The 121,896-nt window shown below is 41.4% G+C and overlaps 2 protein-coding genes across 2 annotated transcripts; one reads left to right on the top strand and one right to left on the bottom strand.

Moving 5' to 3' along the window:
• Nucleotides 1–432: 432 nt before the first annotated feature.
• On the top strand, nucleotides 433–26,158 carry AASDH (aminoadipate-semialdehyde dehydrogenase). The gene is made up of 15 exons (XM_063135358.1): nucleotides 433–538; nucleotides 2,449–2,700; nucleotides 9,132–9,252; nucleotides 9,944–10,272; nucleotides 12,662–12,854; nucleotides 13,943–14,184; nucleotides 14,578–14,684; nucleotides 15,613–15,785; nucleotides 16,401–16,593; nucleotides 17,437–17,555; nucleotides 18,179–18,932; nucleotides 19,319–19,482; nucleotides 20,190–20,315; nucleotides 21,731–21,862; nucleotides 25,755–26,158. Exons 1-15 carry the CDS (start codon nucleotides 468–470, stop codon nucleotides 26,151–26,153), a joined length of 3,375 nt encoding a protein of 1,124 aa, XP_062991428.1. The 5' UTR covers nucleotides 433–467; the 3' UTR covers nucleotides 26,154–26,158.
• Nucleotides 26,159–32,562: 6,404 nt separating this feature from the next.
• Nucleotides 32,563–76,414, bottom strand: CRACD (capping protein inhibiting regulator of actin dynamics). Its single transcript, XM_063135557.1, has 9 exons — nucleotides 76,250–76,414; nucleotides 69,038–69,173; nucleotides 58,624–58,788; nucleotides 55,389–55,457; nucleotides 51,419–51,604; nucleotides 46,096–49,249; nucleotides 41,720–41,910; nucleotides 37,662–37,830; nucleotides 32,563–33,567 (listed from the first exon to the last, which is right to left on the bottom strand). Exons 2-9 carry the CDS (start codon nucleotides 69,155–69,157, stop codon nucleotides 33,407–33,409), a joined length of 4,215 nt encoding a protein of 1,404 aa, XP_062991627.1. The 5' UTR covers nucleotides 69,158–69,173; nucleotides 76,250–76,414; the 3' UTR covers nucleotides 32,563–33,406.
• Nucleotides 76,415–121,896: the final 45,482 nt, after the last annotated feature.

Genomic DNA, 121,896 nt, shown 5'->3' with positions numbered 1-121,896 from the left:
CTCCCTCAGCATCCTTGGAAGAGGTCGGGTTTTGCGCCTCCTCTCTCAAATCGCTGCTTGAGCCGATTGGCGACACAGGCTCAGCCCGCCAGGATTTGTGCTTTGCGTCCTGTCACGTGCCTTTTCCGCGCTGGTTACGCCTGCCCCTTTCTCCTCCCCTTCAGGGAATCGTCCCTTCTTCCACCTTCCGCCATTAGGTAGACTTTTATTTGATTGACATATGGGGGGGCGGGGAAGCGGGCAGTTTGCTCGCTTACGAGGCGGCTGGGGTTGGTTTGGGCTTTTCCTCCCCTCCCCCTCCTTAAAGTAAAAGCGCCTCAGCCGGCGCGGCCTGTCGGTTACCCTGAGGCGTAACCGAGAGCGGCCGCAGGGTCTCGCTTCCAGCCGGTTCCTTCTTGCAAGTGCGGAGGGCTGCGATTAAAGAGCTCGGCTGGTAGTTATGCCTCTCAATCGAGAGACCGCGTCGGATGCGGCGCTTTTATTTTAAGCGAGAAAAAACCGCCGCCGCCGCCATCACCTTGGGCCATCTCGTAAGCAAGTAAGCCCCGGCAATCCCTACCTCACGCCGAAAACCCACCGCGTAGCTGGGGCCAGAAGCTTCTTGGCTATGGCCAGGCCCCAGTCTGCATAGGGCCCTATAAGCCACCTGGAGCTTTTTGGTTCTATGGGCCAAAACAAACATTGGCCTGGTTCCGACAACACGCTAAACCATGCTGCTTAACCACAAAATGGTTAAGGGAATCATTAACCATTTTGTGGTTAAGCAGCATGGTTTAGCGTGTTGTCTGAACCAGGCCATTATTTTAAGGGCAGGGTCCTTTGCGAAACAAGTCCTACAAACTCCCCAGGACTTGTTTCTGTCTAAACGCACTTAAGATGGTGCCCTAAAATATCTGTCCAGCAGCTGTGTCCTTTTTCATTTTTACTCTAGAAATTATGTAAGGTCCTGATCCAAGTGTGGGAGGGGGAGCTTTTAAGATCCTGTTTGGAGTCCCTTTGCCTACTCCAGAGTAAAAAACGAAAAGCATAGCGGCTTAACATATTGAATGTAATGTCGGTATGGGGCCCATCTTTTTGAGCATTACTTTAGTATTGGCAGCAGTCAGGTGTGGACTGATAATTTTCGTTTTTATACCAGGAAAAGGATACCCACTTAAAAAAAAAAGTTTCATTCTAGTTAAGAAATTATATTAACTTTGTAATAGTTCTGCTTCTGCCTTCTGATTCCAAGTTGCTGATAAGCCCGATTAAGATGAGAAGACTATATGTACAAAAGTCTAAAAGTGGGTGGAAAGTTTAAATATAGATGTAGCTTTTAACAGCAATTCCATTTTATTGTTCCCATCAGCTAAAACAAATTACTGATGGTGCAATCTTACACGTGGTTACTCCAAAGTAAGTCTTTTCTGTTCAGTCGGGCTTACCCTCAGAAATTTAGGGGAATGCTGTCCAACCTGGAAAGTGTTGAGCTATAGATAGTCATTTTCAGAGTCTCTAGTTTAGGGTTGCACCCTCTCGAGAGGCTTCCGGGTATCCAATGCCCTGCCAGGCTAAAGCTAACAGGGCAGGAAGAGCAGAGGAGGCAATCTTCTCTTCTCCATCCTCTGGTTGGTTTTCACTAGATGGGCTTTTTTGCCCATCTAGCAAAGCACTTCAGAGGGGAAGGGCAGGAGGGGGGGCATTAGAGGCTCTGGACTGGCCTCTCCAGTCTTCTTCCCATCAACCGAAACATCCCCATTCCCCCTCTCTGAGATTAATTTTCTGACCTCAGAGGCTAGCCAATTGTGAGGGGTCTCCAGCACCCCCTTCCAAAGCTGGAGTGCTGTCTTTGGCCTCAGAGCTGGGAATCCAAAGTATCGTATGGCCCCTCAGACAATATCTAGGGGCCATAGGATTGCTCCTTAGTTGTTAATTACCATTTGTTTCACTTTTTTTTCTTCTAAAATGCTCAGACCGGGGTAATGTTTCTCATCAAGATAATGGCAAGCCCAGGTTAGTGTGCAGAATGTTTTAAGTGAAAGTAAATCCCATTTAATTTTTTTTCTTTTTGATTCGTGGAAACTCAGTCTTAACAGCAAGAGAAAAAAACTAGCAAAACTTCAGGGTATCCTTAAAAATATGCTGGATGCTAAGAGCATAATTACTTACATAAGTAATTGAAAATGTTAATACTTCTTATGCTTTCCTTTAAAAATTAGGATATACAATACAGCTGGCTTTTTTCCATCTTGGAAGGACTTTATACAAAATGTACATATTTGAAGCATTTTGCAGCATTTATTCGATTCTGCAAAATTTTGGAAATCGTATCAGAACAGTAAATGAATTGTTTTCTGTTGTAGTCTGCCTTCACATTTTTTTTTAAAAAAATCAATATATCTTGAATGCACTATGTATTTTTTAAAATATAGATGAATTAGTTTTGATTACTATTTCCCTTTATTTTAGGTATGCGGTAGAAATATTGGCAATGACTCTTCAAGAGATTGTTCAAACTGCAGCCAGGTTATATGCTGAGAGAAAAGCAGTGTGCTTTGATGAATGCAACAATCAGACTCCAGTTATCTACACATACAAGACAGTTATTAACCTAGCCACAGAACTAACAGTTTTCCTGAGGAAACATTGTAATCTCTTTGAAAACGTTGAAATAGGCCTCTACTGCCACCCAGGGATAAACCTGCCTTCTTGGATTATAGGGTATGGCTATGAGCTCACATTTATATAAAGTTGTTACTATGAGCATAGAGTATGTTGCAGTCATTTCATTAAGCTCTGGTCAACATCATTTTAAGTGTTTGTCTAGTTACATTACTTTGTCTCAAGATAACATCAGAACCTGTCTTTGGGTGCAGTCTTATGGGTTGCTCCCTCAATTATCACAAGGCCCCGAACTCAGAGACTTACGATAATCCTATGTAGGGCAGTAGGAGAGGTGGAGGCAATTTTCACCTCCCCTGCATTTTTCGCTAGATGGGCTTCTTTTCAGAAAGGGAGGGAAGGAGGCCGGGGGAGCCTCAGGATAACTCATATTCTGGTCTCTCCGGTCCCCACCCTATCCACTGTAATGCCCTCTTCCCTGAGGTCAAGTTCCCGATCTCTGAGAGCAGCTTGTAATGTTCTTTCCACACTGGCTGCAAATGAGAGGGGGATTGGAGTTCCAATTCCTCCCTCAGAGGTCATCCTCGGATTGGGCAATACAAAATATCCTATGGCCCCCTCAGAAGCTGTCTAGGAGCCATAGAATTGCTTCCTCAATTTTTTTTAGAATTGGTTCTAAATGAGTGTATTACTTAAAGGTTTCAGGGTAACTTTTTATGCTTAAACAAATCTCTACAAAATCAAGCTTGTTTTGTTTGATTACTTAAGCCACTAGATGGAGTGATGAACACAGTGATGAACCAAATACCAGTTTGTTTTTAATGTACTGGCTTTTTATTTCAGGGACCTCTGAGTTGTACCCAACCCTGACCATCTGCTAGCAGAACAGAAACTGCTGGTGGAATGGTTTCCCCACTCTCTCCTGCAATCCTCCATATGCCCCATAGAGTTGCTCCAGTGATTCAGGGACACACTGTAGCAGATTTGGAAGGTGCACAGAGGCTGTAGGAGGGGGGGGGAGTAAAAGGAGGGCCTGTTACGCAAGTGAATGCCTTCACACATAACTGGATTCAAGTCTATGTTTCCCTAAAACAGCTGTTAATTTTAAAACATGGCTTGGGATATGATTGAAAGAGACAGTTTACATGTGCCTAAGGCCTTGGGCCGAGTAGAAATTTTGAGTAGCCTCCCTTTAGGACAGTAAACCCACATGATTTTTAAATTTCTCTGTTTAAAAATTAATTTGCCAGTGTTATGGTTGTGCTGCTAATGGAACACAAAAATGTTAAGTGTCTGGACCTAGTTGTATAGGCCTTGATGATTTGTATGCCGGCCATGACCACTTATACATGAATGAAACTGAAGCAACAGATCCTTAAGTTAATCACAGAAGTAGTACAATTACATTTTAATTATATTAGGCAATTGCCTTAAGTAATGGAAACATAGCACGGTACATTTTCCCCAGTACATCTAAAGAAGTGTGTGTTTGTGTTTAAGTAGACATCTACATGCACATTGCTGGTCCACATCCCCTGTGCATAAATTGGTACTGCATGTAGAGTTCCAGACTACAAACAGCTTCTGTAGCAACATACACAGTTTCCATTACTGAATTGGAAGTGCAAAATACAGACCAAATAACTTCTTCAGTGATGGGGGAAAGGAGATTGAATCTAGCCCACTTGCCCTTTTGCCACCCAAACAGCCAGTGATTGGCACTGACATTGACAACCATACTAATTGACAGGTAACAATGGTCACCATAGAGTCTTAAGCAAAAATCAGTGACGGCTCCAGGTTTTTGAGGGGCCTTGGGGAAGACCCTCAATCTTCAGTGAGTCTACCAGCTGCTATTGTTTCTCATCCTTTTTCTCAACATTGCTAACACTTGCTTGACAGGTAGAGTGACAGTGAGCCAAGTAGACAGTGGCATGTACTGCTCCTCCTTACTAGCGTGGTTCTCTGGGCCAGAGCAAGAGGCAGGTTAATCAAGCAGGTTGAAATGCTGAAGGGGAGGAGCAACTTCAGGTGATCCTTGTCAGTGGGCCCCTATTGGGGTTTGGGCCCTGTCTACCCTTGCCACCATCCCTGGCTAAAATAGTCAGCTAAAATAATGTTGTACAAAGTAATCCGGTTACTTCACTTGACTGGAAGTGACTCTTGAGCTTTCTGAAAAAAACAAGGGAGAATTCTTGGGGAGAATGTTATTTTTGAGAAACAGGTATGTTAGAATTCGTTATAATAGTGGTAGGTTATATTTATATCCCTAATTGATGTCTTGTTTCTAGGGAAGTGATTCAGTCAGTTCATATGCTAATCTTACAAACTGATGAAAATAAATTGTGATGTCTTTGGTATTTATGAATCTGCATGCACCTTTTTAATGTTTTATTAATATCAAACACAAAGCTTCTGTTCTGCCTTTTTGTCAGTGACAGAAACCTTAGGCAACCTTATGTTTATCATTTATATTCTGAAATCCATCTGCAGTTTACTTGACAGAAAAGACCTATAAAATTTCCATGTAGGTTAGACCGATAGTTTCCCTTGCTACACAATATGGTTCAGGATCTTTCATATGTTACATCCTATACAAATGTGTACATATGCTATCCTATACATACAGGTTGTCTCTGTGTGGGAGGAAACCATAACACATGCAGCACGCAGTTCCTAATGGCCAAACTAGACATTTCAAACAAATGAATATTAGAAACATTGACAGTTACATTCTTTTTTCTGTCTCTGCCCCCACTGTGCTCTCTCTCTCTCTCTCTCTCTCTCTCTCTCTCTCTCTCTCTCACACACACACACACACACACACACACTCTCACACTCTGCTTCAGGAGAAGACGGTGTGAGTGAATAGAAAGAGGAGGAGTGCTTAACTTTTTTTTTCCCTGCCTGCTGCTTCTGTTCTCCAAATCACCTCCTTAGTCACTTCCCCCTGCAGGATTGCAAATGTGTGTGTGCGGAGAAGCGTGCTTGGAATCTGCAGGGGGGAAACAGTTGGAGAAGGGTGATTTTGAGTGAAAAAGCATAAGTTAGCTATCCCTCCTTCTTTTGCCTCACATTACTCACTCGGGTTGTGAGGAGCGTGTTGTGGGTTTGTTACACACATTTTGTTGCATCTCCTTCAACCCTAAGAGAATGCAGGAATTTTCTACCCTGCAGCTACATTATGAGACTGAATCATAAAGAGAGTTATTTCATTACATTAAGAATTTCTGGTTTTAAATACCTTAACACAGAGACTACTTCTGATATAGTATGGTGCTAGGGGAGGAACAGGCCAGATGAGGAGAAGAGGGGATAGATTCCTTACAGCTATTCCCTCTTCTGGTTCCTACCCCAACCGGATAGTTCCTGGTGGCCATATCAGCTTGCTCTCGGGTCTGGTGCTGCTGCTGCTGAACGCCAGGTCAGTCCAGAATAAAATCTCCCTCATCCATGATTTGATTGTGGATGAGGGGGCTGACCTGGTATGCATCACTGAGACCTGGGTGGGTGAACTGGGTGGGGTTGCTCTCACCCAGCTCTGCCCTCCTGGGTACTCGGTGCAGCACCAGCACAGACTCGAGGGCCGGGGAGGGGGGGTTGCCGTGGTCTATAGGAATACAATCTCCCTCTCTAGGCTTCCTGTTCAGTCGAGTGCTGGTCTGGAGTGTTTGTACTGTGTGTTGGGTACTCGAGACAGATTAGGGATTCTGCTGGTGTACCGTCCACCCCGCTGCCCAACAGTCTCCCTGCCTGAGCTGACGGAGGTTGTCTCGGACCTGGTGTTGAGGACCCCCAGGATGGTGGTTCTGGGGGATCTCAACTTCCATGCCGAGGCTGCTCTATCCGGAGCGGCTCAGGACTTCATGGCTGCCATGACAACCATGGGGCTGTCTCAACATGTCATTGGCCCAACACATGCAAAGGGACACACACTTGATCTGGTTTTCTCGACTGGACAGGAGGATGGTGATCTGGAAGTGGGGGAACTAACATCTACCCCCTTGTCATGGTCGGATCACTTCCTACTGAGGTTTAGACTCTCGGCGGCCTTTCCCCTCTGCAAGGGTGGGGGGCCTATTAAAATGGTCCGCCCCCGGAGGCTAATGGACTCCGATGGATTCCAGAGGGCTCTGGGGGATTTTCCTGCTGATATGGCCGGTGCTCCTGTCGAAGCCCAGGTCGCTCTGTGGAATGCAGAGATGACTCGGGCGGTTGACACGATCGCGCCCAAGCGTCCTCTCCCTCTGAGCAGAGCCCGGTCAGCTCCTTGGTATACATCTGAGCTGAGGGCGATGAAGCAAGAGGGGAGACGGCTAGAACGCAGGTGGAGGAAAACTCGTGCTGGGTCTGATCGAACACGGGCTAGAGCTCACTATCGAGCCTACTCTGTGGCGGTGAGGGTGGCAAAGAGGCAGTTCTTTTCCACCAGCATTGCGTCTTCTCAGTGTCGTCCGGCGGAGCTTTTCCGAGTGGTTCGTGGCCTGTTACACTCTGGGCCAGGGCGTGAGATAGTTGAACCCTCGGTAGCACGCTGTGACGAGTTTGCACGGCACTTTGAAGATAAAGTCGCTCAGATTCGTCATGAATTGGACACCACACTTAATGCAGCACCACTAGTAGAGGCGTTCAGAGCGCCGTCCTGCTCAGTTTTATTGGATGAGTTTCAGTTATTGAGGCCCGAGGATGTGGACAAGGTGCTTGGCCAAGTCCGGTCGACCACCTGTGTGCTTGACCCTTGCCCCTCGTGGCTCATTACATCAAATAAGGAGGGGATCGCCGGCTGGGTCCAGGAGGTTGTAAATGCCTCCTTGAGAGAGGGAGTGGTGCCGGCCTCTTTAAAAGAGGCGGTAATTAGACCACTCCTGAAGAAGCCTAATCTGGACCCGGAAGATGTTAACAACTACAGGCCGGTGGCTAATATCCCTTTCCTGGGCAAGGTGCTTGAGCGGGTGGTTGCAGGACAACTCCAGGCACTCTTGAATGAAACGGATTATCTAGATCCATTTCAATCGGGTTTCAGGCCTGGTTTTGGAACGGAAACTGCCTTGGTCGCCCTGTGGGATGACCTCTGTCGGGAGAGAGACAGGGGGAGTGCGACCCTGTTGGTTCTCCTGGACCTCTCAGCGGCCTTCGATACCATCGACCATGGTATCCTTCTGGATAGGTTGTCTGAACTGGGAGTTGGAGGTACTGCGTTGCAGTGGTTCCGCTCCTACTTGGATGGCCGATTCCAGAAGGTGGTGCTGGGGGATTATTGCTCTGTGCCGTGGCTCCTAAGCCATGGGGTTCCGCAGGGCTCTATTTTATCCCCTATGCTGTTTAACATATACATGAAGCCGCTGGGGGAGGTTATCCGGAGATGTGGACTGAGGTGTCATCAATATGCGGATGACACCCAGCTCTACCTTTCCTTTTCATCAAACCCAGGTGAGGCAGTGACTGTTCTGAACCAGTGCCTGGGCACGGTAATGGACTGGATGAGGGCTAACAAACTGAGACTCAATCCAGACAAGACGGAGGTACTGTTAGCGGGTGGTTCATTTGTCCGGCGAGGTGATGTTTGCCCTGTCCTGGACGGGGTTGCACTCTCCCTAAAGGATCGGGTCCGTAGTTTGGGGGTGCTCTTCGATCCAGAACTGTCACTTGAGGCACAGGTGAACTCAGTGGCAAAGAGCACCTTTTATCAGCTTAGGCTGATATACCAACTGCGCCCTTATCTGGACAGTGATAGCCTAGCTACAGTTATCCATGCTCTGATAACCTCTCGTTTGGATTACTGCAATGCGTTATACGTGGGGCTGCCTTTGAAAACGGTCCGGAAGCTTCAGCTGGTACAAAACAGGGCAGCCCGTTTACTAACAGGGACTGGCTGGCGAGATCACATTACGCCAGTCCTTTTACAACTTCATTGGCTGCCAGTCCAGGTCCGGGCCCGATTCAAAGTGCTGGTATTGACATTTAAAGCCCTAAACGGTTTGGGGCCAGGTTATTTGAAGGAACGCCTCCTCCCATATGTACCTACCCGGACCTTAAGATCATCTACAGGGGCCCTTCTCCGTGAGCCCCTGCCAAAGGAAGTGAGGCAGGTGGCTACTAGGAGGAGGGCTTTCTCCGCTGTGGCACCCCGGTTGTGGAATGAGCTCCCCAGAGAGGTCCGCCTGGCGCCTACACTGTACTCCTTTCGTCGCCAGCTGAAGACCTTTTTATTCACTCAGTATTTTAACACTTAATTTTAACTTAAATTTAAATTATACTGTTTTAACTCTGTATTTTAACCTTATATCAATTTTGCTGCGTGGTTTTATCCTGGTTGTGCTTTTTATATTGTATTTTGTATTTGTATTTTTAACTTGTTGGTTGTTTTATGATGATTTTAATTTTTGTGAACCGCCCAGAGAGCTTCGGCTATTGGGCGGTATAAAAATGTAATAAATAAATAAATAAATAAATAAATAGCTTAGACGATGTTGATTTTTCAGTGTTTGACTCTTGAGAATAATTTGCTAAAGCAATACCTGTTTTGTCAGAATTCTCCAAGTGCCAGCTGCGTATTCCCCTATTGATCCAGATGCCCCTCCAAGCCTGTCTGCTTATTTCATGAAGAAATGTAACTTCAAATATATCCTTGTAGAAAAAGACAAAGTTGATGTAAGTGCAAAGCTTCCTACAGTTATTCTAATGTCAGTATTTAAAATGGGAAGTAAGAAGGTATAGAAAAGTCCCAAGTAAGAGGGTATAGAATTGCCATTGTTTTGAGTATTGCTTTGATTAGTTCTTAAATAGTAGTGTCTTTGCTCTATAGTGTAAACTTTTCACATACTGTCATCTCTGTCCCATGTGCAAAATCTCTTGCTTGTTGTTGCAATATATTTTATAGTATTTTGCAGTGTTTGGTTGCTGCTGTTCACAGATTTCACCAAGTATGGGTTCCATCCAGTTGGGAATACGCAGTTTAGAAAATGAAAATTGCTGATTCAGGATAGAAAAGAACAACACTCAAGTTTTCAGCAGTACACCAGCATACCTGGAAGTAAATCCCACTGAACTCAGTGTATTTTAGCCACATTTTGGCAGTTCACAAACCCAATAAAAGGATGCAAACGACCAAGCATTAGTCCTACACTAATTTGTTCACTTGTCGTGGAGTAGTGCTTTGATTGTACCCTTGAGGTAAAACTCCTCTCTTTGAAGTTAGACGTCTTTAAATCATCTTGTCTGATTAGCTGTTCCAGATCTCTCTTTTTTAATATTTTGTTTTGTCTGTTATAGGATTGCACTAAAGAGAAAAGGATACACACACACGACTTATTGGAATAAAACCTTTCATTCTCTCTTTCAGAAATTCACAGTAACACACGGACAGTGGTTCAGCCAAAATTCCCTTGAAATACAGAAAGTTGGTTTGATTCTTTTCCAAAAGAACAACAGTAATGTGGATGTAAATCTGTTGATAGACCGTGTAAATGATCAAAATGAAAGCTCTGTAGTGACAAGTAGTTGGGAGGCATATGCCTTGGACAAACATGAGACAAAACCATCTGAAGAGCTGTTGGATGTCCGACAGAAACACTCCATAGCATATGTTTTGCATACATCTGGAACGACAGGGGTACCTAAAATTGTCAGAGTACCTCATAAATGCATAGTGCCAAATATTCTTCATCTTCAGTAAGTACGTTTTCCCATTAGTCTTTCCTGGATGACTGTTTAGATAAAGGTCAATAGCTAGAGGCCATTATGTCTTAAGCAACTGAAATCAAGGTGGTGTCCTGTGGGGTAGCCGGCAGGCGTGTCTTCATTCAGATGGGGCTGGTGCAATGTTTGCTTCAACGCTTTACTATATCAAACTAAGGGGTATCCTGACAGTGCAGCTGGGTCTGCTCACTAGTCTTTTATATAATTTAGATATTGATAGATTCAAGGGTTCCTCCATCTTTTAGATTCAGTGAATTGAGGTTGATAATTATATTCATCAATTCATGTTATATTATGACTTTGAGAACATAGAGTATTATATTTGTGACACATGTGTCTATGATATTATGTATTTGATAGTTGACCTATAAGATTTATCTGTTAAAATTATAAAATAATCACTGTAGAAAACTACCAAAATATGAGCATAAGCATATCCTAAGCATATGTATACAGTAATCCGAAGTGGGCAGGGCAAGTAGCAAAGCTCTGCCAGCTCACTGTGGCCAGGGTGGGCCGGCGGGGTGGGGGGTTGATATTTTGTCCTGGCAATCCTCCTTTTTCCCAATCTTCCTTCCCATGACTGAAAACAATGGGTGGGAATTTAACTAGGCCAGTTTCAGGCAAACGACAAAGGAGTTTAAAATCTGCTCTCTCTCTGTGTGTGTGTGTGTGTGTGTGTGTGTGTGTGTGTGTGTGTGTGTGTAAATCCTGCTTCTCAGCAGTACTTCTGAAGCATCTTTCAAAGTGGTAGTTGGAAACAGGATCCCAACATTTCAAAAGTTAAGGTTTTCTGGAATCCTAATGACTTTTTTCTATAGTTGCCATCAAATTTTCGTCGTAATGAATATTTAGTATAAATCCATGTAGTTTATAACCTAGAACTATCATGTTCTCTCAACTGAGTTCATTTAATTTTTTTAAAAAATGTGTTTGGTGGTATTCTGTGCTTTTTGTATTCGTCTGTGCTTTTCAGTTTACTTCATTCCATATGATGCTAGTTGTTTTTCTCCCTTATCTGGCTGAACTGCCTTTATTTTTGCACAGTTATAAACATCTTGGACACAATTTTATTTCAGTTCATTTCCCTTATTATATTTCTATACCGCCCTATAGCCGAAGCTCTCTGGGCAGTTCACAAAAATTAAAAACAATCCTGCCGATGTTAAGTACCTGTACGTTTCATTGATTTCCCCCATTCGTTAATGGAACTTGAAAGTATTTAATTTTTGCTGGGTTGTGCCCTACATCAGTAGCTTCTGGACAAACTAGATGTGATGGTGACAGAACCAGATCTGCCACCATAATGGGGTAAGAGGCATGTACTGGAAGGGGTGGGTGGGTTGCTTTAAGTACAGAATTCTTCCCTTCTCCACTGCTTATGTCCCTGCAACAGCTCTTCTCAGGCACTTCTCTGGGAAAGGGTCATGGATTAGTGGTAGAGCACCTGTTTCGCATGCAGAAGGTCCCAAGTTCAATGCCCAGCATCTCTATGGAAGGCTGGAAAGGTTCCTGCCCGAAACCCTGGAGAGCCGCTGCCAGTCAGTGTCAACTATTCTGGGTTAGATAGACCAGTGGTCTGACTCAATATAAGGCAGCTTCATATGTTCCTAATACAAGAAGTGAGCCCAGCTGAGGGCTTGGGGAGAAGAGTTGCAAGGAGGTAAGCCAATGGGTGGAAAATGGGGAGGCAGGGAAGAGGGTCAATGTCCCTCACTCACTTGCCCATTTAACTCCTCCATTTTTGCTTGGACCTCTGACCTTCTGCTTCCTATGTGTTTGCAAGAGATCTGGGTTAAAACACTTTCATGTCTTGTTTGGCCCTTAGATAAAACAGAGTTATAGTGGAATGTATTGTGGAAATGAACCCCATTCTGTACTGGGTTTATGTTCCATTTTATAACATTTTACTGTGTGTTAGGCTTTTCTGATAAATAGGTTAAGATTCATTCAGAACCTTCCAGTTCTTTGTTGAGATTTAAAAATAAGACTCAAGAAAGAGATGATGTAAGCATAGGCTATAGAAAATAATGATTAAAGCTTGATAATTTTTAAACAAAGACAGGTATATTGTTAGAGCTTAAGAACAAGAAGATCTAAAGGAAAAAAGGAGGAAGAAAACTACATGAATTCACAGAATGCTTTAAAGTTTGTAATGGAACCTGTTGAGGGGGCAGGGGACACATTTACATCTTCCAAGATATCATCTATTGTACTAGCGGGGAGAGGGAATCTTTAGCCAGCTTGATGCATGCATTTCACAAGTATGCAGGAAATATAGTGATTCCCTGTGAAAGTGCTAGAGCTTTAGTTTCCAAAATGTATGTAATGGTTGAAGTAGTTTGTGTTTCTTTTTCTTTAGAGATGTGTTTAAAATTGCCCCTGATGATATGGTGTTTATGGCCTCTCCCTTGACATTTGATCCATCCGTTGTTGAGCTGTTCATTGCACTGGGAAGTGGGGCTTCTCTGCTTATAGTACCTAACCTGATTAAAATGATGCCACAGGAATTGTCCAAGGCTCTCTTTCAACACCACAGAGTATCTGTATTACAGGTAAGATATGAGAAGTGATCATCTGAGTGTCCTGCTAATGTTTTTTCTGAATGCTGCTTCTGCACAACACTGGAATATAATGTTGATCAAGCAGGTGCAATCACTTCTCTTTCTAAAGTTGTGTTGCTTAAACCATTAGAGTGTATAACTTTCAGTAGCAATTATGAATGCAGTATGATCGACAATATTTTGACCAAGCATTACTTTTAGTGGTAATAAGTTCAGCATGTTTCTGAGAGAAACAGACATGAATCTACCTACGTTTCCTTTTCCTCTACCATAGCTTGCAGTTATCTATATTTTTCCATGGCATCATTATCATACACACATTTACTTGGAATTAAGTCTTGCTGATTTAAAAGGTGCATGCGTCCAAGTAGAGCTTGGCTCCTAAGCATACTTACCAGAAAGAAAGCTGCGCGGAACACAATGTGACTTGCTTCCAAGCAAATATTTTGGAATTGAGCTGTAAGTATACTTAGGGTGCTTGTAACTTGTACGCCAGTGTTCCCAAATTTTCTAAATTTGGGCATTGATCCCATAGCCAGGAAATGTGTAGCAGGAGGTACTTGTAGAGTTTTTACTCAGTGTTGTTTCTGGGAGACAGAGGCCCCTTAGCCAGAGCTTGTCTTTCAACAGCAGTGGATTACTTCCAAAGTCCCATCACTCACAACTCTCCTGCAGTTATCTTGAGACCCTATTTGGATGCCCCAACTCTAAATTTGAGAACCTAGGTTGTATGTTCTTGGGCAATCAACCAGATTGGTCAGGAGATCAAGAAATAATAAGAGGATGCTTGTGTGGTTGCTGAATAACAACATGGTTGATTCCACTAATTTCTCCTTTCCAGACAACGTTAATAGTTTCCAAGCCCAGCTAGCATGAAGGGGATAGAAGGTTACAGTACTGTCACAAACACCTCTTAATTTAAAGTGGTGGTAGCAAAGGGACCCTGCTTAGGGCTGCAGAATGGATTCTATCCACAGGCTGCTAGTTGCCTGTCTCCGCTGTATGTGGTAGTGCAACTAACATAGAAATAGCTTTTGTATTTGATGGATATCTCGAATCTTATTTCCTGCAACATGCAGGCTACACCAACACTTCTGAGAAGATTTGGAGTTCAGCATATTAAATCAACCGTGTTGTCTGCAAACACTTCACTGCGAATTTTAGCTCTGGGTGGAGAAGCCTTCCCTGGACTAAACGTGTTGAGAAGCTGGAAAGGAACAGACAACAAAACGCACATATTTAATATGTACGGTATTACAGAAGTCTCCTGCTGGGCCACATGCTACAAGGTTCCTGAGGAGGTTTTTAGTACTGATCATCGGTAGGAAATGTCATTCTGCTTTGCTTCCTACATGTGCACTTGAATTGATGAATAAATGATAAAAGACTTAGTAGTACGAATCCTCTGTAGATGGAACAACCTTAGTGTGTTAGCATGGGTGTTTGGGATGAGGAAGTATTTCACAGCCAGGCCCTTAACCTTTGACCTTTGAATAAGAAATGAAAGGGCCTTGAAAGAAGCAGCCATGTTTTGAACGGTGCTTGTGTTGTATTTTTTAATATAAGTAATAATTCATGTGAGAGGAAGCATCTGTAGGAACTTGTGATGATTTGTTTCTTTTCTGGTTGTCTGAATCATGTTTTAAAAAATGCTTTGTGTCTCTATCCCCCACCTCTGCCTCACTTCTCTCTCTTTTTTTCTCCTTGATTTTAGATTTGATTCACTTGTACAACTAGGAACCCCACTTTCTGGAACTGCAGTTGAAGTCAAAGATGTTAATGGTTTTGCCGTTCTAGAAGGAGAAGGTCAAGTGTTTATAGGTGATTTTCTATTTAATATTTCAAAGTATGGAATTCTCTACCTGAAGCTGTGATGGCCATTGTCTTAAATGGCTTGAAAAGAGGATGAGACACTTTCATGATGGATAGGTCTGTCAATGGTTGTTAGTCATCATGACAGCTAAATGGAAACTTCAGGTTTAATGACAGTATGCAGGAGCAGGAGAGTAGGCAAGATGTTGCTATCATGCCCTGCTTCTCACTTCTTGTCTTATTTATTCATTCAATTCCTGTGTCACCCAATAGCCAGTGCTCTCACATGCTGCTCACCCTGCATCAAAACAAGGCAGAAACCATGGGTTATGAAGTAGGCTTGTTGAAATTAACCCTTGTTAGTATTAAACCATGACCTCTGGTCTGGATGATGCACAAAGCTGCAGTTAATTGAAAGCAGAAGCTTACAAACTCTTCCTCTTCGGCCATATGTGGAGGAGGAAGGGACCAGAGGAAGGGGAACATGTGAGCCTAAAAAGAGGCTTGTCACGTTATGCTAAACCATTATCCATGCTGGCTGGGAGTTACGGGAGTTGTATTTGCCTTCTGTCAGCTTAGGTGGCTTATCTGTTGCTTTCTGTTGTCTGCTTGTGCCCGTCTTTCTGACTCTTAATGCCTGCTTGGGCACCTCTTCAGTCTGCATTATGTGGGTTAATGGGGAGGGAGACTGAAATAATGGGCCTGTTCAGACAACATGCTATGCTATGGTTAGGCCACTAACTCTTTTGCAGCAAATGGTTAGTGAGTGTGTTTAAACCATGGTTGTTTAGCAATCATGGTTAGCAATGGCTCACACGACACGCTAAGTCATGGTTCACATGGCACAGTAAGCCATGACATTTAGTTCAAAATGCTTAACCACTGTGGCTTAGCGTGTTGTCTGAACATGGTCATTGCTTCATCTTGTTTTGCATAGGAGGTAAAGAACGTGTCTGTTTCCTCGATGATGAAGTAACGCTGCCTGTGGGCACAATGAGAGCAACTGGGGACTTCGTCAGAGTTAAGGATTGTGAGATTTTTTTCTTGGGACGGAAGGACAATCAAATTAAGCGTCATGGCAAGCGTCTCAGTATTGAATATGTACAACAGGTAATGTAATAAATCTGTCAGAGGTTTCTTAAGTTGCCTGTGAATCACTTTGAGCAATGAAGTATCTGGAAAATGGATGCTGCTTGGTTTCTTGAAGGTACCTCCATTCTGCCTGCCTACACCAGTAGAGGTTTGTTCAGTAAAAGTGCTTGGGTTGCATCCAGGATCTGCCTTTGGTGAACAGAAGGGTTCTGCTCACAGAAAATGCTTCTGCCCAGTTTTTAGGGATCCCCTCTTCTCCCTAAACCAAAACTCACGCTATTCAGTTGGGTTTCCCCAACCCTCTGTGTACCATTTTCATGGGGTTTAAGGGGCTGCTGTGGGAGAAAGTGATGGGGAAGTCAGTTTCCGCCAACCCAGTTTTAGAGCCTAAATCTGGATCCATATTTCTCATGGTCTAGGTCCAACAATTCAATAACACCTGGTAAGACTCTAGGGTTATATATTTTGTTTTTTCTGCAGTACAATATTTTTATGACCACTACATTTTATTTGCATTGTAAAATGAAGGAAGGGTTCAGCAAAATACAAATGTGGGAGGTACCTTCTTTATGTTGCTTGTGGTTTTCTGTAATCGTGGTCTAAATAAGTAAGAGCAATTATTTTATTTTGCAGATTGCAGAAGGCTACTGTCAAGTGGAGACCTGTGCTGTGATATGGTATCAGGAGGAAAAATTAATTCTGTTTGTTGTGCCCAAAGGCATTTTAAAAAGAAGAGACCTTCTAAAGAATCTCCGGGAATGTATTCCTAGCTATGCAATCCCAGATGAGCTTTTGCTGATTGACACTTTACCATTAACACCACATGGTAAAAGAAACTATGTTTGAATAACTGCCTTTATTAATTTATAAACATTTTAACCACTTTTACCATTAAAAAAAGTTGTTCAAATTGGGGTATATTATTTAAAACCATATATAGCATAGATCCAGTACAAACATCCAAGCATACCAAGTTTTAAAAGCCTACAAAAATGAAAAAGGAATTAACATGCTAGCGAAAATTATACAGCTCTGTCACCTGCAAATCACCTTAGCGAGGCTGTTCTATAATTGCAGTGTAACTTTGCAAGCAGTGTATAGATCTGTTATGTTTAACTGATGTTTCGAAGCAAAATGTGCTGATTTATTTAATGAATCTCAACAAAAACAAAGCCATAGTTCAGACAGCTACTTTTTTATTGGGCTTGCAAGCACGCAATGGGAATTTTTCTTGGAACATCAGACTCCTATACCATATTGCAACCTGTTTGAAACACCCTCAGAAGTGGTTTGTCATGCGGAATGTGGGAAGGCTGAGGGAGAAACCATATCTAAAGCATACTTGCTCTGCACATGAGGCTAGTCTGGATTGTAATGCCTGATTTATGTGCTGTTGCTTTGCCCTCTAACCTGGCCCTCAGTGTTCAACCATTACTGTGTACATGATTATTCAGTCTCAAATCATTCTTTTATATCATCATGTTCTCTAATTGCATTTTATGGTGTTTTAATACAGTGGTGCATATAGATTCTCTGGGCCTGGCTTGTTATGATAAAATAGATGCACACGTTTATTTGACCCCATTGAAGCTTTGAACCCTAGCCAATATATAGAAGAGCTTCGCTTTCATATAATGAAAACACGCTTTACTTATTCTTTCCTACAAAGGCAAAATTGATGTGTCACAGCTGAATCAGATTTACCACAGTCATCTGAACTCTAGAAGGAGAGACAGTAAGCTGAGCAAGAAAGAAGAATTATGGGAGAGATTGCAGTGTTTATGGAAGGTAATGTTTTAAGCTGCATCATTCTGTGTCATAGCAATTGAATTCTCATAAGCATCAGCAACTCAGGGAGCAATCGTATAGGCCCTAAGCATTGTCTGAGGGGCAATAGGACAGGGGGGCGCTCTGATCTCAGAAGGGGTAGTTTTCTCGTTTTAAATTTTTTAAAAATGAGATTTTCACCTAACTTCAGTGAGCCAGGACATGGGATGAAACCTAGCATCACATGGGCAGACGTTTGCTTGCATGACAGGGTTTTCTCCCTCTCTTCTGTCTCTGTAGCCCCCTGTGCACCACCTACTCTGCTCTGGAGTTTCCCCCAACCCTATGGATCAGATTTTGGTGGTGGCTACGTTTCTGCTGTCAGTGAAAAAACTCAATTATTATAGTTAGCTACATTGATTGCCATTTTGTTGGTGGAAAGGCCAGATATAAATACAGTAATTCAAATAATAAGTAATTGGATCCCACCCTTAGTTCTAAACTGACTGTCTCTAGACTATTCCCGTTTCTTTGAGAGTTCTGACCTCTTGTTGCCTTGTAAATTACTAACCTACTTCATTGTTGGGTATGCAGTTGTGCGCACATTTTATATACTTCCCGCCTTCTCTTCCTTACTCCCCCAGTCTCTCCTGAATCTTCCAGATGATTCCAGCAACATTTTAAAAGATTCATCATTCCTGCACAGTGGCGGAGATTCCTTAAAATCATTACAGTTACTTGATGAAATTGAACACATGGTAGAGAGAACTATCCCTGGCCTCTTGGAAATTATTCTCAGTAGCTCTATTGGAGAAGTCTACAACCATGTCCTAAAAACAGCTTTCCCAGATGCTGACCTAAAATTAAGCTGTAACAGTGCTGTAAAAAGAAAAGTCTGTGAAAACAGCAGAGAGGAGCCAAGTAAAAAGTGTGTGGAGCAAAGATCCCTGAAAACTCAAGCTGATGCAGTTAGATTTATTGCAATAAACCGAGGAAACCGTTTGTTGTCTATCGGTGAGCTCCTAAAGAAACAGAATAATATAGGAGAGAGTGAAATTTTGAAGATTAAGTGTGATCAAACAATTTTCAGCAATGAAAGTATAATGGAAGTTGATCGTATTAAAAAAACAGCTGTACAAGAAAATCCTGGAGAAACTGCTGAAAAATTGACGTTGCACGTAAGATGGAAATCAGACCTGGGCAAATGTGTAGATGCATCTCCACTAGTTCTAATATCAATTACTGACAAATTAAATGCCTTTGTATATATTGGGGCTCATTCTCACATGATTCAAGCAATTGACCTATGTTCAGGAGATGTCAAGTGGGAGAGAAACCTTCCAGATCGTATTGAGTCTTCTGCTTGTGTATCTAAGTGTGGAATTTTCATCATTGTTGGTATGTGTTTAAATACTGCTTTTCCTTTTTTTCTTTTCTTTTTTGGAATTCTAAGCAAATTGTACTGAAATTTTGTGCTTTTGTAAGATCCCATCCATAGTTAAGTAACTGATTTAGATACTTTCTTTCTTCTTCTTTTGAGGGGGGGCATGTAAAACTATATGGTAGAAAATGAACATGGGAAGTGTCATTGGTATTTTTTAACATGGGAATGCAGTACACATCAATGGAGACAGGTTTATAATTAACACTTCTGATTTTATGAACTGACTCCGGGTGTTGGGAGGCATGAGAAATATTTGGAGACTCGAATGATTAAATAGATTTCGATAACAATGACACAATTGCAGTGCTTATCAAAATATTTGTGCTGTGATTTTATGCAGGATCCTATAATGGATTGGTATATGTATTCAGAAGCAGCAATGGTGAAATACACTGGACATTTACCACTGATGATGCTGTGAAAAGTTCTGCAGCTGTGGATCCTTCTACGGGGTTAATTTTCATTGGATCTCATGATCAGCATGTATATGCTTTAGATATTTATGTAAGTAGCATATAAGAATGAATGAAAATGCCTCCTCAATCTAGTATTTGTTTAGTGTAGGTTAAAGCTCCATTGATTTCAGTGGAACCTGCTTTCAAGTAATGGGGGTTAGAATTGCAGCCTTGATAATAAAATCAAGTTCAAGTTCCATAACCAATTGACAGCCATAAACCACTACCTGTCATGAGTATCTTAAGGTACAAGTTAATTAGACCTGCTTTAAAATGTGGTCAGATTATAAGGTGTTTACAACCCAGAAACTTTAACTATTTAACAGCACAATCCTTTGTGTACCTACTCAAAAGAGCCCCATTGAGTCCAGTGGGATATACTCCCAGGTAAGTGTGGAAAGGATTGTAGTCTAAGGTTCTTACCACACTACGATTGCCACCATTGCTAATAACAAGCAAAAACTGAATGGGCATGTTATAGTTACATCACACTACTGGTTTTTCTCTGAACAGTACATATTTTTGTGTATCTCCTACTGAATGTGTTAGTTTATGAGGTAGAACTGAGCCCCATACCTTTTTACTGAATATAATGTATAATAATTATAGACTTTGGTTGTGCTGAATATCCCATATTGAACACAAACATTTATCCACAGGAGAATACCACATTTTTAAATGTATGTTTTGAACTTTAACCATTTAATTATTTAATCAATGGCATAAACTTTTATTTGTCTGTGATCAAACTGACAGAAGAAAGAGTGTGCCTGGAAGTTGCACAGTGAAGCTGGGGCTGTATTTTCCTCTCCTCACCTCAGCCTTTCACCACATCACCTGTACATTGCAACACTTGGAGGGCTGCTGCTAGCTGCAAATCCCGTATGTAACTTCCGTGCTGTGTGTGGTATAGAAACATGTCCTGATCCCTAGCCCTCTAAAGAAAATAGGAATGTTTTATAAAGGAATAGGGGGGCTGCAGAACTAATTTGGATATAGAATTGTGTGGACAGTGAAGTGAGAGAAACAGTCCTGAGGTATCTACACTCATTTGTTTTGCTGTAAGCATTTCATGCTAAGAAATACCGCAAATAAAATACATTCAGGAATCAAAAACCTAATAAGGGTTTGTTCCAGCAGCTTATAATCTTTTCAACTTCTTAAGATGTGAGTGGGCCTTAACACAGGTGCATTGGGATCAAGATGTAAAGTAGAAAAATAGAGAGAACCCTTATATAGATAACATACATGACCTTCGCCTAGAGTATAACAACATGTTTTGATTTTGCCTGATGGTATTAGTGAAAAATTATACTCCCCTCTCCTACTGGAGTCTTGTGTGGCACAGAGCGGTAAAGCAGCAGTTTCTGCAGTTGAAACTCTCCCCATGGCCTGAGTTCGATCCCAGTGGAAGCTGGTTCTCAGGCAGCCGGCTCGGGTCGACTCAGCCTTCCATCCTCCTGAGGTTGGTAAAATGAGTACCCAGTTATCTGGGGGAAAGGTAATAACGGCCAGGGAAGGCAACGGCAAACCACCCCGCTATAAGGCCTGCCAAGAAAATGTCAGCAAAAGCTGGTGTCCCTCTAAGAGTCAGTAATGACTTCTACTGGTAGCAAGTACAGTAACATTAATTACATACAGAAGGGTCAACAGTACGTTTGATAAGACAGTTGTAAAAGCGGCTTTTTTGAAAGGCGTATGCTTCCACGGTACCATAAAATGTAGCAGAGTTGAGCAAAATTGTGGGAAATGTGTTAGAATCTTCTCCGAGCACTGGAGAGATCCCCCATTTAGAACTCCTGCAAGCACCTGACGAGTGGACCTCACAGCTTCATCTGCCCTGTCTCCTCTCCCCAATAGGAAAAGGTGCAAGGCAAGCAGAACAGCTTTGAATAGAAGCCCCCCACATAGCAAAGTTGGTTCCCAGTGGATGCACAGGAGCATCATCTACCTGGCATACCCAATGGAGACCAAACTATCACACCCACCCCCTTGATGACAGGATCTTTGGTTCATTCAGCCCATAGAAGGCTGCAGCAATCATCCTTACACACACACCAATTTTAGTTTCCTGCATAGGACTTAAATCTATTGGATCTGTCCATATTCCTTGGAAATATGTCTGGAAGCAAAATTATTAAAGTAGCTTCACTGCAGGAACGTTTTACTTTCTAAAGGGAAAAGTTCCATTTCCCCAGTAACAGAGATTCCCAGGGTTTTGCTTGGGTGCTTTGTTTCACCATTAGTTTAGGTCCCGGAACATCCTAAAACTACATGTGTCATCCATGCATTCACAGGTTATGGGAAATACAATCTGGAAACAAAATTGTGGAAAGCCGCTCTTCTCATCACCACATTGCAACAAGGACTATGTGTGTGTTGGATGTGTAGATGGAAATTTATATTGCTTTAGCCACTTCGGAGAAAAGGTAACAACCTGTCTTGCTACTGATATTTGTTTTTCAACACTTAGATTGAATTGAGCATTACTTCAGTACTTTAGTATTCATTCTTATATCAGCCATATGGAGCTTGTGTACATATATCTGCCTGTTTTTCAAAAGGAAAGATAAGGCATAGGAACATAATAAGTGTCCTGCTGGATCAGAGCAATGACCTATATAGTCCGGCTTTCTGTTTCCCACAGTGGCCAACCAGGTGCTTACAGAAAGCCCAAAATTGGCTTTCAGAAGGATGCTGTCTCTGCTCCTGGAAGTAGTATATAGCTGTCATGTCTAGTAACCATTAATAGTCTTATCCTCCACGAATTTCTCTATTTTAAAGCCATCTAAGTTGATACATCTTGGGATAGTACATCCCATATTCTCAATTTGGGGTGAGAAGGCATCTATCAATGGGTTAACTCCCCCTATTATCCCGGAAGGTAGTACTTCTTTTTGTCTGTCTTGAATCACCCACCGTTCAGCTTCATTGGATGATCCTTGAATTTGTGTTGTGAGAGAGGGAAAAAAACCTTCTTTCTCCTTTGTCCACACAATGAATAATTTTATAAAACTACCTTGTTCACCCTTATTTGCCTCTTTTTCTCTTAACTAAAAAGCCTCGAACTTTGTAACGTTCTGAACTTTTTCTAGCTCCACAGTATTCTTTTTGAGAAGCAACAACCAGAATTGATCATAGTAGTCAAAGAGTGGTGTTTTGCAAGAGTGGTGTAAAGCATTGCAATATTGACAGTTTTATTTTTGCTCTCTTTCCTAACAACTTGTAGCGTAGAATTTGCCTTTTGCACACTTGATGTACATTGGGTTGATGCCCTAATTGAGTGATCCACAATGCCCCCAAAGGTCTTTCTCAGTCAGTCACTATCACCTCAGGCCCCATCAGCATATATGGGGTTAGGATTTTACACTTATTAACATTGAGTCACAGCTGGCACTTTGTTGCCCATTCATGCATTTGGATATTTCCTTTTGGAGTTTTTCACAATCCATTTTTATTTTTACCAGCCAGAATAATTTGAGGTTATTCCCAAACTTGGCCACCTCACTACTCTCTCTAAGTCCAGTCCATTTATGAGCAAGCTGAAAAATAACATCCCTGCATTGTGAAAACTATCCATTTCTTCCTACTCTGCTTCTTGTTCTTTAGCCAGTTATGGATCCATAAGAGGACCCATCCTTTTATCCCATGACTGATTAATTTACTCAGGAGTCTTTGAGGGATTTTGCCAAAAGTTCAATTATACAATATTCTCTGAATCACCCTTATCTACATGCTCACTCACTCTTGAAGACGTCTAAAAGGTTGATAAGACAACATGGAGACAGGCTTTCTCTGCATTGGCATGCACTATGTAAAATGATCTCCCATTTAAAATACATCAGGCCTCAATTCTGGCATATTTTAAGCATTTATTGAAAATATACCTGTTTGCTTTGGCTCCCCCCACAGCCATGGGATAAAGCTGGGATAACTAGCTTTATCCCAGCCTCATAATATTATGGGGGTTATATGTTTTGTTGTTTTTATTCTTTTATAAATCACTTCAGGATTGGTTTCAAATGAGGAGCAGTATATAAATAAGTTAGATGAAATAAATAAGACAGGACTTACTTTTGAAGCCATTTTGATTCTTCTTCAGCAAGAGTGTTTGTAATTGATTCAACAACATTTATGTCTTGTATACTCTAGTACTAAATTACTTTTGCGGCCTGATATTGATACCAGCAGTGATTCTGTGGAGGAATCTGCTCATTTTATTATTATTATTATTATTATTTATTTATTTATTTATTTATTTATTTATTTATTTATTTATATAGCACCATCAATGTACATGGTGCTGTACAGAGTAAAACAGTAAATAGCAAGACCCTGCCGCATAGGCTTACATTCTAATAAAATCATAATAAAACAATAAGGAGGGGAAGAGAATGAAAACAGGCACAGGGTAGGGTAAACAGGCACTGGGTAGGGTAAAACTAACAGTATAAAGTCAGAGCAAAATCAAGTTTTAAAAGCTTTAGGAAAAAGAAAGGTTTTTAGCTGAGCTTTAAAAGCTGCAATTGAACTTGTAGTTCTCAAATGTTCTGGAAGAGCGTTCCAGGCGTAAGGGGCAGCGAGCAAGGGAAGTAGAGACCCTTGGGCAGGCGAGAAACATGGCATCAGAGGAGCGAAGAGCACGAGCGGGGCAATAGTGTGAGATGAGAAAGGAGAGATAGGAAGGAGTACATCTTATTCATAGATAGGATACAGTACATCTTATTCATAGATGTACTGTATTATTCCTGTTGATGCCCATTATGTAAATGTCATTTGGTCTGGAGAGCTACTTAATAACTTTTACTGTAGCCATCCTAAGAAAATCATTCACAGCACAATGCTGTAGTTACTATTACTGTGTTCTATAATTGGGTGGCCACCTCTGAGAAAGCCCTCTGCCTCACTGACACCTTCCAAGCCTGCCTAAGAAGAGGCGCTTGGAGGAGGCCTCAGATGATTAGCATAGAATATGGGTTGGGACCACAATACCTGACGGAACGCCTCTCCTGACATGAACCTACCCGTACGCTATGCTCAACATCTAAGGTCCTCCTCATGCCGGGAGAGGCGCTCATGAGGTATTGCAGTCCTGAGCCATGTAAGGCTTTATAGGTCAAAACCAGCACCTTGAATCAGTCGCAGAAACATACAGGCAGCCAATGCAAGTGGGCTAGAATCGGTGTTATCTGTTTGAACCTTCTTGTCCCTGTTATCAATCTGGCTGCCACATTTTGCATGAACCAGCTTCTGAACCACCTTTAAAGGCAGCTTCATGTAGAGCGCATCTAGACTTATGGCTCACCAACGAATGAAACAAGCAAAAATACTGATACTCCCAACTTAACTGGGAAAGGTAAATTTCTTCTTCTAACACATTCCTCTTTTAAGTTAGAATACGTGTTTGCTGTATTCTGGCAGGGTGAACACAGACTCTTACAAAGCAATATTCTATTGTCATACCACTATCACATTTGTAAAAACTTGTTTACACAATAATGGTTTAGAGATATCACCACGAAGTTATCACTCTCAAGATAATGGTCTACAGAAACAAGGAATTCCAGGGCATTTCAGCCATGCAGCTTTGCTGGCTATCTTGGAGCATTCGTATATCACTGTAGGTAGATTTGTGTACCGTACCTTAGGGTTAAGCTAAGGCAAGGTTCACCCTTGGTCAATTAAAGTGTCTAAATGATGCACCATGAGCCTCAACGGCAGCAATAAAGGTTGCAATTCAGTTCTGCCATTTCAACTTTGAAATGAACCAAGTTAAGGTGCAATCCTATGTTTAGATAGAAAAAAGTCCTAGAAATCTCAGTATGTGGCTTAGAGTACTAGGACTTTTTTTTACATCTGAACATGCCCTTAATCGTGTAAGTTGATAGAATATACAGCTCTTACCAAATCCATGATCAGAAGTGCCTCTGCACCTACTGTTACTTGGAATGGCTCTGGGTTTTCTTCTGACTTTAAGCCTTCTGTGTCATTGATTTCAAATCCTAATTCACATATGCATGTATTTTTAAGCCACTTCAGTTGCGGTCTCATCAGTTGATGATTTGCAGTTGAACATGTGAACTGTGTCCATGCAGATGTGTCCAAAGTGGCATGAAAGTGTATAAGTAGTATTTGAGCTGTGTCAGCTAGATCTTGCATGTTTCATACGCAATCATTGAGTGAACTTTCACTGTGTCTGTGGCAAATCTAATGAATGGCATGGATCAAATGAATTAGGCCTTAAGTTGAATATTTTGTAAAATGTAAAATAGCTCTTTCACTATACTAATTCAAATTTAATTTCTAAATATTGTCATGTAGGTTTGGGAGTTTTCCAGCAATGGACCCATTTTTTCATCACCCTGCATTTCAGATTTTGCCAGAGGGATATTCTTTGGTTCCCACGACTACTTTACTTACTGCTGTACTATGGAAGGTAATTTGTTGTGGAAATTTCAAACCACATCAGCTGTATATGCAACTCCATATGTTTTCCATGGGCATGATTTGGGAGATAAAACACTTCTGGTGGTGGTATCTACAGATGGCCGGATATGGATCTTGAACGCTAAGACTGGTTTAGAAGAAGGTGCAGGGAAACTTCCTGGAGAAGTGTTCTCTTCTCCTGTGGTATGGGGAACAATGATCATTGTAGGCTGTAGAAATAACTATGTTTATTGCTTAGATTTATGTGTATCTACAACCAATAAAACAACTTAAAATGGTTTTTTCAGTATTTTTAAATTTTGTTTGTACTTTTAGCATCCAAATATTGGTATGCATCTTTTGATGCAATCTTTAGAAAACAAAACATAACTTTGCACAGAAGCCAGGGTTTTCTTAGAGAGCAATCCTGTGCCCACCAGACAGCATCTGGGGGGCATAGGATAGTTTGGTTTCTTGGCTCCAAGCTCAGAGACAGGAAACTGTGCTCCCATCCCCCTCGTAGCTGGCCGGTAGCGAACCATGCTGGCTACCTGTCCACACTCCCAAAATGGAGTACGGAGATGGGAAAGGGGGTGTTCCTGGGCAGGGAGGAGATGAGGCTGTGGCAGGTGCCTTATGTGGTTGCTCCAGCCTCCTTCCCACTCCCTCCAAGGCGCCGCTGCTCAACGGGCAAAATCGCCTGTCTAGCAGGTAGGACAGCTGGAGCATGGAGCCACCATTCTCTTCCAGCCCTGCATTGGATACATGGCAGCTTAACAAGTTTGGAGGTTGCTGACTACCTGGATAGGATTGTACCCTTAGTTGCCAAAACAGTGCAGAAACAGAAAAAGTGCAGAAACGGGCAACTAAAATGATTAAGGGGCTGAAGCATCTCCCCTATGAGGGAAGGTTACATCAACTGGGGTTGATTAGCTTGGAAAAAAAGGGGCTAAGGGGAGACATGATAGAGGTGTTCAATGTATATGTGAGGCCACTGGCAGAGTTAATTAGAGCCCACGGGCTGAGGTACCATATGTATGCTGATGATACCCAGCTTTACATCTCGGTGGGGTCTGACCTTGGCGAGGCAGTTGCTACTCTGTCTTGATGCCTGGCTGAGATCTGTAACTGGATGTCTAGGAGTAAACTAAAGCTTAACCCGGAGAAGACTGAGCTGATGGTGATTGGCCGAGGTCAGCGGCTGTCAGATTTGAGGCAGGAGCTCGTAGGTCTGCCCATTTCAGGAATCCGACCAAGGATTGTGACTGAGGCACGGGACCTGGGTGTTATTCTTGACCAGTCCCTAACTATGTCATCACAGGTGGGGGGCGTGGTTCGGAGTTGCTTTTATCAACTCCATGTGCTCTGCCAAGTTTGCCCCTTTCTGTCAGAGGCTGATCTTACCACTGCAGTCCAGGCCCTGGTTCTTTCCAGACTGGACTATTGCAACCTGTTGTATACAGGGCTTCCCTTGAAGCAAATGCAACGCCTACAAGCTGTACAAAATGCAGCAGCCAGGTTGGTCAAAGGGCTCCCAAAGGGGTCTTCTATCACTTTGGTGCTTCAAGAGCTCCATTGGCTGCCGGTGGCTGCTAGGGTGCGCTACAAGGTCTTGTTGACCATGTATAAAGCCCTGCATTGCTTGGGTCCTGGATACCTGAGCACTCGCCTTTCTCCTGTGTCTCACTATTGGCAGACTCGCTCTCAGGAGCAGGGTGCCCTGATGGTTGCCTGCTACAAATTGGAATGTGCAGGGCCCAGGGCTTTTTCAGTGGCTGGCCCCCGGTTATGGAATAATGTGCTGCTGGAGATTAGACAGGCTCCCACTCTCAATTGCTTCAAACGCCTTTGTAAGGCGTTTTTATTTTCACAAGAGTTTGGGGAGAGGGTGGTTTAAATTGGGGTTGAGGGCTTTTAATGGTTTGAGGGTAAGGGTTTGAATGGAATTGTCTTAATGTGAGTTGAGGGTTTGAATGGAATTGTTTTATATGTTATTGTAAAGCACCTCGATGCCAGAAATGGTGAGGCAGCGCTATAAAAATGCTTTAAATAAATAAATAAGTGTACAAAATGATGCATGGTGTGGAGAATGTGGATAGGGAGACATTTTTCTCCCTCTCTCAAAATACTAGAACCTGGGGTCATCCCATGAAGCTGATTGGTGGGAGGAGCCAGGACAAATAAGAGGAAGTACTTCTTCAAACAGTGCATAGTTGAATTATGGAACTCACTACAACAAGATGTAGTGATGGCCAACAGTTTGGATGCCTTTAAAAAGAGATTGGATAAATTCCTGGAGGTGAAGGCTATCAATGGCTACTGGTCCTGATGGTTGTGTGCTATCTCCAGTATTCGAGGCAGTAAGCCTGTGTGCACCAGTTGCTGGGGAACATGGGTGGGAGGGTGCAGTTGCACCATGTCCTGCTGGCCGATAGCTGGCCGGCCACTGTGTGAAGAGAGTGCTGGACTAGATGGACCCTTGGTCTGATCCAGCAGGGCTCTTCTTATGTTCTTATGATCTTAAATAACTCAGGCCACATAGCTATTAATGCAGGGTGCTGGGATTTATATTAATCCAGGGTACTGGGATTTAAATTCACGTAGTCCTCTTAATATCCACTAATGCACTTTCAAAAACAAATTATAATTTGTACAAAAATCATGGGCACCATTTGTTATTTACAAAGCATTTAAGAGTACCATGAGACTACTAATTTACTAATATAGAATCTTGCTTGTTGCAAAAAAATGTTTGTGCTCATTATCAGAAAGTAGCATCAACCCAACATTTATGCAGCAGTAAAAAAAAAATGTCTTGGGTATTGCAGAAATGGATTCATCAAAGAAACAGTGTGTTCATTTCAGCATTTTTGAAAATATATATTTTCAGTAAATGATAAATTAAAAGTAACTATTAGATATTTTAAGACGCAGTACTATGTATGTTCAGACAGAAAAAAAGCTCTACAACTCCTAACATGCTCCACCCAGCATAGCTGGCTGCGGAATGCTGGGACTTGTAGGATTTTTTTTTGTCTAAACATGCATAGAATTGTACCTTTAATTGTAGTTTACATTTGTTGCTAATACTAGATAGAGGTTTCTGACTAGCTTCCTTTTTTGTTTCACAAAATTACCCTTTTTATTCAGCGTGCTGTTAACACCATCATAATATGCTATAAAGGATCATAGCACCTTGCACATCGGGACATTTTAAAACATACCTCTTATAGGAGTTTCTGAAACATATGCCTCAATATCTCTACAGTTTAAAGTATGAGCTGGGTTGTTGAGTGAAGTTCATAATGTTCAAGTGATATTTGTTTTAGTCTCCTGGTTGTAAAAAAATATTTTTTTAATGGTTTGGTAATGCGGAAGTACTGCAGTTTTTCCCATACTGCCAACTATCAAAAATGGATTTGTTGTTAAATATCTTTACATCACTACTTTTAGCTTTAAAAAAGTAAAGAATGAGTAAATAAAAAGTACTTTCATAGCAGCTACAGAAGCACTTGTCTTTTTTATTGAAATAGAACAATTTTCAGTGATGGACCATTTACATTAAAATCTGAAGATCAAAAACTGAAAATAGAAATTGCACTAACATATCCCTTAGTCATAGATCATTTTACTTAGGTTTTGTTGTTGGTAAAAACACATCATTAGATTCCTATAGCAATTCAGGCTCTCCTTGTAAACCTGACATTTTTTAACAAAAAGACAATGAATACATACATCTTCTGATAACTTTCAGCAGATCATAATTTAATAGGAATTAAAATGACATTAGTATAAGAAACAATTGCACTTTAAAACATTTGAAAAATTAAAAAAGTACACAAAACAAAACCCCACAATTATACATTTGTTTATAATTTCATACACCACTATATGAACAATAGAGGTTAATCAACCATAACCTCAAATAATATGCTGTCCCCAATCTAGAAAAAGTTAGTTATGCCCAACACCTGTTAATCTAGGATAATGTAATCATGACTTCCTTAAGCCCTATTAATTCCAACAGGACTTGGGGATGATTAACTTCCTTCAGATCAAGGCTTTTTGTGTAAAAGTTACAAAAAAATTAAGACCATATTCTAAATAGTGGTTGAATCAGTTTTAAAGTGTTGGAATTTATTCCTTTTTTGTTTTTTTACAGAGTTTCAGCAGTTTGTTCATTAAGAAAGGCTGCAACAAAGCTAAAGCAAAGTAACACTTCATTGGTATTTAGTGCAAAATTTCAAGTTGACTTTACATGAAATGACAAAATATAGGCTTGTAGAAATGCTTCCAAACAAATATTGTACATACTCCAGCTCTGATCCACACACACCAATACATGAGTGGAAATGGGTTTCACCTTATTGTCAATACACAAGTGTGCTGCACAGGGGCCCCACCTCCAGCACCTGAGGCACATCTGCATGTCCAGAACAACATGCAGTGCCACTAACACTGTCAACTCTGATGCACTGATCACCCGTTAGGCCACGCGAAGGGAAAGGAGGTCTCAGCGCCGTCCATGTGTCCCTTACTGCCTAAGGGGTGATGACTGGGAGTGGAGGAAGGGCTGCACTCTGCTACAGCAGCAGAGGATGCACAGCCTTCTCCTGTTTTCCTGGGTCAGAGCCTCTGAATACAATTTCAGTACACTAGATACCTTCATGCTTGAAAACACTTTGCTTTTGAAGCTTAAGAACTATTTACTAACTATATGCTCTGTGCTAACTGTCTAGAACTATTTTGCTAGGTCCTTTTTTCCCTTTTATCATGCAAATAGCACCTACTCCCCCCCTAAAAGTATATATTTCTCTTTGCTTTGTTCCATCTACTCAGTGATTTCCTCCTGCCCCCTCCCTTCCCCTGCCCTGCTCTCCCATTCCAGAAAAATCCTTGAAGTGGATTTCAGGAAATTGAAAGACATAATTGTAGTTTTAAGTATAGATAGAGTAAGTGCACATTTAAAATGCTTTAAAGTGTATTTTGTATCACCAGCAGTTTTTTGCACCAGTCAAAGCAACTCAGTACTGTGTTTGCATACATCCTCTACTATGTGCTACTTGTCCCACATTCAATAGAAGCTCCTTCTGGTATCAATGAATCAATCATTACAACTTTCTAAGATAATGGAATGTCATCAAAAGATTAAGGCCCACAAACAGGCTTGTCTTCCTTCTTCAGCTTTGTTCCTGGTGGCCAGAATTGAGCTCAAACTGTGCTTATATTGTGCAATCATAGGGGTGGACTTTGCAAGCCCCTAAAGGCCAATGATGGGCCACTAAGGTGCCACGAGTCAAATGAAAGGGCCTGGCATATCCAACTGTTACAGCATTAACCATTAACCGTTTTAGTGGAATGGAAATAAATAAAATAGTCCGTTTTTTCATTCTTCAAGCAACCACTCAGTTCTCATAGAATCCCCAAAGAAACTTTTGCTTTGCATTTGTAATAAACATTCCTGAAACCAATTAATCTTTGTGGATGTTTATGGTTTGGATTCAAATATGAAACCAAAAATAACAATCTGAGCCCAATCACAAAAACAATGTTCCTTGCCTCAGCTACTTAACTACCAAAGACAGCATCCTCTTTGTGCTTGTACACAAACACAAGTGACCTTTTGTATCCTCTGTAGGATGATGCCTATTCATTAATAACATCTGCTGACTTGCCATTTTGGATTTTTTGTATGAGAACTGCAGTTCTCATACCAATACTTGGATTAGTTCTCACTCCAGCTAAAGAAATGTGGTACTTTGAGGGGTGTTGTTGATGGAGTTTAAGCAAAATGCAACTTATTCTTAAAACCTTTTAGTTTTAACCTGGCTTTACCGTTACATGGAATAGTTAGAAAATCTCACTTGCAGGCTAATGTACAAACTAGTTAAAAGTTTAAACCCATTAGAACAATCTGAATCCAATGCATTGTATGCCTACTTCACAATCCTGGAATGTGAAGTAATTTTGAAAGACTATGAAAACTTGTCATTGTTTCCTCCATGCTTTAGGGGTAAAGATTTAAAGGGTGGCATCACTTTGGTGCTAAGAAATGACACTTCTCCCTCCAATTTTTTAACCAGTTCTACAATCAGAAATCTGATCGAAGAGTTTCTGTATCAGTACATATGTACTGAGGATCTAACAACAGCTACATTGTTTCATAACATGCCATTAACAAAAGTGCTGCAGTGAGGTTTTGCCAGCATAACATGCAGATATGCTAGCACAGGTTTGAAGACTAAGGTACTAATTAAATACAGAAAACAAAATGATTTTCCTGAGTATATGCAGACTAAGGTCCATAAGAATAAAGTATAAACAGTCTATCTATTTCAAAAATTCTTCAGTTCCCCATTTTCACAAATCTGCTATATGTATTCGTGTGAATCCTTTGAGTTCCTAATATGCAACCATTTAGTATGGACGTAGTTACTCAACTAGATGGGCTATTATATAATAATTACATTAAATATTAGCATTATTAGGGCATGCCTTCACATGTGTTTTTAATACTCTGTTGCTGCTATTTTTCTCTCTGGTGCTCCCCATCATTGGAAGAGCAATTAATGTTCTTGTGCATACAAAGCTAGTGAAAATGTTCCAATGTATTGTGTGTGTGTGTGTGTGTGTGTGTGTGTGATTCTGCATGTTTGGAGGATCACATGGAATTATAGCAGGAAAATGCACATTTGATCTAATCCAGTTTTAGCATATTAATTATAACAATATATTTAGATACTTCCTGTTAAAAGGTACTGGTAAAGGCAATATTTACCACAAAATCCTTATTTTTTTAAAAAAAAATCACTGAATTTTGAAAACATTTACAAGAGAGCTAACCTGCACAAAGCTCAAAATAGCTGGAGAAACTCCTATATTCCATTTTTGTCCTAGCAGGACTGGGTATATTGGTGCTTTCATCAGTCACATGTTACACTTAATTATTTCAAAGGCATCATCACTAGATTAGTTGCAACATTAATAAAAGGTAATCATTGTATATTTTCATTACTACTAAGACAGGAGGGGGTCTTTCTAAATCCTGTACCTGAGTAGAGATTTTCGAATTTTCCAGTAACCGGTAATACATTCTCAATTCAAAAGTGGAAAGAACATGCAACTTACATTCATTTAAAAAGTTTTGAGTGGCTGGAATCTCTGCTTTGTTTACCATAACATATCCAAAAAACATAACCAGAAATCCAAACCATTTGATCCAAAATTCAGCAACACTGGAGCAGCACTTCTTAACATGGTCTGAACCTCAAATATACATTGTAACATCCCCATACTTTTGAGAGAGATTAAACCTGAGCTTTGTGCCTATACCTCTCTTCCATAGTACCTAGATTCTCAAAGTAATAGATTCTATTATATAGATGAAATCTGCAGTTGAGCTACAGAAAATGGTAAACAGTTCAAAGTGTTTGTTGTTTTTCAGGATATGCACTTAAATTTTGTTCAGTTGGTTCTGCCATGTGAAAATACTAACAAAAGGAAGAGAGCAATTAATAAACAACAGTAAAGAGCAAAACCAGTATAATTTACTTAATGATTTGTGGACAGTCGCTCCAGGCTTTTGCTTTCCTCTTGGCTAAAGCCAGCCAGGCAGGTTCTGTTGACACAGGATTAGCATCAGGCGTAGAGAATCTCTTGGTGACTTCTTTTGCCAAGGGTGAAGATGGAGCAGAATTTGAGATCTCCACTGTTTGAGAATGAAGGAAAAGGAAAGACTAAAACAATATTGCAGAAATCAATGTCTACTCTAGGTATGACTACATCTGGATCCAATCCAAGCCATTTACCAAGTGGTCCAAGTAATCACACAGAGTGATTTAAAGAGCCCCTTCTGTGGCCCCTGTAATGTATAAGCTGGACTTTGGCATCAAATGTGAAAAAGCTTTGTCCCTCTATAATCTCTTCAACACCATCCATAACCTTGAAAAACAAAACCATTTAAAGCTTATAGTGCACATAGCATGATTTTATGAGAAACCATGATTAGTCTTAGATTAGTCTCTAAGCCCCTACAGAAGCTGACACTCTTAACATTTGAAAGATGGGATGATTTAAAAGGTTTACCGCAGGGATGGAAGATCCACTTCCTCATTGTACCAAGTAGATGGATACGCTTTAGATGCAAACATTTCAAAATATGTTGGCTTTGAAACAATATTCAGTGGCTCAGGTATAACTGCTCAAACTATATATCAGCTATGAATAAAGCTATATCTTTAGCTATAGCATTTTTATTTGATATTTAAAATACATTGTATAAAGACCTGAAAGTCATCATTTTTAAAAAAAGTCAATATATTAGTAATTAGCAATTGCTTTCTATTATTACTTAGCAATTTTTTTATATATTATTCATTTATCCTTACTCCATTTAAGCTCTGGTGCTGAAACCTGTTTGGATTAGGCAGTTTGCTTATTTTCAAATGGAGGCAATCTCTGTTCATGTGAAGAGAGGAATTTGAAGATTTTTGTGTGCACATAAATTAATACAACAGTGCTACACTATGACACCAATCCAGCAAAGGGAATCTGCATGAGAAACCGGGATTCCTTGCCTTGATCACTTCCACCTTAAAAGCAAAGAGTTGCTGTCAGAAGCATATAGGAGGTGGAAATCCCATACATTTTGCAATCCAGGCTGTGCACTCAATTCCCTCCTGAAATACTTCCTTTTCTTTTATGGTGCCATCGCCCAGTCTCATTCACAAGACATCTTCTTCTATAAGTGAGCCTCCCGTGTTTCCTCCCAGCTTCTTTAAAAAGCTGCACGATGCCTTCTAATTGCTAGCACTGGGAGCTCTCCGTCTGGAATCACCCTTTAGTCAGAGAGCCCTGGGAAAGCTGGAAATTGAATCCTCCCATCCTTTGCTCCGATATTGGGGAGAACACAGAATCCCACTGCTACCACTTATCTGTTTTAGATAGGAGCAAATGGATTGTTAATTTAAAAGGAGTGCCCATCACATTAGTTGCTGGCTATATTCTCCCAGCAAGAACAGAGATGGCTTCCAAAACCAGGCAAGTAGAACTACTCAACTCAGCAGCCCCAGTATCTGTTTTCAATGCCACTGCTCAACCCTGAAATATTTGAAGTAAGAATAGATAAAGGTGCTTAATTTATCTGCTCCGCAACAATAAATTGTTCCTAATTTTACGGTTCCATTATGTGAATAAGGTATGCCATTTAAATTTATCCACTGTTATTAACAGTGCAATAATAAATAATACGATGTACGTAAAAGGCCTATTGTGTGTTGTTCTTCTGTGAAATACAAGTGATTCGCTGCCCTCTTGCCTTTATTACCTGAGCTCAATGCTTTTCTATAAGCTAATCGGTCTCTGAACTTTAAAAGGCACAGTTTAAGAGTCACACAATAGAAACCTTAATTAGGTTGCACAATCTACAGAGGGAATAGTTCCAATGTGCTAGAGGGAAGCACGTATTTATTGCAGTAGTACAGTCAGTATTCATTACTATAATCATTTTCATAACCGCCTGCATTTCTATACAGGTGCATATCTACCAATTTAGAAAAAACATTTCAAGTGATATTTGCTAAAAGGAAGGCAGGATTTCAAGTGATATTTGTCAAAAGGAGGAAGGCAGGATTTCCTTCATTCTTCTTCCTTATCCCCCAAACCATGAGCTATATCACATTCAAACTTTTTATGATAAACATTTTGAATCTGAATTTATCCAGTTTGTTAATAGGCTTGAGTTCCCTGTGTATGCATAGAAATTGCAAGAATAACAAGCTTCAGATTCCACCCTTCCACCTGGGTGCAACAGTTCCCACTAAGGCAGGCTAGTAATAAGCCATTTTAAGCATTTATAAATAGAAAAGGAGTTCATTCCAAGTAACATACGCAGGATAGTAGAAAATAAATATATTTATGGGCTAATTGTTTTGTAAATGTATTTGTCAGGCTGCACTATGGCACCACCAGTGCTCAGGATATTTCAGCAAAGTTGCTGAAATGGGACATTTGTTTCATTGATTCTGGGTTGTTGCCTCACCCCTATTTATGTATTTGTTTCTATATTTGATTTATATCTGACCCTTCCTTACAAAGGGGGGGGACGACTAACAACCCATATTTTTAAAGGTTATTATGAAATATGTTCTGATGCTCTCTAGCTCATACCTAAATATCTTGTGACGCACCAAGCCCAACGCAGTTGACTTTCCACCAAGGCCATGGCAAGCCTCTTTTTTTGCTGCCTGGGAAAACAAAAGCCCTGGCAGGCTGCCATGGCAGGTAGCCTCCGATACACTTGGTGAGTCACAAGTTGTGTAAACCAGAAGGAGGAAGGGAGTTCTCCCTTGTTTATGGGAGCAAAGAAACCTCACTACCTCTGCAGATCCACTGTTGGAACTGCTTTCCACATTACATTTCCATAAAAACAACCTGGGACATCGGCCCTGTTCAGGCATTCAACTTGTATAGGAAGTAAACGTGTGAGAAGTAGTGCTCTGCCCCCCCCCTTTGCATGTTTCTATCGCCTTGTACTTGTGTAGGGCAACTTTGTGAAGAGAAGAGCTTTGAGTATCCACGGAGGCTCTGCCTGCAAGCCAGAATGCTGGAAAAGCAGCGTCCTGGTTTGTGTGGGGAGCTTGCATGGATATAGGAAGATCTCCTCTTCAGACCATCACCCTCCACGAATGTAGGGCGGCAGAAATGTGCAAGGAGGGAGTGGGTGGGGCTAGAGCGCTCCTTCTCCTCATGCATTTATCTCCTACACAGGAACCCACTACACAGATGGAATGCCTGAATAGGGCTACTGTCCCTGTGTGATTGTGTGACCATATCTACATGCTTCTGCATGATGCTTCAAGGACTCAACCATCAAAGGCAGACTCCATGTGCCACAAATGGAGGGAAATACTGGTCCAATTTCTGCTATGCCATAGCTCCATCTATACTGTGGTCACAGCTCTTTAATCCAGCCAGGCCTACATGACTAGATAAACCAAAAAGGACTGAGCAATTCATCAGATCAAGTAACAAACACAGACGGCCTCACCTGGTACCTAACCTCTGGCCTATTTTAATTTCATTCCTGCCTCCGGTCCTTTCTGCCCAACCCAGTAGCCAAACACAAGTTGATCTTTTTCTTTTCTTTTTACTACGTTTCTGCCTTTGGCCTTTGTTTGCCTGACCTGGGTGCCTCCAACTTCAGCCCATCCATGAACACATCTCCCCCTGCCGCAATTGACCTTCACAGACCTCAACAGCAGTCTTGCACAAAGCTACGCATTAGGTCTGACAGATGAAGTGTTTGGTAATGGGCAAATAACCATGTTAACTGGCTAGCTGACTTTCTCCCTCTCCCTCCCTCTACAACAATGGCATAAATCATTATCTAATGTTTGGCTCACTGCAAGCCAACTACTCTGACTGATACATGGAGAGTGGGGACAGTTGGATTACAGATGACAGGTTGTGTGTGTAACCACTTGGCAAGTTGGTCCTCTATAATGTCCTGCCAAGTGCTGGGGAGAATTCTCTGGCTTTCTAATCTGTGGTAAAATTCTCTTCACCACTTGGCAGGACCCATGTGCAAGCTGATAACATAAACGGTTGCCTCGGTGACTTTTCAATTCTTTTGAAAGTTTCTAACCACTAACCTCAATAATCCATGGCAGCATTTTGAAAGTTTCGTCTTCATAAGACAAACAGGATTCTGGAAATAAGTATCTCTAAATGCAATGTGAGCAAACAAAGAAGCCTGCCCACTCAAAAGTCTTCAAAGTAAACAAAGTAGCTTGTAAATCATACCTGTCACGGATGTTGGAAGGGTGTTAGATTTTTTAAGCTGTTCTCTGCGTTCAAACCTTGACATAGCAGTCTCAACTTTCTTCTCCTCTTCCTGGGCTGTGGGTTTTAGCGGTCCACTTGTCCTGCTAGTATTACTATTTTTATTATCTGATTGACTGTTTATGCTGGCCTAGAATAAAATGCAGAAAGGAGACATATTATATTACAACTATTAATATATGTAATATATTTAGGGTGCAATCCTATACCTGTTTAGAGAAAAGAAAATTTCTGCAACTGCTGGTACCCCTCCAGCCAGACATGCTGGGAACTGTAGTACCTTTTTCTGTCTAAACACACTGAGGATTAGGCCCTAAATATACACACTGCTATGCATGTCTACTCAGAAGTAAGTCCCATTGAGTTCAGTGGGGTTATTCCCAGGGAAGTGGACATAGGATTGCAGCCTTGGTGTCAATTAGCGTATGTACAGACTTACTTAGGGCCTGTTTTGGGGGGCTCAAGGTATCTCCAATGCAGCAAACAAGATAAAATAAGTTAAACAGTGCAACCGGGTTCACACATCATGACAACTCACTCTGTGAATTAAGCCACACAGTGTGGGCTTTTAACGGGACAACCCGCCGTGAGCCCAACAGATGACTGGACTCATCACGGGATGTTCACCCCATCCTTCCCCCTCCATTGTCCTGCCAGCCCCTGCAGGTATCCCAGGGGACTTGGCAGCAGAACCTGTCCTGTCTGCCACCTAGTCCCCCTCTCTGCAGAGTTGTGGTGCCTGGCTTTTTCTTTTTCTTGTCCTCCAGACATTTGCACAGATTGGGGCTGAACATTTAGTTTATTTATTTTTTTCGAGCCGGGTAATGTACACAAATGTCCCCATAATTTATTTATTGGTCGGATTTTTAGAGGACCGGCTGTCTGGTACCTTGTTTCAGCTGTCAAACATACAAGGTAAGTGACAAGAGGAGACGGTATATAGGCTGATTTTACAGACTTTGGCAGTTGACAAGTGGGAAACGGATGCAGATCACCCCCTTAGTGGGGTGATCCTCAGGATTTTCAGTACTGCCCGACCCTTGGCAATGCCCTACTTAGAACCCCCACCTGTCTCAGCCCCCAGCATCTTATTTTCATAGAGATCTACAAGCCACCCCTCATTCGCACCCTTTAGCTCTAACCGTGGCTACGCTTGACAGCTGTCAAAGATTGCTGCAGTTAGTTTGAAAGGGACGGAAAAGGGGGCTGTGTGTAGAGGCTCTTTTTCAGAGATTACCACACAACCCCATTTTCGGTCCCCTTTACACTAACCGCCGCAACCAATTTCTGCCCATATTTGCGCAAATGGGAAATTTGCACGGAGGGAGGGGGAAGAGAGGGTTTGTGAACGAATGACAGTCCCTCCAAAGTGCCACTTGGGCACCATTGGATGGGCTGTCATTTGCTCACGGGCAAGATCACTCAGCAAGAGTGGCAGAGGTTTCTGCTGCTCTTGCCAAGTGACTCACTTGCCAATGCACGCAACCTACAATTGGTTGGCAATGTTGAGTTCAGGTGACACACCAACCCATCATTGGTTCAACAACCCCAAGGACAAGCCGTGGGTTGTTACAGTGACTTACTGCCCATGCACAAGCCATCATTCAGGAATCAGTCTGGGTTCACACAACACTGCAGCTCGGTTCAACCCACTGCAGCTTGTCACCCACAATGTGTTGTCATGACATGCGAACCCAGTCAGAAACATACATTGCAATCCCTGCAACACTCAAAACACTGCAACAAACCAAACTCCACCTCGACCTTCCTCAATCCACTCATGTGGATTAAGGAAGTGCTTCTGGCTTCAACCTATCCATATACTACTCCTGCAGGTACTTCCTGGGGAGACTTGGAAGGGACCCCAATCATGGGATTATCACCCCAGCAAGGCCTGCCTGGCACCAACATTATTATCTTTTCAGCACCAGGTTAATACCTTTCCCTACTCTCAAGGCATTTGGCAGCACATGATAAGACTTTTAATCAGGTCTTGGGATTTCTTATTGTTGCTTGTTAAAAATTGTTTAGGTGTGTGTGTGATGTTTATATGTTTGTACATAAATAATTTTTATATTATGTGCAATATTGCATTTTAAGGTTTTTAGTCTTTGTTAAACTGCCCAGAGAACTTTGGCTATGGGGCAATAGAGAAATGTAATGAGCGAATGAATGTTATGCCTTGTCGTGTTTCTCAAAACCTTCTGCCTTCTTGGGAGACAATAATGATGCCTGCTAAGTAATCCACAAAGCTTTATTCAAGCAATAAACATCTCTTCCCACCTGAAAAGAGTCTAATTTCTAGGAACGTTCCCTTAGGCAAAACTATGCAAACCAAGCGAAACAACTGTCCTTTCAAGAAGAATGGAAAGCTTTTTCCCAAGACGCGTTAACTTCAGAGAGACCAGTTCTGATGCAGCTTCTGACGAGATGCGAGCTGGGCCAACCTCTTCTCGCCTTCCTTTTGCTCCGCCTCTTTTAGTCGGCAGCGTACTCTAGGATCGGCTAACTTGTCCGAACTCTCCTTTGGAAGAATGTTTGCTTCCCACTGACTGTATTATTTGCCCTTGACGAGATAAGCTCTGGAGAGAGTTCACTCCCAGCTGGTGAAGAGTTTGTGAGGGCTTTCTCCCACTGGTACAGGCTGGCCTGTTTCTGGTGCCAACTCCTCTACTTCAGAGTCTGATTCTGACTGATTACCTGAAACACCTTCTTCCAAAACAGGGGGAGCAGGGCTAGACATGACATGTCTTTTGTTATGTTATAACAAAGGGCCTCAGCCTATTTTCTAAAGGTTATAAAAGCTCAGCTCATGTTCTCTAAGGTATGGGGCTCCCCCCTCTCCACTTTCATCATAACTATCCAGAACTTCTTTCAGCTTGGCTCTACTCTGCTCTGCATTTGGGCTGCCTCCAGACACATCTTAGGGCATCATCAGACAAGCGTTTTATTGCACGCTCATTACTGGGCACTCACGGATTTTCGCAGGTCCCTCTCATGACAACGACTGCCTTCCGCACGCCTCCCGCCCCTTCTAGCCTTTTTCGCACCACAAAAAAACACCCCAGTAAGCCTGACTTATCTCCTGCTGTGTGCAGAAGCAGTGGGATCAAAATGGCCCACTGAATGGACCACATGCACGCTGTTTACTTCCTCTTTCGAAAGAAGAAGTAATGAGGGAGAAACGCATGGGAGGAGAAGCAACGGTAAGCAAACACCATTTCCCCCGTGTGATGACACTCTTGGTGGACCATGTCAGAAATGGAATGGGTGGAAGAATGGTGGCAGGCATGAAAACTATAGAGGAGAGAGGGAGGGCTTTGCATCTTCCTAGACACTGGCTGAGCTGCTGGGCTAACACCGAACGTTTTGTAGAAGTTCAAGTAGAGCCTCAGGACAGAAAAGGCTGTATGTTATTGATGGGCACCGAGTTCCAAACAGTTGGGATTTACATGTGCCCTGCATTTCCTTGGGGCTAGGTAGACAGCATCATTAGGGGTAAACCAAGCAGAGAATTTCTGTTTGAGAGAGTGGAGCCAATACACCATCCACATGCTGTTGGCGGTTGTGGGTGCACATACAAGTTAAAATTAACTGGTTAGAAAAGTGTGGATGAGGGGAAAAATATCTTGTCCTTATTCTATAACATCTTTAGTAAAACCTTCACTGATTTTTACCATGTAACATAAAATGATGCATTCATCTCTCCAAACCCCAAAACATACTTCGAAATAAAGACTCTTGGCCTATTTTGCCTTGCTATCTGGTCTGTGAGCATTCTAGTTTTACTATATTTACTATGAACAGGTGACTATATTGAATGAAGACCATAGCGAAACCCATAATTTCCCACTGCTTTTACCAGCAGAAGGTTAAACTTCTTATAAAATCTGAAGACAGCTGGGAAAAAGATATCAAAATACTTAATATATCATCAGGGCCTGTTAGTTTGGATTTGTTTGGTTTTCCTTCTTTCTTTTTTCTTTTTAAAAAAGCCCACTACAGTATAAGATACTTACATTTTCTTTTGCAAGTTTCTCAGCCTGCTTTGCTTCCCTGGCTTGTCTCCTTTCCTCTCTGGTTGCTTGCTGCTCTCGGAAACCCTTCTGCTTTTGCAGTGCCAACGTGATCCATAGCGGTTGTGCAGATTCGATTTTTTCCATCATTTTGGAGCCATCTATGGAATGACTGCTCTGAAGAACTGGCCTTTCTAGAAGACAGCACACAGTGCAAAAGGGTTCCATTGGATTGATATAGGTATGATCACCTCCAATGTAAAGATATTTGCCATTAGCCAAATTAAATGTGGGCTCCGAAACAGGACTTAACATTTCAATTATTTTATTTCTTTCTCCTTGGTTGTGAATTTTTGACTATTCATGCATGGAAAAACTTTTGGATGAGACTTCAGGATGGCCGACTTTTTCAAAACTTGGTTAACAGTTCTTTGCATCCTTATATCGTGATGCAAGCTGCCCTAGAAATGTCAAAAATTGTTTTATCTGTAAGCATCTGTGAGCACTAACACCTCCATCTATTTCTGCGAAATGTGGGGGTTTAATTTTGAGGTTATTTGATATGCTATTTTGGGATATTTGAGCAAACTTTCAAGTTTGTAAATGGCACATATTAAAGAACATGGAGTTTAGAAATTCACACATTGGATATCTGCAGAAAAGACTGGAATCCATTTGCAGCAATCCCTTGAGCCTATAGAACTCCAATGTCATATGGAACTGCTCAGCTAGCAATGAGTTCTCCATTCATTCCTATGGAACAAGTAGCTCCAAATAAGCAAAGAGATGAGTGCACAGATCTCCCCCTCCAATGATGTGAATGGGGAAGACTTGCATACGTTGGAGCTCTTTATGTACATTACATACCGTATTTCTTCAATTCTAAGACGCACTTTCCCCCCAAAATTAACAGCTCTAAAAATGGACTGCGTCTTAGAATCGATGGCGTCTTAGAATCGAAGCAATACGGTAAGAGGAAAAGAGGAAGCTCCTGCAGCAGCCTCGAGCCATGCGAGCGAGGAGGAGCTGGTTGGGTAAGCGCCTGGTTTTTTGTTAGGCAAATTTATTCGTAAGTCCCATCGATTTCCATGGGACTTACTCACGTGTCGTCATCCCCTGGTGCAGAGACAAGTAAAGAGTGGGACTGGAGAGTTAAGTTTACTCTTTGTTTCAACGCCCCCCCTTCTTCCCGCGCATGGCAGTTTCTTCTCTCACAGAGGGAAAAAAGAAAAGGACACAACCATTAGAAGAAAGCGCGGAGGGGGGGGAGGAGGTTGGCTGGGCGGTGAGGGAAGTATTTCTTTGATTCTAAGAGGCCCTTTTCCCCCCAAATTAACATCTCTAAAAATGGGGTGCGCCTTAGAATCGATGGCGTCTTAGAATCGAAGAAATACGGTACATACAAGTTCTGCATTTGGGTGCTGGACTTTACTGGAATCAATTCGTCCTGCTGAAGATATAATCATGAAGATATGATCATGATATGCTGAAGATATGATCATGATATGTCTAGCACTTCTTTTATATTGCCTCAGTATTTCTTGAGGACGGAATAAAACTCCAATGCTTTCTGTTACTTGTAATTCTGGGTTCGTGTTTACAGATTTTACGTCATTAATTTTCATAGGCATCTAACCTATTCACGATTGATCAACATGTTCTGTTTCTGCTCTATATTGTATACTAAGCTATTTTGCATATATTGTATGCCAAATTTCATAAGAACGTAAGAAGAGTCCTGCTGAATAAGACCAGAGGCCTCTATACTCCAGCATTGTTGCCACTGTAGAAACAACCAGCTGCCTGTGAGAAGCCACAAGTAGTACAGGACTGCAAGAACACCCTCCTGCTCACGTTCCATAGCAACTGGTATACAACTAGTACATAGAGCCACACTGACTCCAATGCTGGAGGTAATATATGACCACCAAGACTAGTAGCCACTGATAATCCTATTCTCCATGAATTTGCCTGATTCCCTTTTAAAGTCATCCAAGGTGGTGGCTATCATTACATCTTGTGGTAGCAAATTCCATAATTTAAGTATGTGCTATGTGAAGAAGTGCTTCCTTTTATCTGTTCTGAATCTCCCACCATTCAGCTTCATGAGATGACCCCCACCCCAGGTTCTAGTATTATAAGAAAGTGAGGGGAAAATCTGTCTATTCATTTTCGACGCACCATGTATAATTTTGTACATTTCTATCACATCTCTCTGTACCCACCTTTTTTCTAAGCTAAACAATCCCAGATGCTGTAACCTTTCCTCAGAAGAAACTTGCTCTAGCCTCTTGATAATTTTGGTAGCCTTTTCCTGCACATTTGTCCATGATCATTTATAGGAAGTAGCACATATATCTGAATTACATGTGATTGCTGCAATTTTTGCAGTCACGTTGGCCTCAGAAGGAGCTGTTGTGATCAGAGCAATTGCATGAAATTAGGGCCCAATCCACATGGCTGATATAGTGCAGAGCAAGAGCACATTGGGGCTGTTCGTGACAGATTATGCTGTCACCAATCTGCAGCAGCCTCGCAACTTCTCTCTGGGAAAAGCACATTTTCACTGTCATTTTAGTATGTTGTTTTCCTTAAACACGGCTCCTGTGTGGTTCAGCTCTAGTGTGCCCGGCCACACTAAATCCTGGGTGTGCCTTGTTTCTGGGATCTGGCTGTGATCATCCCTTGGGACCATCCCTTCCCCCCCCCCCCCTCCACTCCCAATTTTACCCTATTAGCAGTAGGGTGCTTTTGGAGGCAGGCTTCCTTTTCCACTTAGCAATATTTTGCATTAGTGATGTTTCAACCTTTCACTATATCACAGCACTGCTATTTTAACTATTCCTTTCACAATATCTCAGTGGTGCCCTTTTAACCATTCCATTCACAATATCACAGTAGCTCTGTTTTAACCAGTCACTATATCACAGTAGTGCTGTTTGAGAATGGAGCCTGACAGAAAAAGTGTGGGATATCCAGTTGTACTGCTTAGTAACCCATTCTCTACCAGTATGAAGGCTGCAGGGAGCAGGGTGTTTATTTATTTATTTATTTATTTATTTATTTATTTATTATTGTATTTATATCCCGTCTTTTTTCCTCCAAGGAACCCAAGGCGGCGTACATAATCCTCCTCCTCTCCATTTTATCCTCACAACAACAACCCTGTGAGGTGGGTAGGCCTGAGAGTGTGTGACTGGCCCAAAGTCACCCAGTGGGTTTCCATGGCCATGTGGGGACTAGAACCTGGATCTCCTGACTCCCAGTCCAACACTTTAGCCACTACACCAAACTGCCTTATCTTGCAGTAGCCTGTATTACCCATTCACAACATTGCAGGAGCGCTGTTTCAATCATTGACAATATCGCCAGGAGCACTGTTTGAGAATGGAGGCTGACAGAAAGAGGTGAGTGAAACACAGCTGTACTGCTTAGTAACAGTTCGAAGGCTGAGGGGAACAGGGTGTTTAATAACATCTCACAGCAGCGCTGTTTTCCCATCCACAACATTGCAGTAGCGCCCATTCACATTATTACAGGAAAACTGTTTTAACCTGGTTTACCCATTCACAATTTCCCAATGGTGGATGAGAGGGGAGAGGTGTAAGGTAAACTAAAGGGGTTAATTCAGCGCTTTCAGTAAACTTCCCTGAGCAGGGGAGCATGGATAGGGGCGGAAACAATCCTCTCTTATTTGCTGAGTAGCACCTACATGGTTGATGACATTCAGTTCTACTGGCTGTACTTTGCCCACCCAACCCCAAAGTATGGCATGGTTTCAAGTGCTGTTTGACCCATGAAAGCCGGGTTTTCAGGTAGTGCATGCTCTGCTTTTCATGCTTTGTGTGCCCAAAGCGATTTCATGAAAATCCAGATATAACCTGAAACGCTTTTGAAACCGTTTCCATGGAGATTGGGCCTAAGTTTCTGTACAATTCCAGTTCAAGTGCTAATTCCTCAATCTGAACATGGACAAACACAACCCCTGAACATTTTGCACATAAGAAAATGTGAGTGAGTCCTTACTGGAATAAGAGTTTCTTGGGGCATATTTACACATGCATGTATATCACTTGATGACTCAGAGCTAAATTTCATTGAAAAGCTTTGTGTTTGCTGTGATGCAAGATGATACCAAAACTTGCCCTGTGAGGTCCAATCACAAGATACTATTTTATGCATGAAAATCTTCACTTTTCATGACAATCATTGACAAAGGAGCACACATGTGTTAAATCAGTGTTAATGTATCAAGAAAACACAGCTGAAATACAGTTAAGGAGCAAATAAAGCCACTACCACAGGTAGATATTATTTAAGACTAACATTTTGGCCACTCTAGCTCATCACAGCATTACATTTAGGAGCTGTTGGCCTACCTTTTTTCAACGGATCTGGCTTTTTCTCAATTTTCTCTCTCCATGGCATAGTGATGGATGGGAAAAATGACTTCTTCTCCCTAGACTCTTCCTCTTCATTCTTGCTTTCATTAGTTGCTTGTGAGTTCCCTTTAGCATCAGTTTTTCTCCAGCTGGTGTCAGGTTCAGTTTTAGCTATCCTTTGCCCTGTGGATTCAGTTAAGTGAGATCTACGTATTTTTGAGAGAGGAGATGATGGTGGGGTTTGGCTGGTGGGCTTTGGAGCTAATGCAGGCTTTTGTGGGAGTGCTGATTTCGAGACAGGTTTCTCTTGACTGGGTGCAGGCACATGACTGCCAGTTGGTAGAGATACCGGGGCAGCTGTGGTACAGCTCTGATTGATGTTAAGTGAAGAAGCCTTTGCAGAAGTAACAATGGCATCTTTTCTCTCCTGGCTAGGAGATTTCCTCTCTTTTAAAAATATGTTATTTGCATCTTCTTCATTGTCTGGTGTAACTAGTGGAGTCGGCACACCATCAAAACTGTCTCCTGCACTGTACCTTTTCTTCTTCTTTTGCTCTGCTTGCTGATCATAGTGAAAACGCAAAGAATAGTTGGTCCTTCTTAATTTTACCCCAAATGGGGATGTACTTTCTTCCCCGTTTGGTGAAACTCTGTCCGGTTTTCTCATAGCAACATTCTGTTGAGTTTCCATAGCAGGTGAAGTTTCTGAGTGGGACATGTCTTTACTTAGAGAATGTGGGGCACTTGGAACAAGGAAAGATGGGAGATCTTTGGCAAACTTACAGCCCTCTGTGTTATCTGCCTCTTCGTGATATACTTTGGTTTTCCCTGTAGGGGTTCCAAGTATATTCACTGCACAGGACAGTGTCTCGGTATGAACTGCTTCTTGATCTGCATTGACAGTGGATGGACCCAACTCTTTTGCTGTGTTCTCTGCTCCAGGGCCAACATTACTCTCAGGAGCTGCATTAGTCGTTGAGAGTTCTGGAAACTTCTGCCACGCAGGAGTTATGGAAAACTTTGCATTTGCAGACAAGGTTTTCCGTAAGTTACTATGGGAAGTGCTTCGCCCTTTAGGTGTCCAATCGTCACTATGCCTACTGAGACTCCCTCTGTCTTTCTCATTAAGTTTACCATTTTCTGTACTTTTTAAGATTTTTGACCGAATTGAAGCCCATTCAGCTAGCATGGCCTGATTGCCCAGTGCATCTTGAGCATGCTTCACTTTACTGCTGCTAGGTTTGGCACCAGGAGACATTTTCTGAGTGCTTTCTGGTGAAGCCACATCCACCATTTTTCTTTCTTCTGTTAAGCCAAGTAAAGATTTACAAGCTGTATCTTTTATCTGATTGAGATTTACTGCAGTGCCACAGAGCTGGGCTCCAGTGACTAAAATTGCTGTATGTGGGACACACAAAGAGGTTGGGAGAGCATGAGAACCTTTGCTGGATTTAGGCGTCTTTAATTCCTGTGTGGCAGAAGGAGGCGGTGCCTCTTTAATAGGAGTAACTGGGCTCAGATTCACTTTCTGAAATATAATCTGTTTTTCTCCAGACGATACTTGAAAAGTGAATCCCCTCGGCATAGTTTGTCCTGCATCAACTTCCTGCCACCGTAGTTCTTCACCAAGGATTCTTTCCTGCTCCTGAGTTTCAACAATCTTTCTCTGATTGTGTCTTAGGATTTCTTCCTCCTTCTGTTCTTTGTCCGTCTGCTTTATCTTTTGTTGTGTTGCTTGTTCTTCAAGTGGGAGCTCTTTCTCTACAGTGTTCACATGTTTTTCTTCTGAATCCATGTTTCTGTCTATTTGTAACTGGAAGGACTTTACTTGTTCTTTTGGCTTTTCCAGTGGCTGTTGTCCTAAAATAAGTGTTTTCTCTTCTTCTCGTTTCTGCCCCTCTTCTCTTTGTATCAACTCTTCCTGTTGCACTCCCTTTTCAGCGCAGGGCTGTTTTAATTCTGCTGGTTCACATTTTCCATGTTCTGCTAACCTAATGGACTTCTCTAGCTCTTTTTGCTTTTGTTCATCCTTATTCATTTGACCCGTCTCCAGAGTCTGCTGTTGCTCTCCTGGTCTCTTTTGCTCCTTCAGGTTCATGGTTCTTCCCTTCCCTTGCAATCTCTCTTCACCTTCTAGATTTCTGCTTTTCTCTGGTTCTTTTTGTCTCTGTCCTGTTTGTATTTTTTGCACTGGCAGTACTTGTTGGTTCAATTCATCCTGCTTTTCAGAGTCATGTATTTGCGTCTCTAGTTCTTGTCCTCTTTGCTCTTCCAAATCCTGGTGCCTTTGTTTTTCTTCCGACCATTTTTGCTTCTCCTGTTCTTGTCTTTTGTCTTTCTGCCCTTGGTGTAACAACTTTTCATCTGTTTTTTTCTCCTGTATTTTTCTATGTCTGTTTTCTTCTTCTTTTGGATCCTGCGGTTCCTGCTGTTTCTGTTCTTCCCATTCTCTGTGCCGTTGTTCTTCCTGTTGCCTTTGTGTGTCTAGTTCATGTTGCTTTTGTTCTCCCTCTTGCTTTTGTTCCTTCAGTTTCTTCTGCCTTTGTGCCTCCAGTTCATGATGTTTCTGTACTTCCCATTGCCTTTGTGCCTCCAGTTCACAGTGTTTTTGTACTTGATGTTGCCTTTGTGCCTCCAGTTTATGATGCCTTTGCTTTTGTCCCTCTAGTCCCTGTTGATTTTCGATTGGTTGTATTTGTTCCTCCATTTCCTCAGGCCCCTCTTCCTTCTTCCTCTGCTTCTCCAGGCCTTGGTGCCTCTGCACATGAAATTCTTGATGCCTCTGTTCTTCATGTCTTTTCTTCCCTTCTTGACCCTTTCTTTCTTCCATTTTAAACAGCTGTTCTTCTTCCTGAAGCTTCTGTTTTTTCCCTTCTTGTTCTCTTGGGCTTTCTTCAAATTCTTGAACTCTTTTGTATTCCATATGGCTATTTACTTCTGCTTCAGCCTTTTGTATTGTTTTTTCAGTCTCAACATATACCCAATTATCTTCTTTTTTTCTTTTTCCTTCTGCTTTCTGTTCTTGACCTTCTCCATACTGGATTGGCTTGGCTGCAACATGACAGCCATTGGGTTTTGAGACTTTATCTTCATACTTTAGTGATTCCGGAATGTCATGTTCAAACTCAGTCACTATTACACTTTGTAGCTCCTATTGTCAGAAAACAAAAACAGATTCACTTGACATTTGTTATGCCTCTCTGTTGTGTGGAGTAGTTCACATTTTAATTGAATAAACTTGGGCGTTCTTGATGAGTCATTTTAGTTTTTGCTATATATAAAAACACATTATATTATAAACAACAACAACAGCAGCAATAATAATAATAATTCAGACAACCAAGTAATGAGTCATCTAAATACTTCATCATTCAATAGGAATAATATTCTAGAAAGGGAAGGCAAGATCACAGCAACTTTAGGACAAAATCTCTATCACCCTGGTGTAATCCTTCTTACTTGTTCCTCCACACCAGTGCAGTAAACCAAGCCTAGGCAAATCACAGCCAGAGCCGGTATTGACAAACAGCCTGCCTGGTTGCCATGTAAATATATATATATCTGGTACTGCTGGTACTGGCTGGAATTGTGGTTTGATAATAGGGTGCTGCCGGGTTGCAGTTTTGTTCTTGTGACTGTTCCCATCATGGACAGCAGCATTGCTAGACCACGATAGGCCCAGATTGTTGCTGAGCCACCTATGCCTGGGTCTGCCAGAAATAGGTAAGCCAAGTAAAGAGCGACAGTGGCCTGCTCCATAGTGCAGCACAGGCCCTGCATGCTACAATTCTTCGTAATGAAATTCTGCAATAGTGTGATAAACACAATGAAGCACAGCAATCTTATTCTAATCAGCAGATCATTCACAGAAAATTGAGGAATTCCCTGAATCTGTCGAAAGACTATGACACAGCTATCCTCAACTTTAGGGGTTGCCTCATCTGACAGGAGGCTCAGAATGGACAGTTGCACTTTTCAGGGAAGGCCCAACATCTGCTTCATCTAAAGATACAGGGATGCTCTCATGAGTCCACTTGCAGCAAAAGTACTGTTTAACAGATTCTTCCTATAAGATATGAAGCCACCCATACAAACAACAACAACACTTTACCACCATTTTCAATCAAAGTTCATGAGAAAAAGTGCATGTTGCAAGAATACAGCTCTTGTCTTTCATCAATAAAACCAACAAAGGTATAGTTATTAACATATAAACCAAACACAACATCTTTCTCATAGCTTATCCAACTTTTAAAAGAATTTTGCTTTAAAGGCTCTTATGTTCCTTACATGTTCCTTTTTTTACTGGCAAATAAAGTAGCAGGAATGATGAAAAAGTCAGATTTTGTTTACAGAAATTTAAGAACCAAGATTTATCTAAAAGTTGATCTTGCCATTCTTTTATATGAGTAAGGAATCGTGTAGTTGCCATTTGTGAACAAGGCATGAATCACTAAACCACACCTAGCACATTAGGATGGAGACAACTATGCAATGGAAGGCCAAACCGGAAGGGTTATTTTGGAAGTGTAAGGGCTATTTTGCTTGCTTTTCTTAAATGATAACCAGGGAAATTCATATTAACAGTTTTAATGTGGTGAAGGTTAGAGCAGGCTTTCTTTTCTTTTCTTTTCATATAACGACCAGTCTTGGTACTTGCCACATTTCCATCCATGTTCCAGCAACTTTTAACATGTATTTTGTAACATGCACATTTTCTAACATGCAAGAAGATTCCAAAGAACAATTACCATGTCAAAATTCCCACAAAATAAGTGTATGGTTGTTGCCTACACAATCACAACACAAATATGATTGTGTGGATTGATCTGTCAAAGGCCTTTGTTTTAAAGACATTTAGGCTACAGTCCTATATTCATTTACCTAAGTAGACATGTAAAGGGCTGTGCTGATATGTGTGTGTGTGTATGGGTGACTGAGTATAACAAGTTTTCTACTATTCAGAAAGTATCCATCCAGACATAAAGCATTTCCATTTATCTAAGTAAATTTCAGATTATGGATGATGACAAGATCTTATGCCTGAAGACAGAAAGCAAAGTAACGTACTTCCCTTAAATAACAGCGTGGGAATATAATAATTGCCTTGCTATATCAGACAAAAGTTCCATCACGGGTAGCACATGATGTCTTGCTGCTGTGCGGTGCTGATTCATGCACATGAATACTGAATAAAGTATGACTAGATAATGTTACATAAAGTTCTTAAATGATCTGTGTATCCCATGATCAGCAGCTAAACTTCAGGCGTACATTCAGACTTCATCTTGGCATTTGACTATAGAAATCAATTCAATACCTTTGATAACCTTCTGTGCTTTTTGGAAACTCTCTGATTCTTTGGCTTAACAGAGAGTTTGTGCTTTGCTGCGCTGTTGTCCAGACGAGCGATCGCTAGTGGGATTGCATCGAGATTGACCGTTTCAATTGTGCCAGAAGGTGAGTGGTGTCTTTTTGGCCGAGATGATGATTTGACTGGAGTCACCTATATCAAACATAGAAGTAACCTGGATTAAAATAGTTGAACTCACTGATTTAAAACAACAGAAATTCTGAATCCAACACAGCCTCTAGAAATGTGCTCAAAGCAAGGTCCAGAAGATGCCTTCTGTCTTTAACAGTTTCCCAGGGGCAATTCATTTTACCAGTCCAATGGAGGAACTGCCTCTTCCAACTTAAAGCATCATCAGATGAGCATTTTATTGCACACTTGCTATTGCCCACTTATAGATGTCCGCGCCTCTTGTAGATGACAACACACGCCTTCCACTCATTTTTCCGTCACAAAATAGACCCCTTTTAACTTGCCTTTTTTTAAAAAAAAATGGAATGTGTCCTCATTTCCTGCTGTGTGCAGTAAAAGCAGCATGATAAAAACAGCCCCTGAACAGCCCCCTTTCTCTCCCTGTGTAAAGAGGTCATCACTATTGTGGGATAGCAGCAGGAGGCCATAGTGACGGTAGGGAAATGCGGAAGTCCACCCAACTGATGATGCTTTCTGGCTCCTGCTGAGTACTTATGGGCATAACCTTTGCATGTTTAGACCAAAAAATGTCCTACAACTTCCAGCATGCCCCAACAACCATGACTGGCATTGTAGGCATTTCTTTCTGTCTAAACATGATTAGGATTGCACCCTAAGACCCTCAAGAAACATGGCATCCATTCATATACAACCAGGCCCCAGATTTTAATAGGCTCCAGACAATAGCCCTGCTCTGTCCCCAGTGGAAACAACACAGTTTTATTGATGAAATGCATCCTGAGACTATTCTGTCCCTTTGTGTTCATCTTAGATGCTCACCCGCCTTAAACCAAGTGGAAGCAAACCACTTGCTCAGTGCCAAACAACTTAGTCTAAGCACTTCCTCTGGTCTCCCAAGTGCTAGGCAAGCAGCATCTAGGGTAGGCTGGGAATTGCACAGGAACAGAACCGTGAAGCCTCACAGGGGAGAAGCTGACTGTCTGGATATAATGGACTGTTGTTTCCCGGTCTCTTTGCCAGCAAGGGTGCACTATTTGTGCCACTTCCGTACTGCAATCCTTAACCCACCTTTCTCAATGGTCTTCCAAGCACTGGGAGACCAGGAGGGGAAATGGATTAGGGACCATACTAGGTTTGGGAAAGCCCTTCAAACGTCCATGAACAGCCATGCAGCCAACATGGAAATTCTGCCTGCTAATGCAGCTAATATAGCCTACTGGAGTTGTGTACATACTCAGTTCACACAAAGCCATGTGGGGAAAACATCCTGTTTAGGGCTGTAGTTCTTCCTATCAGTGATTGTCCTCATACTTCTAGTTTATCACTGAAATACAGTACTATGACCATAGGAAGCCTCCATACAGACACATGGCCTATCAAGGGGATACTCCCAATAGACTCCCAAAACTGCGAAGTGCAACAAAGTTCACACCCCAACAGTGAATGCTGGAGTAATGTGGAAGCAATGTGCAAGTAATGTGGAGTAAAGGAAGGAAGACACAATGGGCCTCTCTCTGCCAGGGAGTTTCAGGGCTGAGGAACAGGGGATGAGGTGGAGGCAGGACTTCTTTCCATTCTCCATTCATTGTCATTGCCGCTGCAGCTTCAAGGGCTTGCACCATATATTATTGGCACAATGGTCAATACAGAAGTATAGCCCCCTGCTTTCTTTTCATTCCTCAGTAACTCTCTTTTGGCCATAATAACAAATTAAGTAGCCCATATGCTTCTGAAGCTGCCAATACCATGAGTGGTATTTACCACCAAATCAAAAGGAGCCACAGCTCAGTGAGAAAGTACAAGCTTTGGATTTATAAGTTCTAGGTCCAATCCTTAGCATCTATAATTAAAAGGGACTCCCGTGGAAGCCACCCTTAGGGACTGATCATCAAGAGTACACAATAGTGATCTAGATAAACCATTGGTCTGGCTCAATATATCATAGTTCCTTAAAACTTTATAAACTGTTTCCCCTTCTGATTCAGTAACAATTTCCCCAAAAGAGATGTCAGAAATATAAAATATCCAGGAAGGAACACTCATGGACCTGTCATTAATTACCCTCCTAAGCTCATATTAACATGTACTCTTATACAAAATTTAAACTACCTTTTAATCTAATATTTATTTGTCCCTGTTTGATCAGCTCATTAGTTGCTTTGCAGAAATCAGCCCAAATGTCAGCAAGCTAATAAACTCTTAATCAACAATGGGACAAACAGTAACAAGCACAGAATTAAGTAGTTTCTATACTGAGTGTAGCATTTCCAGGATTTTAGGTATCAGGGCTTCTGGACTTTATAAGCTCTGTTTACTTAAGTGTCTGTAATTATATTTAATTGAAGCGCCATAGCCAAAAGATTTGTCTGCTTAATTTAATTCAGTCCCCACCCCACCCCCAGCTGCTTCTTATCCCTCACTGTCTCTTTAGAGTTGCAAGATTCAGAGCAAAACATGTGAAGTGCTGCATGGGAGAATTTCATCAACCCAGGCCCTTTCTACACCTAAGGGTTATCCCAGGAAAATGGAGGGATCATCCTTGCCTGCTCCCGGGATCCCCTGTGTGTCATTTGCATGCACAGGGATGACCCCGGGATGATCCCTGGAAAAAAGGCAGGTGTAGAAATGGCCATAGTGATGCGGTGATGGAGAAAGCCTTACCCAGTGCAATCATTTTATTCCACTGCCTTCTCTCTCCTTTTCCTTCAACTAGGCTGCCTCAGAGCTTCCTACACTTTAGCTTTCCTGCCTTCTCAGACCTCTTTCCAGGCAGCACCTTCCCTGCCTGACTATCTAGCGCACACATGTGTGTGCCCACGCATGCACACAGACGGTTGTGCTGACGTAATTAGTGGGACGGCCAAAGTATGTTGAGAAAGCTGCATGGCTCAACCATGGTAAATGCATTCCTAGGAAGGATAGGAAGCTGCCTTATACTGAGTCAGGCCATGGGTCCATCTAGCCTAGTATTGTTGACATTGACTGGCAGTGGCTCTGCAGTGTTACAAGCAGGATTCTTCCCTAGCCCTACCTGAAGACGCCAGGAATTAAACCTAGGACCTTCTACCTGCAAAGTGGGTGATCTGCCACTGAGTAATGAGATGCATGAGGCAAGGGAAATACCACCAGCAGGTGAGGGGTCCTATTAGCAAAGGGGGGTGCTGTGTGAAGAGCCCAGCAACAGTCCCACAGAAATAAGTGGGAATCAAGGTGCAGTTTACACATTATGTAACAAACTGGGTCTGCTACCAAGTGCCAAGTCAAAGGGAGACTGTAGTCTTTGATTTGTGTATCAGTAAGATATTTGTGTTTTAAAATATGTTTGCTGGGCTCAAACTAAACGTGATGATGGCAAATCCCTGTAAATCCAGTTCATGTATAATGTAAGGGTTGGGGGTCCAGTTCAAAGAAGAAATGGGGCATGCATGTGGGTCCTTCGCCACAGCCCCTCCTTCCATGTGCTTTTGTCTCAGCCAGAGTCGCTTCCCAGCAGAGGGAAACACGGTGTCAGAGAACTGACTGGCAGAAGGTAAACCATAGACGGTGGGGAAAGTTTAACTTCACCTGCCTGTGTGTCTCCTCTGCTCTTAAAATGAATGGAACAGATCCAAGTTTAAAGACCCGGATCAAACATCATTACATGTAGTTTGAACCATACATCCATTCACATTTTGTGTTGCTGTTTTTAAGGTATAGTCTTGGAAGCCTTTAGTTGTACACTTAAAAACGTAATATGTGAAAAGGTCTTTTGCAACCAATGCACTAAACCATTCATGACTATTACCTTCTCCTCCCCTTCGTGCCTTGTTCCACGCAGGTTTGCAGGGCTTAATGAATCCGGCACACCACCTGACTAGAAAAGAAGATTATGTTTGCCAAATATCACAAGTGCTGATTAATATTACAGATTTGGTAGAATCACAAACCTGAGAGGCATAAAAGCCCCATTAATAATTTACCCAATAGCAGGACTGTGAACAGAATTCAGGCTTTTAATGTCTCAGTTCAGCCTTGGACTTCCCATATTTTATTTATTTATTTATTTAATTACATTTATATACCGCCCCACAGCCGAAGCTCTCATATGGTCTTCAATGATTCAGAACCCTTCAGAATCTCTTTGTTCCACTCCAGAATATGTTGATGGAGCTAGGCAGGATATTGTACCATTCTACCTAGCAGAGTTTTGAATCTATACAAGTTCTTAGACTTGTGGCCCAGTGATCTCACTGACAGAAGTGGCCCTGGGGATGTTTCTGGGCTACGCAATGCCACCCTCTCATGCTACTTCCATGCTACACTAGCCTCTAATGCTATTTCCTGGAACAAAGCAGGCCCTATTCTGGATATACTGCTGGCCCAACCAGAATACAGGGCTCTAACCCAAATCCTCATTATTCCACCCTCCCCCTCCCCAGCCGAGCCCAGTTCCCCAATCTGTACAACTGGAATTTAATTTCCCACTTCACACAGGGTGGAAGTTGGAGCTGATTCTTGAGTGCACATCTGTACATTGATCGTGTAAGCTTATCTAAATGTTAATTGAAATTCTAAACTACTCTGAGCAAGAAAAGATTTCCCTTTCCCAGCCCTCACCCCTCTCTTGGATCGGACTAGAAAGGCCAAGTTACAGTAGTCTTGTAGCGTTTATGATGGAACCATTCCCAGTTAGCCACTCCAGAATACCTTGAGTAAGTGTAGGCTAGTCCACTGAAGACTTTGTAATTGATGTGACAGGCAGGTGTGCTGCAGGAAGAACGTTTAGGGAGTAGCTTAGTTGTATGTTCACAACATGACGGCTGTGTGTTCACAAGTCTTACAACAGTGTTTCAAACAGCAGACACATAAAATGTGGAAACATGCATTTATTTAAAGCTTTTTAAAGTAAGTAAATGCATCAATACATGTCATTAAAAACCTGGGTATGTGTGTCTGATTGGGGCACAATTCCCAGACATGTGTATGTGAATATTTACATGTTTTACATTCCTTTACATGTTTGCTGTGGGAAATTCTAATGTATACACAGGTACTGAGTTTGGGCTGCCTTGACGGTGCCAGGTTGCCCCCACTTTTAGAAAACTCCTGCGATTTTGCTGCTGCTGGATGGTGTCAGGTAATCCCAACACAGGAGGCAGTGTGGGCTTCCCAGGGGACATTTGACTAGCTGGGCTCATCCCCTGCCCCGTCGTGACACCGGAGTGAGGACAGACAGCAGAAGAGGTGTGGTTAACTCACTCCAACAGGAAAAGTCAGGATAAGTTCCTGACTTTTCCAGCACTCAGCTTCGCGGGAAAGCCCCATGGTGGCTGCGAGGTGACTGCTGAGTCATATAACCGACGCAGCGCCACCACACGGCCACCACAGGGATTTTAACCCATATGGACAAAATGTGGAGCCACCCTGAAGCATTCAACTGAAGTCTATATAAACTTTTAAGCAATAAAGCCTCAGTGTCTGGGACTTTTATCTAGGGTTCTTCGTACATAGGGACACAACTTGAATGATCCACCTAGAAAAAGATATGTGATCTGGAAAATTTCAAAGTCTGTCCAACCGACTTAAAGTTGATGCACATATTCAAGTCCGTCTAAAGAGACACACACAATGTGCTAAACCCAATTTGGGCACAAGCCTCCTGGTACATTTTGCAGACTCCTGAATACACATTTACATTTTCTAGCTGACCTGTGAAACAACATTGTACTGCTTGCAATGCATGTGTGTCCGTGAAAAGAAAAAAAATGTCTTTTAAATTCAAGGTTGCTGACAGTTGTAGTTTTTTAAATTGATCTCCATGTAAAAGGTTTGCTTTTAATTTCTTAGATGCTGAAATTGAATGATATGCTGTTTTCTCCATTTTTTCTTTTTCAATTTTAATTCCTTTTTTGAACATTTGCATTTGCCTCTTCGAAAGAAAATGTTCTTATCTCTCCCTGTTGCATTAATTCACAGTCAGCAAAACTTCAAATATATTCTTTAGGATTAGATGCTTTTTAATTTATCTCACACATGAACATGATCAAAGAAATATGTGTGTGGGGGGGTCAGGCTCAACGTTTTGGTTTGAGGAGTAAGGGTTGACTCTGTTCCAATTTTTCCTCAAGCATTTGGGAATGGCATCCGTCATTCTCATACTGAGCACTGGTAATTAGACTAGAACATCCGAGAACTCTGCAAATTGAGTTCGGCAGGTTCCTACACTAACTGCCCGAGAAAGGTGTCTTGTACTTAAACCATTGTCTGGTTCCCAGATAACTGTGGAGGGTGAGAGAAGAATATACACAACCTCTCCCAGTGCTGATATAGCAGGGAGTGCAATTTACAAGGACTCAAGCATAAGCTTCTATCTCAGTGGTTCTCAATTGAGATAGATGAGCCTTGCTAGCCCATGTGTGCTACAGTGGCAGCAACACTAGTCGAAATCCCAAGAGGTGGGATAGAAGAGATAACGAATGGATCTTCACCTTGAGATGCACAGGACATGGTGGTGGATAGCGCACATTTGTGAAATACATAAAAAATGCAGATGCACAAACTTAATTCTGGACTGTGACATGTGAATATATAGTTGCAGTCTCCACTGTCTGCTGTGTTGCCTGAAAATAAAGGTTCTTGGGCAGATTTCATGACTTGCATAAGCATGAAACATGCAAATGTATGAAAGGGTGAAAGCATAGCTGTATTAGGAGTGTACAAAGTCATCACTGCTACACTGAAACCACTTTGAATGCTCGCTGCTGGTTTTGCAAGTCATGAAATCTCCCCCTCTAAACTCCCCCTTACACACCCGGCATGGAAAAAGGACAATCTCTTACACTCCCACCTGCAGAGTCATTTTTCCAAGTTCCCCAGCAAATATAAATTGCATTAGACAGGAAGATATCAAGGGGTATTAAATCTATCTGCCTATAAAAAGCTTCAGTGAACTTTGCTATATTTCAATAGACGCAATGACTTCGCTTCAGTTAGCCCAAGTGTTCCAGCTGCATTGTGAATGAGTTTGATTTGAATCTTACTTTCTTATGGCTCTCTGGAAGGGCTATGTCTTGCTGGGTCTCAGTCTCCATGGGGCTGCTCAGCAACACATCTGCTTCCAAACTAGCATTTGCCTCCCCAGTTGTCTTCACTGAAACTGTCATTTGTGGAGGTTGGCCAAATTTAATATTCTTGGCCAACTGTTGCTGAAAAACAAAACAAAACTGTATATTAGACAGAAAGAAAAGCAGTACTGCTTATACCCCACTTATATAGAGATTATGCCAACCCAACATGAAGAGCCATAAATATTCAACATTAACAGATGAAAAGTGAAGGTAGTTAACTCAACTTAGTTATATTAGAACAAGTAGTTTAGTCTTCACTTAGCTCACCTTGCTCATGCTAAGGTTCCAACTCCTACTTCAGCTAGTTCACACTGGCTGCAACCAGTTCTTCCTTTTTTAACCATAGGCTCCCTCTCTTAAAGGGGTAGCCCACTTCCCAACAGAAGTGGCTGCTGTTGCCCAAAGTCAATGTTTTCAGAAGCCTCCAGGAAATCCAAATGCCCCCTACTACTTTTCAGCTTCAAAAATCAGTAAGTTTCACGGGGAAATTATTCTGATGAAATCCTACCCAATGCTCCTTTCTCACCAGCAATCCAGCTTCCAGCTTTGGAAATATCCAGTCACAGACCCACAAATAAATATCCTATTTGCAAAATGTTTGCTCTGAGTCAGGGCTGGAGAATTGGTGGCTCTCCAGATGATAACTCCCATAAGCATGGCTACCATAGCCAATGGTCAAGGACGCTAGGAGCTGTAGTTCAACAACATCTGGAGGCCCACAAAGCAAAATTCAAAGCACATTTGGTGGTTTCTCCTTAGAGAAATATCTGAGAAATTCTGAAAGAAGGCAATGTGTTTAATAAGATTAGCACAATTTCGGTTTTGTACATATCTAAAATAGACAGATCTTATCTACAGACTAGAATCCATGGGTAATGTTCCTTTGCAGCTCCCATGCACAACAGTGGAACTTGTGCAAGAGAACTTCCTCATGGACTGATTAGCAAAAAGAAGGAGATCCATTTGGATTTTCCTTCTAAGAGACCAAAATGTCTTTGCCAGCTTTGAATGATAACACATACTCATACTGAAACAACAAGCTACAGGTGTCATGAGGGAGGTGCATACTGGAACTGGAATAAAAAATATCCATTGGGTTATATCCAAGGTAAGTCCTTCTTAGAGCGGATCCATTGAAATGAAGGGGATACAACCATTTGTTCTTCCATATTTTCTTTTTATTATTCTTTTGGCTTCATATATTTATTTTTCTTTGGGGCTGGTAATTTCCATCTTCTATCATTTAAAGATTCCATCATACCATTACGGCCTTTATAAGCACAAGTGCAGCTACACCAAATTCGTGCCTGCCAAGAAAGAGGAAAATAGCCATTGACAATGAAATACCTCTCCTGAAGAGGAAGAGCTTGATCAAGGCTAAAGATGACAAAAAATAACGCACAGGGGATCCCGGGAGCAGGGAGGGGGGATCCCTCCCTTGGCCCAGGATATACCCCTACCATTCAATTTAAATTTTTCCATGGTCTTGGGATGATCCCAAGACTGCTGAACGTGTGGCCCGCTGTCCCCTTTTCGTTCCAACTCCTTGTGAGTAACCGTGAGGAGCTGAGCACAGGGTACGGCGCTCCTCAGGAGCTCTGTGCCCATTGGGGGGGAGCGTGAGGGTTGTTTTTTAAAAAACACCCACAGTTTGTGCAGAAGTGCTCCTGTGCTCCTCTCCGATTAAAAAAAAATACACAAAATGGCGGCCGCAACACCCTCTTCTCCCTGGGACGTCGCGAGCCGCATGTAGGCGAGGGGGATGATCTCGTGATCATAAAATTGCGAGATCATACCCCTCCACCCCCATCGTCTAGCCATGCCCAGAGAAAGCCACAGATCACCATCTGTCTTAAAGAACAAGATGCAGATCTTCTATGACCAGGAAAGCCAGGAACTTAACTGCTACAATAGTTAAAGGGTTATTAAAGATTACAGGGATGTTAGAGTACTTTCAGTTTTGCTGTTAATGTTCCTAAAAATTGTAATTTTCTTAACATTTATAAATATTTCTAATGTTTCACAGTGTCCACTGGAATTTGTCCAATACCTATGTCAGACTGTCCTATGAAGAATCATCACACAAGCATTTCATATTTCCCTGCTTTTGCTATAATGTGGGGGCCGGAGCGGGAAACTCACTTTCTGTGAGCTCGAGATGATTCCTGAAGGAGCTCAGGCATCTCACTGTTATGTAAGCAGTCATTCATAGCCGTTCACACTGATATCTTCAGCTAACCTTTTTTTAGCAATGAAACTTACTTATGTCAATCATAAGAGATGCTAACAAAAATAGCATCTCTTATGATTGGCCCAAATGGGCTGAATAATTGGACATATATTTCATATGAGAATTAGACTTGCTTAAAGGATATTGAACAGGCAAGTGGAAATTTTACTTTTTTCTTTTCTTGAAATAGCTAAATGAATCATACTTAGCTAGAAGAGAAGAGACTGTTAATTATTTTTACTTTGTAAATCACAAGGAAATTTTCGACAAAGTCTCGTCTCTCCACCTGTCATCAAATGTGTGAAAATCTACAGGAAATGAATGCTCAAAGAAAAGGGTACGTCCCTAATCTTTTATTAACATGAGACTGTCAGATCCACAGAGATATTTTCAAAACAAGAGATATTTTTTCCAATCAGGGGAATGATAAAGTATATTATGGGGAAACAATATGAAATTAGAAGAGGATTATGACTCATCCCTAGCGTAAGCAAGGTTTCATATTTTCTCTTGGCAGACACAAATAAACTTCTAAAATGGTATTACAAGCAGAAAATAAGGTTCAATCTTTAAAAAAGGATTTTTCAGATAAAGAAGTAAGGAGCACTATGTACAGGACACAAAAATCAATACTACTATGGCTGGCTCCACTGTTTATAAATTATTTCTCTCTTTGTGTGTGTGTGTGTGTGTGTGTGTGTGTGTGTGTGTGTGTGTCTGTCTGTCTGTCTGTCTGTCAGACAACTGGGGATAAGAATTCATACATCTGCTGAAGTGAGCTTCAGTCCATGGAAGCTTGTGCCACAATAAATCTAGCTGGCTGGGGAATTCTGGGAACTGTAGATCTTTTTTATGTCTAAAAATGCATAGGATTGCACCCTTAGGACAATATCCAACTGCCTTATTCCACTAGCACAAATGATATTACGCTGTCGGAGATTAGGCTCCAAACTATGGACAAGAAGAGAATTTAACTGAAGTTACATTTGTGCGTGTGTGGCTGTGCAACCTGTTGTGCAAGCGGTTGCGCATTACATTTGTGCAACCCGTTGTGCTAGTAGTTTCACATGTGCAAGTGGTTGTGCAAGTGGTTGCACAATGGAAAGATTCAGTGGAGCTCCACTAACACTATTTGAGCCGGTGGAATCACGCCATTGGCTACTGCCCTTTAAGATGCCGCAAGACTCTTAGGCTGCAGTTGTAGCATATACACTAATCTAGGACCGCTAATCTAGCGGTCTTTATTTCTGAGTAGATATGCATAGGGCTGCTCTGTTAGTGGTTTTTGCTATACCAAATTAACATTCAAGCTGGTGCCCTGCAGAAAAGAAAGATTGGCTGCTGGAGCTGGTCAATAGGTTACATTTAACATTGGAATATTTGCAAGACAAATTTCCCACCCCCAGTTAATCACATAAGACAGGGTGAATCACGTAGGGTTATACCCAACATTCATCTGATTTATTTATTATTATTTATTTATTTATTTATTACATTTCTATACCGCCCAATAGCCGGAGCTCTCTGGGCGGTTCACAAAAATTAAAAACATTCAAAGTATAAAAGAACAGTATCAAACCATACTATAAAATACAATATAAAAGCTCAACCAGATAAAAACAGCAGCAATGCAAAATTACAAATTTAAAACACCAAGTTAAAATTTATTTATAGACTGTTAAAATGCTGGGAGAATAAAAAGGTCTTCACCTGGCGTCTAAAATAATATAATGTAGGTGCCAAACGAACCTCCTTAAGGAGCTCATTCCACAGCCGGGGTGCCACAGCAGAGAAGGCCCTCCTCCTCCTTTAAGCTCCATGCCTCTTTTACCATTCCTTCATCATAGTATTTGTAATATTATGGCTTAGGCCAGGTATCTGAAATACCACCTCCTTCTATGGGAACCTGCTTGGAGCCCCTCAGAATACTAGAACACAGGGTCATCCTAAGAAGCTGAGTAGTGGGAGATCCAGGACAAATAAGAGGAAGTACTTCGTCACACAGTGAATAGTTAAATTATGGAATTCACTACCACAAGATGTAGTGATGGTCACCAATTTGTATGGCTTTAAAAGGGGGTTGGATAAATTCCTGGAGGAGAAGGTTATCAATGGCTACTAGCCCTGATGGTTATGTGCTTCCAGTATCTGAGGCAGTAAGCCTGTGTGCACCAGTTGCTGGGAACATAGGTGGGAGGGTGCTGTTGCACCATATCCTGCTTTTTTGGTCTGTGGTTGACAGCTGGTTGGCCACTTGAACAGAGTGCTGTACTAGATGGACCCTCAGTCTGATCCAGCATGGTACTTCTTATGTTCTTATGTACTTATTTATCATCTGAGGTGCTGTTAGGTGTCCCAGCTCTTACAGTGGTGAGGTTTGTGGGGACGTGAGACAGGGCCTTTTATGTTGCAACGTTACAACTGTAGAATTGTCTCCCAAGTGAGGTTAGGTTGATTCCCTCATTATTGGCCTTTAGAAGGCAGTAAAAATAGAATTGTTCTGCTGAGCTTTCAGTGATTAATGCCACTGAAATTAAAGGGTTCCCCTGTTTTGTCATAATGTACATATTTTATCTGTTTTGTTTTTAGGGTTTTGTTGTTATTTTTTATGGTTTTATTGTAAATCACCTTGAATACAAATTGAGAGGAGGGATAATTCAAAATAAATTCAGTAAATAAATATCATTTACCTGCAACATTTTACAAGAACTGTTTCCTTCTCAGTGTCCCTTCATACCTTTTAGAACAGCCTCCCCAAACGTGGTGCTCTTCAGATGTTTCAGACTTCAGCTCCCATAAGCCCCAGCCAGCATGGCTAATGGAGAGAAATGCTGGGACTTGTAATCCAAAACATCTGGAGGGCACCAGGTTGGAAAAAGCTGCATTAGCCAATGAGCCTTCAGGATGGAGGAGAGGGTCCATTTGTCATTTTATCAGACTGGAGTACTATTTTACCACCTTAAGTCTTTTGAGCAGGCTGGCCTACACATCTAAATAAATGTGGATTTCTTATTCCATGTACATTATGATGTTTCCCATGCACAAGCTGCTCTGAATATTGAAAACAGCCTATGAATGAAGCTATTGTAGGGAATGGTATGTACTGTCCAAAGGAATCTGCTGAATGTATTAATCTGCATTGAATAAACTTATTGTAATCTGTAAGTGTTTGAAAACCATAAAGCAACAAAACCTGTCCCCACCTGTCCCCCCCAATGCCCCCTGCACCTCCCCCCTTGCCACAGTAAGGTTAAAAGAAGAAGAAGAAAACAACCATTGACTCCAGATGATTTTTTTAACCCCCTACCCCATGTTGGGGGTGAGATTTCAGGGAAAAAGTGGGTGGAGGAAAGTTTAATTCCCTCCCCACCCGAGCACCATGGTCCCTGCTCACGCACGTAGGTAAAGAAAACTATCACACACAGCTCACTGTGTGTGATCACCTGAATATTTAGTTTGGCTCTGACTGACAATTTTCTTTCAATATTTCTGAGAGCCCAACCAAGCATTAAATGTCAATATTCCAAGCAAGTCATTAATACCTTGCCATTTTGTTCCACTATTAGTCTGTGATGTCATTTTCCTTTAATAGCAACAGCACACTCTAAATAGCAATGCAAAACAATAGTCTATTCATGTTCGCTTTGAATAGCAGTGACATTCCTGATTGGGTTTATTTGTAGTCTGCTCGTTCTAAAGATTATTTTCTGATTGCCCTCACCAAAAGACACACACCCTATTGAAACATTTATCATTGTATGTATAGCAATGGATAACAGGGCAGTAAAATTGTACTTGTCTGCTCATACCTCAATATTCAGGCAGGTCCCATCTCTACATACTGAAACAGTTTGTAAATGCTACATATGCTCAGTCATTCCAATGTGAGTATGCTGGAAACATCTGATCGCTTACCCCAAAAATATATGGAGTCAGGCCAGGGAATTGTTCTTATCCAGTGCAAACACATTGGAATGAATGAGCATATATAGATCAACACTTGAAAGAGAGGTCTGCCCAGAGGTCAGGATGAAAATGAGCATGATTCTGCTATCACAACAGACACAATTACACTGTCCCAACTAAAACATTTCATATACTCAACATTTACATATGTTCAATTAAGCCTGGAGCTTTCAGTTACCAACAACAAAAACTTAGGGTACAATCCTACGCATGTTCAGGCAGAAAAAAGTCCTATAATCCCCAGTGTGCCCCAGCCAGAGCTGTAGGGTTCTTTTCTGTCTAAACATGCATAGGATTGTACCTATAGGACACAATCCTATGAATTGCACAGGCATCCGATCATTGAATGCAGGGCAGAAGGAGAGGTGGAGGCAATCTTTGCCTCCCTGTCCTCCTCCTTTCCTGATTTTTGTTAGATGGGGAGGGAAGGAGGCTGGCAGAGGCTCTGGATAACTCAAATCCTGGCTTATCTGGTCTCCTCCCTGCCCACCAGAATGCCCCTCTTTCCCCCTCTCCGAGGTCGAGTTTCCAATCTCGGAGGCAACCAGCATGGTTATTTCTAGGCCGGGTGCGAGAGATCAGGGTCAGACATCAAATCTGTAACTACTTCCCAGGTCAGAAAGATGTCTCCAACCTTGGATGGGGGAATCTGACCTATCCTATAGTCCCTGGGACACTCACTGAGGGACCACAGAATTGCTCTCTTAATCTCTTTGATTTTACACTTTCCTAAATATCTGGGGAAAGTGGCTCATGACCGCTAACTTCAAGATTATCTCCTGCCATGAAATTGTAAATTTATTCCTAGATCACATTTTATACTTCCACTGCTTTATGCTTTGTACTAGGTGAACAACGTATACAACCAAGGAAAGGGACTGTTTTGTTCCCATTTGGAAACGAACTGATTCCTTTCCTTGTGATTGGAGTTGGAAGTAGACTCCTGACTCTTTAACACTCACAAGTCCAGCAAAATGGGAGTAAGTGAAATATGTCCTGGCATGTACATAAGTGATAGTAAAGCATCACCTGCTGTTTTTTTGTTTGCTTATCCAGGGAGCTGTCTACATACAGAGAAAGCCCGACAGTGGCTGTGGATCTGTGCCCCTTCAGTTAGACAACGCAAGTGCAGGTTTGCAGTTACCACGGGGCTTCCCCGGGATGCTGCATTCTGAAAAAGTCGGGGATTTACCCTGACTTTTTCAAAGGGAGTGATGTCAACATGGCACTTCCCTGTGTGACATTGCCCTGCAATCAATCTGGGGCCAACCTGACGGTGGAGCCTGGTGGAAGGCGAACAGCAATTGGTCGCCTTCCACCAGGAAGAGGTGGGGGCAGCTCTGGGACCCGGATGGCCACCCAGAAACCCCGTGTTCTCTCCTCGGTGTTGGGATTACCCAACTCCAGGGAAAACGTGAAGTTGAAGAGGGAGGTGGCGCTGTGAAGACAGCCCCCAGAAAAAAGGTTGGCATCAGCAGGATAGCTAATCTGAGGATGGAACTGCATGTCAGGACCACTTCCAAAAATGGCATTCCCATGTCACGTTCTCCCCGTCTCCCCTAAGATGCAGGATCATCTCCTCCATGTTATGATGTTATAATATTATGTATTATGTAGTATTATGTATTTTTCCACCGTCACCAGCACAGCTATTGATGCTGAATGGATCGAGGGGAATTCACAATATCATGACATGATAGAGTAGACTTTCCTAATGTGGTGCCGTCCAGCTGTTTTGAACTTCAGCTCCCATCAGTCCCAGCTATCATCGCCTATGGTCAGGAATGCTGGGTTGAAGCCAAAAACAGTGAACCCACAGATTACGTGGAGAACTCAACAAGCAAAGCTATTTTTTTGGCAGCAGCTCCATGTTGTGCATAACCTGCAATTTCGTTTTGAGTTAACTTCACTGAAAATCTTGTCTGACACAGCTTACATCAAGTGCTTTTTTGTAATTCACACCTTAGTCATGATCCCCCCCCCAATTATGATTGTTGACATGACTGCTGCCCGTTGACTTGTTTTGTAACTTTATTATATTATTTTGGTAATGTAATGTGCACTGCCTTATAATTCTATCGGCCCCGCCTCCATCACAGGCACGCCTGGTAGGAACTCAGGAGAGGGCCTTCTTGGTGACTGTTCCAGGGCTCTGGAACTCCCTGCCCAGGGAGGCTAGACTGACTCCCTCTTTACTATACTTCTGGAGGCCGGCAAAAACTTTTTGTTCTGACAGGCCTTTGGAATAGTCTGTACCTTTGTTAATGTGCTGGATTTTTTATTATTATTGTCATTTGCCTTTTAATCTTTTAAATGTTTTAATACTATAGATGGTTTAATTATATTTTTAACTTTTGTATAATTCTATTTCTATGTTTTAATTTGTAAAGCCACTTTGAGTCCCAGTATTGGGGAAAAGGCAAATAATATGGTAATAATAATAATAATAATAATAATAATAATAATAATAATAATAATAATTAGCCTTCTTTTTATATGCATATAAAATAAATACTTTAACATATAATATTTTTATACATTATATGTATTTAACCTTCTTATATGCTGCTTTGACATCCTTTGGCTGCATATCCCATCTTCAATTTCCACTCCCTCTAGGAATACACATTTTCCCAAAGCAAGTAAATACATAAAATAAAGATGAATCAAGAATGCATATGTTTTTATAAAGCAGCCTTTCTGATTCACATGCCCTTCATGCTCCATGCAAATAGGACGTGTCTTTCAATGCTATTTTGGGGTTGGGGTGTTTTTCCAGTTTAGCTTCATTTAGCTGTTAATTATTCAAACGTGATCTAATGAAGATATAACTTCAGGCTAGTCTCTTGTGACTAGAGTAGTCATGTGTTTTGATTACTGCTGATTCTAATTTTTGAAGAGAGAAACAATTGCCATTTAGAGAACTTGCAAATCACAATAAAAGGAATAAACGTTGCTATCAAAAAGGGAGGAAAAGTTTAAGAATATATTCGGGCAGAGGAAACTTTGCTTCTAAAGCAAGCTACCATGACAATGAAAAAATCATCTTCCATATGGTTGGCAGCTGCAGTTGGTTTAAAACCTTCCCAAAAAGGCACCTTAGCTTTTCCCCAAATCACTGAAAAGTAATACTAACAAAATGTTGCAATGGATTCCAGGTGTGCTGTTTGCCTTTGAAAAGCCCTCTGGAATGCACCACTCCATCCCTCTCACTGCTGCTTCCTCAAAAAGTTCTCCAACCTACCTCCCCACACTGTGTGTGTATACGTTCAATACACCACCACACCATGGCATGGTGTTATGTATGAATCAGACCACTAATTCATCCTTCATCCTCCATGGATATAAGACGTGCCTTTCAACTCTGTCTTGGGTCTTTCTTTCTTTCTTTGAGCATCATCACACAAGGGGAAATCACGTTTGCTTACCATTGCTTCTCCACCCATGTGTTTGCCCCTCATTACTTCCTCTTTTGAAAGAGGAAGTAAACAACGTGGGCCATTCAGTGGGCCATTTTGATTCCGCTGCTTCTCCTGCAAACAGCAGGAGATAGCAGCAACTTCCATCTTTGAAAATAAGTTGGACTTACTGGGGTGGTTTTTTTGTCATGCAAAGAAGGCTAGAAGGGGCGGGAGGCACGCAAGAGGCAGACAATGTCATGAGAGGGACCTGCGAAAATCCATGAGTGCCCAGTAACAAGCGTGCAATAAAATGCTCATCTGATGGAGCTCCGTGTCTTGGCTTCAGTTAACTTTTAGTTATTCAAATGTGATTGAATGGAGATTTAACTTTGCATGGCTGAGTGACCTGCATTCAGCTTGATGGGGTGTGGGGGGCTTCATGTGGCATATACTTCAGAGATGGATGATGGGTATTTGAAAACGTCAGTGTTTCATTTCATCTCATGGATGGTCTCCGTGTTGAAAGTAGGGTGATAGGGAATAGCTGACAGGACTGGAATTGTGGGCTGCAAGTACACACTTTTAGCTTTAGCCTACTTTCTTAACAGTGTGACACCTGGCATAGCAGTATGCACAGCAGAAACACTTAGGTGGTGGTGAAGGTAAAACAAGAAAACATAAACATTTGAATTGTTACACTGCCGGAGTCACTTAGCTTGCTGATTCTTACCTGAAGAGTTTTGACTTTGCCTAGGATGTTTTCTTGTGACATTGCTTGAATTGACTCTTCACTTTCTGCTCGCCCATCAGGTATAAATATACTATCATGGGAAAAAGCCCGTGTTCCCATACTATAACTGGAAGACCTGAAAGGCAATTTGTATAAACAAGACTTTAGTTCACAAGTGTCACCAATCTCAAATGCGACTAGACCATTTCTCCTTGCCCGTTTTTATACATGGCTTTCCCTCATACGAATGTATCTATTTAAAACTGTTTTCTATTCTGTTTTGAAGGCTCGAGGTAGGTGGTAATGTATTCGAATCATATTCTCTCTACAACTTTTCTTTCACTGATTTGTTTGCCACAGAACCATTTGGTGAATATGGAAAAGGCAACTAGCATGAAAGATCTCTTGCATATAAATAATGGCACAAAAATACACAAAGCTTTCCCAGGAGTTATTATTTACTAATGTATCTGAATGTTCAGTTTTCTTAACTTAAAGTTATACAGCAAATGAGATGAGGAGTCATGCATAGCTAACATGAATAGATTTCATAGGCTTTCTAATTCCTAGTTAGATGAGAGATAAATATTGCTTCTTGAAGTTATATAAAGGCAGTCTGAATGGCTTACATCTTTGAAAACTTAGTAAACAGTTAATTAGAGCCACGAAACAAATCTACATTTATTGGTTATTTTTTCTCTAAACATAAATAATAACAGAAACTATATTATACTTTATAGAAAATGAAAAACAGCTAGTTACACCAAACAGAAATTGATTTCAATGGGCTTAAGCACATACACATGTTAGATTTGGCTAATAAGTTTTAAAATAATTTAATATATTCTGTAAGCTGTTACCATAATTTTAGGGCGCTTCAAGAAGAACTGGACACCAGCAAATTCTGCTGTAATCATCAGTCTCCCAATTCCTGGGCATAATCCAACCCATATTAAACATTTTCAAGTCTCGCTGATTTCAGTAGAAGATATTTAATCATATGCCTAATTCTCCTAAAATCAAAAGACTTTAAAGTGTTTAACACCAGCTAGAGTGTGCCCACTGGCTTAAATTGAAAAACAAAACCCATAATGCTGTTCTGGGAACTCTTGAGCAAGAGTTAGCAGAGGACTCCTCACAGTGCAGTGCCACAGTTTATAGTTGTACTAGAGAACGGACCCAGCTTCGCATGGGTGGGAATAGCCTTTATGTTGATGCACTGAAGCCTTCAAGCAAACTTACACAGCTGTCAGAGGTGGACACATTGTGTCCACCCAATCTGAGTGGCGCCATGCCCACTGACACCCCTAGGCACAGCCCCTGGCATGGTGCAGCCCTATAGCCACCTGAGGGAGGGGTCTGTCCCTGAGGGGTGCTGCCCCACTGCAGGAGGAGGGTCAAGCATATAACAGTGTTCCTTGATCTACTAATCTGTTGTGGCTTCAGACTGTATGGAGTGCAAAGCTATGCGCTAGTTAGTGAAGTCTGCCCCTAATGACTGAAATCTAACTGCAGGCTTCAACCACATGGACACACTTGAGTTAATTGAAAGTAATGCATTTTAAAAGCATAATAACTCTGAAGTGCACATTCCTATGGCCACCTTTGTATACATGCCACATTTTAGGGGTTTAGCTTTCACAGTCTTGGAGCTATGGTGATGATGGCAGTCAGACAGATAGAAGCCTTAGCTAGACTTAAGGTTTATCCCGGGATCGTCCCGGGGTCATCCCTGCTCATGTAAATGACACACAGGGAATCCCTGGAACAGGCAGGGACGACCCTAGGACAAACCTTAGGTCTAGATAAGGCCAGAGACACAGCCTCACTAATGATTATAGATAAACATATGGTTAAAATGCATGGTTAAAATTTGCTCACAGCAGTGCTGAATCATTATGCCACATTTGATTGAAATTAAACAAATGGTATTGAAATTATATATTTTTTTTAAAAAAATGATTGGCTACCATTTTGATTCACAATGTCAGACGCAATTTTGTATGTTGAAAATCTGCTTGCTGCTGTATTGAATCATAATGCAAAGTTTGGCGGAAATTGATGAAATGATATTGAAGCAATATGCAACGTTAGACCTATACTAGGCCCACCGCATAAACTCTTCTCAGGCCAAGCTACCACCACTTGAAAACCTGGGGGATGGTTAAATAAAACCTTTCCCCTAGCTATGAGGGAAACAGGTTTGATATAAGATCTGTTTTTTAAATGTACTGTGGGTATGTTCTGATGTGGGTGTTTGGTAACTGTGAGGCAGGTAAATAATGCCAAGCTGACAAGTATTCTTTAGTAGCTAACAAAATAATAATGTTTATTGTCATGTTAAAAGCTTTAAATGAAAATATAATGCTTCCAATCCTGCCTAATCCAAACTCCCCCCACGCCAACCACCTCACTCTCTTCACACCAATCCTAAATCCCTAGAATCAATTGATCTCCTCACTCCACAAACAATTCCAATCTCCACTCCCAACAAAACTCAACAACCCAACACACAAACAACAACCCCTCCCCTCAGCCTACCTGTTACATCACAAACCATACCCACTTAGTTCTAACATTCAATACTCACCAGACATACTACTCTAGATGTTTACAAGATACTCAATTGTGGGGTAACGCCACATTATTTCCCCCCCTTTCTTTTAAAACCTGAGTGAGGAACTGGTTTAATTCTATGTCTTTGATGCAGGGTTTTGGGAATGTGAATGGGTAAACAATTTAAACAACAATAATAACTTACATATTTACATAAACAACCTATAAAGGAAGGGGGGAAAAACCTGGGGGGGATCTACACTACTGCTTTAAAGCGCTTTATAACAGTTTTGACAACTGTTGGGGCCCAGGACACACTGCATATACAGGTTTCAAAACGTTTTCAAAGTGCTTTAAAGTGCTTTAAAAGCAGTAGTGTAGATCCCCCCCTCTTAAATTGGTAAAGTCCCAAAGTCAAGGTTATTGGCTCCAATTTCAGTCCGAGAGCACAATAATAAGACCCAGGGAAAAGTCTTATTTGCTTGCTGCACTCAAGGATTCTCTGCAAGACAGTCCATCTGCCACAACATTCTCATGACCGGCCACATGCTGGATCTCTGCATGGAACTCCTGGAATCATCACAACCATCACCACAACAGTTGGTTGTGGTTCCGCATCGACTGAAGTCACAACAACGTCCGATGATCCATCTGCAGGATGAATCTCTGGCCCCACACATATGGTCTAATCTTGTCCAGGGCCCACACGATCACCAGACACTCCTTCTGCACTGACGAATAGTTCTTCTCCCACTCCAATAGGGGAATGAGACCCAGTTTTGATTTCATGTTTTATTAGGTCAGTTCGTCAAGGCTTGGCACTAAACAGGTGTGAGTACTGCTGCAGTATTTTGTAAAGAAGGATATGCAGCCTTCTTTACAAAACAGAGCTGAGTGTGCCACAATTAAGTTAGTGCAGCTGGGTTCAGACAACATGATAACCCACATTTCAACAACCCACAATTCAACAACAACCCACTCTCAACCCACACTCAACTCCTCATGTTGTCTGAACACAGTCTCTGGCTTAAATTATATAGAACATCAATGAGCAGATGAATATATTCAGTCCAGTTTTCTTTAATCCACATCCTTACCGTTGATAACTTTTTATAGCCACCTCTGCTATATATCTCGATTGGTTTTGCCCCGTTTCTATTATGGCCACACCAGCCCTTCTCTAATCACTCACATTGGCACAAGAGAATTTCAAATTTAGTGACTGATCTGTATTATGTTCCTGCTGGGCTCGTGCATGATTCTAAGAGCATTATTATCACTCAGAAAGCTCCAGTTGTCACTTATTTATAGAAGTGTAGAAAGCTGCCTCCCACTCCCATCATGAAGTCATTCACATATAGAAACAAGAAAATGGAAAATAATATAAACAACATTCTATAATGTCCTGGTTCTGAAAGTCTCTTAAACCCATGTGTCTTATTATGTATGCCCCTTTAGGAGATAACCATTCCAAGACAAGATAATCTTTGGGGTACTATTATATCAGGCTTTGTTTTTTTGTAAACTGAAAATTGACAAAGCATGTAAAATAAAATATATGCCTGGAGCAAGCTCCTGCTGTGTACTTAACAACCCATCTACTTAAATGGCATGGTAATACTATGACAACGGTTGCCATGATACACATGAGTGGCTCCTCAGATCATTATGATTGCTGCATCTGAGGCTGAGTTTACACTAGCATTTTATTAGAGGTTTAACATGGGAATTACTATGGTGAAATATTCCTCTCATAAGATCTGGCTTTATAAGTCCTTCTAATGGTATTGCCATATTTTTACTAAATAATTGCCACCATATTCCTAAATATCCTGCAGCAATCTTTAGTATGTTGTCCATACAGATGATTCAGGACAAAATAATTGCTTTTGTACTCTTAGATAGAAATAATTAATTACAGCAGCCTTCCCCAGTCTAGTGCCCTTTAGATGTCTTGGACTTCCATCACCTCTGCCGGCTGGGAGTTGTAGTCTAACACACCAGGAGAGAAGCAGGTTGGGGAAGGCTGGATTATAGCATTTTCTCATGAGGAGCAATGTCTAGTAATTTCATGAGGATCTTCACACCGGTCCATACTTCTTGAAGATAATTTACACACACTTTGGTCCCAATCACTCATACATATTCAGCACTCTTGTCATCTGATCTTCCATGATGGGATGACTCCCAGCTGAATGTGTAAAATAACCTGTAATGACTGTTTTACACATATCTCAGGAGGGGGTGTTCTCTGTCTGCTAACCATTATGAGACACAAGTTTTCAAGTAGTCACTGACTACCTTAGTCTAACTGGTGAATTACTTCCTACCATAGCTAAAACAAAACCATCAGCAAACAGCAGCAGCAGAATATTTATTACAGGTTTTGCTTTTACAAACATACTTTGGCCTGAGGAATAGCTTATGCATCACAATTGCACAGCTGGAAATATAATTCTGTATGCAGAACGTTATGTCATAATATAAAAAGGCGATGGTTTTGGGGGAAGGGGGCATAATTTATTAATTTATTCATTACATTTTTATACCGCCCAATAGCTGAAGCTCTATGGGCGGTTCACAAAAATTTAAACCATGAAGAGCATAAAAACAACCAACAATTTAAAAACACGAATACAAAATACAATATAAAAAGCACAACCAGGATTAAAATCATACGTATGCAGATTGATACACTACACCAGCATCTTCCAGAAATGCCAGCTTTGACAAAATGAGGAAGGTTCTAAAGACACCAGATTTTTCTAATAGTTAATCTCTTTTGCATTTCAGATGCAAGATTAGAGCCTGCCTATCCCTGGAGTATGGCAGAGATCCAAACCTGTATGGTATAGCTGTTCAGTGTTGGATCCTGATTGGGTAGATCTGAATTCAAATCCCTGCTCCGCCATGAGTCTCACTAGGTGGGTTTTCTCAAATTACTGGCTCAGTTCAGAAAACAAATTTCTCAACGGTGGTTTTAGAACTCCATGGTGGAGTTTTTACATCACCGTTGGGAAATGTGTTGTCTGGAGGGAAAACTCCATTCAACGGTGGAGTGTTTTTGGAAAACACTCCACACAGAATACCCACGCTGTGCAGAGAATTCCTGCACAACCGTTATGTTGTGTGGCGGGCTCCTTGAAATTTTCTGTTGCGTTGCTTTGACTTTTCCCACTAGCTATAGAGTTCCCTGGCAAGATCGGTGAAAGGAGCAAGTGTCGCTCTAGGAGAGCCACCGGGATTGTTTTTTCCACAGCAATGGCTGATGGAATACCATCGGGTGGAGCAGGGGAGGAGAGAGGGCGGAGGAACTGTCAATCAAACATCACAATGGATTTTACTCAACTCCACAGTAGCCCACAGCCACATGGCGGTGTTAGAACATATTGTGTGGGGAGTACCCCCTAAAAACTCAATCGTTGATTGGAGTTTTCACACTGCATTGACTAATGTGTTGTCTGAACTGAGCCACTGTCTCTCCACCTTCTCACAGGATAGCTGTGAGTATAAAAAACAGATAACTCTGCCTAACTCTACTGATGCTATCCTGAACTCCTTGGGGAAAGGGCAGGATTCAAAATGTGATAAATAAATAAAAGTGCCAAATAATATAAAAAAAACAAGAAAAAGGGGAAATGTTACTCCAGACACATGGGATTCCCAATAGACTTACTCAACCTGGTGCCTTCCAGATGTGTTGGACTGCAACTCCCATAATTCCCAGCCAGCATAGCCAACACATCTGGAAGGCACCAGGTTGGGGAAGGTTGACCTAATAAAATATTAGGTTTAATATTAAATCTACATGTACGGATATGGTAATATCCTCTGTTAGGCCCATTGAGAAATGAGAGTTGGTAGGAAAGAGAAGCGGGCTGTGGTGGAGAGGGGTGGCAACAGAAGAAGCTCATTCTGTCACACATCTGACACTGAAAAGCAACAGGCCTAAACTTCAGTATGGGTCTGAAAATACACTAATTTTTCCCCAATTGTGGAAGGGTAATACATTGTTTCACCTGAGCCGATTTCAAATCAAGAGGTGGGGGGACTTGTCTGTCATTACATATTATTTCTTTCATTAATGCATGTTCTAAATAATCCTCACTGCATGTAAGAAGCCGCACGGGGGGGGAGTGACAATCTCCTATTTTATCTTTTGTAAAGCAACATGGTAGCTAAAGGTGCTTGAGATTAATGATGATGTTATTATTATTATTAAACACCTTATAATATTGTGTTTAGCATGATGGCCTAAGATTATTAACAAAGTAGGTTGCAGAAGCTATTGTCCTGATATCACCGACTTCAACGTTCAAATTATGGAATGGCTTACTTCAAAAGAACTTCTCTAAGTAATGATTTATACGTTTATGAGAAGTGTCTCTACAACACATAGGCCTTAGCTAGACCTAAGATTTATCCCGGGATCGTCCCGGGGTCATCCCTGTTCATGTAAATGACACACAGGATATCCCGGGAGCAGGCAGGGACGACCCCAGGATAAACCTAAGGCCATAATCTCCAATTTACAGTCATGTGACAAAATGCAAAAAGTTGTACTTCATATAAAACGCTCACTGTGTCTACAATGATTCTTCCAGGCAGGCACAGGATAAAAGATGCAGCAAAAGTAAAATGCAGAGATTTCATTACCTCAGACCACTGTTCGTCTCTTCATCAGAAGACAGTGCACCATTACAGACATTTCCGAAGGAATTGCTTGGCTTCAACTTGGTGTCCTCGTGGTCTGGCGTTGCCTCCTGTTTTTTTCTCCTACCGAAAAACTTCTTAAAAGGCTGGAATTTGCTGGCCTTTTTCTTGTCTGCAGATAACAAGACAAATACGCACAGGAGCTTATCAACATTGCACCTCTGAGAACACCGGTGAATAACAACTCAGTTAAGCACTCGCCAAGGAAGAATGAGGCCAAAGAGCAGGCACAAGTCTAAGCAAACGCTGCGCTTTGAATTTAAATGTGTGTCTGCCACTCGCTGTCAAGGAAGGACCTATATTGCAAACACAAAATTGAAATCATTAAAAAATGTTCCCCGTAGATTTAAAGATTCACTCTTTGGTGTCAGACCAGAGTCATATTTTGTGAACCGCCCAGAGAGCTTCGGCTATTGGGAGGTATAAAAATGTAATAAATAAATAAATAAATAAATAAATATTTTAAAAGGAAGATGTCTCTTTGCAACAGCCATAATGCTATAGCAATATGAATCTGATAGTGGAATTAATTTATGTAGGTTTTTGCTCAACACACTCCTCTATCCACATTGCTGAAAAAATGGCATCTGCAACAGATGCTAGCCATCACAATTTGAAGAGCACAAACTTATTATTTAAATAATGCTATCAGTCAGGATGTGTAAATCCTTCATACCACACAAATGGTTTAGTTACATGATAGGTGGAGCAAAGGATAGAGGGCTTGCCATAGATGTTAATTCAGGGTTTGCTTTCTTGTGTCAAAACTAGGGGTGTGCACGGACCCCCCGTTCCGCTTCACTTGCAGATCCGCCATTTTCGGAGCAGGCCGCTTCACCCCGCCCCCGCTCTGCCCACTTCCGCTCCGCTCTGCTCGGAGCTCCGTTTTTTCCCCCATAGGGTTGCATTGAAAGCTAAAGTTAGAAACCTCAAACTTGGCACCATGAAAGCTTATCCACGTGTCCACACGCACGCCAAGTTTCAAGCAAATCCCATCATCCCCTGATTTTTGGCGAATTTTTGAAAATCGGGCACCCCATTCAGGCCCCTTGGGATAGCTCCGTCAATTTGCACGTTAGAAACCTCAAACTCGGCACCAGGACAGCTTATCCATGTGTCCACATGGACACCCAGACTCAAGGCAGTCCCATCATCCCCTGATTTTTGGCACGGCTCTAACCTCTAACGCACCACCCATAACCCTAATTCACACCCCTTTCGATAGCTCCGTCAATTTGCACGTTAGAAACCTCAAACTCGGCACCATGATAGCTTATCCATGTGTCCATGTATAAGAATATAATAATATGTTTAAGAATATTACTAAATGTAGGGAAATGGGACAAGAAGTGTGTGTATGCTTTCCCCAAAATGCTCAATCTGTGGCTGTTGCACTACACAAAAGCAGGCTTTAAGAGAGGGGAGGGGGGAAACGAACCAAACAAACAAACACACACTCCAAAATTTAAAAATAAAGTTTATATTAAATCAAAGTAAGGGAAAAACACAGAGCAAACTAAGCAAAAAGTCAGAAAGAAGCAAACAAACACACGCGCCAAGCTAAAATCCTAATCTATCTCCAAAGTACACAGCAGCAGCTAGCTAAGTAGACCCTCTCCCAACGAATGAAAAACCCACAAGATGCTGAGAGCTCAAAGATCTCAGGATGACTCTGCCTTAGTCCCCCCGCTTGAACGCTGGGATTGGAGGATGCTTCATGAGGAGATCAATTCTCATCAGGATTGGGAGTTGAATGTGCCTGTCATTGCTTCAAAAATAAATTAAAAAACCCAAACCGTTTGTTGACCCGATTTTTTAAAAATTCTAGCACGCGACCTGCACGACGTAGAGGTGAGAGTAGTCTCAAAATGACCCCCATCCACGACTCTCTGTGCACAAGAATTTTCAGAACGATAGCTTAACCCCCCCCAGTTATCCCCGATTCTTTCCCGCAATGCAATTCTATGGGCGAAAAGCCGAAAACCGCCGTTTGAGCCGCACTGTCCCTGTTTGTTGACCCGATTTTTAAAAAAATATAGCACGCGACCCGCACGACGCAGAGAGGTGAGAGTAGTCTCAAAATGACCCCCATCCACGACTCTCTGTGCACAAGAATTTTCAGAACGATAGCTTAACCCCCCCCCCAGTTATCCCCAATTCTTTCCCGCAATGCAATCCTATGGGCGAAAAGCCGAAAACCGCCGTTTGAGCCGCGCTGTCCCTGTTTGTTGACCCGATTTTTAAAAAAATATAGCACGCGACCCGCACAACGCAGAGAGGTGAGAGTAGTCTCAAAATGACCCCCATCCACGACTCTCTGTGCACAAGAATTTCCAGAACGATAGCTTCAAAAACAACCCAGTTATCCGCGATTATTTCCCGCAATGCAATCCTATGGCGAAATGTTTTCAAGATGGCGATCGGAGCGCTCCGCCTGAAAGAGGAGCTCCGAAAATAGCCGCTTCTCTTCGCCTTGCTTCTAGGGGTCCGCGGTCCGCTTCTACTCCGCCTCTGGTTAAGGCGGAGCAGGCCAATCCGCTACTGCTTCTCCGCTCCTAATCGGAGCGGAGCACATGTCTAGTCAAAACCATATCTCTGATTATGAGCACCTAGATGTTTGCCTCATATCCCAAAGCAACCGCTGTCTCACTATGCACTGTGTACAGGCAGAGACTGTGATAGTATTTACGTTGCAATAACTACATCTTAGTGAAGAATGAACCACCAACTGGTCTTACATTTATAACTCATTTCAGACACTGACTGGTATAAATAAGGGTTAGGCAACTGGAGGCTCAAATGCTCCATTTTGCATCCCATGGCCTTTTATCTGGCTCACGTAAGAGTAAGGGTGATTTCAGACACAGCGCACCTAGAGCTACCAATTGGAAGACATTATTGCAGCAATTCCATCTTTCTGATGGAATAAGGTGCTATGAAAACATAGGAGGGCTAAGACTGAAAGACCGCATTGTCTGAAATTCTATAAAATTCGGTGAATGAGGAAGGGGGTTGACCATTACAGCCTTGTCTGGAAGCACCCTATGTATGATTACAGACAACTAACTTTTCATATCCTTCATGTAATGAACTTTGCCCACTTCTTAAGGTTGTGCTTAAGTGTGGTACAATGCAGCAATCCAGATAACCATATGTGGCTTTGTCTTAGCCTATGGTTGCTACAGCTCCACCCCTAGTTACTAAGTAGTTCTGTTGCTATGGAGTAAAGGCCTATCCCTTTATGCATCGCTGCAGCATTTTGTCACTGCTTCCTGGTTCTTTGATTAGTGAAGTGGATGGTTTAATTATCGTCTGAACAGTTTATTCCCACTGATAACAGGGTTTCAAAGAGGCCAATAAAATATTGTCACCCTCTATTGAAGTTATTCTCTTTCTTTTAGGAATGTTGCTTGTTTGTTTTAAAAAGGAAGAAAATTGTGTGCTGTTAATAACCCTGGGAAGCCATCTATTGTGTGCAATTTCACATATATAAACACCCCGTGGAGCTTCTTCATCACACAACATACCCAGAACTATAATTTTAGAGATATGAATACAGTTTCTCATTAAATCCTCAAGCACACTGTAGTAATCTGATTATTATGGGGTTAAATTTGAAATATCTTATAGCCTGGAGCATGATCCCAGCCTCAGACTTTTCCATGGGTTTCTGGCCAGTGTATTCCAGCAATAAACCACCTTGTAAACCACCCAGAAAGCTTTAGCTAATGGGCAGAATAGAAATGTAATCATAAATATATAGTTATTTGCTTAGTCTGCAAGAAGGTTAGTATAGGTTTCATTTATGTATTAAAATCAAAACACATAGCAATATTTAAGTTAATACGTTAAAGAAAAAAACCATGGAAAGAGTAAAGATGTAAACATGTGAAAACATACAAAGAAATCTGAACCTATCTGATAAGAAGAAAAAATAGGGAAGATAAACTGTTCTGTAAAAGACAATTATAGTCAGGGGTGCAGTTAAGTCATTAGGCTTATGGGAAATGGGGGGAACACTCTTTCAGTCAATCCTGCTGCATTTTGGGGACTTCTTTGTAATTCTGCTAAGTGGGCTCTTGGATTTCTGCCCCAAAGTTCTGCATTGACAGCACACCCACTGTTTCTAGCCATGAGACTCTATGAGCTCCACCACACCAGCCTCTTATCACACTGTTGTCCTGCCTTGGTTACCATTTTGCCCTGCGACCCACACATGATGTCATCCCTGTCCTCCAGTCATCTCACCTCTTCCCCTCCATTTTCCGTGTTTTTCTGGGGTGGGGGAAATGCGTTATTTTTTCTCTATGCTCTATCATCCACCTGTTTCAACTTGCCTCTTTTTTTTGCCTGCTGTACGAGGTGCCCAGCCGAAGAAACGCTAAATCGCTAAACTTTAGACAGGAAGTGCGAGCCAGCGCAGGCAAAAAGGTAAACAAGGCAAAATAGTGCAACAACACACACATGTGAAAGTGCACAGCACTTGACATGCTAATGAAATGGAGGTAGAAATAGAAGATGCGTACCAGGAAAAAAAGTAGGTGGGGAAATATATTCCCTACTCAATGTCACTTGTCACATATTACAAATATTAGAATGCATACCTTGGGGGTGGGGAGAAACACATAATGCTTTTATTAATTCTGATGGTTAAGGGAATCATAGCAATTAACCTTCTGAGCAGTATTTATTCAATTCCCAGCATTAATAAAAGTGTGATATGATTTTTTTTTCTTGCCCACACATTCCAATACATGGCAAAGTTTGAACAACTTAACAAGCAGTTACAGCTTCCCTACATTAACCACTTCATAAGTTGGTTGTCTGTTGTACCATTTCCAATGTTTATGGCCCTTCTTTGGTCCTTTCTCAATTTAAAAATATTGGCCTTGTTAATATTTAGTTGCTGATCAGGGTTGCAAATACAAAAAGGGTGGAACAAACTAAGAGATATCATCTCAGGAGAATGGACAATAATTGTTTGATTAAAAAAGAGGAAACTCATGGGCAAAATCTTACATTGTTACAAAATAATGTGACTACATAAAGGAGTCGGTTATTCAGACTTGATATGTCATGTAGGGTAGCTACTTATGAATTGCCAAAAATGAAGAAATGTATTCCCAAAAAAGAGGACAAAAGAGAATGATTTGCATAACACTTTGAATATGCGAATTAATATGTAAAGATCTAAATTTAGAAATTATAATTATAATTTAAATAGAAGGACAATAACCAGATGATCTGTATGCCTGTCTCTTCAGTCTGCTGTCCAGGTGCTAACCTTTGATGGGCAACAATTCTTATGGTATATTATTTTTAAACTGGAATTAGACAGGACAGCCCTTCAAACAGAGGACTGTCCCCTATAAAAGGGGATACCTGGCCATGCTAACAAAGAGAAACACATATCCCGGTGAAAGACATACCTTTAGAGATGCTAATACAGAATTTGTCTGAACAGAAGAGTATGAAGAATATAAAATCTAGCAGGAAAGGATACATATAAAATGGTTATCCTAAGCTTCCTTTGGCAGGATCTACACTATTGCTTTATAACGGTTTCTAACGGTATTGACAACTGTTCGGGCCCAGGACACATTCAAATCATTTTCAAAGTGTGATATCATGTTATCTTGGCTCCCCTCTGCTCAGCCTTCATAAAAGGGAGCTAGTAGGTGCAAAGCAGGTGGGGGGGAAGCACAAATAACTCATAAGAATAACTTTACTTAATGAAATTCAAGCTGGAAATGGAAATAGCAAGAAACTAGATATAGTATTTCCCCTTATTCTGTCTGACCCATAATCACATCACTGAAGCCAAAATTGCAGTATAAACTGTCTAGTTCCCCAGCAGATTGTAATTCATGTGCCTCTGATACTGCATTACTCAAACATTAGGAACGAATTAATGAGGACATTGCAGCTAAAAGCACATTTCCGTTCAAAACTACTAGGGGAAAATATTTTAAAAGTATACATACATTTATTTTTCACAGGAGATGGATTTAGAAGATACAGTTTTAGGATCCGTATAAATAAGAGTCAATTCCATAACACTGAAATGTTGATAAAACATTTTTGCAGACACATGACAAAGATTGTCAGACAGAGAATAAAAGAACAAGATGAACTTCCTAAGACAAGTATTATTTTAGGCTATTCAAACGTTGTTCTCATTGTTTTATTTCAAATTAAATCCTGCTTAAAGTACTTTACATTTTAAAGTATTTCCTCTCAAGCGTACCATTTAGGGAAGGCATAAGGGGAATCACCCCCTTCCATGTTTCAAACAACATCTGAATATTTCTCAGAAGCATCTATAGCTCTGATTATTATGAGATCTAAAAAGTAACTGCAACAAATTTTCTTAAAATACTTTGTCCCCCACCCCAATTTATTTTTTAGTATATACAAGCACTCCTGAGCCTTAAAACTGCCTTGAGAACGTCCTGCTCACCACTTGTCAGGAATTTGTAGACAACTACCTTAATATACTTTGGTAATCTTTATTGAATCCCAATTTTTAATTGGGATTCAGGTTATATGTGAATACGGATTACAGGTAAATACCTGGTAAATGGATATCTGTATTTAACAAAGATGATGCAACAGCCTATGCTGTTTATTGCACGCTTGTGATTGACCACTCACAAAGGTTTGTGGGACTTTTAAATAGTATCGTGATCGACCAGGATGTCTCCTGTGGCATCCATTGGCAATTCCATCATGAAGAGAACCACTTTTGAAGTAGTAACATCTGAAAAAGTGGGATTTTCTGCCAGTAGATGGCACTGTCTCAATGGAACTGAATGGAACTGAACAGAGGGAAAGTGTTCAATTCAAACTAGGCATGTGCTCCGCTCCTATTAGAAGCGCAGAAGCAGGAGCGAATTGGCCTGCTCCGCCTTGCCCAGAGGCGGAGTAGAAGCGGACCGCGGACCCCTAGAAGCAAGGCGAAGAGAAGCGACCATTTTCGGAGCGCTTCTCTTTCCGCGGAGCGCTCCGATCGCCATCTTGAAACATTTCGCCCATAGATAACTGGGTTGTTTTTGAAGCTATCGTTCTGAAAATTCTTGTGCTTAGACAGTCGTGGATGGGGGTCATTTTGAGACTACTCTCACCTCTCTGCGTCGTGCGGGTCGCGTGCTATATTTTTTTAAAAATCGGGTCAACAAACAGGGACAGCGCGGGTCAAACGGCGGTTTTCGCCCATAGGATTGCATTGCGGAAAAGAATCAGGGATAACTGGGTTGATTTTTAAGCTATCGTTCTGAAAATTCTTGTGCTTAGACAGTCGTGGATGGGGGTCATTTTGAGACTACTGTCAACTTTCTGTGTCCTTTGGTTCGTGTGCTATGTTTTTTAAAAAAATCGGGTACATTTACAATACAAACGGTAGGGTAAACCCGGCTGCAGCGCGGCGGGGTTTATTTGAAGCGATGACAGGCACATTCAACTCCCAATCCTGATGAGAATTGATCACCTCATGAAGCTGTGTATAATCTGTACAGCACCATGTACATTGATGGTGCTATATAAATAAATAAATAAATAATAATAATAATAATAATAATAATAATAATAATCCCAGCATTGGAGGAGGGGACTAAGGCAGAGGCACCCTCAGAGCTTTCAGCTTTCAGCGTCTTTGTGGGTTGTCGTTCGTGGAGAGAGGAGTTAGTTATAGGTGCTGCTGCTGTGTTTGGACTTTGGAGATAGATTAGGATTTAGCTTAGCGCGTGTGTGTGTTTGTTTGCTTCTTTCTGACTTTTAGCTTAGTTTGCTCTGTGTTTTTCCCTTACTTTGATTTAATATAAACTTTATTTTAAAACTTTGGAGTGTGTGTTTGGTTGGTTGGTTGTCCCCCCCTCTCTTAAAGCCTGACTGTGTTTCATCTTCCTTCCTTCTATATACCAAAAAATACAAAAAAACACCAAAAAAAAAATTTATTCTCTATTTCTTCTCTCTGTTACTTGGACTCTGTGTGTGACTGTGTGATTGTGTGAGCATGCTGTGTGTGCAGTGCACTGTTTGTGAAGTGCAACAGCCACTGATTGAGCATTTCAAATCCTGTTTGGGCAAAGCATACACACACTTCTTGTCCCATTTCCCTACATACAGTAGGACTAGACACGTGGATTAGCTTTCATGGTGCCAAGTTTGAGGTTTCTAACATGCAAAATGACAGAGCTATGGAAAGGGGTGTGAATGGGGTGCCCGATGTTCATAAATTCCCCAAAAATCAGGGGATGATGGGATTCCCTTGAAACTTGGCGTGCATGTGTATACCCCCATGAGGTGTCATGGTGCCAAACGTGAGGTTTCTAACTTGAACAGAAAAAAAGTTGTTTACTTTTTTAGCTTCCAATGCAACCCTATGGGGGGGGAAACGGAGCTCCGAGCGGAGCGGACATGGGCGGAGCGGGAGCGGGGCGAAGCGGCCCGATCCGAAAATCGCGGATCTGGAAGTGAAGCGGAGCTGGGGGTCCGTGCACACCCCTAATTCAAACCATGGTTGTCCTTCCTTCCATGTAATTAAGTCCATAACAATAATGCCAAAAAGTAGGAAGAACAAAACCCCGAGTAAGCAATACAATTTCCCCTTAATGTAAAGATGCTCGAGGTTTCAACTTTAAAAAAATGGAATTAGAAGTCCATATAGTAGTCTTTTGTCCCAACCCACCCTCAGCAGTCTGCCATCCCCATGACTGTCCCAAAAGAGAAATGCCCTCAGGGATACATCTCAATTAAAAGTACATGCCCTTAGGGATTACTTGCCCTAATGTGACCTGACAGCATAGCTGCCTGGAGAACTTTCAAGGGCAAGAGATGTAGAAGGAGTAAAGCACCCGAGCCACTGGAATAAGAGTTGGTTCACACATGCATGTTTATGACCAGCTTGTGTGAATGATGCATCAGGGATTAAACACTATCTAAAAGATAATGTTTGAAGTTTACATGTTTAGCCATGAGTCTTCACAGGTTGAGTAATTTAGTGATGAGAATTCAAGTGATGTGCATGATCATGTGAACCAGCCGTATGTTTTCCCCAAATAACCCTTGTTTTAAGGGTTATTTGGCCTTGTTCTAGAGTAGTGGTCTTCAACTGGTCCAGACCCGAGACCCACCTTGGACTCCCAACCTGCAATATGGGACCCACTTTCACAATTTTCTCCATGATCAACATGGCAGCAACAGCTTTGCCACGACCCATCTGGAATGATCTTGCAACCCACTTTGCAACCCACCAGGTGAAGACCGCTGTTCTAGAAAACTATAGCATTGTAGGAAAAAAAGGGATGTAACTTCTTTCAGATGCTACTGCTCCAAAATAAGATTTTTTTTAAAAAAAATCCAATCTAATTAGTAAGAGACAAAAGGTTCCAAGCCACATGGGAGGTGCTGGTGATATGGTTCTCTCATTTGCCAGGTTTGGGAGTTTATGAAATACCTGGAATTTCTGTTACCAGCATCGAACAAGAAGGATGCAAGTTGCAGTGGTTCCTACAATGTTATGGTAATCATAGAATCATAGAATAGTAGATTTGTAAGGGGCCTACAAGGCCATCGAGTCCAACCCCCCACTCAGTGCAGGAATCCACCCTAAAGCATACCTGACAGATAGTTGTCCAGCTGCCTCTTGAATGCCTCTAGTGTGGGAGCGCCCACAACCTCCCTAGGTAACTGGTTCCATTGTCATACTGCTCTTACAGTCAGGAAGTTTTTCCTGATGTCCAGCCAGAATCTGGCTTCCTGTAACTTGAGCCCATTATTCTGTGTCCTGCACTCTGGGATGATCGAGAAGAAATCCTGGCCCTCCTCTGTGTGACAACCTTTTAAGAAGTTCAGAAGAAGTTCTAAGTTGTCTAGGTGATCCTAGGTAGAAATTCATAGGGAGCAGCTAGAAATACAACTGAGTGTTGTACATTAGGTGAATACTAGTTGTTAATCTTCCTGCTGTTGTGTATTCTAAAGATATTACTTTTGAAAATCATGTGGGGCCCTCTGCAGTTACTTCTGATACAACTAAGATCAAAGCATACAACATATGCCAGCATAATAGGAAAATAAGTGTTTTACCAAGATTAAAACTGACTAACCAGAAACAATATTTGATTCATATAATTTTCATTAAGTGCTTTCCACTTTAGAGCTAAGTGAATAAAGGCTGAGGGTTACATCTGGCTGTGTTCAGCCATTACAAAACAAGATGTAAAAGTTATTTACCACAGATTCAAAAAGCAAATTCCATGGCCCTAAGGACCCCACCTTTATACGTTCTAGCTTGCATTTATTTGACAAGACCCCTGGCCTATTTATACTTACTGAGCATCTAGGATTGTATGTGCCATTTAATAGGGAATATGATTTAGCAATGCCAGCCAGAAGAAAAAAAATCTTTTGGAAGAAAAAGCTTCCTAACTCTTTTTATTATTTAATTTTTTTGAAGATTTTACATTTTCTATAAGAAAGCTTTCCTCACACATTACAATCCCCTCATCTCTTGTTACCTCTCCCAGCCATATTTCATGCCCATCCTTACACTGTTGTTGTCAAAAGGGTTGAAAGAAAAAAGAAGAAATGTGGAGGTGAGAGATTGAAATAGCTACAAAGAACTTACTCTTTGCCCTCATCTGTAGATTGGGACATTTTTTAAAAACGTCAAACTATTTTTGCCTTGCAATCAAGATATAAAAATTCAAAAGCATTTTAAAAAGAAACTCATGAAGCATACTTTAACAATTATATAAAGTAACCCAAGTGATGAAAAGCCATTTTACGAATGAACAAGTGTGTGCATGGAACCATCGTTTGAACCAGATACTGGTTGTGTTCAGAAGACACCTTAAACCATAGCTCTAACCACGGTGAATAAAACGTTTTGCCTTAGTCACTGCTGTTAAAGCCATGGTTTAAGGTGTCTTCTGAACACGGTCACTATGTTCACGGGAGACAGCAAAGGGTTGGTGCAGTGACAACCCAATTTCAAAGCAAACAGTTCAAAGCAAAGTCTAAAGGCAGATCAAGCATGGTGTGAAACCATCGTTTCCTTCTAGCATAGCATTTGATATGTACAAGTTTGTACCAACGAAATATAATCATAGGCATAAGGTTTTAATTTTTGTGAACCGCCCAGAGAGCTTTGGCTATTGGGCAGTATAAAAATGTAATAAATAAATAAATAAAAATAAATAAATAATATAGTCAGCTACCAATGGCATTTTTTTTGTTTCTTTGCAAGACTCTGTTACCAATTTCGGCATTGAAAAAGAATATATTTAGAATATATTTCATCATTCTATCAGATGAAAACATGCCTGTTCTACATTAAGTGAAAAAAATGGTTTGGTTTGTGAAAAGAAAAGATAACAGCAACTGTTTAGAGTAGCATGCCAAGAGCTGATCCAGCCTAGCAGAGGCACATGGCAGTAGCATTATGCAATCACTTCACCAGCACTGGAGTTGACTATGCGTTATTTTCATGCACATAGGGTTGCCATGTGTCCATCTTTACAGAGGTTAGACCTCTATTGAAGGACTGTTTAGTCCAAGGCCAGTTTAAAGATAAAAACCATAACAAGGGAGAGCAGGGGCCTTGAATTCACCCATCAACAAATTAGCACCTGGACAGTAAACTGAGCTGGCACACAGGCCATCTGGTCACTGTCTTCTCCACTGTGGCAGAGAAGCATTGCATTTCTTTTTAAATTACAGTAATTCTTTCTAAATGTGTGCCTATACATCCACATATGCAATTTTATGTAACTCTATGACATCTTTTTGGGTGATGCATTTCCTCTTTTTGGCAATGTGCAAGAAGCCATTCTACATGCACAGCAGACTAAGCGCACATTATCTGCTTATGTATGATCCAGCTTCCTTGGTTTACTTCCCCCAGCAGTCTTAATGCTGGCTGGAGAGCTGTGTAAAACCTGATTAATAAACCAGTTCAATTTCCCCTTCTCATATCTGGAAACGTTCCACAGAAAACACAGCTGGGAGTTGGCACAGACTTAGATATTTCCTACAGCATGTGCCAGGTTGATCCACGATAAATGATAGATCCAGTTTTCAAATGTATCCAGTTACAATCATTTGTTTATACCAAAATGTCTGATATGCTAGTTTTGAATACCAAAGAATCACAGAGACAGATGTAATTTTGCAAGTACCAAGAGTTATCTTAATTATCATTTCTAGAAAGAGCGTTAACATTTTTCACAAGCAAAATTCTGCAAGGAATAAAATTACAATTTCAAATGCCCTTGTTTTCTAGTTGTCAAACAACATCAGATAACTGTCAAAGAGCTGGTCAGATTTTCTAACGCATGCTGGGAAAATCCCTTTATGTTCTGAATGGCTGCATTTTTCCTGATATCACTTTGTACAGAAAACCTTTTTTTTAAAAAAAGTCAATAAGCCATGCACACAATAGTAGATGATATAGCAAAAGCATTCAGTAGGGGGGATCTACACTACTGCTTTTAAAGCGCTTTAAAGCGCTTTGAAAACGTTTTGAAACCTGTATATGCAGTGTGTCCTGGGCCCCAATAGTTGTCAAAACTGTTATAAAGCGCTTTAAAGCAGTAGTGTAGATCCCCCCCTAGGAAAACCTATTTAATGTAGAAACAAGTTTGCACTTTCAGATATTAAAAGCCAGAATTACTAGAAAATGTATGGCTATAAAATATTAACCAAAAGTGGAATCCTGGAGCTTTTGATTTCCACTATATTTCTGCTTCTTAAAAAAACTGGGAAAATGTCCATCATAAATAGAGTCTATGCCATATGTGGATGGATAGCCATTAAGTTGTGGATGCGCTTGTTGGCAAAGCGCAATATTTTTCTAATAACCTATTCAGTAACTAATTTCAATAGCTGGAGAGAATCACTTCCCACCTGATTCTGGGGCCTGCCTCATCAGGCAATGAATTTGAAGCACAATTTATAGGCAGAATTTTTTGGGGAAATCTCTCCAAGATCAGGGCCTATGTATGGGCAGAGGAAGGAAGAAACTTTACCTGCGCCCAGAAGTCCATGGGGGCCCAGCCTGGACTGCAAGCGCATTACTAGGGGGGTGGGGGAATGAGACTAAAATTCTGTAGATCATATGCAGATATATTTCCCTCCGTCTGTGATAGGGCTTCAGGTCTTGCAAGGTCTTGTGAAATTCGCTGGAGCCAAATCAGAAGAAGTAGTAGAACTGATAATAATCAGAAGCAAGATTATTATCAGGGAACTGCCAGCCCCACCATAGGCCCTCCTTGAGAACAGAGTACCCGTGCATGTGAATTTATAATACTTGCACACACATGCACATTAGTACAGGAAACTCTAGAACTTGTAACTTGAGAAACAGAGAGTTGTGTGCCCTCTATGTGACATGGTCTCTCAAGAACTACATCCCAGAGTGCCTTGGTTCCTGCTGTTGGCATTTCCAAAATACAAACAGGATAAGCCAACAGGCAGCAGTATCCAAGCGGTGATGAGAAGGTGAGAGAAACACCATAACTAGGGTGAAAAGGAGGACAGGGCTCTTGTATCTTTAACAGTTGCATAGAAAAGGGAATTTCAGCAGGTGTCATTTGTATATATGGAGAACCTGGTGAAATTCCCTCTTCATCACAACACTTAAAGCTGCAGGAGCTATACTAGAGTGACCAGATACAAAAGAGGGCAGGGCACCTGCAGCTTTAACTGTTGTGATGAAGAGGAGATTTCACCAGGTTCTCCATATATATATATACAAATGACACCTGCTGAAATCCCCTTTTCAATACAACTATTGAAGATACGGGAGCCCTGTCCTCCTTTCCATATGGTCACCCTACCATAACAATCGGAGACATTGGCTCCCACTGTCCCTGGGATCTCAGTCCTGCCACCAGGAAGATGTACAAGAATGTATGTGAGTGCCTGAGATAGGTGTTTCTTCTTCAGAGTGCATAAAAGAACAAGGTTCCAGGGACAAGGAGCAAGGTCTAAAGGGCATTTGTCAATCACGTATAATTAATGTACATATATGCCCTTCTCATATGTACCTACCTGCACCTTGAGATCATCAACAGAGACCTTTCTCCTAGTGAAACTTCAGTTGGAAGCTTGGAGGGTGACAGGGCCTTTTCTGCAGTTGCCCTCCAGTTGTAGAACACTCTTTTCTATTTGTTGGATTCTAGCATTTATTTCCTTCTATTTTTTAATTTAGGTATAAACAAAATTCTATTGTTCGTTCTGTTGTTTGTTGCTCAGAGAACACTCGTCACAGAGAGACTCATCAATCTAATACTTAAACAAATGTTGTACAGTCATATCTGGTTATAAATACAAATAAGGCAGCCAGAAATGTAAGGCGCTAAAATAAAAGACCTAAAGAAGCCAAGCACACCAATCAATCCTCCAGTTTGTTAGTGTGTTTTTAACAGACCTTTCCTGCAAGTGGAGAGAAGGAAGGGTCCTATATGGGTGAGAAACTTGTGGCTTTCCAGATGTTTTGGCCTACAACTCCCATGATCCCTCACTGTTGGCTATACTTGCTAGGGCTAATGGGAGTTCTGGCCAAAACATCTGGAGGGCCACAAGTTGCCCACCCTGGTCTAGAATATGCCCTGCTGCTACTTGAACCTTATCCTCCTTAGTTCTTCTTCTAGCCACAACGCCACTGTTCAGACAACACGCTAAGCCATGATTAGGCCACTAACCCTTTTGCAGCAAGTGATTAGTGTGTGTGTGTGTTTAAAACATGGTTATGTAACCACCATGGTTAAGAGTGGTTCACACGAAACACTAAGTCATGGTTCACACAACATACTAAGCCATAACGTTTAGCTCAAAACACTTAACCATCATGGTTTAGTATGTTGCCTGAACAGGCCAATGAGGATTCTAAATACTGTTTTAGAGAAATATAACATTTCCTTCTCTTGTCTGAACTTACTGAATACTCTTGGTATGAAAGAAGAAAATATTCCAGAGATTGTATCAACACACGGACTGCATTGCTCCTAATACATATAAAGGTTTGTTGTGGAGAATATAAATTGAGTTCTAGCACAAGTGTTTTTAGAATATATGCTGGGCAATCATACATCTTCATACTATGATAAATCTGATCATAACACATATGCCATTACTATAGACATATTTATCTTCTAAATTCCTTGATGTCTAACTTATGCCGATGAATTGGAGAAAGTAAAAGCAGACAGCTGCAAAAATTCAAAAGATGTATTTTCTTTTTATAAAATAAACAATTCTCCTGTGTGCATTTCCCATTCATTCTCTCAACCCATTCGTATTCACACACCCATTCATATACTTCCCTTTCTCCCAGCACTGCCCCATACATACGTATATTGTCTGTTTCTATTGCTTATTGATGGACTCTATCTGGTCTTGAGTGGATTAGAGTGGAAATTACCCTGTTTGCCAGGAGTGATGTCAACATTTATGAAAGATCTTGGTCTATAACCAGAACACAGCAAGGGATTTTTATTGGGTTTGAAAAGTAAGATCTATTTGGTATTATAGTACGCAGCTGAGGTTTCTGATGCCACCTCATAGCTCCCATTGTCTAAGTGCTGAAATATCAGAGTACAGTTTATATCAGCCTTCGCCAACCTGGGCAGGATCTACACTACTGCTTTATAACAGTATTGACAACCGTTAGGGCCCATGATTCCATATACTGTTTTCAAACCATTATATCCTGCTTGGTGTAGATCTGGCCCTGGTGCCCTCAAGATGTTTTGGACTTCAACTCCCATCAGCCCCAACTGGCATGATTTATGGTCACGAATGCTGGGAATTATATTTTAAAGCATCTGGAGGGCATGAGATTGGGGAAGGCTGGTTTAGATCATTCCACCAGAAACCTATCGGGTCTCACTGATTTGGCATTGGATCTATTTTAAGGACTGTTTGTATTTCTTCAAATTGCATGGGTTATGAGAAAAAGTCCTCTTCCACTTCTGAGAGACGAGGCAACATTATACCAACTAGGAAGTCTGCAATTTGTAAGATGAATTAACCTCTTTGGAGCATAGTTTTGAATAACATTGTAAGAGCTGCATATTAATGACTGATGGGGTGACATCTATTTTGTTTTATGCATCTTTAACCCTCTATTGACAGGTGGCACCAAACACAACCTAACAGCCCTGAAAAAGGCCAACCTATGACAAGATGTGAATTGCGTTGGGGGATTTCAGGGCCTTAATTTAGTGCAAAATCAATATTTTATTCTTATGGCTTTGGGGTCAATTTTACCCCTATTGGGATGACTGAGATAAATGAAATTCCATGTACCTAAAGATGCTAAAGGTCAAAGTGACCCTACCAAATGCTGTTTGATTTTATTTGTTACTAATCATATATAATCATTGTTTTTATGCTTTTGGTGGTTTTAAATTTTTATATTTGTTTTTAACGTTCACTGTTTTTAACCTTTGTAAACTGCTCAGAGAGCTTCGGCTAAGAGGCGGTATATAAATGTAATAAAAATAAACAAATATACAGATGCTTAGCCCAGTACTTGTTCTTTCAATTTCTTTGTAAGAAAGGAGCACAGAGAGTGAATGTTTTATCTATTTTCATCATAGACAATTACTCACTTTTCTAAACCTCACTACTAACAGCATTAGGAGTCAATATTGGGTTTACATAACCCCTTTACAGACCCAAACCTTTAAAATAGCTTCCTTGCAACCCAGCAAAACGCTTTTTTCATCATAGTTTTTATTTTGCCCAAAATTTGGTGATCTGGCTTTTGGGGTCTCTGTGACCCCAATTGCATCTGCCACTCAAGCAGAGGGAATGCAGCACAGATTCATGGAATTTAAAAAATGTACATGGGGGATAGTGAAGCAGGTTTAAACATAGAACATATTTCTTCTCCCTTCATGAAATTTTCTCCCAGGTACACACTTGTTCTAAAACAATGCAAAATGGCAGCAGGGGAAATACAGCTGAGAACAAAGGTGACTGGAACCATGTCACTAATAAATTCTATTAATTGTAACACAGGGATGAGAGAATTAGCGAAGTTCAAGCTCGTCAAAGTTCTCCAGATTTCATCTTGAAGCTTGGTCTAACTCAATCCAAATGCGAGCCTTTGTTGTTGCTATTCAAATGAGAAAGTGCACATTTGGGTACACAGTTTAAAAAATGCACACCGATATGTGCACGTCCCCCCCATTGACTAAAGCATGAAAATGCTTCCCCCTCTGAAAAAATGCACATTTTAAAAGTGCACATTTTCCCAATATATGCATTTTGTTAGCATGATCACTAGCTTGGAAATATGCAAGCTGCACCTGAAAAGCGAGCTCATGTTCGCATTTGCAGGTGCGAACAGCTCAAATTCTGATGTTTTTAACAAACTGAAACTAAATTTGCGTACATCCTTAAACACAACATATCTGTTGTGATATGCTATGCTTTAGTGGCACCTTTTAAAACAGTACAATACTACACAATGGAGTTATAGAATGACCCAGTTCAAAACAAGCCATCATGGCTTATTTAACAACATATTTAACAGCACATGCTACCAATTGTTTAAATTGCTGGCGTGTGCCAGGCTCCATTAGGTTAATTACCCAACTGGGTGCGGCTTGTCATCTCATCCAAACCCAGGTGGCATGGCTTGTTTGAGGGGAAAACAACCCTCAAATAAAACATGGCCTGTTGGCTTGTGCAAACCGGCGCATTATTAGAGGAACGTTTTGGAGAAGATGAAAAGTTTCATGAATGCTTACTTACCTTTTCACATGAGGTCTATTGCCTGTTTGAAACTACTTCTTTCCACATTCTGCAACTGACAGTATTCTCTCTCTCTCTCTCCCCCCCCCACACATTAACTTATTCTCATGAAAATCCCAGCTAATTAGGAATTACATGCATATACAACATTATGACATTTAATCACCCAGCCAATCCAGTTTGGCTAGGTGATGATATCATGAAGGCAAATATGAGTAATGGCAAAGCTATCTACTTTCACTCTGAATGGGCAAACATTTTCACTTCATTCAACAGCCCCTCCCCCAAAATTGCAAAAGCAGGACAAGTGTTTCACGGTGGGGGCGGGGAGCATTTTAGAACCCCAACTAAAGGGGGTATAAGTTATTAATCATAAATACAAAACCACATTGATTATATAAACTCACTCTGGCTATGGTATACGCTGAACAGATATGCCAATTCTCTCTGGCTCTCATCAATGAATTATAGTCTTAGCACCTACCTGATTAAAAACACCTAAGAGTGCAAAGACAACAGTTTGCAAATCAACTAGAGGAACCTAGGGAAAGAATGCTGGAATTATGGGGGGGGGGGGGGCGGTTGGTAAGTAAAACACAAGCGGAAGTTCTTACATAAAGATATATTAGATTTTAAGTTTGGTTACATAGTTTAATTTTGGAAAGATGCCTATTTTAAAAAAAGATGAAGAAATGAACAATATATGGCAGCTTCCAAATGGAGAACTTTGAATGCTACCTATCATAAGACATTGTGCAATTATTACATCTTTTCTTCCTTAGGTACAATCCTGTATATTATCTGTCTAATCATGCATAAAATTACACCCTTAATGTCCTTTTTCTGGTTAAAAACCTACACAAGAAGCAGTGGGAAAGCACAGAACAGTTACAAATTTAAGATGACCTCAATCGGGACCTGCGGTAAAAATACGACGAATGAGGAAGGGCAATTTCACAATAGAAGCCTCCCGATCTACACCAAGCAGGATATAACACTTTAGAAACGTTATGAAAACGGTATATGTAATGTGTCCTGGGCCTGAACAGTTGTCATAACCATTATAAACCGTTATAAGCAGATTGATCTGCACTACTGCTTATAACGGTTTATAATGGTTATGACAACTGTTCAGGCCCAGGACACATTACATATACCGTTTTCATAACGTTTTTAAAGTGTTATATCCTGCTTGGTGTAGATCGGGCCCTGGAAGCAGCCTGTATGAGTGGATATTGAAAACAGCCAGGCATAAATCAGATCTCATAATTACTCCACCCCTGCTTACAGTTGGAGAATTTGGAATACTTCTCTAGCATTTGCCAGTACTGTAATGTGCCATGTATATTTTAAAAGCAAAAAAGAAGAAAGTCAGTGTTGCTTCCCATGGTGCATAAAAACGCATTTCCTTAACTACAGTACAAAAAAAGAGAGCTTTAAAAAGTTCACCAGCTTGATAAATGTGAATCCTTTCCTTTGTATTCTGCTAACGCGCTGTACTCCCACACACGCAAAGCAAAAGCTTCTTGAAAATTCAGGGCTATAGTGCAAGAAGCCAAATGATCATTTAATTTGCAGTTCTGAAGAAGACAGTATTTAAGTATTCCAAATCATTCGGATGAGACGTTTTTAGTCACTACCTTGGCAGAATTCCTGAAGATTATAGCGTCCTGGTAATAATGGACACCTGATCTGTTGGGCTGTCAAATCGAAGGCCCTAGACATATTTTTGACTTTTTTCAAATGTGTCATGGAATTGGGCAGGCCTCCAAACACATTCACTTAGCAGTATATGGACTGAAACCAGACTTTGACTCAGGTACTAACACAGCATCGAATTTTTTTAGTAGGCAGATCAGTTACTTGGTTTTGGTGATTTTGCTGGGTGTCTGCTATCGCGTATTTTGTGAATAAGTCAAGTGTTTCTGTCGTCCTCGCACCCTGATCCACCTAGCTCCCGGATCCTGATTCACCAAGAACTGCCAAGTTGCAACCCAGATCGACAAAAGCCCTCCTCTGCTTCCACCCACTGATAAAGCCCTCATCAATACGACGGCGATAATGCTGTGCCTGGCGGTGCGAGCCATGGTGCAGCCACATTGATGCCCCTTCCGAAATGTCTACACGGGAAGGGGCGCAGTTGAGGGCTTTCCAGGCACTGCCGGCAAATATGTAAAAACAGCGGGAAAAGGTACCTTTTTGAAGGGCTGAGGGGCAGAGTCAACTCCCGGTCATGATCACATGATCCCAAAGTTGGAGGAGGGGATAGGCAAAACGGGTAACTTGGGATCCTGGGAACTTCTCTTTCTTAGTCTGAATGGACTTTTCCCAGTGTTTTTTAAAACAGTAGCTCCACCAAATGCACAAACACAACCTGTGAAATCATATACTAAGCAAATAAATAACAGATAGGAAACACAGCACAGCTACCCACCCTAACCTTGGGGAACAACTGAATAGATGTGGTGCAAGGGGATGAGGTCCCCTAGGGCATGTGGACGTGCCCAGTGCTGAAGCTAATGCCTGTCATGAGTTGAAGTAACAGGTAGCTTCTTATGGCATAGAAGCAGCTAATGCCTTTCATGAGTTGAAGTGAAAGGTTGCTTCTTAACCCCCCTCCCCTTGGGCACGTCCACTTCCCTCTTACTGGTAAAAGACAGACATAGCCTTTTTTTAAAAAATCTTCTTGTTTATTCAGCAGCACTGCTGCTTTTAATTCCACCCCTCCTTTGTTTATTTATTTATTCCATTTTAGCCCAAGCTCTCCTGGCTTTTCCTCTTCAGTGAAGTCAGGCAGGCTTTCATTGTGGTTCAACTCCTTATTGTTGTTGTTGTTATTATTATTGCTATTAATATTAATTAGTACTGCTATTATTAACATTATTATTTTGTTGTTTAGTAATGGCTGTGATCACAGTGCAGTCAATCAACTCTGAAGCAAGGATCACAAAGCTTTACTCTTATCCTCCTAGCCTCCTAGTAGTTATGGGATGCAAAAGAAAAGACAACTCTCTGTGCTGCTCCCACCTCACAGGGATGGTTTGCATTACTGGCTTTGAAACTATCCTTGGCTCACTTCCTTATGCCCCCAGAAATGTCTGCTGCCTTCCCTCCCTCCTCCCCTGCCCGCCTCGCAAGGATGGTTTGTGTCTTGCTTTGACTCAGGGGATAAGTCCTTCCTGCGCTCACTTAGACTTTTGGAAGTTCCAAATCCATTTTTCAAGTGTGGAAGAAGATTCATATTTAGGTTTATCTCTACTCCCCAATTCATGGCATGTTGGGATTTCCTTTGAAATGGCCCCATTGAGCTGTCTGCAGCTTTAAATACCTGAGATACTGGGGTGTCCGATATTCATAAATTCCCCAAAAATCAGGGGATGATGGGATTGGCTTGAGACTTGGCACGCATGTGTATCCATGGATAATCTATCATGGTGCCGAGTTTGAGGTTTCTAATGTGAAAATTGATGTAGTTCTAGCATGGGACTTGATTTGGGGTGAGTTAAAAGGTTTAAGCCCCGCCAAAAATCAGAGGATGATGGGATTTGCTTGAAACTTGGCATGACTGTGGATCTAGATGGCATCTGTGAGGGTGCCTGCTTCCATTTTTTTATCTGTCTAAATATCGGAGAACAGTCCATGTCTGAAAATGGAGTGTCCTATTTTCATAAATTCCCAAAAATCAGGGAAGGCTTGGATTGGCTTGAGTCTCGGCATGCATGTGTATCCATGGATAAGCTATCATGGTGCCAAGTTTGAGGTTTCTAACGTGAAAATTGACGGAGATATCGAAAGGGGTGTGAATTGGGGTTATGGGTGGTGCGTTAGAGGTTAAAGCCCCGCCAAAAATCAGGGGATGATGGGATTTGCTTGAGTCTTGGCATGAATGTGGATCTAGATGGCATCTGTGTGGGTGCCTGCTTCCATTTTTTTTTATCTGTCAAAATGTCGGAGAACAGTCCATGTCTGAAAATGGGGTGTCCAATTTTCATAAATTCCCCAAAAATCAGGGGATGATGGGATTGGCTTGAGTCTTGGCATGCGTGTGTATACATCCATGAAGTGTCATGGTGCCGAACTTGAGGTTTCTAACTTTAACAGAAAAAAAGTTGTATACTTTTTTGGATTTCAATGCAAGCCTATGGGGGAGGAAAAGTGGGAGCTCCGATCCGGATCTGGAGCGGAGCGGACTATAGGCGGGGCGGGGCGGGGCGGAGCGGCCCGATCCGCAAATTGCGGATCTGGAAGAGAAGCGGATCGGGGGGTCCGTGCACACCCCTACATATTAGCATAAAAAAGCATATGTCAAATACACACTTCACTTCTGGAAATACTTCAAGTAACAACTGAAGCTACCCTGAGACATTGTCCTATGTTGAAAGAAAGGGAGACAGGGACAGAGAGGAAAATAGGTGTATGATATAGTTGTGATTTATCATGATTGTTTGTCCTTTTGAAGCTCCAAAGTCCACAGTGCACAGTAGTCAATCCAGTGTCAATCTAGCGATTTTTCTATCTGCTTTGACTTTCCTAGCAAAGAAAGCAAATAAAACCACAAACGTCTTTCTGACGTCTACGGTATTTTTATTGTCCCCAAAATATTCTATTAGAACAGGTTAAAATTACATGAGTGCTCAACATTTCAGTGTATTATTCCCTTTCCCTGCTTTATTTCCCTGATGAAAAGCCTGACCCAACAGTCACTGTGGGATGTACCGCTTGGTTTCATATGGTGGGACCTGAATTAAATCACTGCTGGTGAATTTCCAAGTATAGACCTATGTTAAAATGAATGCAATCAATGATAATAGATGTTGCCGTGCTTGCTTGTGCACCGATGTCCACACATGTTAAGAAATGTTGCCTTCATCTACAATAACCCTTCGGCTGCAATCCTATACTTACTTACCTCAGAGTAAGGCTTGTTGAATTCAATGGGGCTTACTTTTGAGTAGACATGTGTAAGATTACATTGTTCATATATCAAAATTATTCGTCCCTGACTTCTAAAGTTACAAAATGCTAGTGTCCAATGATTATATATGAACATTTGGGTCTAGCTAATGCCACAGAGGTACTTGCAGAAGTCAAAGGAATAGTAAGACTTCTCAATTCAGACCTGGATAACTGATGTGAAAAAAATATTTATTTATCTCATTTAATAACAAATAATTAACTGATGTGAAAAATGGGGACTCTAGTTGCCACATTTATAATCTAATATCAACACTGTTAAGAAAAGTTCAATTAATCCACAATTGGCATTTGTAAAAAGTATACAAATGCAATCATTTCAATAATAGGACCTGTAGTTGCTGAAAATGAGCTACCAAGTAAATCAGGTATACTGTTAAATTTTAGACTCATTTCTCTATTCTGCAACAGTTGCAATCAACAGCAGAGCAATTTAAAGGAAATAAAAATAGTACTCATACATCAGTTAGAAACCTGAATGCCAATAAAAGGAAGTGCCTGTCTTCTTATCAGTGTCAAATAACTGCCACTGATTATAAGGGAAGTTACCAGCAAAAATGATAAGCAGAATAATGGAAGGCAAATTGATCCTATTACTGTTGTATCTGAGTCTAATTTGCACACATTCGTATGAAAGGTAACCATGGAGCAAAAGCCAACGGCAGCTCAGATTGCAAGTATGAAACACAGTATGTTATACCTTCATCAATCATGTTGCAAGAGAAATCAAAACAAAGCCACAAATCACCAATATTAGCTATACACTTTTGAATTAGAGATCACTGTATTCTCCATAATTCACTGAATGAGGCATTTTACTTACAAGGTTTCTTAAGCAAATTGATCATTCTGAACTGCAGACAAGACAGAGAGAGACTTTCCTCCTTTGATCCTCTTCAAAGAAATAACTGAATCTATGAGATCACCGATGGAAAATTTTGCCCCAAAATTGCTTAAAGGAACATTTTAAAGCAAATGAAGTTTGTGTGGGCACAGCCTGGTGGATCAATCTGAAAATACATGGACTATATTTGGATTTCAGAAAAAAAGAAACACCCACAAACGTCTTTAGAAAGTAAAGAAGCCTCTAGCAGGAATTGTTCCTACTCAGTAAAAGTCAGGAAAAGAGAGTGCTTGAATTATCGGGTAGAAGCAAACAGAAGACACTTAATAAAATACTCAAGCCCCAACCTCTCACTCCTCCCTCGCAGTTTAGTCAAAGCTTGACCCTTCTATAGCCTTCTAAAAAGGCTATAGGGAGCTGTTAACAAAATTTAAGGCAACTGGGGATGCTTTGCCTTCCCCCATAATTTAAGCACTGCAGTTCGGTTTCTCATAAGAATGATGAGACTGAGGGCCACAGTCACCTAGAATCTATTAAAATATCTGCCATGCACTGGCTTGATGAATTTAGACTCATCAGATCAAACTGAACACATACGTCCCTTGTTAAACATGGGCTGATTGCTTAGATATTTTATAGGAAACACAGGATTGCTGCTGAAAATGGCAGCCCAATGTCGAGGCACCTCTTCCTCCAGAATGACCTGGTTTGCACAATCAAAATAAGCTACCGTGGCTTATTTAACACAGCATATTTAAGCCATGAGGGTTATTTAAATCGTGGTGCATGCTGGGCATGATTTCCATAATCACCACATGGGCACAGTTTGTCATGTCATCCGAGGCCAGGCAGCATGGCTTCTTTCTGGGGGAAACAACCCTCCGATAACACAGGGGCTGTTGTAGAGTGGCCTATTTTGATCGTGTGAACTGGCTCGGTGTATCATACAATCTGCCTCACATCCTGGCATCATTACACTTCTCATTTCCCCATTTATATTAGTAGTAGCCAATACAATGGAGGGGTAGAAAAACATCCAGTGAAATCCAAGGCATACGGTAAGTTGCAAAATATGCCTCCAAGGAGAATGGAGAAAGATGACCCAAGGCTGCCATTTTGGTGGTAGCACACACTATATTGGCACCACACTCCTCACCTTTGGAACATGTTACAGGCCTCAGTCAGCTCCTAGGATCCACAACTACGGTAACTCCTCCCACAGCCAAACTCTTGACTACATGCTGTACATACTAGGCTGGGACTACAAGCCCCCCTGGAAAGCCCTGCGGGTGTTTCCTCACCTCCTGGTGCAGGGCTTGATGTTCTAGTACCAGCTTTGGGCACACTGCCAGCTATTATCTCGGCATGGAAAGGTACTGGCGGTGGCAGCTCATCTCTGGCTGACAGCCCTTGCACTCTGGCCTTTAGGCTCATGCCTCTTGTAAGTTACCAAGCTTAAGTATGTTTCCTGGGAAGGACCAACAGAAGAACCACATTGACCCAGTTTGCACAACATGCTGGACTTGTTGGGGATTGTTTAACCCATGGTGAGTCATGGTGCACACCAGGAAACATTTTGAATATATAACCTCCAATTGGAGGACTGACATATGAACTTGGTCACTGTGGGTTATTTGAGAGTTAAACATAACTCTCAGTTTGTAATATGTTATGTGTGGGGTTTTTAACCCTCAAATAACTCTTTGTGGTCAAGTTCACGTGATATAGCAACACCCTGATCAGGAGCTGTATATTCAAAATGTCACCCAGCATTAGGGTGACCATATGAAAAGGAGGACAGGGCTCCTGTATCTTTAACAGTTGTATTGAAAAGGAAATTTCAGCAGGTGTCATTTGTATATATGGGAACCTGGTGAAATTTCCTCTTCTTCACAACAGTTAAAGCTGCAGGTGCCCGGTCCTCTTTTAAATCTGGTCACTCTAGTATAGCTCCTGCACCTTTAACTGTTGTGATGAAGACATAATTTCACCAGGTTCTCCATATATACAAATGACACCTGATGAAATTCCCTTTTCTATGCATCTGTTAAAGATACAGGAGCCCTGTCCTACTTTTCATATGGCCACCCTACCCAGCATACACCATGGCTTATCTGAGTTAAGCAACTCCCCATGTCAAATACCAGGTGAAAAAAACTTCCCAATCTGCAGTCCTCACTCTCAGCCACAGTTTCTGTTAGAAGTACAACTGTCCCCTCCATTTAGGCTCAGCCACACACCTGTTCACAGTTTTTCTTCTAGGAAACAACATCACCCTTGAGTTTTGCACCTTTTCTTTCCATAAGTAGCTGGATGTTCTAGGGGTTGCCTTTTAGAGGCTAAGTATTAGTACTCAGCGGTGAGTACTAGAGACTTGCAGAATTTGCAATACCTTTTTATTTCACAATATGATTGCTGCTGAGTGGGGAGAAGCAGGAAGGCATAGAGACAGGCAATGCTTGTTTTGAGATGGGTCATGTGGCTCCCCAAGATCGCTTATTGCTAGCCAGCTTCAAAAATTCAAATTGCTTCTCATGCTTAGATTCAAAGCAAAACTCTCCTTGTCTCCCGCTCTCTTAGTACAAACACTCCCAGGAAGAACAGTGGGCTCAGGTCCCTCCCTGGCAGGTTAATTTATTAAAAATGTATTAGCCACTCTTCAGCCTTGGCTCCCAAAGTGGTGTACATCAAACCAATAAATACTATGACAACAAATTTCAATGGGAATGGGGCCCTCTCCATGTGGCCCATGGACAAATTTAATTGCTCTAGCTCTGCCCACCAACTCTTGCAGCCCCAGGGCCAGTTGACTTTTCCTGTAGATTACCAGCTCTTCATAGGAAAAAGTTTCCCTGTCCCTGGATTGTAGCAGTGATTAAAGGTCCAATATTAAATCAAATAGAGAAAATAAAAAGTTTCCACTTGTCATCAAAAAGAGAGGGGGGGGGGAAATACAGCACCAGGTGAGATTCTTTGGGGAAAGAGTTCTATAAATGAGGTACCCCAGCTGAGAAGGCCCTGTTTGCCATCACCACTAAGGGGGCCATGTATGCATCACCAAAAAGAGGAAATCCACCACCAAAAGGGAGATGCAAATTTAAAAACGATTTCTATAATTTAATGAGAAAAACAATCTATCTTACCCTAGTGGGGTTTTTAAAAGGTGACCAGCTGACCTGTGTGCCTATTCAATGCATCATCACACAGGGGGAAATTGCGTTTGCTAGGGTGACCATATTTTGGAAACCAAAAAGGAGGACAACATGGTCGCCCCCAAGGGGGTGAGTCCAGTACCAAGGGGGCGTGCTCACCTGAACATAGCCTTGGTCACATGTCTGATTTTACAGCACACATTTAAGACAAATCTGTTCTACATAACATCTTAATGTTAAAATCACTGAAATAAAGAACAAGTGAGAGATTCAATGTATCTGAAATTAACTTCACTCACTCCTACTTTTGTAGGTTTTGCTGTACTTTGAAGCTTTTGCTATACTCTGTGTGTTACATTCTCCCCTTCCCTCAAATATCTTTTCTGACTGTATCTTCACTCATTGCAAGCTGTTGTTGTTGTTGTTAACAGGGTTTGCTACTGCCCCCAGATCTGTTTCAAATTTGGTATGGCTAAAGCTCTACCTAAAAGCTTTCATGGTGCCAACTTTCAGTTCTTTATCTTTAAAAATGACAGTTTAAAAATAATAATTTTAAAACCTAATTTTTAAAAAAATTCCTAAAAAATCAATGGATGAACAGATCTGTTTCAAATTTGGTGTGGCTAAAGCTCTACCTAAATTCTATCATGGTACAAAGTTTCATCTCTTTAACTTTAAAAATGACAATTTTAAAAATAATATTTTTTAAACCTCAATTTTTAAAAAATTCCTAAAAAATCAATGGATGAACGGATCTGTTTCAAATTTGGTGTGGCTAAAGCTCTACCTAAATCCTTTCATGGTGCAAAGTTTCATCTCTTTATCTTTAAAAATGACGATTTAAAAAATAATAATTTTAAAACTTCAATTTTTAAAAAAAATCCTAAAAAATCAATGGATGAACGGATCTGTTTCAAATTTGGTATGACTAAATCCCTTCCTAAGAGCTACCATTGTGCCAAGTTTCATGTCTTTATCTTAAAAAATGACGGAGTTATAAGCATTTTTGTTAATTCCCATTAGAGCTGCTCTTTGAAAAAAATCCGGATTTCCCCTCTCCATCCCGGATCTGCTATTAAAATCCCGGGTAAATCCGGGCAAATCCGGTCATATGGTCACCCTACGTTTGCTCACTGTCGCTTCTCCACCCCTGTGTTTGTCCCTCATTACTTCCTCTTTTGAAAGGTGAAGTAAACAACTTGCACATGGCCCATTCAGTGGGCCATTTTGATCCTGCTGCTTTTCCTGCACACAGCAGGAGATAGCACAACTTCTGTCTTTAAAAATAACTTGGACTTACTGGGGTGTTTTTTTGTCGTGCAAAGAAAGCTAGAAGGGGCAGGAAGTACGTGGGAGGCAAATGATGTCATGAGAGGGACCTGCAAAAATCCATCAGTGCTCAGTAATGAGTGTGCAATAAAATGCTTGTCTGATAGAGCTCTTAGTCTCCTATCCAGGTGCTAACTGTTGGTGGGAAAGTGCAAGGCACCTGCTCTCTCTCCTTAGGTCTCTTTGGGCTTCTTGGTTCTCTTGCCAGTTGAACTGGCATCGTGGTTCTCATGTCAGCTGATGACATACCAGTGGTTAGAGTGCTCCATTCCAGCAAGAAACAAACAAACAAATTGTGGCCACCATAGAGTCTATCGGCAAGAGCAACCACCACTTCTGGTGGCGTTCTTGTTACAGCAGACTTTCTCTATGGTGGTCCTTTATGTACCCTGGTCCCAATCCATTCAAGGATTTATAGGTTAAACCAGCACTTTAAATTCTGCAGAGAAATGGTAGCCAGAGTAGTAGTTCCAAAAAGGGCATTATATGGTCAGTCCCAGGCAGGATCTACATTACTGCTTTGTAACAGTTTATAATGGTTTTGACAACTGCGCAGGCCCAGGACACACTCCATATATACCATTTTCAAAGTGTTATATCCTGCTTGGTGTAGATCTGGCCCCAGTCAAAAGTCATGCAGCTGTAATCTATTTGCAGTTTCCTAGCAGTCTTCAAAAGCAGACCCATCTCCGGTGCATTGCAGTAGTCTTGATGAGGTGTTGATGACTGTGGCCTGGCTGTCTTTACCCAGGAGGGGTTGCAGTTTACACACCAACCTCTACTAGTAAAAAGTGCTTTGAGCCAGAGGCCACTTGGGCTTTCAGAGATGTGGCCAGGTCCAATAGTACTTCCAAACTATGACTTGATCTTTCAGGGAATTGCAACCCTGTCTAGAACAGACTGAATATAACCTTCCAGTTAAGATGAATCACCCACCCACATCAGTGTGGCTAATACATCTTATCTTGATTAGCTTCAGTTTGGTTACCCTCATCCAGTCCATTATCAATTACAATGATTCAGCACTTCCACATCTTCACCTGAGTTTGATGAATCAAAGAAATAGAGTGGATTTCACCAGCATATTGATGACACTTTACTCAAAATCTCTGGAAAACCTAATCCAGCTGCTTCCCTTGGATGTGAAATAGTAGGTTACAGAAACATCAACTGCCCACCAGTGCTCATTAAGCAAACGTCATTTGCAATAAAGCTGTACAAAACCCTAGAGGGATATACCTACCTCTTCACAGCAGAAGATGTGCCATATCAACCATAAGGAACCTCTGTCCCATGGGGTCCCCCACCTGGCCTGCCAACTTATTGCCCAGGCCTCTCCCAGGCCCCACCCCTCTCCCCAGACGAAAATGTCTTACCTCCTATCAGCAGCTGATCAGAAATAAGCCCTTTTCTCTGCCCCAGCACTCAACTGATCGATCACCTGAAGAGGTGGGACTGGGAACTGTGTATGTAGGGGGGTGGACAGTGTGTGTGAGTCAGAATGGAGTACATGTGAATGTGAAAATGTGACTGCATGCCAGCAGTGGTTCCACTCACTCTGGGCCATGGCCCCACCTTTTGCTGCCATGTGGCAGCTGACATCACAATTCAGCCCTCAGATAAAAAATGGTTGCTCAACCCTGTTCCATATCATGCTCTGAACCACACTAACCTTTGGGTGTTAACGAAAATGTGTATTGGTAGTAGTTTCACCCTCCATTCTTGCCTTTAAGACATGAGAAGCGGAAAGTAACTGCACAAGCAGCTCTTAGCATGACGCTTGGGAAGATGCATTAGCAACATTGACACAAATCTGACATATTCTATAAGGCCTTTCAACAGCTTAAGCTGGCTTCAGTTTTCTTTTCTCTCTCTTTTTTTTCTTCATATTGTCTCAAATTTGAATTCAAGGTGAGCAATAGTCTCTGGGACCACTAAAGCTTCTTGAACTGGCATCTAGATATAAATCTTTCATTGTTGCTTTATCGGGGTACAATAACCTGTGTGCTACTCTCTTTCAAATATGCGTCACATTCAGGTTTAAGGCACTGAGGACCACTAAGGGAGCTTGAGCTTACATAATTATTAGTCCTTGAACTCAAGACAACATGCCTGTTCAGCAAGTACACACCATTTAACGTACAGAAAAGAAGCAGCTGACCAACTTCGCTCCAGATGCCTGTCAGTGCAGATGAATGTTAGCAAAAGGTAAATCAACCAAAATTAGCAAAGGACTGCAAACAACAACACTCCACTAGAAACAAATAAAGCATGAGGATGCCCAGCAGTAGCATGAAGAGTAATGAAAGGTGTTGTCTATGCAAGGAACACCACCTGGAGTTAATAGGGCTTGTTCCAGCCTGAGCCCATCTTCCCAACCCCGCAAGAGCATGTTCCTCACTTAGTCCTGCCACTTTTCATGCCATCTTTAACCTGCAATCTTTAATCCACCTTCCCCACTGCTTTTCCAAATTCTAGGAGAGTAGTAGGGGGGTTTGGGATTGCAAGATACACACATGTAACTGGGCAACATGATAGCTTCTAAATTGGACTTTAGACATGCCAATGTTGAAGCATATCAGTTCATCCCCTGACTTTTTAGGATTTTTTTTTTAAAGTTTGAGGTTTTAAAATTATTCTTTTAAAACACACTGTCATTTTTAAAGGTAAAGACATGTAACGTGGCACCATGATAGCTTCTAAATAGGACTTTAGGCATCCCAAGATTGAAGCATATGTGTTCATCCCCTGATTTTTGTGAGTTTTTTTTTTTGTTAAGATTTCCCCCTCAATATTACTCTTCCCATATTGCTCCAGCCTGGTAGTGTGTATTGCAGTCAATACACAATTGGTTCTTATCTTAATGGGAAACACATAAGTCAACTTCAAAAGACTCAAGTAGGGGCAATTAGCATTTCAGGAACAGTGTGTGCTGTTGTAAATGGGGGGATGCTTTGAGGGTAAAATCTTAAAAGAAACTCCTAAAAATCTGTGGATGAACCTATGTGCTTCAAAATTAGCATGCCTAAAGCCATACATAGGTTCTATCACAGTGCAAAGTTACATGTGTGTATCTTGAAAAATGATGGAGATTAATGCATTTTTGTAAATGGGGGGGATGGTTTGAGAGTAACATCTTTTTTAAAAATTCCTAAAAATCAGCAGATGAACCTATGTGCTTAAAAATTGGCATGCCTAAAGCTCTACTTAGGTTCTATCCAATGCAAAGTTACATGTGTGTATCTTGAAAAATGAGGAAGTTATAGCACTTTGAAATGACTGGAAATCACATTTTAAAAAAATCATTGCAAGAAAATTGATGTACAGAACTGTCTAAAATTGGGCACACTTAAGCACCTCCAAGGTATCTGTAATCTCACCAACTTTCATGTTTCTAGCTTTAAAAATAAAAAAAGTTAAAGGCATTTCTTTAGGCCAATGCAAGTCAAGGGAGGGGGAAGTGGTTTGATCCAAAATGGCGTCTGGAGCTCCGGATCGGTTCGGATCAATCCAAACCGATCCAAACTGATCCAAACCTCCCCCGACCCGATATGGATCCAAATTTAGGGAGTCTGGATCGGCCCGATACGCTCTGGATCTGGGGATCCAGAACAGAGTGGAGCACAGCCCTATCAAATATACGAAAACGTATAAAAATACACTGGAGAACACAACAGAAGCTGATTCTTTCCTGTAGGTAATAGGAGCAGCAAAGGAGTGGACTATGGAACTGTGCTATTTCCCCTCCCCTCCACCATGTTTGCCTTCTGTTATATGTGAGGATACAACCTGACTCTCCAGTAAATCTACCTGGGGAATCAAGCCTGGTCAGTGGCTGAGGCTGTCGTGCCCAGAAGTGTCTATGTGGTGTACTTTGGGTGGACTCCAGGTAGGGTTATAAAGTCATAGACACTACTGGAGGCAATCCGCACTAGGGATGCCTTTGAAATGGGTTTCCCCTTTGGGCTGCTACTTTGGGGAATAGGGAGGGCTGCATATCTCCATTCTTCTTCCTCTGTGTTAATCTGGACTGGAAGGGCAGGGTTTTTTTTTAGATTAAAAATTTAAAGGATCTGATAGCTCTCAGTATTGTAGAATTGATGAGATCCTGGCCCTTCTATTTAGTTCCTGCTGGCTTTAGTGTGGATTTGTCTGCTTCAGGGAGAAATCCTATGGCCCTTAGACATTGTCTGAGGGACCATAGGATACTGGGGATTCTTCCTTCTGAGCTTGGAGATAGAGCTCTGATGTCAGAGGGGGGAGTTGGAGATCCACCCCCCTTCCCTGACCCCTCACAGCTGGCGTGGAAAGAATTGGCTGACGGCCAGCTGGAAAATTGACTTTGGAGAGAAGGAAACAGAAGTCTACTGGTGGGCTGGAAGGGGAGGAGATCGAAGAGACTAGGATACAAGCTATCCTGCGTTTCAACCAGCCTCCTTCCCTCCCCCTCTAAAGCACTGTTGCTAAAAAACAAAAGCCCATCTAGTGAAATAAGCAGGGTAGGAAGGCAGGGAGGTGAAGGTCACCTCTGCTGCTCCTCCCAACCTGCATTGGATGATTGGAAGCCCCTGAATACGGAGGTTTCCGATCATCAAAGGCATAATCAATAGCATTGCACTCTTAATGATACATCCCAATATTTTGGTATATTGACTTCAGGAATAGGGTTATGTATTTCTGACAAGGCATGTGTTTATTATGACCTTGATAATCAATTGTTTGCAGTATAAGAAGATACTTTTGGGGTGTCTTTTTAGTAATTGGTTATTTTTTCCTTAGCTTTTGAAATGAAATTTTATTGATATATTATTGTGGCATTTTTATTGTCACAGAAGTTTTCATATTGTTTGATTTGCTGGTTCTGATTTAATTTTATTTGTTTTGGTATGTTCTTATTAGCTGCTTTGGGCTTCTTTCTGGAAGCAAAAGCAGGACACAAAAATTACACTGAAAAAGAAAAGGAAAAACGAACAATTGTGCAGATCCCCAAACTAATCATTTCTAGCTCACCAGGTCCAGTCTTATCATGAAACATTTGAAGCAGAAGTTTCAGGCAGCACGTTCTGGGAGGGGTGCCATTTTCTCCCATCTATATCTCAGAGTATCAGTTTTTTAAAAAAAAACAAACAGAGATGTCGTTTTGATTTTTTGCTGCAGGTACACAAATGTCCAAGGTGGGCAATTAATCTACACAGCAGATGGGGTAAACTGCAGGGTCAGTACAGATGGTACAGACCACATGAGGATGTTGTATAACTATAAATCACCATGCAACATTTTTTCTCCCAGTTTTCCAGATACTGCTGTTCACATTTCTTAATTAGTTCTGAAGCATCAATCTGGCAAAACAAGAATCTCCTATAGAGGCATCCCCATGGTAAATTTCCCCATTCACCAATCTGCTCTGGATTAACATAACCAAACAAGGCATAACATACCAAATGAGTTTCTAGAACAGCAAGTTCCAGAGGACTCAACTGGGAACAATTTCAGACATACTAACTGTTAACATATGAAGCACATCTCTCTGCAGTCTAAGGCAGAGTTTTCACCCAGCCTTGTAGTGGTTACAATTACTAAACCACATCAAGGTGCTGGGAGTGGATGATCACAGAAGTCTTTCCTACAGAATCAGCACCTCCCTACCAGGGTCTGTATCTAAGTATCCACCCATGTGAGTGAGTAATTTAAAAAGTGCCACAGCTCACAGAAAAGGAGCTTTCATGTAGTAATAGAAACTATCAGACTGAGTGATATTTGAAGATGTTTGCCCAAGCTTGCTAGCGGTGAGAGCAGTCTCCATTGTTAATGCTCATCCTTGAATCTTGGCACTGACATAACTCTTAATATTGATATTTTACCCAAGCAAGACCTGACACGTCGCCTTTCTTGTCTAATTAAAGAAGGCAATCCTTTAATCTCCTTCCATTATTGCTCTTCTCACATCTGCCAGATTGCCAACAGGTAAATGCCATTACTGTGTCTTATGATTCTGGCATTCAAGGAAAACTTCATACACAACCAGAGTGATATCAACTGCAAATTGGAAGTGTAAAGGGGTAAAGGGAAAGGCATAGTGACAGTGAGGTCACATCACACTTCAGCACACCATGAAATTATTCTCTTCACTTGAATAATTTCATGTCAGAACACTGCAGCAATCATCACAGCAAAACAAACAAAAAATCCCCACACCATTTGCAATTATAAAGAGACAGAACTTGCGCAATGTTGTCTAATACTGCTGGATCCATTGGTTCTTCCACTGTCTCCACTCCCAACCCACCTATTGGACCAATGGGACATTTACACCAAGCATTGGTTATGATGCAATGCCTAGCTGCAAAGTACTGGGTACTCCTGCTTGCTGTGTGTGTCTTAGGACTTTCCAGTGGAATGGGAAATCAGGAGATGATGATGGGCACTGAAAAGTAGCCAGGTTTAACATTATGCTCTGTTGCCAGTTATGGGTTCAGCTCTGGAAAAGTTTTGTTGACAACCCCCCACATAATGTTTCTGCATGCAATCCCTTTTCCAATGGGGAAAAAAGGCTAAAGTATTTGGTTCTTGTTGGTCTCAGGGGTGGAGAACTGTCTTTAATGCATGGAATGGATAGAACTGAGGTTTTTGTTCCCACCTTTTATAATACTAGAATTCACATCCATCTACTGAAATTATGGCAATAGAATCAGGACAGACAATATAAAGACCTTTTTCACATACTTAATCTATGGAATTTTCTGCCACAAGATATGCCACAAGAGAGCTTTGGCTATTGGGCGGTATAAAAATGTAATAAATAAATAAATAAATAAATAAATATTGGCTTTGACAGCTTCGAAAGGACATTGGACAAATTCATGGAGAATAGGTCTGTCAATGGCTATTAAACATGAAACCTATATGGAGTTTCATGTTAGGAAGCAATAAACCACAGAAAATGAGATGCTGGTGAGCAGTCTATTGGTCTATTGCCTTTAAACCCAGCTTGTGAGCTTCATAGAGTCATCTGGTGGACCACTGTGGGAAGCATGATGCTGAATGTATGTTCTTCACACAGCGCATATTTAAACTACGGAATTTGCTACCACAAGACATAATGATGGCCATCAATTTGGATGGCTTTAAAAGGGGCTAGGCAAATTAATAAAGGAGAAGGCTACTAGTCCTGATGGCTATATGCAACCTCCAGTATCAGAGGCAGTATGCCTATATACACCAGTTGCTGGGGAACAAGGGTAGGAGGGTGCTGATGCACTTGTGTCCTGCTTGCGGGTTTCCCACGGGCAGCTGGTTGGCCACTGTGTGAACAGAATGCTGGACTAGATGGACCCTTGGTCTGATACAGTAGGGCTCTTCTTGTGTTCTGGCATCAGCCTGGCACCCGCCAGATCTATTGGACTACAACTCCCATCATCCCAGCCAATTGGCCACGCTGGCTGGGCGTGTTAGGTACCAGGTTGTGGAAGACTAGTCTGGATGGACCTTTGGTCTGATCTGGCAAGGGTTCTTCTTGTATTCTTATCCATTTAAGGAGTCAATATGAGGAAACAAAATGCTTCTGACCAAATTGGAGCTTTTTCTGAGCTAAGCAACAAGTGTGTGGTATTGTTCATTTATTGCCCCCACCTGCATCAGTGTAATTCCCATCCTTTGCCCTTGGGCTATACCACTGGCTATTGACCTGGCACAAATCTGTTAAGAGGTTGCATCTTTTCTCCCGACTCCTTGCATGAAGCAAGGAGTAAGCAGGTCATCAATGATTCACAAGCTGTGCCTTACTTACACATCAGCAAGAGTAACGTCTCCCCTTCTAAGTGTGCTTCTTGTCTCCCTTTTTTCCAGGTAGTGAAGTTGATTTCTTTGGAGAGGTTGCATTCTCCTTTAGGCCAGAGGAGGACAAGCTGAATTAATAGCTCCATTTTCACACATACCTCGCTTACTGTTTTCAGGTCTCAATGCAAGCTGAGCTGCGTGCCGAGTCCTGAAATGTCCACTCTATCCATTTCAGTATTATGAGTGTGGATAGATGAAATCCAGAAAAACACTTAAAGAGAATTTTATATCAAACATGTTTGCTGGATGATTTCAATGGGAGCACTTCCACGCTTAGTGCTAAAAGGCAGAAAATAGAAGTGTGACTAAAAGAGTACCAACGCGGTACGGATGAAGGAGTGCTCATGCTTTTGCTTGACATGGAATGCTTAATTTAATGTGTAGTAACCTCAATGCTTTCATGCCACTGCATTGCTTGTGTAATTATTTTATAGCTTTTTCTTTGGGATCAACATGGCAATAACTGCCTATACTAAGGATGCTTCCAGATGGAGGTCGCCTAGAGCTTCCAGTCAGAAGGCACTGTGCAGCAATTCCATCTTCTTCTTCTTTTCATAATGGATTTCCCACGGCAGGGATAAAAAAAAGATGGAAGAAGCAGTAGGAAAACACAGAAGAGCTACGGATGGAGGACAACAACATCTGGATCATCTGTAAAATTCTGTGAATGAGAGAGGCAAGTTTAAAGACTTGCCTGGAAGCTCCCTTAGCATTCCTGGTTGGAAGTCACCACGTGACATAAGCAGGAAGTGTTGTCTGTCTGCAGCTGCTCAACATTACATGCAAGCAATATGTATATGGGTTGTTGTTGTTGTTTAACAAAAATGGGTTATTGCCCTTAGAATTTCAATTCTAAAGCTCTCCTGGGTGCCCTCTTAGCACTCAGTTTCCTGGTCTAAAGCAGTCCAGTCCCACTGCTGACATCAGCGAGATAAGCCTGTGGCAGACTTCAGGCTGTGACACTTCAGCCTTCTCAGTTCATTGGAACATAAAAAAGTTGCTTTATCTTGAGTCATACCCATTCATCCATCTAGCTCAGTATTGTTGACACTGACTGGCAGCGGCTTTCCAGGCTTTTGGGCAGGCCTACCTGAGGTGCCATGGATAGAACCTGAGACCATCTGCATGCGAAACATCTGCTCTACCACTGACCTATGCCCCTCCCTGAATGTCTGAGGCAGTGGAGGCTGGTGGCTCTGATTTCAGTGGGTCTGTGAATCCTTTCTGGGTTTTACTCAGAACCAGACGGAACTCTAAAGAAGCTATCCAAGGTGTTGGATCTATATTGGGGATGGGGTTCAGCACATTGGATAGCACCTTTAGCTTTCTGGTTCGTTCTAACTAAAACCCAGTATGGATTCACAGACCCACTGAAATCGGAGCCACCAATGTCCATTGGCCTGGGGCCACGGCAAACTCAGTTAAAATTACTTCTTTTAGAACGATGGATGGGCACAAACCATCACTGTTCCAAAGAACTGAAGGTGAATTGTCCATTGGTCTATCTAGTTCAGTATAGTCACACCAGCCTTCCCCAACCAGGTGCCCTCCAGATGTTGACGTCCACAACTGAAATTCATAGAATCATAGAATAGCAGAGTTGGAAGGGGCCTACAAGGCCATCGAGTCCAACCCCCTGCTCAATGCAGGAATCCACCCTAAAGCATCCCTGACAGATGGTTGTCCAGCTGCCTCTTGAAGGCCTCTAGTGTGGGAGAGCCCACAACCTCCCTAGGTAACTGATTCCATTGTCGTACTGCTCTAACAGTCAGGAAGGTTTTCCTGATGTCCAGCTGGAATCTGGCTTCCTTTAACTTGAGCCCGTTATTCTGTGTCCTGCACTCTCGGAGGATCGAGAAGAGATCCTGGCCCTCTTCTGTGTGACAACCTTTTAAGTATTTGAAGAGTGCTATCATGTCTCCCCTCAATCTTCTCTTCTCCAGGCTAAACATGCCCAGTTCTTTCAGTCTCTCTTCATAGGGCTTTGTTTCCAGACCCCTGATCATCCTGGTTGCCCAATTCTGAACACGCTCCAGCTTGTCTGCGTCCTTCTTGAATTGTGGAGCCCAGAACTGGACGCAATACTCTAGATGAAGCCTAACCAGGGCCGAATAGAGAAGAACCAGTACCTCACGTGATTTGGAAGCTATACTTCTATTAATGCAGCCCAAAATAGCATTTGCCTTTCTTGCAGCCATATCGCACTGTTGGCTCATATTCAGCTTGCGATCTACAACAATTCCAAGATCCTTCTCGTTTGTAGTATTGCTGAGCCAAGTATCCTCCATCTTGTAACTGTGCATTTGGTTTCTATTTCCTAAATGTAGAACTTGGCATTTATCTCTATTAAATTTCATTCTGTTGTTTTCAGCCCAGCACTCCAGCCTATCAAGATCACTTTGAAGTTTGTTTCTGTCTTCCAGGGTATTAGCTATCCCACCCAATTTTGTGTCATCTGCAAATTTGACAAGCGTTCCCTGCACCTCCTCATCCAAATCATTAATAAAAATGTTGAAGAGCACTGGGCCCAGGACTGAGCCCTGCAGTACCCGACTCGTCACCTCACCCCAGTTTGAGAAGGTTCCATTGATAAGTACTCTTTGAGTCCGATTCTGTAGCCAACTGTGAATCCACCTAATAATTGTTTCCATCTAGCCCACTTTTAGATAGCTTGTTAATCAGAATATCATGGGGCACTTTGTCAAAAGCTTTGCTGAAGTCAAGATATATGACGTCCACAGCATTCCACAGATTGGAGTGGGTCTCCAGAGTTTCAAACAGGAGTCTTTCTCAGCCCTGTCTGATGCCAGGGCTTGAACATGGGTCCTTTTGCATGCAAAGCAAGCATTTGGCATTGTCTATGGTAACATTAGATTAGAGCACAGCCTACATTTGCAGTCGTAGGCTGTGAACCTACTCGTCTATCCACAACACTTACAGTATCTGTACAGTACACTCACACTATTCTCCCATTCGCAATAAGAAATATAAACTGTATAACTGGTTTTTTAAAATAATGTCATAAATTCTGTCTCTTTAATTTGCACCCAAAAACAAGTTGAGTTTCTTCAGTACCTGCAGCATCGCCACCCAGTCCCTCAGACTGAACATTGTGTTCTTTCTCTCTTTCATCTGTAGCCATGGTTTTGCTAAATGTTACTGAAACAAAATGTACAGCATAACAGGTTTACACAAGCAAATCATGGAATTCAGGTTCATTGCAACTAGGCTGCACTCTCATTTCAGCATTGTCTGCTTGACAACGAAGTGAACCGTGTCTTTGTATTGTTTGGAGAAACACAATGCGCAAAAGATGAAGGCTCCAGCCTATTTTTATTACCTTTTTTTAATCCACAACATGAGAATTGTGATTAGCTTTTATAAATGATGCCAAAAGTTGCCATGTCTCTAGATTACGCCATCATCAAGCAAAACAAATGAGCTTGGGAACGATGGGATTGAATTGCATAATTGCTTTTCTTTACAACAGCTAGTTTGTACCAGCTGCTCACCTGCCCAGAAGCCAAAGGAAAAGGAGGAGACTAAACAATATTGCACAACGAAGACAATCGTGCTCTGAGATCTTTACATTAAAAAGGGGAAAAAAACCAAATTAGCATAGTTAGGAAACCATACTTTTGGAGAAATAAGGAAGGAAGAGGGCAACCCTACTGAACCGAGTAAAAGGTAGGAGATGGAGAGAATGGGCAGGATAAAAATGAGAGAACTAGAAGGGGGAGGGGAAAAGGATGGAAAAGACACAGGGATGAAAAGGGAAAATGCGGAAGGGACAAGAGATATAGGCCCCGTTCAGACATCACGCTAAACCATGCTGCTTATCCACAAAATGGATAATGGAATGCATTAACCATTTTGTGGTTAAGCAGTATGGTTTAGCGTGTTGTCTGAACAGGGCCAAAGATTGAAGGGAGGAAGACTAAACCAGAGTCAGGAGATGGAGAGCATCATGAAAGAGGGCAAGGGGGTGGTAAATGTTATTGCAAAAAGAAAGGGCACCGTGAGAAAGTAGGAAGGAGTTCAGAAAAAGGAGTGAGACAAGGATGGTGAGAATGAGGAAGTTAGTGGAGAGGAGAAAGGGAAGAAAATGTCATACAATCGGAGCGAAGTGCAGCAGACAGGAGGTACTGCTCCATGGAGCAGGCAAAGGCAAGCATCTGGTATTTATACTAGGCCTAGACAATCCAGAGGCTTCATGTGGCCTACTAGTTGTGGGGAGAGATGTTACACTCTCCATCCTTTTTTGCATCTGGAGAGAGCTCTGAGGTGTAAGCTCACCCAGTGAACAGTAACTCACAAGACTAAGTCCCAAGTTCAGGTTATGAAGTTTCTTCAAGCTCCAGAGTTCTTGTCATGACAAATGTTCATGTAAATAAAGGTAGGGTTGTTATGAAATGAATTTGCAGTTCTACAATGAAACACAGCAGCCCAGAGAAGACCCAAGGGAATTAATCTGCATCGTTGTGAAATTCCTTGACCTATTATCCTGAGATCCCAACATATGGTGGTATAAATAATGCCCTGATCTCCAGTTTGCATGCAAAAGATAAATAAATAAACCAGCAAACCACTGACAACAAACATGCAACAAAGAGATGACAATGAGTATGATAGATAAAATAGATCTTTAAAATATGCAAAAGAAAACTGCAATACATTTACACTATACATCAGACATCTTTGCTTTTCTTCTTTCTGTTTCTTTTTGGACAAGTATAAGGAGGCGGAAAGGACATTAAAGTTGATCACTTTAATAGAGCAGAGGAAATGAACGCTTTTCATATTCTACACCAGACAAAGAAATAACAACAACACAGAAAGGATAATAATAATCAGGAAATATGTCTGGAAGAGAGAGAGAAATAAGTATAATAAAAAATAACTATAATAAGGGTCCAATCCTATGCATATATAGACAGAAACAAGTCTGACACTTCGAGCATTCCCTAGCCAGACATGCTGGTTGGAGAATACAGGGAGTTGTAGGATTCTTTTCTGTCTAAACATTCATAGGATTATGCCTTAAAACTACCAGCAAAGAAAAAGGCAGAGACAGAATGGGAGGCTTGAGAGGCTACAGCAGACCAAAGAATAATTATATAACTTCAGAGAGAAAAGAGCAGACCATCAAAAAACAAGCCCTCCAGCGGAAAAAATGCATATCAAATAATTAATGGCATCAATGAATTTCAGCAGAATAATAATATGCAATGAGTAAATAGACATCTATAAAATATCCCCTTGTTTAGAACAAAATTATTCAGTTGTGTGTTTCATATTGCAGCAAACAACAGATTTTGTAGAAGTTTTCACATGAAAGTATGCTAGTAAAGTACTGGTATTCCTACGAGTAAGCAGGTTTTGTTTGTTTACCCACTAAGCTCCAAAGATTAAAAACTGTGGGATAAGTTTGGAGATCTGTATGTATTTGAAGGAATTCAGAAAAACCAACAGAATTTGTATACTGTTTCCACACTATACAAATCATTTCCTTCCACAATCTGGCACCTTCCAGATGTTTTGGACTTCAACTCCCATCAGCCCCAGACAGAATGGCTACTGTTCAGGAATGTTGGGATTTGCAATCCAGTTCTATGTTGAAGAAGGCTCATCTTCAGCAAACACACTCTGTTCGACATGGCTTCCATTTAAACAAAAAGACAAGATCTTAAGCTTGCTATTGCATTGAGATGATACATGAGTAAATAAACGTAGGAATGGGTCGGGGACGATCCATGCAACTTTTAGAGAAACGCAAAGTAAGTTCCTTTAAACATAAGGGGTGAAAACTGATATTCTGTCCATTGTTTTTATATGTGTGTGTATGGCCTGGTTCAGACAACACGCTAAACCATGCTGCTTAACCGGCAGGCCTATCCAGTGAATTTAGAACGTTTTAAGGATGTTTTAAAGATGTTTTAATCATGTGTGGTATGTTTTTAATCACTTTTTAACGTGTATTTTATATCATGTTTTTATACTATTTGTTTTATACTTTGAATGGTTTTAGTTTTTGTGAACCGCCCAGGGAGCTTCGGCTATTGGGCGGTATAAAAATGCAATAAATAAATAAATAATATGGTTAACTGAATGCATTGACCATTTTGTGGTTAAGCAGCATGGTTTAGCGTGTTGTCTGAACCAGGCCAATGTGTGTACGCATTGCAATCTTAGGCATGGTTACTCAGAGGTAAGTCCCGCAGCGTTCCATAGGACATATTCTCCATTCATTGTGTTTAAGATTAAAATGATATACTATTTGTGAGAACTATATATCCTCCAAGGTCAGAGGGCATGTCTGTTTTAAAAAGCGCCTTCATGTTAAAAATTAACCATGTGAAGTCTAGAGACCAAGCCTCTCCTCTGATGTGTACACTTCTGACAGGCAACAAAATGTCGTAGCCCCGGCAACGAGAAGGCCCCCATCATTGCTGGCTTTTAGGAAGGCCCTGAAAACCTAGTACTTTACTCCAGCCTTCCCTGATTGTGTTTCATTGGACTAGGTTATAGCTGCAGTTGTATGTGTAGGTTTTGTTTCCATGCTAGTGTTTGTTGTTTTTATGAGGTTTGCTGCTGTTACTGTTTTCACTGTTTTTATTACTGTGTCTGTTTTTATTATATGAGTTTTATTGTTGCACAGTTTTTATTGTTTTTATTACTATATTGTTTTATCATGTGTGTTTTATTGTTGTGTGCTGTCTTGGATGGGCTCCTGCCCTGAAAGGCGACCAAAAAATAAATAACAAACATAAAGCTGGTGCTACTCAAGTAACTCAGGGCAAGCACTCTATCATGAAGTAGACAAATGTTCAGGCTAATCAAAGTGCAGTGTACTGAGTTCTGTGTACAACACTGCCAAGAGGTACTCAAACTTAAATCATCATTATCATCATCATCATCATCTCACATAAGAATGTGATAGCGTAAGGCTAATTACTTGAGTTTTACCACAACAATTTTGTTCATTTTTGTTTTAAAGTAAAGCTTGAGCAGTGTAGACCTGCAGAAAATTTTGAAAACTGAAGAAGTTCAAAGCTTGAGCTTTAATAGCCAAACAGTATGTTTCTGTGTCCTGGCCAAGAACCTGAGGCTGCTGGGTATCTACAGTTCTCACGTAGCTCTGTGTCACGTAGGTGCCCAGGGTGAAAAACACAAAGGCAGGGGCTGAGGGAGGGCCTTGAGGCTGCTCCTGGAACAGCCACAGTGGCAGCAGGGATGGTGATGACAGAGGCGGGGTAAATTCTCTGAGGTGGCAGTGGCAGAGGAAAAGAAGTGGCCCTAGGTTTTAAAAGAAGAAGCCCTAGATTTTAAAATGTGGTGAAGAGGGAAGGAGGTGACCTTCACGCCTGAGGGGAAGAAGCAAATGTTGTTCAGCAGTCGGCTGTGAGGAAGTGAAGGCCAAAAGTCCTCAGTTGCGATGAAGGAAAGTAACCTCCATCAGACTACTAGTGCCTATGGCAACATGGGCTTTACACTAGTAATAATAATATTAAAGCTGTCAAAAATATTTGATCATTTCCCAAATATAATACTAATGATTATCATTTGTAATATATCCCTTACCTTTTCTGAGTTTAACCTTAGATACTTCCAGTCAGGCTTTTCCAAAATATCAAAATTTTGCATGCACTCCTTGGATATTAATAGGTTTCTTTCCAGCTGTTTGGGAGAAAAACAGTGAAAGATAATTTATTATTATTATTATTATTATTATTATTATTATTTATTTATATAGCACCATCAATGTACATGGTGCTGTACAGATTACACAGTAAATAGCAAGACCCTGCCGCATAGGCTTACAGTTTAGGCAGATAATTCTGTAAATGATTATTTACAGCAAAATCCTATACATGTCTACTCAGACAGAAGCAAGTCCTACTGAGTTCACTGGAGTTCAAGCAAGACCAGCCCAAGATAATTTGCTATTTAAGAAGCAAAGGACAAATGGTGCCTTCCTCTACTCCATGTGCTGACCGGACTGGCAGTTGAATCTTACTTCAACCCTGGCAACAGGCTAACGTCCTCCATTACATCCCAAGGCAGCAGGCTAATTTAGGGAGTGCCGGACAGGATGTTCTCTGAGAGAGGGAAATGCCTGAGGAGCTCAGAAGAAATAGCTGTGGGCCCTATCTGATGTTAGGGCCAGCCCTGTTCCCAGGTGAACAGGTATAGGATTGCAGCCTTCTTGGTGTTAATATTTTTTCAAATTGACATATATTTAAATTTAAATATATGTCAATTGACATATATTGTGGCTTTAAATTGACATATATTGTGGATTTGTTCTACTTTCAATTTTTATAAAACCTATACATATAAGAAATAGTAATTCAACCATTGTGAACCTTAAGATGAGGTGGGCATTTAATTCAACAAATGCAAACTTCTTGTCATATTTTCAGTTGATGTCCAAGAATCAAAATGTTGTGATTCAGCCATGTAAACTGCCATCCCAACAACAACAACAACAACAACAACAGATCTACAAGCACTTGTTCCTCCTCTATTGTGCCTTCCATATCTGATGAAAACTGTGAAACTATTCAGAGAGCGATCTTTCAGTGTTAGAGAATGTGAGTCTCAGTATCATGCCTAGGACTGTCAGACAGGAGACATAGCCTGGCCTTTTGAAGAGAAAGCTGAACATTCAGATTGTCTGACAAAATCCTCACATACAGGGAGAAAAGAACTTCCCTTCATAGCAGCTGCAAAATACTAAAATATGTTGTCAATTGGAGCATGACCTAGAGCAAAATCCAGTGCTTATAGAAAGTGCTGTTTAAAAACAGAAGCAAAATTGGAGGGCCACAATGTTCGCTAAAAGAACTTGTAAACTCATAGTAGGGAATGATAAGCACACAAGAAATGTCTCCTGTAGAAAAGTTCTAGATCCACTTAGCTTTCCCACTTTGCTGGAATCGTGTTAAACAAGCTATATAGGATAAAAATCAATAATTTCCATGGATTCCCTGAGTGGAGGGTGATGTAGTGATGTACACTGAAAGAGAGTTTCTGTTAAATATCAGGAAGTATTTCTAAATAATGGGAATAATTGAGAGATGAAATAAAATAACCTGAGGTGAATCCGCAGTGGTGCTGCATTGATTATACAACGCAGCAGCCACCTCAAAGTCATTGCGGGGCTTTCCAGAGAAGCCCTACATTTTAAAAGTCAGGGATTTATCCCAACTTTTCAGGATGGAACAAGATGAACATGGCCCTTTGGCTGTGTAACCTCACTCCATCCTCGATGCGGAGTCATGGCCGGATGGATGGCATCCTCTGATTGGTTGCCACCCACCAAGCAGAGGTAGAGGGCAGGCCGCCGAGCCGAAATGGTTGCCAGAATGCCCCACACTGCCTTCAGCATGGGGAGAAGAGCCTATAAATGTAAATATTTGCTTGTAAATGCCTATGTTTGCTTGTTGTCTGGAGAATTGCTACAGAAGGCGGTAAGGGGGGGAAAGCCAGGGAGGGACAGGGACGGTAGCTGTAAACCCCCATGCTTGCTCCTTGGTGTGGAGATTACCCATGTATAACCTCAAGGAGTGGAACCGCAAGATTTTTGGGGGATGCGGCACCAATGCACCACCACCAAGATGGCGCCACCTTAATGTGGTCCAGATACACAAGAGTTATCAATCAGTTTTCAGGAAGGCAAACATGCTGCA

This window comes from Elgaria multicarinata, chromosome 10 (genome assembly GCF_023053635.1).
Source record: "Elgaria multicarinata webbii isolate HBS135686 ecotype San Diego chromosome 10, rElgMul1.1.pri, whole genome shotgun sequence".
In the NCBI taxonomy this organism is placed as follows: domain Eukaryota; kingdom Metazoa; phylum Chordata; class Lepidosauria; order Squamata; family Anguidae; genus Elgaria; species Elgaria multicarinata.
This window is presented reverse-complemented; position numbering and strand designations above follow the sequence as displayed.

What these genes read in the sequence shown, in the direction of transcription:
- AASDH (XM_063135358.1), top strand. Translation starts at nt 468, where the DNA reads ATGCGGCGCTTTTATTTTAAGCGAGAAAAAACCGCCGCCGCCGCCATC. An exon ending in GTTTTTAGTACTGATCATCG is followed by an intron (nt 14,185 to 14,577) that starts GTAGGAAATGTC and finishes CCTTGATTTTAG; the next exon opens with ATTTGATTCACTTGTACAAC. An exon ending in TGGAATTTTCATCATTGTTG is followed by an intron (nt 18,933 to 19,318) that starts GTATGTGTTTAA and finishes GATTTTATGCAG; the next exon opens with GATCCTATAATGGATTGGTA.
- CRACD (XM_063135557.1), bottom strand. Translation starts at nt 69,157, where the DNA reads ATGGGAACACGGGCTTTTTCCCATGATAGTATATTTATACCTGATGGG. An exon ending in GGCACGAAGGGGAGGAGAAG is followed by an intron (nt 51,605 to 55,388) that starts GTAATAGTCATG and finishes TGTTTGATATAG; the next exon opens with GTGACTCCAGTCAAATCATC. An exon ending in CCTTCCAACATCCGTGACAG is followed by an intron (nt 33,568 to 37,661) that starts GTATGATTTACA and finishes ATTCTCAAACAG; the next exon opens with TGGAGATCTCAAATTCTGCT.